The sequence below is a fragment of the Medicago truncatula genome, chromosome 2, assembly GCF_003473485.1.
Source record: "Medicago truncatula cultivar Jemalong A17 chromosome 2, MtrunA17r5.0-ANR, whole genome shotgun sequence".
Lineage (NCBI taxonomy): Eukaryota > Viridiplantae > Streptophyta > Magnoliopsida > Fabales > Fabaceae > Medicago > Medicago truncatula.
The window spans coordinates 31,342,135-31,455,849 of NC_053043.1; the positions used below are offsets into that span (position 1 = coordinate 31,342,135).

The 113,715-nt window shown below is 32.8% G+C and overlaps 7 protein-coding genes and 3 long non-coding RNA genes across 15 annotated transcripts; 4 read left to right on the forward strand and 6 right to left on the reverse strand.

Annotated features, from left to right (window-relative positions):
- Positions 1-1,058: 1,058 nt before the first annotated feature.
- LOC11419562 (uncharacterized) lies at positions 1,059-8,585 on the reverse strand. The gene is made up of 3 exons (XM_003595733.4): positions 7,754-8,585; positions 6,897-7,629; positions 1,059-2,417 (listed from the first exon to the last, which is right to left on the reverse strand). The coding sequence occupies exons 1-3, from the start codon at positions 8,125-8,127 to the stop codon at positions 1,365-1,367; spliced, it is 2,160 nt and encodes a 719-aa protein (XP_003595781.1). The 5' UTR covers positions 8,128-8,585; the 3' UTR covers positions 1,059-1,364.
- A 6,164-nt stretch (positions 8,586-14,749) lies between these two features.
- LOC11418572 (protein N-terminal asparagine amidohydrolase) lies at positions 14,750-20,537 on the forward strand. The gene is made up of 9 exons (XM_024775968.2): positions 14,750-15,007; positions 15,085-15,246; positions 16,143-16,207; positions 16,325-16,424; positions 16,571-16,609; positions 16,711-16,902; positions 17,615-17,793; positions 18,446-18,565; positions 20,085-20,537. The coding sequence occupies exons 1-9, from the start codon at positions 14,948-14,950 to the stop codon at positions 20,188-20,190; spliced, it is 1,023 nt and encodes a 340-aa protein (XP_024631736.1). The 5' UTR covers positions 14,750-14,947; the 3' UTR covers positions 20,191-20,537.
- Positions 20,538-21,369: 832 nt separating this feature from the next.
- On the reverse strand, positions 21,370-29,525 carry LOC11440704 (proteasome subunit alpha type-6). 4 transcript variants are annotated; one of them, XM_039830598.1, is made up of 10 exons: positions 29,397-29,525; positions 27,837-27,998; positions 27,187-27,281; positions 27,020-27,101; positions 26,311-26,407; positions 25,636-25,694; positions 25,408-25,490; positions 23,512-23,607; positions 22,763-22,822; positions 21,370-21,711 (listed from the first exon to the last, which is right to left on the reverse strand). In XM_039830598.1, the coding sequence occupies exons 2-10, from the start codon at positions 27,910-27,912 to the stop codon at positions 21,619-21,621; spliced, it is 741 nt and encodes a 246-aa protein (XP_039686532.1). In that variant the 5' UTR covers positions 27,913-27,998; positions 29,397-29,525; the 3' UTR covers positions 21,370-21,618. The 4 variants fall into 4 exon arrangements, with proteins under 4 accessions (XP_039686532.1, XP_003595788.1, XP_039686531.1 ...); XM_003595740.4 differs by having other exon boundaries at positions 27,837-27,996; positions 29,392-29,523; XM_039830597.1 differs by having other exon boundaries at positions 27,837-28,024; positions 29,397-29,521.
- A 9,521-nt stretch (positions 29,526-39,046) lies between these two features.
- LOC120578067 (uncharacterized) lies at positions 39,047-42,927 on the reverse strand. Its single transcript, XR_005644010.1, has 4 exons — positions 42,769-42,927; positions 40,831-40,876; positions 40,697-40,746; positions 39,047-39,136 (listed from the first exon to the last, which is right to left on the reverse strand). It is a non-coding gene; the product is annotated as an uncharacterized lncRNA (long non-coding RNA).
- Positions 42,928-43,896: 969 nt separating this feature from the next.
- LOC11419563 (uncharacterized) lies at positions 43,897-44,661 on the forward strand. Its single transcript, XM_039831053.1, has 3 exons — positions 43,897-44,100; positions 44,193-44,503; positions 44,610-44,661. The coding sequence occupies exons 1-3, from the start codon at positions 43,897-43,899 to the stop codon at positions 44,644-44,646; spliced, it is 552 nt and encodes a 183-aa protein (XP_039686987.1). The 3' UTR covers positions 44,647-44,661.
- Positions 44,662-45,194: 533 nt separating this feature from the next.
- Positions 45,195-46,097, forward strand: LOC120578068 (uncharacterized). The gene is made up of 3 exons (XR_005644011.1): positions 45,195-45,306; positions 45,394-45,487; positions 45,884-46,097. It is a non-coding gene; the product is annotated as an uncharacterized lncRNA (long non-coding RNA).
- An 11,746-nt stretch (positions 46,098-57,843) lies between these two features.
- On the reverse strand, positions 57,844-58,326 carry LOC112419404 (protein FAR-RED IMPAIRED RESPONSE 1-like). Its single transcript, XM_024777050.1, has one exon. The coding sequence runs from the start codon at positions 58,324-58,326 to the stop codon at positions 57,844-57,846; it is 483 nt and encodes a 160-aa protein (XP_024632818.1).
- Positions 58,327-59,322: 996 nt separating this feature from the next.
- Positions 59,323-65,575, forward strand: LOC11446710 (protein FLX-like 1). 2 transcript variants are annotated; one of them, XM_024776187.2, is made up of 4 exons: positions 59,323-60,206; positions 60,743-60,915; positions 61,072-61,154; positions 64,924-65,575. In XM_024776187.2, exons 1-4 carry the CDS (start codon positions 59,605-59,607, stop codon positions 65,029-65,031), a joined length of 966 nt encoding a protein of 321 aa, XP_024631955.1. In that variant the 5' UTR covers positions 59,323-59,604; the 3' UTR covers positions 65,032-65,575. The 2 variants fall into 2 exon arrangements, with proteins under 2 accessions (XP_024631955.1, XP_003595794.1); XM_003595746.4 differs by having other exon boundaries at positions 64,930-65,575.
- A 569-nt stretch (positions 65,576-66,144) lies between these two features.
- On the reverse strand, positions 66,145-75,941 carry LOC11443716 (uncharacterized). Of its 2 annotated transcripts, none has more exons than XM_003595747.4 (7): positions 75,388-75,941; positions 75,033-75,088; positions 74,884-74,929; positions 71,656-71,733; positions 70,485-70,595; positions 69,462-69,541; positions 66,145-66,538 (listed from the first exon to the last, which is right to left on the reverse strand). In XM_003595747.4, exons 1-7 carry the CDS (start codon positions 75,790-75,792, stop codon positions 66,463-66,465), a joined length of 852 nt encoding a protein of 283 aa, XP_003595795.1. In that variant the 5' UTR covers positions 75,793-75,941; the 3' UTR covers positions 66,145-66,462. The 2 variants fall into 2 exon arrangements, with proteins under 2 accessions (XP_003595795.1, XP_013464116.1); XM_013608662.3 differs by lacking the exon at positions 66,145-66,538 and adding an exon at positions 66,615-68,821.
- A 10,699-nt stretch (positions 75,942-86,640) lies between these two features.
- LOC11445506 (uncharacterized) lies at positions 86,641-92,180 on the reverse strand. The gene is made up of 3 exons (XR_003009256.2): positions 91,772-92,180; positions 91,500-91,565; positions 86,641-87,038 (listed from the first exon to the last, which is right to left on the reverse strand). It is a non-coding gene; the product is annotated as an uncharacterized lncRNA (long non-coding RNA).
- Between the last annotated feature and the right edge of the window lie 21,535 nt (positions 92,181-113,715).

Genomic DNA, 113,715 nt, shown 5'->3' on the forward strand with positions numbered 1-113,715 from the left:
CTTTGACCTTCAAAATATATGGGATCTGACAAATGTGCAATTTTAAACTGGTTGTTTGCCAACATCACGGTTTGTGACTCTTCTTTTTTCTTTTTTTTGGAAATGTTAATCGGTGTCTCCGAACACTAGTTAAGAATATGAAAAAGGAAATTATAAAAATAATTAATGCAATGAAATTGTGTAATTAATTTATAATAAAGTCAAAAATAATTTCCCTTTATGATAATAATTCCCTTTTATGGTATACTTAATCAGTATCTGAGAGCACAGGTTAGCGAGACCCTTCTTTTTTTACTAAAGTCAAGTCAGTGACTCTTCTTAAACAATGTAGTGGTACATAATTTGATTTCATACATTTATAGTATAAATTTGTTTACACTGCCAATTATAACCGTACAATCATAGCTACTTCTAAAATCAATTGGTTATGATTTGATTAAGGCGTAAAACTTCTTACACACAAAGTGTATCACAATAAACCCTTATATTAAAAGTGGACCATAAAAATCTAAATAGAGCATTATACTCCAATAATAAAGATGAAGAAGAGTGAAAAAATTATGAGATTTTATGCAGTACACTTAAACGATGCTTATGCTGAATCATGGCGTTAGAGAATGCAAGAGCATCACATCAGGGTTTTGTATGCGTGGCAAGCTAGTGTTGTCCAAGTGACGACATGTAAATGGTTAATCATCAAGATCTACCCCATGTGGTGACGTTACTGTCGGAAAGAAGATTCCACCATCCCAAATTTCACAATTGTTTCTCTTTTACAATTGCCTATTCAATATGTGGTGAATATGTTTATTGGTTTACAATTGCCACATTAACATCTAAAATGTCAAGTAATTAGAACATGTTGAGTGTTTACTAGGAGTTACCACAAAATGTAAAAATTTAAAAATGTTAGGACCAAATGCATCATATCAAAAATACAGGAACTAAATTAAAATGAAGAGTAACTCTTTTTTACCATGTCATATCAAGGTGAGGTGGATTTCTATTGGCCAACACACCACTTAACCGAAAAACACAATACAAAGAAGAAAACAACATAGAACTAACAGAGCAAGTGAATATATATCCAAAAAGAAACAGATCAAGTGATCCATGAGCATAAACACTGGCTATGCTTTCCTGTTAAACAAAAAATCAAGAAAAGCAGTGTGCCATGGGGCAATGTTGTTACAACTTACAAGCCTTAGCCCAAATGAAAAACATTGTTACATTTACCTAGGAACTGACTACAAGCTAAAGCTGACCAATAAATTTGCAGTATAAATTATAAATAGAAGAAACACATGCTTTAACAATAAATAATAATATACAGGGGAAAGAAGAACGAACTATGAATCTGAAAATCACTTCTTAGAACGTTTTTTCGGTCGCTTATCCTTGCCACCACTTGCACTACTTTCCCTTCCACGCTTTGTACTAGCTACGGTCTCTGCTGCTTTTTTTGGAGGTCTTCCAACGTTCCTCTTCGAGTTGCTCTCAATATTCTTGTTCCTCTTATCTCCTGAACCAGACCCTCCTCCATCGTTATACCTTGAAGCTCTTTCTTTCCCTTTCTCCCCTTTTCCATTGTTCACCACTTTCTTCTGCTCTTTTGTATTAGTACCACCTCCACCACCACCCTTACTGCTTCCACTACTTCCTCCACCACCACCACTACCACTCCTCAGCACCTCCACCGATTCATTTTTCTTTATTCTATTCAAGAAACCAGCAGCACCGTTGTTCTTCTTCTTGTCTGACACCCCCTCTGCTTTGTTCTTCAATTTTGGGGTCTCGGCCGGTTTATTTGCCGAGGACCCTGTTCTAGGAGTGGAGTTAGAGGGTGGTTTCTTATTGCTGGCGTTGCTGCTGAGGTTCTTGTTACTTCTTCTGCTTCTAGCTCCAGTGACAGGCTTTTCCTTGGCCTTAGGAGGCTCCTCTTCATCTGTCTCCGAATAACTTGGTTTTAAGGTTGGTTTCACATCAGAGGAAGGCCTTTCCTTCTTGTCATTGATGATGGGTTTGTGATCACCCTTGTGGCTAAAGGTGGTGGTAGAAGGTTTGACTGGGATTGAACTACGTTTGCGGCAAACTAATATAGGAGGTTTGTGCTTGGAGAGAGAGTCTGGTCTGGATAGTGGTGTGTTTGGAGGGAGTGAATCGCTCTTCTGGGTGATAGTGTTGGATTGTGCTTGGCCGAAGGTTTTCATCTCATCAAGGATGAGGCGGCGCAGCTGCTGCGCAGCCCGCAATTCAGGCGAACCACGAGAGAAAAACACGGTGGCATTGCTGAAGAGGGTGACGAGGTCGAGGAAGAATGTGTTTGTCCCTGAGGAATAGTGACCCTCTTGGACCCTCAGCTGTATGGTTTCCAAGTCCACATGCCGTTTCACAGTGTTTTTGTATCTGTCCAAATCCTGTTGTCACAACAGACAAAAGCAAATCTGTTTGCTAAATATTCATAATTCCATGAATGTAACTATTACGAAAAATATAGTCGCTATCACACATTAATCATTAACTAAAATGTCCACCTCATAATAAAGAGTGGATATTATCTGACAAATAAAATAAAAAGGCAAATGTTATAAAACTTTTACAACATTAAAATTTCAGCGTGAGAGAATCTTTTTTATATCCTGAATATACATCGCACGTTACGAAATTAAATAAATTGCATTGAGTGGGAATAGGTCACACTGGTTTAGCCAGGTCACACCTAGTTGGGACCAAACTTTATTTTTATATAAAGAATACTAAGACTTAAAAGACTTAAAAGTCTTTTATCTAATATTATTGCATCCCCTGAAATTGTAAGTTTCATCAATTACCCCCCTGAAATTAACAAAACCTCAATTACCCCCCTGAAATTTCACAACGTTAGTCAATTTACCCCCTCCGTCAAATTTTTCTGTTAGTGAACATGACGTTTTGCAAATACCCCCTGAAGTTTTGCACTTATGTGCAAAATGCCCCCCAAACTTAAAAATTTATATTATTTTTTTCTTAAAAACAAACAATTAATAGTTAAATATTAAAGCTAACTATTAATTTTGGAGTTTGGAAAAACTACATACATATATACATCAAAATAGGGAAAAATGTGTATTTTTAAAGTGACAATAATAGTTATTTCTAATAGACAAATTATTATTTTTAAAGGTTTATAAACAAATTAATAATCATATTTAAATTTATATTTTCTCCTTCACCATCTTAGTCTTTTAACTCCTCAAACTCCTTCAACAATTTACTCAAACCATTTAAACTACACAACCCCCAATATTAATCCACAAATCATCCCATTATTGTCACTTTAAAAAATACATATTTTTGGAGCCTATTTTGATGTATATATGCATGTAGTTTTCCAAAATTCCAAAATTAATAGTTAGTTTTAATATTTAACTGTTAATTGTTTGTTTTTAAAAAAAAAATAATATAAATTTTTAAGTTTGGGGGGCATTTTGCACATAAGTGCAAAACTTCAGGGGGGTATTTGCAAAACGTCATGTTCACTAACAGAAAAATTTGACGGAGGGGGTAAATTGACTAACGTTGTGAAATTTCAGGGGGGTAATTGAAGTTTTGTTAATTTCAGAAGGGTAATTGATGAAACTTACAATTTCAGGGGGGAAATTGATTATTTACTCCACCTAGTTGGGACCAAACTTTATTTTTATATAAAGAATGCTAAGACTTAAAAGTCTTTTATCTAATATTATTGCATTCTCATATCTAAATACAAATTCTTTGATTAAATTAGAAGAGAGTAAAAAAACATATTCTCCGATAATGAAAATATACTACTACCATTATTTGGTTACCTTTTGTGATTGATTTCAGGGATCAATTATACTTTGGATATATCCTATCCTATTTACCATGCCAAAAAAGGAACACATCTAAAACGTCGCTTTTTGTAGTTTAAACGAGAAAGGACGTGCAAAGGAATGAGCTCAAAAAAGATAGTGCCCATTTTCAATTCCACTATCGTTCTTTTTTTTTTTTAAATGAAATTTGAGCATTAACCTAACATTTCAATTTTTTAAATGGAAAATGTTAAGTAAAATTAAAAATATGGTGGTAATTTAGTAGTTTTTTGGAAGTGAAAAATAGTCTAAAAACATTGAATGACAAGCCGTACATTTCCCAATTATTTTAATTCAAAGAAATAACTTTTACATAATTACCGGTTACTGATCCTTCACATAGCACAAGTCTCGCCTTACTAAAAAGAGAAAGTTTATAAAGAGGGTCCCATCCCCACATCCAAAGTTGTAGAAGATAATTTATATATTTTTTTTTTAAGACTCGTAATTTTTTCGACAATAAAAACAGTCTCTATACACGACCAAACAAAAGGTGATATTTCACATTTTTTTGGTTTCCAATCTTTACTCTTTTTTTTTTCTTTTTTTTTATCCTTTCCCATTTCTCTAAATATCGAAAAAAGTGTTAAGTATGTTCTCCCCTTTCCAAATCTATCTATCTAAACAAAGGGTTATACAAAAATTTGGTGATATCCACCCCAAAAATAATATATGCTCCCTGTCCCTTGATAATTGTCAAATTTGAAGGAAAAATGTTTCAAAAAGCGTGTGAATTTTGAATTTTAATGTAATTTTAGTTTCTATTAATTTAGCAAAATTGTGTTATATACATTTTTATTTATGAAATTTCTCTTTATTATGTGTGAAATAATAATTTAATATGACAAATTTTACGGGACAAAAGGAGTAACAAATTTCCCTCGGAAAAAAAAAAGGGAGCAACAAATATATTTTTTGGACAATAAGTAACAAATAAATCTACTTTCAAAAGTAGTAGGCGTTCAACTTTAAAGACACAATTGGATGATTACGACTTATGACCAAAAAATAAGTCACCACCTTATTAAAGGGTAGTACTGATTTTTTGGCTGGTTCAACAAGCATGTAACCATAAAATACTGGTCATTAGGATTATTTTGGGTCTTTTTCGTAATTTTTTTTTAATATTTGGGTCTAATTTTAAAAAAAAAAAAATTATATTGGTTCTATTGTCAAAAATATATTATTTTGAATTTATTGTAAAAAATATACTATTTTGGGCGTAGCCCAATAATAAACTAGCTATTGGACTAAATATCAGCCTGAAATCATCTTTAGGCACGTTGCATGGAGATGCACCCAATCTGGGTTCAGAAGATGCACGTGTTCAGCTAAAGTATAATTTTTCTCATTTTATTTCCCAAAATTAGGAAGAAAAAAATTTTAAACATTTTTCTTCCAAGAACAATAATGTAAATATGCATAACATTTGCAATCAACACATTCTTTATTCTCTTTTATTAATTGAAATTCATGAATCCGATCAAATATTGAATCTCATTTAATTTTGATAGAACTCATGAATTCATGAATTAAACCAATAAAGTATAGTGTTTTTTTTTTGTCCCGTGAGCATATTTCACATAGTAAGACAATGCATTATTATATGCAAGGGTCGGGGTCGAAACCCGGACACCCACCCCACTTATTCACCTTATGAAGTGAATTCTAGCCACTAAACTACCCGAGGGCACAACTTTGAAAAACATGATAATTTAACTTTTAAAAAATTGACTGCACAACTTTTGTCCTTCAGGGCACAAGTTATCACTTGCCTAAAAAATATAATGTTGTTGTTATACAGGAGAAAATATTAAAATCCCTTTATTAAAGAGTTTTTCTTTTTTTTTGAAAGAAACCACTTCATTAAAGAGTATTATTAACACTCCTCTTATAATATACTCCCTCTGATCATATAAAAAGTATGCTTAAATTTTGTGAATTGCGACTAACAAGTTAAGGTAAAATATAAATTATTTGTCGATGTAAATTTTTTTATTATATGTTATCAATAAGTTAATTTCTAAAAATATCTTCCAAATATCAATGTGATAAGATCTGAATTAATGTCTTGTGTAAAACACTTTTACGTGACAGTACATTATACATCAATTCAATTATACTCTTATTAATAATGCATTAAAAAATATATTCTAATGTATAATATGAAGTAATAATAAATATTAGAAAAAGATATTTCTTTTTAATAGTTTAGAAGAGGATATTTATGAAGAAAAAAAATTGGGAGGATATTAATGAACTTATTGACACATACTATTGTAACAAAAAAAAAAATATACTATATATTATATGGTAAAAATAAAACTTGTTGAGATAGCTAAGGATTGCTAGTGATATCAACCGTGAATACATAGGACTACAAAAACAACAGGGAGCAATCAACAGAAACAAACACAGAACACGATATAAGGCTATCAAATATACAACTCTCGTTGGACCCATATAATCTTTTTTTGGACCCATATGAAGTTGAGACAGATGCGGTATATTTTTAGAGAATAAACTTGCTCATTTTTGTAAAATAAAAAATAATAATTAAATGCCTATAGATATTTAAAATTTTATTTTTAATCCTTAAAAAATAAAGTTATATTAAATAATTTTGTTTTATAACAATTAAAAACAAAATTTTGAATATTTATAAGAACTAAAAATATATTTTGTCCACAAAAATTGATAAGTTTTTACAATTCAAATTCAATAGTCCTCAAACTTCGTACGCATAAAAAATCTATCTATCTCAACAGAAAAGATAGTGGTCCCTTTTTGTTAAGATCGTATGCAATTCTCACTTGTAAATATTTTATGATTTTTTATAATTTTAAATTCTAAGTAACACAATTAGTAGTAATTAAAAGAATAGAATGGTTAGCACTTAGCACACACAGTTAATAGAAATATTACGACGTGAATAGTAAAACTAAATTTTCTTTCAAATATTTGAAAGACCCTGAAATACCGATTTTATCCACACAAAAAGTATGCAATGAAAATTTAGAGTACCTGGTTTTTTTCAAGACGGCGCTCAAACAATGAAAATTTTTGATGTCTTTTGATCATCTCCAACACGCCAAACAACGGTTCTGATTTCACCACCGCCACGTCCTCATTCTCCATCTTTGCGTCTTCACCGGAAACCTCCTTCCTCCGCCGCTGTGTCCTCCTCGTCTTCGACAAACTCGACGAACTCTGCACCTCACTGCTCTCCCTCGTCCCTCCCCCCTCCGAACGAGTCACCGAGTCATCCTCCACCTTCCTTTCCTCACTCGGAGGCACCGACTCACACGTAACAGCTTTAGCCTCGTTGTTATCATAGCTTCCGTTATTCGATTCTTCCTCAACCGATTTTCTTTTCCTCCCGGTTTGATCCGGTTCGTTTAAACCGGATTTAACTTGAACCGAACCGGAACCATGACCTGGACCAGAACCTAATTTTACATCAACCTCACCGGTTTTCAATGCATCAAACCTCGAACCGGTTGAGTTTGACTCATTAACAGATTGATTATCCCGGTCCGATTCTTCACCCGCTGCTGGTAACAACTTATCAGTATTAGTTGTGCTTTCATCGAGCCGCCGAATAGCCGGTACCGGTTCATCTATATCTCCACCGGTTTTTTCATTCTCCGGCAACCGTCCCTCGCCGGAAACCGCCAGATCTGGTTCTGTTTCTACTTTTTCCTCATTTTCTTTGGCTTTCTCGTCTTCTAATTTTTTCACCTGCAACTGCAACGACCTTGACAAAGAAATAAAAACTTTAAATTAGATCTAAAAAATAATAATAATAAACTAAATTAAAACATTCGAAATTTCTAGAGAGAGAAAACAATATATATTTAGAGAGAGAGACAGAGATATACAGAATGGAGACGTCGCTGAGTTGGACATCACGACGGAGCTCAGCAACACGTTGTTTACGGAGTTTATCAAGCCATGGAACGTGATCGGAATCTTCAGCCGTGACGGCGGAGACATCGCCGTTCTGTTGTGGCGGCGGGACGTCGTCTTTGAATCGGCGGTTTAGATCGTGAAATTTTTGTTCGCAGTGGTGTGCGGTGGCGAGGAGGGAAGTGCGGTTGGTACGTGACTGAACCTCCATGGCGATGGTGTCCCAGTCTTTGAAGCCATGGCGGTCGACGGCGGAGGCTAGTAAAAGCTCTTCCCACGTGCCCCAACCCTGTAGGTCTTGGTTTGGGTTTTTGTTTTGGTTTTGGTGGTTTTCCATATCATTCATATGAGAAAAATAAAAATAAATAGTTTTTATTTAACCATAAACTGCTTCTCCTATATGTACCCTTTCTTGCTTGCCTCCTTTTCTCACACCTCTTCAAATCTAAATCCAATCTTTTTGTTTTATTTTATATATTTTTCAAAAAAATAAAAACGTAACATTAGGGTTTTTAAATTTATTGGGTTGGTTATTTATTATATATTAAAATAAATCTAACATGTTGTAATTATTTGGTCGTGTTTGAGTTTGGTTTGGGGAAAATCTGAAGAGTTCATGGGTGGAAGGGTTTTGAACTTTAGGTTGGGTTGGGTTGGGTGGGAAGAGTGGTGTTTGTGTTTGTGTTTGTGTTGTGAAGTTGGTGTGATTTATGTGTTGTGAAGTTGTTAATATAGTAACAGTGTGCACTTAACGTCTTTGCTGCTTTGTTACACGGACCTGGTACTCGAGGCACATTACGTTGAAGTCTTGAATTACTCACGCGCAACTGAGTTAAGGGTTTTGATTTATCTTGTGAGATACGGACCGCAAAATTTGATTTGTAATTTCCCATATTCGTCCCTTAAGGTTTTATATATGTAGATATTGGACTGTGTTCTTTAATTGGGTTTGAATTCTGCTCTTTACTCAATCAAAAATATTCATTTTCCAACTGAAATGACTATAATATCCCTGCATGAATTAACTCACGTGTTGCGTAAGTTAATTCATGCAGCTTAAGTTAAGTCACAGAGATTTAACTCTAGCATGAGTTAATTTACGCAGCAGTATTTTTGAAATTTCAGTTGGAAATGAGCAAAATGTGTTGGGTAAATAGCACAATTCATCGGATTTATTTTGGTTTTTTGAGTGACAGTGCTGCTCTGTGGCCCAATTGAGATATGTGGCAGAGGATGTAAAGTCATATGACAAAGTCCCATTTGTAGCAGTATTGGTGCAAACTAAACAACATGTTATGAAAGATTTTTGAATATTGATAAAAAGAAACATATTAACATAATAATAAGTATAATAACATTTGTAATTTTCAAAAATAAAGTAAACAATATATTGAACGTCAAAAATAAAATAAAAAGTAACCAATATTTAATCAAGTCTTTAATTAAACTTTCTCGTACTATTTTACTTCAACATTTTGATTCAGAAAATCTCATTGAATTTTAGTGTTGAAATTCATATTTCACTTTGTTTTGAGTTAGCAGCAAATAATCCCCAAAAACTTAGTTATTTTTAGATAGTAGTTCCTTTCGATTGTATCTTATATAAATTTCAAATCATTTGTGTAAGTTACTTCTAACTCTAATCTATCATATAAATGTTCCTAAACATTGCTTCTAAACTTTTTTAAACTTATCAACGTAACTTAGTTAAGTTATACCCAAAAGAATAACAGTCGGATAAATAAAAATATTGTATCACAACTTACTAATATATTTTACAGAGGCGAACCCACACATTTCAATATTAGTCTTGAATATTGTTATCCTTTGGAAATCAATTAACTTAATATTCCATTTAAATTAAGTTTGATTTTACCGACATGTGTATCTCATACACACGTCTATTAAAAAACATGACATTTATATTCGTATAAATATTTAATTAATAATTCAATGTTTTTTATTGTCATACTATCAAAGAATACAATAATTAATAATCAATAACAATGAAAATATTATTTTATAATGTGCCATAAAGATAAACAAAAAATATGGGAAAATTATTTTTACAAAAGAAGCACTTTTGAAAATATGTAATTTTCTTAAAAGTAGTTGCATGCCTCGTAATAAATATTAATTTCATGTATAATTTATAAGTCACAAACATTTTGTAACTTTTTCAAAGTTATGTTATTCATGATTCAATCAAATATAATTGAATAAATTTAGAAGTAAAAATATGTATCATTTAAAAATAGTCGTGTGTTTATTTATTATTTTCTCAGTGAAAATATATTTCTCGTGGTTTGTTAAGTAACACTGATAAATTGTTCTCCCATAATTTTTTACATTATTGATAAGTAAGTTTCATTTGTTTATTTGTTAATTTTTCCTTAAAAAAATGTATTTGTTAATGTTTTTTTATTATAATTTATTTGTATTAATAATTTTATATACTAAATATTGAACTAATTGTTATTCATTGGATTGGCTACAAAGAAAAACTCATAGGAAAGTAGTTTCATTGTATCAAAGAGGCTCAAGGTGAGATAAAAGCGTATGCACATCATAAAACTTATTTTTAGTAAACGTAATTTGTTGAGGATTGGAAGAAAAAAATGTGATTTTTATTCTAAAGAGTTTAGAGATTCTTTTTAGAGATTTGACATTCAAATAATTTAGAGATTATATTTCTTAGAGATTTTTTTAAAAATGCTGAATCAATTTTGTGTTTGTTTATCATAATAAAAATCACTTCTCTAAACATTATAAATTAATTTGTTTGAATACAACTATATAAAAGAGTTTTTTTTTTTTACAAAATTTCCCCCATCATTCGATTATTCTTGAAACACCACTCTTAACAACTTTCATTTGAAGATATTATTAGATTTTATTTCTGTAGATTCTGGTTTTTTGTTTAAACCGTAATAAAACATACAATACCTTTTTTTTTTAACAAGAAAACATACAATACCTATAGTGATTTTTTTCCTTAAAAAGTTCATAACAAATGGCTTCATACAAAAAACAAAAAAGGGTTCGGCTAACCGATGTCCCCGGGACACTGGTTAAGCATACCATAAAAGGGAATTATTATCATAAAAGAAAATTGTTTTTGACTTTATTATAAAATAATTACACAATTTCAATGCATTAACTATATAATTTCCTTTTTCATATTCTTAACTAGTGTCTTGGGGCACCGGTTAGCATTTTCCTTTCAAAAATTATAAAAAATAAGAATATAATCTATGTTTTTTTTGTTACAATCTAATTTAGGTTTTTACATTGCAATAAAAATCACTTTTTTAGAAAATTAATTTAGTTTGGTTGAATACAACTATTTACAGTGATTTTTTCTTTCCCCTTAAAAAAAGAGATATTTTTTTTTTTTTAAGTAGCCTAATGGCTAGAGAACTTCACCTTGAAGATGAATAAGTGGGGTGTCCAGGGTTCGAACCCTAACCCCTGCATATATATGCATTATCCCTCACCAAGTGAGCTAAGCTCACTTGGACAAAAAAGAGATTCTTTATTACACAAGCATCTTATTATCTTTTGACACTTATTTTCTCTCACCTCTAAAGACCATTTTATGTTGCAAAAGACACTAAAGAATGGAGCATATAATTGTATTTTCCTTGATAATTAACTTTCATATTTTCTCTCTCGGATTTTTTCTTCTTCTCATATTTAGAGGATAAAATGATTCCTATAACGAGAAAAAAATACAATTTTGCTTCTAATTTTTTTTTTTTTTTTTATAAAATCTCTAATATTTAATATCAAAATCACTTTTATTTTAATTCATAATAAACGGCCCTTATAAAACTGTTATAAATTTATTTATTTTAAACCACTTCCTTAAAAAAATCACTTTAAAGAAAATTTGATGCGTTTGTTATAGTTTTAAAAAAACAGAATCTACAAAATTCTAAAAACACGGAACTCATTAGCATTATCTTTATCACTAAAGATATATTTGTTATTTGTAATATTTTGACATATTTTTATTTTAATAATAATATTTAATAACAATTATTTAAAAATTTTAAGGTTTTATTATAATTGACTGTTTTTATTTCTCAATTCAAATAAATTTACAAATATAACTTGCGTTTTGACTCACACTTAGCACGGGGAACAACACTCTCTTTTTAATACTCTCTTCTCTTTAACATTCACTCTCTGATTAGATGAAATGAATATAGGTCTCACACTTTGAAAATGGATCTCACTTAAAGTGGAGGAGTTTACATTAATTTCACTAAATGATAGAGTAAGTATTGAAGAGAATATTAAAAAGAGTGTTGATAACATTCTTGAATGAGCTTTTTTGAACTTTTTTGAAGTTGTGGATGTAAAACCCAAATGGTGAATTTAATGCTCGTTTCATTTGTGGTTCCATTCCATGCTATATTATACTTTATCTATTCCAAAACAAATTATTTATCTACATAATCCAACTCTAATAAAACCGTTCTTAACACTGAATTGGTTGGGCCTACCGGATGGTCCAGTTTCAATTCAAGAAAAGTTTGAATACATCATGTATGTATGGATGAAGGTTACATGACATCACAGCCAATGGACTTTCACCTTGTCCACCTGAAGTGTATGTAAACGTCTCTCATGTTATATTGTTGTATCTGTATCAATTCATTTTATTTTCATCAGAAATATCATCTAGGTATGATAGAAAATGCTTTGGTTGATCCATATAATCGACCTTATAAACCAAATAAAGTGTTTTTCAAAGATATGGAAATTTTTGGTTAAGATCATTGGTTAACATCTTGACCTTATCTAACAATCGGGGAATGAGAGTTATTACATTATTAAAATTAGAGGGACTTCTTCCTATGTTATTTAAATCTCTGATTTTTCTAAATATAATTTTTTATGCCTATTTACTAAATACGAATATTTTCGCTTGCTAGATTTATTGTACACAATTTGTTTCTTGAAGTGGTGAAAAGCTTGCCTAAAAAAAAAAAAGTGGTGAAAAGCTAGTTTTTTTTTATGATTAATAAGTTTATTATAATTTTTAATCCATTTAACATGATTATTAAGCTTAGATTTGAATGAATTTGTATGTCAATCTGTGTACATTTTGTGATACAAATGTGAAGAAAACATGGCATATTTTTAGTATAGAATGCTACAAAGACTTGTGTAGGGAGATGCTGCGAAATAATTTGTCATCATTGGAGACTATATTAACATTGGCAACTTTTTTTTTGTTGTTAAAGCTTGTAAAAAATAAAAAATATCATCGAAAATAATCCAAATTGAATATCAATTTAATACAAACTAAGTAAATTGGATAGGATTAAAATCAAAACAATTAGACGATTTTCTCGGTAAAGTCTATCCGATCAAATCCACACCACCAAATCTAGCTCAAGTCATTTGATGCACGCGAGATATTGAGGTCTCGCAAATCATATTGTGTCACCAAAATTGGACAGAGTATCATATAGTTAACACAATTCATTTGACCGTTTTCGCTCAGTGTATGAATAATGCATAATATATGTAAAATATGTGGTTCAAACCTCGGTCACAAAAAAAAATTCACTTGACCTAAAAAAAATAAAATAGTTAACACAATTCAATTCAAATATGTGGTTATGTATTTTCCTATAAAAAAAATAATGTGGTTAAAGCATTTAAATATTTTAGTTAATAATTACTACTACTCCCTCCCACGACGACTGATCGTTATACCTTGAAAGAAAATTTGAATGGTATATACTCTACGAGGGATGAATATTTTTGGTTTAACATATTTGACTTTGTTGGTAATTTATTAGACAACATATCGTGGACTTGGTTGTGGTACATCCCTGCCCCTAATAAGTTGATTTTTTTTTTCTTTGGACAATTTTACATAACTCCCTCCCAACTAGGTCGATGTTGTACCACCGTGGTATGATCCAGGTGAACCTATGTCCTCGGTGTAATCACGAAGCTGAGATAATGTTCCACTGCCTCTGACTTTGAGTCTCGTCTTTGGCAAGATATTGGCTTCTCCAATTTGACTTTCTTCCAAGGGATGATCTTTATGTTTGGCTGCGTCGTGGTATTGATGGTAAATCTAGCTTTTTGTTTATGTCAACTTGTTGGTGGTTAGGATGAGGATATGCTTGGGTCCATGATTTTGCCGGTAATATAGGCTTTTCTAACATCCTCCATGTAGGATTATTGGTAGTTTATCATGGGTTGCTTATGGCTTGAGAGTTTGGTATTTTAGAGTTGTTGTGTTATTCGGACTCTAAGACAACAATCAAGTTGATTTCAGACCCCATGAATGATTGACATCATTATGCAGTAATTCTTTACGATATGAAGGAGCTCCTTTCTAAGGACCGACACGTTCACATGTTACATATTCTTCATGAGGGAAATGCCTGCGCAAACTATTTTTGTTGTTTTTCTTTTTGGGTTCATTTCTCCTATTGTACCGAAAAAAGGTTAATTAAGTAAATAATTCTTATAAATATTTAAAATTTAGTTTTTGGTTCCTAAATAATAAAATCACACTTTTTAGTCCTTAGTGACGTTTCCTTTAACATTTTAAGGATAAAAAATGTTGACAAAAACTTTTTACAGAGACTAAAAATATTGATGGAAAATTTTACAAGGATTAAAAATATTGACAAAAAGTGCAATTTTATTTTGTAAGGACTAAAAATGAAATTCTGAATATTTAGAAGAACTACTTAATTAAAGAAAAATCATTTAATAAATATACAAAATAATACTCCATTCGTCTCATATTAAATGACACAGTTGACTCTGTCCCACATACCAATGCATATTTTTTTATCCTTAATATCTTCAATTCTCTATTATAAAAAATTATAAAAATGAAAAAAATATAAAAATTATATTAAGTCAATAGTCTACGTTGTCAAACATGTAAAATATTTCAATATGTCCCCTTTCCATTTAGTATTTACTGCATCTCACAACAAAGTCGAGAATTGTTGATTGGTTCAGTTGGAACCGTGAAAGTCGAGAAAAGGAGAAAAGTTTCAACAGCTTAACTTCTGCTGCAGTACTACTTTCCTTTTCACACGACACCCACCATGAGCACATGCAATTGAAGCTTATTTTCAACGCTAACTGATCTTATTCGATCGTTTACCTTCAACATCATGATATTCGTTGATGGAGTTCCATTCTCTACGCATTCATCTTCAACATCTCATTCTCAGGTACGTAATTACGTATTCTCTCTCTCTCTTTTGAGTTGACTTTCTAAATCTTTCAAATTTCAATTGCTTATCAACAGGGAGTGGAGATTCTATTTTCTTTGTTGGAAAATCCCATTCTTGTATCCGCCTCAACCTCTTTCAAGGCAAACCCAGAGAAGAAGTTCTCAGTTTCAGAAAGATCAAAATGGGTTTATTTATTCCAAAGAGAATATGTCACTGTTGATCCGGCATTTGTCGATGTACGCAACTTTCTTTTTCACCCTTTGTAATGTTGTTAGGATTATATTTATTACTCCCTCCTTTCCGTTCCTTTATAATTGTCACTTTTGCATAAATATTTTGTTTTTAATTAACTGTCGTTTTCAAAGTTCAATGTATCATTAAATGTGACTTTACCTATATTACCCTTATATATTTATTGCATAGAGAGAAATATATGAAATGAAGTATTAAATGATTAAGGATATTATAGGAAAAGGATAAATTGTTGTATCAAAAGTATTTGTTGTCTTGGTTTGTGTAAAAAGTCAAAATGTGACAATTAAAAAGGAACAGAGGGAGTATTTATTTCAAAAGTAACTATTATGTTTTTTCTTCAATGTTTTATAAGAGATGATGCATTTCCTCAAAAAAAAAAAAAAAATAAGAGATGATGCATGTTAGGTTGTATACTTAGTTTTAAGTTGGTTTCTACTTCATTGTAGCATGTAACTAATAATCTTTTGTATGCAGTCACCTCATAGTTAACTGGACTGTGAGTGACATAATCTGTGCAATTCTTTTTTCTGTCCTCGATGTTCCACGGGTTCTTCCTCACGTCATATCCAGTCCAAATTTTTCCTTACGCATTTCTGTAATAATTTTATATTGGTTAGGCTCCGGTTGACCTTCGTTCTTGTTAGAGAAACATGTACTAAAGTATGAGCAAAAGCCGAGGAGGCTCTTTAAAATACGATATTTTACATCATTTTCTAAACTCCATGACATTATTGTTTTAGTTATCTAAGCATGTTAAAAAATATAACTGTATGATGATACTTTTACATTTCAAATTCTACCAGTAGTTCTAAGTCTTACATTTCTTTAGTAACATTGTACTTATCTCCTTTTTTTCTTTCTCCTCATGTATCGCTAGTTTGTTGGCACCGATGAAGCGACAACGTGTGTAGGAGTTGTTATTCGGAACTCAAGAAATGGAATGTAAGGATTGAGAATTAGTTAATACATAGATAAGAACTCCATTGTATATAAAGTTTTACAGATTCTTCCATTTGTTGTTCAATTACTTATTTTATCATTTTTAATTTGATACTGCAGGACGTCGGTTTCCCATATGGATTCACCAAAGATTGTAGAAATGGGCCTCTCTCAAATGTTATCGCTACTTGTTGACAACAGTTTGGAGACTGAATTCGATGTGCTTTTCTTATTCTTTGTTTCTCTACTTTCTATAGGGATTTTTTTATTTTTTTTTATTTCCATTTAGTTATTTGGTTGCTCTTTTTTATCTATAACATATTTTCTGATGTAATATATCTGTCTGCTTTATTAAAAAAAATGTAGGTGCATCTAATTGGGGGTTTTGAAGAAGTTTCACCACAAGTCTGGCCAGGGTCTCCTGCTTTGATAGTGATTTTTCAATTTTGTAGTTTTCGCTTAGAGACTGAATGATTGAAGTTGAATTTATTGTGACCTTCGTGCAGCTTAATGATGGTAGCATTGAGTCAGAAAATGATGAAGATTTGGGTGGTTATTCCATTCCTTTGTGCTCAAAGATAGTTGACACTTTATGCTCAAGAGAAGAGAAGTTTCATATCCGAACTACATGTGTTCTTGGACATAATACCAAAAGGGATTCTGATGGAAACACTTATCCTATTTTCAATGGATTTGTGGTTAGTTTTTGCTTTCAAATATTCTTATTTCAGCTTGTTCATTTACAGCGTGTGATAAACCTCTCGCTTTTCATCACTACAAAACTTATATACTTATTAAGGAATTATAGGTTCGGCCGCTCAGAGTTGGAGAAGAAATAAAATCGAGAAAGATGGATGGCTACTGATAATAAACTGAAAATATAATTGATAGAATTGTTACATTACTTTAAGATAATACTAAGATTGATACTATGAATTGTTACATTACTTTAAGATAATACTAAGATTGATACTATGAATTACTTATAAGCCTGATCCCACTAACAATTAGACTAATTGCTTCCTTGATCAAACAGCGAATGACTCTACAATATCTTAAAGTTTCTAACATAATCTAATTATCTGCTAAATATTCTGTGGCATAACCTATATACACGTTTAGCATTATGATCATTCATCAATGAAAATATTCATTTTGTTCCTTCATTGTTATAATTCATGTAATATCAGTAGATGCATAATAATCCAAACTATTAATTGACAACTTTATCTGTATTGTAAAATTCTATTCACATGTAGCATGGTAAAAGCTCTTAAGAGCTATATAATACATTTTTCGGTTTCAACAGTTTGGGAAAAACGGTTGCAGTCTTTTTTGGTGCAATAGTTTCTTGCATTTTCAAACTATTAAATGAGATTATAATTTATTACATCCTATGCACAATTTCAGGTGGAGACTGCAACAGGAACTGTCATCCCAGCAAGTTTTGATAGAAGTTCTAGATGCCCGGATGAAATTGTCAGAAGAATTCGAGTTTCTGTTTCTTATGAAGATTCTAGTTGGAATGGGAAGTTGCTAGAGACATATGAGACTGCCACTGACAGCTTCAGGATTTCTCCATGTTGCTGGTAATAGTGTTTCATGAATTGTTCTTCAAACCCTACATGAAAAAAAATGCTTAAGGGCACAATGCTGATATAAGATTGAGTAATGGAAAATAGCTCCTTTAAAGTGAGATTTCCCTAAAGTGAGCATACTATTGTTTATCAATCTAAAGTAAGCATGCAAGTATGTTCCCTTAAATGAAAGGTGGATACACCTTGTTCAAGACTAAGGCATGTTTGGATAAGCAGCTTTTATAGTATAAGCGCTTATCATATAAGTTTATGTATAATATATTTCTATAAAAAAAGATAAAGTGAAGTCAAACTGTTTTCATATAAGCTACAAATTGTTTGGATAATCTATCCTGGAGAGCTTATGAAAATAAGTTCAAAACAGCTTAGGAACATGTAATAAGCTGTTTCCATATGCTCTACAGAACAGACTCACGTGCTTATGTCTGTTGATAAGCTCAAATAAGCCAATTCAAACAGGCCCAAAGTCACTTTAGACTAGAGGAGCTTTATCCAGTAATAAATTGTGCTATGTCATGCATATTAGTGAAAATTATTTTTTTCCGATGTATGACACCTTCCTTGCTGATGAACTTTATCTATTGATGCATAAATCCTTTTCTATATTCTGGTATACTGATGCTTTTTGCCTCGTCTTATTTAGGACTCGGCGCCAATATCATATTGCTTTGTCATTGCAGCATTATTCGGATTCAGAAATTCTTTCAATTTGTTCCACCTCACCTACTGCTGAGGGCCCAGATTTTGTGGATGATTTAAGAAGGTAAAATTTTGATTGGTTCTGATTTAATATTATCTTGTTTAGAAGTTTAGTTTTTGAAGTGACCGATAACAAAGTTTTTATCATTATTATTTTATGTTCTTGTAAATAATGCGTTGTATATAACTATAAATGTTTCAATTGCTTTGCTACCAAAGAGGCAAAGACAAGCTAGCATATCTAATTAACAGTCAAATTTATACTTGTAATTTCTATGGAAGAAAACACACACACAACAACAACAACAACAACACACACACACAAACATATAAGTAGGGATATGTTTGCTCTGGGGGTCCATCATTAAACTTACTCCAAATCTTGACCCTTGGGTTCTTTTTAATCTAACGGCTAAAAACATATCACTAATCACGTGGCAGTTTGGCTTATGATTTATTCAAAATGCCGTGCTTCAGGTTTAAACCCTTGTAATTCTTCTAACTGATAAATCTAGATCCTACACTCATTGAATTTAATAAATTTCCACTTTTATTTTTTATTGGCAACTGCAACTTGTTCCAGCCTATGAGAGATGGTTTTGTAATTGAGATAGGATCATGCTAACCAGTGCCTTGGGGCACTGGTTATGGAAGCAAAAAAAAAAAAAAAGTTTTACGTTGAAAATGGTACTTTTTGAACTTGAGGCATTGACTGAACAATTTCCAATATAAAACTACTATAAGTAAAGAGTAGGGATATCAATTATAAGGGGGAGATGAGAATTGATGTGGAAAAGTTTGTTAGGAGGGGAAAAACATGGAGTGGTTGAGGGAGAGGGAGAGAATAATGAGTACAAAGAAAAGGGGGCATGTAAGAGCATGTGCATGAGAATTGTTATGTTGGTAATTGGGTACGGGCACAGAATAGGAGTTAGTCCTTTCTCAGAACTAGGAGTTGGTCCTTTTCCAGAACTAGGATTCAGTACTATTTTCTGTTTTGAGCTTGTAACAGAGGTTTCTTCCTTCTGTTTTGAGCTTGTAACAGAGGTTTATTCCTCTTGTCCTCCCATATCAAGAGTATTTTCATGTTCATATTTTTCAGTTTATCAATCTGCTTTTTGGTACCTATCATTTCTGTTTTCAAATATAGAGAGAAAACAGTGAAACGAAGCTGTCCTTTTGTGTCCTGCATAGGTAGCTCGGTTGCTGAGCTAAGGGACACCGGAAGAGTTTTAATCACTATCTTACTTAACATTTGCATATCCAAAAAAAGACGTAGTTTTGTATTTAAAGGTAAAAACATTGAACCAAAATAGAAATCATTTTCTCAAACCATACAGGCATTGAACTTTTGAGTAGCTATTTACAGATTACATATTTGTGTATCTAATTTTCTTTTGATATATTATTTGGCAGAAGCCAGGGTATTTTTGCAAGATTATAATCATTTGCTGTTTTCTATGCATATCTGAGAGTACTAGTAGACTAATAATCCGACATCTAAATCTGTGTATAATCCATTGTTTTCTAGAACTTCATATTTGAACATCACATGAAATAATGACCACCTTGCCCATCTTCAGGAAGTGGAACTACATTATTGAGCATCCACACTGGACAGAAACCTTTCCCAAGAGGCAACCTCGCATTTTTACAAGGAGTGCTGATGGAAAGTGGAAAAGGTGTTGATGACATGTTACTCAGCTAACATTATTCAAGGCATCATATTTTGCAGCTACATCATTCAAGACATGAAGTTCAGTCTCAGAAGGAACATTTGCTCACATACTATATCTGGTAGCATGCAGAGAGGGAACTTTAGGTCAACAGGAAACTGCAGAGAGGGAACTCATACAAAGTTTGTCTAAACATTTGAAATTATAATTTGATGATCCTAGTAATTAGGAGTGTGAAAGAAACTATGTCAATAGTAAACTATAAGACTGCATCGACAGGCCTAATCCTCTGTAATTCTTTACAATATTTAAAGATCGTATCGAGCGAGTAATGAAAAACTGGTTCCACCTTTCAGTCAACAACCCTGCCAAATGAGAGTGAGATTATGAATGCTGTTGGAAGCAAAAGGAACTGAATTATTAAAATAGAGGTTTCTCACAAGCCACCACACACTTCCTCTTGGACTTTCTTCAACGCTCCTTTCTTATTACATTTTAAGGATACACGAGAATGGTTCTTAAATTTTTGCAGTGTTGAATGAACTTGGAATAATAATCATAGTGAAGATTGATTGTTCAATATGAACATGTCCTTGGCAAGTATGGGTTGACTATAAGACCTATTTAAGATAAATCAACTATTTTCGATGAATCTCATGATGTTCCTCCTAGCAATAATCAAATTGAGTCATCTAAATCACCTTAGTAATGAGCGGCGAGTACAAGATGTTGATTCTGTGTTACCTAAATATTCAGAAGAATACTGCAGATCTCGTTACGCAAATTCTGATTTTTCCATTTCTCTTGGAAAATGTATTCAACCAATCAAAAATCCTCATCTTATCTACAATCTTTCAAGTTAATATAGTCCGTCATCCCCTATTCCTGTGTAATAATCATCAGGATCGAATACCGAGTTTTCAAAACAAAAAAAAAAAACTACTCCATTAGATAATTTTATTCCTTCAATTGTAATTGTTAACCCAGTAAGCATAAGAAACTAACGTGGAAAAACAACAATGGCAATATATACACCATTATTTAGCCTTTTTTTTCATTCTATTTTAATTAACGAATTTTCTTCTTTCTAGTGCTATTATAAAAATAAGAAACAGTATCGAGACTTTGACAGCTTAAAATGTGCTACAAAGTAAACTTTATCCTCATAATTTCCTGATGCTGCTCAATTCGATTAAACTGGAAAAAATGATGCGCTTTCGACACAAGACTGCCCTCACTCTTTGTTCAACTCAAACGATCTAGTTTCTTCCCACACAAGATGTACAATGTTTTAAGGATAAAAGACAGAAGCATGATTGATTCGCAGGCTCCAACTTGTAATAGAAGCAAATACAATCTTCAACATCAGTGAATCTAGACAATAAGTAAATGATTTAATTGAACATCACAAAGTTTGAACAGTCATATCCTTATTAATAACTCAATCGCGCTCACTGATGGCAGTCAAGTGCTCGTCAATTTCCTCGGTGGACAAAACTCTAAATTCTGGCTTGTCCTTTTGCACCACTCCAACCTAGAAAATGCAAAATACAACCATTTACATTAAAACATGATGATGAAAAGCACTTGTTGGATGGCAATAATTAAATATTTTAACCATTCCCAACTTTCGAACGAAAAATTCAACACATTTACAATATGTTTAGAACAAAAATTTCAATGCGGTAATATATGCCACAACAAGCATGTAACATTAAGATCATTAAAGAATCTTGTTACAAAACAGCTAACTAACATTACGATACATTGCTCGAAAAACACATCAATACTAGGGGTGCGCAAAAAATTTGGTTACCCCTCACCAATCAAAAACCAAACAATCCCATTTTTTAATGCCTAGTCCATTTAATAAAATAACCAAACCAACCCTAAGTGAAATTTGGTTTAGCGCCAGTTTCACAAAATCATGCAAAAGCATTGCACAAACAAATCACTAACTGCATCGCATACCACTCATTATCTCAACCTAATCCTCTTCAAATCTATTGAACCCTAAGTGAAATTACAATTTTGGAGATGTTCGATTGGTTCTGAAATTTGAATTTGTTCTAGAAACTTGGTTATTGTTGCATGAGATATGGATTTGGTAATTCGTTCTGGAATTTCGATTGTTAGTGACTATAATGGAAAACGGAATTTTGATCGTTGATGATAAAGATCTTCATCGTTCCATGCTTGTTTTTCGGGTCTAATTTTTTTGATACACAAGACTTAACGAACTGGATATGAACTGGTTATACACCGGTTTCAATCTGTTTCATCAAAATAAACCGGTTTGACTCAAATGGTTTTTGAAAACCAAACCTATTATTTGGTTTATTCGTTTAGGTTTGAGTCAAACCGGTTTAGAAAATATACAGGAAGAAAAACTACATGGCTATCATTAAGTGAGGAAGAAAAAGCAGCTTCCAAGTAATCTACAATTGAAGACAACAAATGATATGGCACTTAATGGACTGGACAAGAATGAAATCCTAAAATAATTAAAATAAAGAGTTAATCTACCAAATTTCAATTAACATGGTGTCACAAAGGTGTTTGAGCATTTAAAAATGAAATTATACCTCAATCTCAGTGGCCTTAAAATCCTCTTGAAGAACTGATTGCAAGGCAGCAATTGCAGTCTGAATAAAAAATAAAAAAAAATCAAGGTCATAGAATTAGAACCTTTAAGCATGATCACGTAACCTTTGACAAAATTGATAAGCAATAATTATTTATTAGTTGTTATTTTATTAGTGGGGTCAATTGAACTCATGACCTCCTCATCACTCCAACCTCTATTTCCTTACCCCCAAACTACCACCTTATCACAGAGGCAATCTTCAGTACCCAAATGGCACATACATTCAATACAGCCTTATATAACAACAACAACAACAACAACAACAACAACAATAGCATCATAAATACTTATCAAGAAACATTTTAAATTAGTTACCAGAAAAAGAGGGAAAATAAGGGCCAAAAACATTCATTGTTTATACACAATAGATGGAAAAAAATATTCAAGATATTGAAATACTACCTCCGGTCCTTATTATAAGAAACAATTGACTTTTTAGGTTAATCGTGTAAGTAATGTATCTAGTCTATATTTATAACGAAATACATTAATTATTCAATGAATCTAAAAAGTCAATTGTTTCTTGTAATAAGGACCGGAGGGAGTATATACTCCTTAAACAAAAAAGTTGCCAACGACAACTGAAAACATGGTAGTCTCCTTTCCTACCAAAAAAACCAGCTAAGACTAAAAGACTGTCGATGAAATAATGCAAAAGATCAAGGAAAAAATAAGCAAGAATGTTACCTGAACTGTCTCATCATAGGTAAATGAAGGATCATTCTTCATCTTCTTTTCCAAGAAATTAATTGCCTCTTGATCCTTCGATCCAGCACTTGTGGCCTGAGTACATCATAATAAAATTTTAGAAAACAGACATGTGATTTCTGTCTACAAGTGCATATAATTGCGAAAAACACAGTGTGAAATTTCTTTATTAAATACTCATGCAAATTAGTTGTTTATCCAAACATGCCCGAACTATTTTTATAACAATGCCCTGACTATTTTTTATAACAATGTAAATACTCATGCAAATTAGTTGTTTATCCAAACATGCCCTGACTATTTTTATAACAATGCCCTGACTATATAGGTGCATCCAGGTAGAAAGTTGATTAAACCCTACTTATTACCCACATGTGAAATTTAATATAAGCTGTAAGCTATTTTAATATTCTATTGCGGAGCTTACTGAAATAAGTTGAAAGCGGCTTAAGAACATGTAATATATAAGTTCTTATGCAAGTTCAAATACTCATGCAAGTTCTTATGTCATAGATAAGCACAAATAAGTTTTAAATAAGCTGTTCCAAACACACCATATATGTATGGCTTAGAGTAAGCGATAGAAAGGTGTTTGGAATAACTTACTGCACAGAGACATTAGTTTTTATCCACATTTGTATAAATAACTTATTACATATCCATAAGTTGTTTTCAGCTTATTTCAATAAGCTCTCTAGTAAAGTTTACGAACAAAACATTAAATTAAAATCCCTAGACCAACTTGTTGAATTAGTATTTAATAAAGTTATTTGCCCGAATGTGCCTTAAAAATGAAAAGTAATTTTTAAGCAGAGGACGCGGCAGAGAATGACTGTTAGTGTCAGTATCTAACTTCTGCTGATGTGGCAGGAGGTGTGTGGTAGAAGAGAGAATGTAAATATCTTGTATATAACAGAAAGAGGGAGAATCTTAGAGGCTAGATGGAATTTGTTAGACAATTCTTGGGAGATGCCTAGGCACATCTCGAAGGCCTAGTTTCTCATTTTCTTGCATTCATTCCTTGCTCTGATACTGTAAATTCACAACTGAATCACATTGATTCTGTTGATAATCAAAACAATTCAATATACAGAGTTACACATCACTTTCATCTTACATTTTCTTCTGCAATTGCGCGTCATACTTAACTGATTCCTATCATAGTTCTACAAAGGTAAATTGCAAATAAAAGACAATGAAATAAGAAATTTAGGATGGGTGAAGGTTCATATATTTTAACAGGGGATTATGCATTATGTACTTTACTACACATATATTATTATGAAATGATAATGGTAATCATGACATCAACTTCATAAACCGCTTGTGACAAGTTCAAGGCTGTTATATAATCATTTCAAAAAAGATAAGATATTATATTCTCTAATTACCTCCATCATATCCCTAAACTGTACAATCACTGAGCAATTTTCCTTTTATTATTGTGAGATAAAAAATTATCTGCTCTCTTCAGTCACACAATCCGTTTTCAACACTACTGATTAGGTACTGGGTATTTATCATGTCAACTTTCTTTTTTTTTGGACAGCAACTTCTTGTTTAGTTTGTTACTTCTTTCATCAATAATTATCTCAATACACACAGAAAATTAATAAATCTTATTCTTATAAAATACATAATGCAATACAGAACTTTCACAAAGTAAAACTTGCTCCAGTCATTCGCATCAATGGTTGAGATTGAGATCTCATATTTCAATCTCTAAAGTAAAAAATTAACTTTTAAAAGAGTCAAAAGTAAATAAAAGAAATCATAAATATTTATAATAATATAAATTATTGAGAGCAAGAAACGATCGTATGCACAGAAGAAAAATTCAACATTAATCAAAGTAAGAAATGATCTCCTATGTACCTTGTGACCAAAGTAATGCCCGGCAGGGTCACATTTGTAAAGTTGAGGCCCATTTTCGTCATCAATTCCCAAGACCATAGCAACTTTGCAGCACAATCGTTTCAAAATCATAGAAAAAGAAAATGGTATCAATAATGACAGTAAATATTTGAATTATATAACATCATAGAAGATTAATTGTATAATCATTTGTCAGAGATTGTAGTGAAAAGGCTACGGAAAATTTACCTACTCCTAGAGGTCTCATATAAGCATGTTGAGTATAGACCTGCGATTTGTCTGCAATCCTGTTTGTGTAAAAGAATACACATACACAAGTCGGATACAAAAAATGTTATCAACAGATTGTAAAAATTTACAGAGTCAAACAATGTGGCTGCTGACAAAGGTCAAAATTACAGTCAGAGCCAACAGATGCATTATAATAATGTTATTGCAATCTAAGAGCATATGGGGTTTGAAAAAAATAAAAGAATTACATGCAGTGGCAGTAGCCAAGAAGCTCATTCATGGTGCCCGATTGTAGGAAATATGTCCTAATTACACACATATTATTTAGGGGGATGCTGGTTTCAAGGGAACATTTTTTTAATCATTCATACAAATAGGCATCTTAGATTGCTTAAGATTCTTCGGAAATTTAGAATTGGTCCCCTACTCGTTACCACATAAAATTAAATTGCCATGTTTACTATTAAATAAATTTTTCATAACTGATCAGGATCCTTGACAGAAGTCAGAACATCTTTTGAGTAAGAAACGGTAGGAAGCTGCAATGACTTGCTAATAGCATAGGCACGACGTCTCCTAAATCACAATAGGCTAACAACGGCTGTTTGGAAGGAAAAGTAACGATAATCTATGCATGTGTTGTTATAATACATTGAATGCTGAAAGAATTACCATTTAGCCAACACATCCACCGGCATCTCATATCCAAATTTATGGCGAAACTCAGCTGCTTCATTTCTTGCTTGTTGAACTAGTGTCCTAGCATCAGCTGGAAAGAAGGATTCCAACAGGATAATGTGAAGGTAAACTTGGGATGTTAATATTTTTGTTCAAATATATTTTTAAACAAAATATACATATTTCTAGTTGAATCTAAATATTGTATCATATATCATAGTCCAACTTATGGAAAATAATATTATCATCATCTATACTATATACTTGGTCTGTAGTCATATATCTAGTTGGCCATAGGCAGCATGCACAAATATGATAGTAACGTTCAGGTCTACTGGAACTATTTTCTCGTTATTAATATATTAATCATACTTTGGGTTGAATTGCATGGATTTTGTGGCTAACATCCCAAATAAAAAATAGATGGGTGCAACATTAAGCATTCTAACTAACAAGCATTCTAATATCATAATTGCATTCTTATTTCCCCCTAATTAACAAGCCGTTTCAGATAATATCAGGTTTTTCAAATCCTAATTTATATTTTACTAGATGCAATAGAGTGGAGACACTGTCGGCGGATACATGCTATGCTGCCTTCATTAACTTTAACAGGAAACAGATCTATATTTTTTACTGAAAATGTATGAAATAAATTTACAGATCTACAACAAAAATGATGGAGATGCAATGAAAGACACACCTGTCATGCCAGTTGCCAGTAAACCAAGGTACTTTGTGATGGGAAAGAGATGTGTTACACTTGTCTGATCCAAGAGCTTGTCCTGCAATGAATATTTCAACATAAGCAGTCAGCACAAATATTCCTACAAGCAAAATAAAGTCTAACAGTCAACTTCCTGTACTCACCGGAACCTTTTTCTGAGTAACGACGCAAACAGAATCGTTTCCTCGGACACCAATTGAGGTTATCCCTGCGGCCTTAACAGCCTTGAAAGCATACTCTGTTAACACATTGAAAAATTCACAACTCAACCTACCAAACTAGTCAACTCAATTCAAAACAAGTGAAACAACACACAACAGGAAATTTTCACGAGTCTAAATGATCAAGCCTCATTACAATGCTGTGTAAATCTTTGGTTTGTGATAACAAATTCAAGTGGCATACTCAATTTTAGATTGATGTTAACAAATCCGACTTCCATGCAATGCAAACCAAAAAGTCTGAATAAATCAATAAATGATTTTTTAAAAAACAATTGCCAACATAGGTCAACGATCATTTTTTTTGGGTCGAAACATGAGGGTGAGCGAATTTGATATCTACTACACCATAAAATCAATTTAAATAGTCACAATTACAAAATAAATATATGAAAAAGAAAAGATTAAACGCAAGAATAAAAACTAAATATACTTTCTTTCCACATTCAAAATTAAAACAAAATGGGTCATTCCAGTACATAAAAGATCTGAACCACATTGGACCAATTAAAACATCACATTGTAAAACATTTCACTAAAACAAAAATTAGTTATTGATACAATTTACGTACCCACTTGAAAGAGACGCCCCTCGGGGGAGAAAATAGTAATGTGACGATCATATCCACCACCACTTCCTCGACTCATGTTTTTATATTACTTTCCCCTTGGGATAAGAAAAGAGACTGAAGCAATTGATTTTTATCTTCTTAAAGTGTTGGAATCAGATTCCTGTCAAAGAAAAGGAGAATAGGGTGCTGCAGTTAAAGAATAGAAAATACAAAATTATTGAGAGTCAAAAAAACAGAAAAATAAGCTAAGAATATAATAACTATAGATTAGACTATCCTAAATGATAACTTTTCCACCACTAAGAATTTAAAGCTTCTGGATTCTAAGGAAAGTCACTTTGATGTTTCCAATATAACTATGCATTGAGACAACCAACAAACAGTTCCCATGATACGAATTTTATTAGCCTGTTTACTGTCTATGATTGCTAGTTGCTATTGCTGATAAGGTACGTATTTGTTTCTTGTCCCATATTCCAAATTTCTCAGAGCAATACACAACAATATGATAAAAAATTGTTTTTCAATATCATGCAATTATATTCAAATTGGTTTCTGCAAAGGTGGCAATCCTCCTAAGTGATGTTTTGTTCAATAGGAAGCCCGGAAATCCGAAAATGATACCAACAAAACCTCTTGACACAGTTTGACTGCACAACTAATATTGAATTATAAAAAATGATATAAGTGAAACAATCTGAAGTGTTAAGAAGAAGAAGAATGGTCTTTAGGGCTTGTTAAGATTGACTTATTTGAACTTATCTACTAACGTGAGCACTCGTGAGACTGTTTGGGAGAGCTTGATGAACTAGCTTATGAAATGAAAACAACTAATAACTTATACAAAAACAGTTAGAATTTATTTTAACTCTTGTTATAAAAATAGTCAGGGGAGCATGTTTGGATAAACAAGTAATTTGCAGCTTACACCATAAGTTCTCCTAAACATAAATTGTGAAATTGTTTTCATATAAGCTATAAGCTGTTTTCATAAGCTATCTTGAAGAATTAGGAATTTATGAAAATAAGTTGAAAATAGCTTATGAACAATGTCAGAATTGTTTTAATAAGTTCTCCCAAACAGTCCAGATAAGCTCATATAATTAAGCACTTATACTACGAGTCTTTATGTTATAAGTGATTAATTAAGCTGTTTTATCCAAACATGACCTAATTAAAAGCACGAGACCATAACATTTCCTAATTGAACAAACGAAACATGTTAAGCACCAAACAAGTATAGGAATATTGCAACAATAAAAAGATTGATCATTTCTATTTCCCGTGCAGCGGTTAAAATAGCTAGGGCACGTTTGAATCGTAAAAGCTTATGAAACATTTAGCATAAATTATATTCGAGAAAGGACACGAAACAGATCTACGACACCGTGATCTTCTTATTACTCAGATTCAAAAAAGACATTCATGAATAGATCTATGATGTCGATCGCGCAGCTTTGTAGGGGCGGATACGGCAGCCAGCGATGGAATTGCATCCTCGCGCGCCGCCGTATCGGGAAATTCCGATCAGAAGAAGGGAGAAGGGGAAACAAACCTGGATGATGATGATGATGACTTTCTCACAACTCCAACTTGTTCAAAGACCCAGCTACTGAGCTTTGTTGTTTATAGGGTTTATTGGTTAAAACACGCGATTTTTGTTTTTGGAATGAATTCGATTTTTTTTTTGTCAATAGTTCAATTTCAATAGCATAATATTTAAAAAAAAAAATATTAATAAATGTACCAAAAATATATATACAAATATTTTATATTCCTTCAAAAAAAAAATTATATAAAAATATATAAGTCGTTGATATCTCCATATACAAAGAGATATCTTAATAGATGAGTGATATTTGAACAACAATTTGAGACAACTTTTGTGATCACTTCTTTTTTCTCTCTTTTCATTGGTCAAAAACAATGGAGAGAGAAAAATGAAGAGAGAGAGAATAAGAGTATAATGTGAGTATGAGAGATAAAGTTGTCACAAATTGGTTGTACAAATATCATTTCTCATCTTAATATTCATTCGTCTACGCATAAAAATAATCATCATATTAGAGCCCGTTTGTCATAGTTTTTTTTAGAAAAAAAAGGTCACTTTTTACATAATAACTTTTAATAGTGTTGCATCCGTTTGTTACAACTTTTTTAAAAAAATCAGAATCTAAAAACAGCTTCAAATGATGTGAAAATCCGTTTGTTACAAGTTTTTAAAAAAATCAGAATCTAAAAACAGCTTCAAATGATGTGAAGAGTAACTTCGAATTTGGATCCTCTCCAATGTGTTCACTCCAGCAGTCCATCCTGAGCCAATATAGGCCTTTGGATTAATCTGAAGACAAAAGGGAGAAATAATAAATTATAATAAAAAATCTGCATTAAATCAATGAAACTCTGTCCACCGTATTTTTCATTGTCTTCACCAAACCTTCTCACCGCACCACCACTTCTCCGCCACCTGAGTCCTACTCAAACCCGTTTATGAGACTACACCCATGTTATGGAATTCTGTTTGACGACAACATTGAAAGCAAGAAGCAAAAGGATCGTGATGAGATTGATCGTGGAACAACGTCATAAGAGTTCAACAAAACGTGGACGACGATGTCTGCCCGCATCTCCTCGAGTCACCGTCCTTGGTTCAATCAATTGGAAAATATATTGTGAAGATGAATTTCTCTTTTTTTTTTGTATTTAGATTGTTTTAATTTTGTTTTACACAAAGTGATTGAAATTACAAACTTTGTAGATTGTGAAGTCCATGGCCCTATGATGGTAAGATTAGTTTGTTCGATGTGAAAGGGTATGAAAGAGGTCAATTGATAATCCATGCTCAATTTTCTCCTTTCAGTTGTAGTGCCTTGAACTAATTGTTCATAAGTGAAGAAGAAATTGTGTTGCGAAAAAAATAACGGGATACATATTTCTCTATCTTTTAATTGCCATCCCCCCCCCCTTTTGTGTGAACCGTTGGATTAAATCCAATGACTAATAGCTACACAGGAGAGAGGGGCAGTAGACAAACAGCAAGAGGGATCCAATTCCAGTAACTTCTCAAGAAAGAAAAAAAAGAAAGCATTTTAATGTATATTTATATTGTGATATGGTTATATAAGTGATAGTAAAAAGTTAAAACTGTAGGAAGCATGTTGTAAAAACCATTAGTTGTCTAGAACTGTTTAGGTTGTAAAATTCTTTTAACTCACTCCATCCTTCTGTTATTGATGGGATAAAACCGCAAGTGCACGGTCTTACCGAAGTAGTAATAAAAGAGTATCGTTCCAACAAGGAGTTGTTCAATTCAATTAACTTTAGTTGATGATTAGAAGAGAATCAAGTTGCAAAGTTGGGGTTTTCAAACGGTTGAAAGAGAATATAATAATAAAAAGAGCTTGGGATTATTGGTTCATCATAATGACAAATCCTTCACTTTCCAAAACCTTAAACCTAGAACCTTATGTTAGACCTAATTTCTAAAGACCGATTTCCCTTTAGCCCCTCACTTTTCCTTTCAGTCCAGTGAGAGTTTTCTTCTAGCAATCAAACCTATTTCGCTGATTTGATTACTAGAAGAAGCTTTTAAGGATTGAAACTACTAATGTCTCAAGGATTGCAAAGACTATTTCACTGCCTTTGCAATCCTTGTCTAAATTCACTTGTTCGAATATCAAGACTCCACTCTCGTTTTATGAATTGATATTTGAGATGATGGATTAACAATTATCAAACCCTCCACTTTCGCTTCTACAGTTTGATAATAGTTAATTCATGTTAAAACGGTGAATTTAGATTAGAAACTAGGATTACATAAGATTGGGGTTAAAAGCTTGGTTTGATTAGGATTATATCATTAGACTTATCCAACAATCCCAAGACAAGAGAAGTCTACTCACTCATGTTTATCGTAGACATAGAGAAGAAGAAGAACATAAATAAAATAACAAGAAAGTAAAGGAAAAGAAAAAAACTTTTATTAAGAAAGACAATTGTCACTTATTAAATTCCAAGAATGAAAGATGAATATTTGTGATGACTAGCTACTCTACTTATAGTTTACATTCGATTTAGAATCTAAACAATTACATCACTAGAATGTTCCACAAGCAACTGCGGGCTTTTTGGTAAAACTAGAATAAAGTAACTTAAAATCTAAGCAAAAGCAGCAAAAGGCTGTCCTGGGAGGTGGCATATTTTTGTCCCATATTTCGTATTTTCGTCTCAAATCAGCTCCTAATCCTCTTTCTTTTGCTCCAAGACTCAATCTATCAAACATTCATTCCTGAAATATAATAATATGCAATTGAAGTAAAATAGTTTTAAAAGGAAATAATATTAAAGTAAAATAAACTTAAATCTAATTAAATTGAAACTAAATATTATACTAAAAATAGATAATTAATGACTCATCAAACTCCCCCACACTTGAATCTTTGCTTGTCCTCAAGCAAAAGGCATAAACATAGCAGCACAAACAAGATTAACATATGACAATTCAATTAAAACTTATGTATCCTCAAAGGCTTTTAATTCAAGCGTACACTAATCACAAATTCAAGCATTTCTTGTAATCTTTATTCAACCCAACAATCAAATTTCAAGTGAGTGTGCGTGTGTAGTCCAACCCTTTTCTTGCTCTTGTATAAGATAGATATTATGAGGAAACAAGTTCTAATCCTAGCACTAAACCAACTGAGAAAAGTCCTTTCTTCATTTCATATAAGAGAGATGGGAATTAACTAGATTTATTTTGACAATTTAAACGTCTTGGGGGCCGCAGATTGCTTAGGGGATACCATTTTCTCATAGGAAGTCCGCGAGGGGGTATCCTTTCCTTCTATATTTCATGTTCACCCTAAGTAGTGCTGCAAATTGAAGAAATGTTGTTAGTAAGAAAATATATAGACTAATTTTATCTTTAACAAAACATATACAATCAATTTTAAAAGGATATGATAATGAATTCAATATATTCCTTTTTTTTTCACACTAACATATTGTCTAAAATTGGCCGTTATATATATTACTATCTTTCCTAGCGCGTGAATAACTTCAAAAACATGGACATTATTAATTGAAGAAATAATTATATGTATTATTACCTTTCCCGATACATGAACAGCTTCGAAAATGCCTAGTATTGGTCTTTAATGACAATTATATGCAGCCATGTTAGAGAAATTGTTTTGATTTTTGGTATAGAATGAAAGAATGGGATGAGCATTCTCTATAGGACGTCGTTTTTTATAATGAGATATAAACATGTTGAATAGTAAGATACTTGATTGATGTTACTGTGCAATTGTTTTTCAAATTACATGCATTGGCCTGTTTGTGGAGTATGGTGGCAGCCATGTTACTTCAAATTTACCTACACAGATCACATGAATTATGCAGGATACATCATGTCTTACAATGCTTATTCATTACCATGAAACTTTGCTCCAAACAGGCTTACACACATACACAAGGATTTCCTCATCCTTAATTGTTTGTTGAGAAGTTTATCCAATCCAGTTTGGATTAATTTTTATCCAGAGAATCTATAATAGATAACATTCAGCCAATATAGTATATTTTATCAAAATATCAGCAAGAGACTATCTTAATACAGCAAAGGAAAATATTACAGATTTTTTTAAGCTCTAATATAGAAGTCAAATGCGGCTGCGATATTGCGGATTTTGAATTTTCTGGTTGAATTTGATAGAAATTCCACTGCATCTCATCCCGACCAACAAAGCCTTGCCTAGATGTTTCTGGAATTTTTTTGTAAAAGTGAGTTTGATGTGAACTCAATTCACAATTAACATTAGATAAAGAATTCAATGTACATTTTATACGTTAAACTAAAGTACACATGTAAACAGATGCATAACAATAAGGTGTATGTAATTCAGTAATAATGACATACGTTCAAGTTAAACAAAATATTTACACATTATTTAAATATGCAATTTAAGTGTAGTTGCAACATCTAAAATTTCAGTCCTAGCTATCTTGTTACTTGGTGTGTGTGCTAAATCAGAAAAATATATTCAACTCTTAGATGCAAGAGTGGTCTGTTTCTATTGTAGATGCTCATTAGTTTCTATTGTAGGGATGCCATTTCTTTTGTTTACTTTTGACTGATGTAAATTTTGGCAAAATTCCCTTTTTGGTTAGTCTCTTTTTGGTAAATCTTCACTTATTATGTAATGGTAATCTGCATATTGTTGATTCCTTCATTGGTTCCAATTAGAAACATGTTAATTATAATGTTGTTTTCCTAATTAGGACATGCTCTTCTAATGCATCAAAGCATTGTAATTAAAGGGTAGAAAATTCGTAGAAATATGTAGTTATTTTCTATAATTTGCTCATTTTTCCTTTCGAGCAATATTTAGAAATGATGATATTGTTGATTTGTAAATAAAGAGAAGAAGATATATATATATATATATATATAGCAAATAAAGGACTAAGAAGTGAAGTGAGATGAAAAGACAAAATATTCAAACAAAATATTTACACATTACTTAAACGTGCAGTTTAAATGTATTTGCAACATCTAAAATTTCAGTCCTAGCTATCTTGTTACTTGCTATGTGTGCTAAATCAGAAAAGTATATTCAACTCTTAGAGATCAACCTGAAATATAGCATGTGATATTGACACTTCAATTTTTCAATGATTCTTTGATTAATGCTTAATGTTGAAGCATCCAGAGGTAAAGTTGCAATTACCAATTTCAAGCATTAGATCAAACAAAGCAGAGACAACAAGTGTACCAGTTAGCCAAAATATGAGAGGATCATCCTTTGAATTCTTTCATCTTTAAAAGAAAAAAAGCTGGCAACTGCTCACTGTGTGTCCTGCATAATTAAGTTATGGAAAGAAAATTGTATTAGAAAATTATATTTATCATGTAATAACCTCAATACTTTTTGAAATACTTTCTTGTACACAACATTTGTTGTATTAGATAGACTCTTTTTTTATTTATCATGTATTAGAATTTTTAGACCTTCATTGCTTTTGACTCTAGATAAAGCAACATATAATTGTTCATGGCTGAATACATCTTTAGGTAAGTATAAGCCAACATGATCCAAGGACTGGCCTTGCGATTTGTTAATTGTTATTGCAAAAGATACAACAATTGAAAATTGCCTTCGCACAAGTTTGAATGGCCAGGGCAATTTTGAAGGTGACATTGATATTCCCGGAATGTATACTTGATTTCCAATATTTTTTTCAGTTATAATTTTCACTTCAATGACATGATTTGCAAGCCTTGTGATTGTTAATCGAGTTCCATTGCACAAACCTTCGGCTTGATCTAAATTCCTTAACAACATTATCGGTGTCCCAACTTTGAGTATTATAGAATGATTAGGTAGTCCATATGTCTTAAGACAATTAAGAAATTCTGGTGTTACCTGCTCAAAGGCATCATTTCCATCTTCTTTACTGCGATCTATTGAATCTGAGCTGAAATATTCCTTTTCCTCTCCTGTGTAACGAATGAGACATAAGTGTTGATTTATCATATTATTTTTTTGAAAATAAAATATGAATAAGTGAATTACCTGGAATAAGATTCAAAACGTAATTGTTGATATCATCAACAACCTGAATGGTTGAAGCTAATATGGCCCTATTTCTCAAGAAATCTCCGTCTTGAAAATTTTCCAACAAATTCGAATACGTGCTTTGTACAATTGCTTCAATAGGATCTGTAAAATTTGATATTAAAAGTTCATTTGAAATCTCAATATCATTGTAACCATCATTTTCTTCCCCCAATTTTCCATCTCCAACCTTCAAAATTCATTCAGAAAATCTTTCTGTATTCTCTGAACTTTGTGCCTGATCATTCAAAAGACGCATGTTTTTTGTTAATTTCAATACCTGGCAGTGGTTCCAAATATATAGGCATTATTGTAGAATGGATGATATCAGATCTATTTCCTCCTGGCACTACTGGTAGTATTTGTCTAAAATCACCTCCAAATACTACAATTTTTCCGCCAAAGATAAGTTTTGAAGGTTTTCCTCTCACACTCATAATATCCTTCAATGATTTTTATATAAAGCCTCAAAACAAAATTTATGCGCCATTGGTGCCTCATCCCATATAATTAACTTTGTTTGCTTCAAAAGTTCAGCCAATTCAGTTCCTTTTTCTATGTCACAGATTGATGATTGAAGTGTAGGAACAGGAATTTTGAATCTTGAATGCACAGTCCTCCCACCTGGTAACAATAAGGCAACAATACCACTTGTTGCAACGTTAAAAACAATATCTTTTCTGGATCTTAAAGATGCAGCCAAAATGTTCCACATATATGTTTTACCAATTCCTCCATAACCATAGAGGAAAAAGACTCCACCTTTTTCATTTGTCACTACTTCCATGATTCTATTATAAATATTTTTTTGCTCATCTAACATAAAAACAGAAAACACAAATTTAATCTGCATCAGTTTGATTTTTTTTTTTTTTAAAAAAAATAAATTCAAATAAGATAGATATCATTCTAACCTGTAAGAGATCCAAACAATTGCTCAAAAATATGTTTTTGGATAATAGGATCATAATTTTTTTCATCATATATCAATCTATTTTCCAAAAAATCAGAAACACAACCACTTGGATATGGCATACATTTGAACTCTCTTAAGCCTCTTCTCTTAGATTGCAAATGTCTTTCAATCTCAGTGAGGGTTAAATCACTACGCCAATTTTGACATTTAGTAGCGCCCATTTAATAACACTTTTAGAAAAAGTGCTAACAAAAAACTGACTTTGTTAAGTAAAATAGTGTTTTGTTGCAAGTGCTAATATAATAGTACATCTAAAATAGCACTTTCTCCAAAAGTGCTAATATTGGCAATTTAAAAAAAATAAAAAAAAGAGTATGATAGCAGTTTTGAGGTAGTGCTAATATAGGTGGATAGTATTGTTAGCACTTTGTGCTGAACGCTATCCTATACTCCTAACAAAACGGGGGTTTTTGAAAAATTAAAAAAAAAAGCGGATTAACTTTTAGCAATTGGCGTTGAACAGATTTTCAATTCCCTCTCTTCTTTCACACACGACCTTCATCTGTATCAACCCACATCTCACCTTCTTCTCTCATCTCAATACCATCGAATTGCATAACCACCACCTCCATTGAATCCCATAACTGTCACCATCATCAAACCCCACTTCTAACCCCATCTCTCTCATACCCAGACCCCCATCTCATTGAACTCCACTTCTCACAACCCATTGAACCCATCTCTCATCTCATTACAAGCATGCACCCACACAGGTATAATTGAATTTTTCAATTTCTTTGATTTATTTATTTCATGATTTTATTAATCCCAAAATCTGAGCTGTTTGTCAATTTCTTGTGATACTATTTTGTTCCCTATTTAGTTAATTTTTTTGTAGTTGTTGTGTTGTTCTACATCTTGAATGTCAATTATAAATGGAAATTTATTCATACACATAAATAATGTGGTATTTAAAAGACTATTTTTCTTTTCAAAGCTTTTTTCTTTGGGGTGAACCGCAAACTGGTTTTTGTTGAAGCATTGAATGATGTTTGATATTTAAATTAAATCAAAAGGTTCTTCAATTAATTAAGAATTAGAATTAACAAATGTTTATCTATTCTACTTATTTATTGCCTATAACATTCTCTGCCAATATAGTTTATGTATGCTAAAATCGAAATTGTTTATTGTAGTTGAAGATCTCGAGAATCTATTGTGATTTGTGAATCATAGTCTTTTTCTTTGCTGAGATACCTACCCTCATCGCCGGGTTCACCCTCACCGCAGAGACACCGAACAACATTCACAACAACATTTTGGTCTTACAGGAACGCCAAAAAACTGTAGTGAAATGCAAAAAAAACGTTGCGTTTGGGTACCAGAACGGTTTAACCACTGTGGCAGACTGAGGCGTTGTGCTTGCCTTTTGCTACGGTTTCCGTTAATAACGTCCACGGATAACATATAACCGTAGTCTTATTTAAGCTTTGTAAAACGGTTTTCAAAGTTCTATAAAGCTACGGTTTTCATTCGTTTCCATTTAAAATCCGTAGTGAAATAAAACTTGTAGAGATCGCTTTTTTTACTGGCAATTGCAACGGTTCTGGTACGTGGTGGATTAGAAATCCGTTCTTATATAAATATTTTCATAAGCTACCACAACGGTTTCTCACCGTTTCAATAAAGAAAGGATTTTTTTTTTTAAAAAATTATGGACCAATTATTTTGGTCACGGTGATTCTCACTTTTTTGAAACCTTGTAATAACTATAAACCAACATTTTTTTTTTTGAAGAAAATTATAAACCAACTTAAACAATAATATTCATGCAATTTTTTACATGGAATATCTCGAATTAATCAACTACATAACAAAATGAAATACTTGTTAAATATATATCAAAATATATTGTTTTGTTAATCTTTAATTAATAGAATAAGTTTATCTTTGATCACAATGAACATCTTTAAAATATATATATATATAAACACACATCTATATCTCTTCATCTTGTGCTTCCAAATATTCAAATTCTTCATTGAGATCATCATTATTCATCTGCAAAATAAAAGTAAAGTGTTCAATATATTAGTTGGTGTCTTTTAACAAATGATAATATAATAACTTGCTAAAAAACACCTTCATAAAAGGTATCTTCTAGCAAAACCACATATATATATACACACACACACACAAACTTCTTATAAATAAAAACTTCCAAAATGATAAATGCATCAAATTACACAACCAACAAATACAACAATCAACATTTGCCATCACAACACCGCACTAACTCTATTTCTTTGTCCATCATTATTTTTTCTTCAAATTGTGTTTCATTATGTATCATTACAATTTATTTGTAATATGTTAAACACTAACACAAAATTACACAACCAATACATCAAGTCTTAAAAAACATAACACAATTTTCATATAATACATTTAAAATATTGTATGAAAGAAACAAGAATGTAGATCATAAATTATAGTTTAATCTTACCTCATTATCATCTTGAGCAAATATTGACGTAGAAGAACGCAGTAAATTAATTACAATCATAGTTACAATCATATACTTTAATAAATTAATTATTTTGCAGTGTAATATTTACAATTTCAACTACATCAATGCATTTCTATGACTATTGAAAAGTAAAACACACCTTGCCTTTTAAGAGTCCTTTCTCTGAACCAACAACAAATACCCCAATTAGAAGAGAAGGTGGAGTTGATGTATGGAATAAAAACTGCAAATTTTACTGCAGCAAACATGAATATGGTATAAGAATCAAGATAATGTAGAGAAAGACTATTGTAAATAAGAAAGGAGTACATTGACATTAGGAATGATGCCTAAGACTGCAACAGATTCATGCCTATTAATCATTGAAAAGAATGATGAACTATGACCTATACACCCCTCTCATTCTTGATTTGTAACAAAGATATTGATGCATGAGTAACATAAATTCTACTTAGAATATAAAACTAAAACAAATTTAAAAAAAAAAGGATAAGATAAATATAAGATTAATGTTGAGTTTCAGAAAATCACGGTGATACTGTGATTTTTTGTTGAAGCCATGTCAAAATCATAGCGACACTCTGATTCCGTCGATATGTGGCAAATCATAAACCTGAAAAATCCAATGCAGCATGCTAGCGAAATAATATGCAGCAAAAAGATTGTTCTCTGCACAAACAATTATTTTTCCGGGTGCTAAGAAAATATAAATATCCCAATATACAGGGAAAAGGTAGGAGACATGTTCAAAACCAGTCAACTATCAAATATTTAATAAATAATATCCACAAAATAAGTTGACGGGACTGAAACGCACGAAAATGGCACAACAAAAAAGGTTTAAGCGACTAACTAGTTAGTTGTCAGCATGGAGTTATAGCAGTGAGATGAAGTAACTCACTTCCCTATGGTATTCAAAATATAAATATCATTTTAAAATTCAAAATAACATTTTACATGACTATAATAAGAATTTCAATATTTAATTTTACAGGGTTAGTAGCAAATGGAGATTTCAAGGTAAGTCCGTCAAATGGGTTCCCTAATGAAGCAATAATATAAGGACCAAGTGAAGTCCCAAATACATAATGATCTCTAAATGATACAATACAACCCAAATACATAATGATCCCAAAATATGCTCAACAGACCGTACGTAATACCCACAAAGAAAATATATATAATAGAAAAGTCAATTCAAACACTTGAAATTACATATGACTCGATATTTATTCATTAGATGTGATCAAATACATAATCCTTTTTTTGAACAGCATATAATATTAATGAACAGAGCCAGCCACAGAGAAAGTGGAATGGACTCAAAATTACAAAGGAGTAATACATACCCCGCACCTTCTGAAGCTAGCTTCTGAGAATAGCTTCTGCGTTTGGTTGTGACTTGTGGTTATCAGTTTTTCTTAATTAATTGAGTTTGTTTTTTGTTTTTCTTCTATTTTTCTTTTAAGAGTAAATTGTTTGTTTCTTTTTATTTTTCACCAAAAATTACGCTAGTTATTTGTTTTTTTTTGTTGGTACAAACGCTAGTTATTTGTTTTTATAGAATGGTATTGTTGTTTTTTTTGGTTATATTAAAATTTTTTGTTATAGTTTTTAAGAACGGTATTTAACAAAGGTGTTGTTGCTCGTACTTTTATTTAAAATAATTAAAAATTATACTAGAACGGTTAGTATATGTTGACGAAAATAACAAATAAAAAGATTAAAGAACAAAATAAAAAACATCAAACTTTAACAAAAGTAGAAGAAAGTAAGAATATTGCATTGAACTTACCTAAAGGCTTATGAAATCACTCCTTATAGATTGAACTGTTTCAAAGACACCTGAAAATATAGGTAGTTGCCAAATCAACAAAAAAGTAATGGGGTAATGAAGAAATAAAGGAGAGAAAACAGCTAAAAAATTACCTTAATCTTGTTGAGTGCTATTACCAATTCACTACTGTTGTTTTCACTAAAAAAACATAGAAATTAGAGACTCGAGAAACATATAGCTACAAAATAAACTAAGGTTCACAAAAGAAAAACATTGAAAAAAAAACAGAAAAGAGTAATTATGGTCTATATATGGAATACAGAGGAATTCAGATCTATATATGTCACGACAGAAATAGGACATGACCAGGGCTCACACTATAATTATAGTTTGGCAAGTCTTAAATAGGCCTAAATTGACATCACTAATAACAATACTAGAATTAATGGAACATATATTTTACAAGACTTTCTACTGAAAATTCGACAGAGTTACTCCTAAAATATGGACTATTCAAAATGATAAAACCCTGAACATAATCAACAGAAAATAGATTCAGACAAAACAAGGCCTAATTTAGGCTATAGTACTAGTTTTTCCTTAAAAGAAACAATCTAGCTTTGCAACAGAGCTACTAGCTAGAGATTTTAAAAGATTACAACCCCAAAAGACATAGTGACAAGTAAATACGACAACAAAACATGCTCTCCAAAACACAAATGTGCCTCACCAAAGAGGAAACAACTAATAACTAGTAAAGGTTAAACTACAATAGTATATAAGAAACATAATATTACGCTACTAACCGTAAATATTTGAATAAATCATATGAATTTAATTTTTTTTTTTAGAGAAAAAGATTGTGTGGCTGATGGAATTATACACTCTTATTATTAACACTCATAATAAAAATTATATTTCAAAAACTCATCACATTTTTTTAAAAAAGAAATGAATCGACGGCCTAATCCATTTGATTTTTTGCTGCTCCATCCCTATTTCACCAATTCATACAATACAAAGACACCATCTTGGTAACAAAAAGTGAGACTGAGGAAACTAACCATGGCATAATGTGACTTCAAGGAATCAATTCAACACTAGAAACTGTTAACAACAACAACAACCAAGCCTTACAATCTGTTAACAATGATCATTATTTATTTCCTTGTTTTCAAAACTTCTACTATCTGTTTGAACATGTCTTTAGAGAATTTGGAATACATTTCAGAAAAATGCCTTTCCAGAACTTATTCTACATGAATTTTGAATACATTTCAGTCCTTTGAGAATATAAACTTTCTAGTAATCCTACTCTAAAATATGTGCTTGAAATTTCCATGAATTTTTCTCTATGCCGAGATTTACCTTTCCGAGTGTTTATTTGGAAAAATTCATGTCAATTAATATTAGCTTGATTCTGATAATATTTCTGAAAAGTATACCGAGTTGTTTGTTTAGATATTCTTAACAAAAAAACACTTTCTAGGAAGGGAGTATGCGTGATTTAGTTATGTCTCCACTCGACAGTATGGGGTATCTTAGCCAAATTATCCTTGGTAAATGATATAATATGTTTGTTCAGAATAGAAGCATATATCAGTCATATATATCACTATTGAGAATCCAGATATTGGATCAGAGACCATGAAAACACTACTTAAACTAAAAATGAAGTAGAAATTGAAAATAAACTAAACATCTTTGTCCACTACTAGTAGAGTTAATTTTCAAAATTTCATTAGTCTTCAACAAAACTCACTAAAAACTACAGTTGTCAACACAGATTAAATCTAAATACTCACTAAATAAAAACAATTAATTAAAAATAAGGAAACGATCAAGTAAACACTAACCAGAGCTTAATATTTTACACAAAAAAGAGGATTGAATTAATAATGGAGTACCTAATACTAAATTATCAGGAAAAATCAAAATTCTACAAAATCAAAATCGGTAAAATTGATAATCAAATACATAATCCTGTTCAGCACTAACAAAATCGAAATTAAAGCAATAAAAACACCACAACAACAAACCAAATTGAATTAAGAGATTATTGTTATGGATTGAGAGTAAAGAAGACTTACGGTGGTGAGATTGGGAAGAGAAGAACACAATAAAAGGGTTAAGGGTTTTCGAATGGGTTCTGAGGTTCGAATGGGTTGAGGGTTTGAGAATGTTGAGGTTCGAATGGCTCATGAAGTTAGCTTCTGAGGTTCGAATGGTTTCTGCGTTTACGCTTTGGATATTGGTTTTTCTAATTTTTCTTTTTATTCTTTTGTTATTAGTTTTTAAGGAATAATGGAGTTTTTTTTTACAAGAGTTTTTTATTTAAGAGCAAATTGTTTGTTTTTTTTTCCAGAGGGCTTTTGGGTATTTGTTTTTTAGAACGGTAATTTTTTTGTTATATGAAGATTATTTTTGTTACAATTTTTAAGAACGGTATTTAACAAAGTTGTTACTCGTACTTTTATTAAAAATAATTAAAAATTATATCAGAACAGTTAATACATGTTGACAAAAATAACAAATAAAAATCCGTTCTCGTTTCTTATACCACAACACTTTTGAGTTGTTACAAATAAATTGAAAAAATAGCATATCCTACCACAACAAAATCAGAAAATCGTTGTCCATGGGACTCTATGAAAACAATTTTTTTACCTTCCAAAATTTAGGCGTTGTCGTAGGGCCAAAATGTTGTAGTGTATGCTGACAGTTGTCTGACACTAATACTTGTGCATTTGAGCTGAAGTGTGTTGGTGCTATATAGCTTTTGTTCAGAGAATTGAATTTTTGTGATGGATTGTTTTCAATTGAATTTTTGAATCTGCTTGGGGTTTGCCTTTCGCTTCCTTCAGCTGTTTTCTAACAGGTTTTTTTGTTCATGCAGTTCGGTGTGTAGGGGGGTCTGTGTATAGTAGTTTTTAGGCTTTCTTGTTGTTTTTCCCTCTTGTATGTTGGGCTATTATTTTCCTGTTGTCACCATTTTTTGTTGCTGTGTTTTCATCAGTACGCAGGGGTGATCTTTTTGGGTTGTAATAGCTTACCATTTTCATTTATTTACATCAAATTTCACCTTATTTAGCTTACATCATTTCCTTTTAATATAGTTTATTTAATTGTGTTAGTTGTTGCTACATAATTTTTAGTAGTTACTAGTTTTTATTAGATTAATTTTTTTGGGTTCATTTTACCAAAAAAAAATAATAGTTATGTTTATATTATTTACTTATGTAGTGCACGACATTACATTCCCATCTGGCTATGTCAAGGTTAAGATCAAAGTTTCTATTGTGCCAAATGCTCCATTGCCTATATCTGTTGAATATGGAGATGTATCCATGGTTGGTCAGGCAATAGGAACAATTGTGCCATGGCCACTTAAACTTTTTCAATTTGTTGGTGAATGTGAAAAGGTAAATTACTTATTATCTACTTGCTTGATCGTAGGGTAATATATACCTGTTTTATTATTTTATCACTAACCTTCATTAATGTAACTATGTAGATTCCTAATCAATTCCAAAACAAAGATAAGAGTATCCAGCGAAGTGCTGAATCAGTTTCATCACCTAACAAAAACAACAAAAAATTCAAAATTCAAGAGTCCCCTAAAGTTGGTGGTTCATCTGGTCTTGCAAATTTACCATTCCTTGAAATGTATACGACAAAGATGATGAAGGTTGGATCCTCAATTCATATAAATATGGAGGAAAGTATATTTGGTGAAGAGTTTTTAGAGCGTCTACGAGTAGATAATATAAAAGAGATTATTGATCATAACTGGTTAAGTGCCTCTATTATCACTGTATTTTCCAGGTACCTCTATTATTATCAATGTTCTCTAATCTGACCAATCAATTAATATTAATGTTATTTATATTGTGAGGTAATATTAATATCTTTAATTGTTTTTAATTTGAAGGTACTTGTTTGACAAGTTCATTAGTCCAAATGGATGAATAACCAAGTTCTCCTTCGTATCCCCACATGTATCACGAGACGATAATCAAGGAAATGCTATAGCAAAAATACTCTTGAAAGATAAGAAGTTCAAGGATAGGCTAATTCTTGCACCTTGCAATATAGGGTGATAATTCTATTCAAATTTTTATTTACGAAAACAAAATATATTGAATGCAAATATTTTATTGTAATATCTAAATGTTTGGTGCAGTAAACATTGGGTGTTGCTTGTAATCAATCCTGATGCTGAGATGATATATTACATGGACCAGTTGAATGGTGAGCCAACAAAATATCAAAATTTAAAAACAAAGTTTGATAAGTGAGTATCGACTCTTTTAATTTCAAATTTATATAAGTATGATTATTTATAATAATTACTCATTTGAAGTTAATTTAATCTTGACAGTGCTTTGCAAATTTATCGTGCCCATATTAATTCTAAAGTGTCAAAGTCAAAGAAAATCACATGGTCAAAAATAAAGGTATGTTGAAATTAAAGTAGTTTTTATATAATTATGTAGAGTAAAAGTAATCGATGTAATTTATTTTTTTTGCAGTGCCCTCGTCAAATTAATGTTATTGACTGTGGATATTTTGTAATGCGATATATGAAAGAGGTCATCATGAAAAATGAAAATATGATCCTCATAAATGTACGTGATTTTAATTATTATTAATTTGTAATCATATTAATGTAATTTAGTTCTAACTCAATTTTATTTATTTATTTATATTTGAAGTACTTTCCTGACCACAAATGCCGCACCTACTCTAAAGATAAATTAACTAATGTCAAGGAGGATTGGGCTACCTATGTGGTGGATGATGTTTTTGGTGAGTTTTTGTTGTCTTTTTCTTTTTTTATTTTTCCTCAGTATGGTGTACCTTTATTTATGATAAATAAAAACAAATTTGGTAAGCATAAAAAAGTAATCTATCAGTTATAATGATACACAACTCAAGAAAATAAAGACATGTATAATAATTTCATATAAACATATGACTTAAATGTTTGGCTTTCGAAAGCTGATGATTTTATTGTTTATGTTATAAGTAGTTTGTTACCTTGAGATTTTGAACTGGTTTTAGTTAATATTTTGCTTCGAAACTATCGATAAGAGAAAAGAGTACATGGTTGTTCAAAATAACTATTTAGTTGACCTTTTTGGTTTTTACCAAACTGTTTTGACAATTCAGTTTGACATAATTAATATTTCTTCCATGAAACAGGAAACCAAGAAGCTGTTATTCTTCCTAACTAGGTCATTGTATATATGATTCATATTGAATTAGAAAGTTGAAAGTGTTGGGGTTAATTTGCGGCTTTGAAAGATGGACAATTTGGATTTTTTTGGTTCAGCTGTTGTTGCGTGCAGGTTGGAAAGTGCAATTGGTTGAATGAAGCTGTTATTAGTTGTTGTTGTTGTTTTGTCCTTGTTTTTTAATTTAGGTGGTAATTCTTTAGTTAACAAAATATGAGTAGAATATTTGTTTGAAATATTGTTTTTAGCATTGTGGTTTTATCCACAATTTTGACTATGTAATGCCCTCTTTGTTATGATATTTGTAGACAAGATTTTTCGATTAATGCAGATTGATTGATCATATTGCATATGCAATGAGTTATTGAAATGTTATTTGGAATTAGAAACTGAATATAGGTTTTTAACCATTATTTTGAAATTCTCAATTTGAAAAGAATATGGCTGCATTTGGGTTACAAACCAATCATTATAATAATTTTGCACCTAGCTTTTTTTTTAAAAAAAGTGGCCTTTTAATAGCACTTTGTAAAGGAAAAGCTATTAAAAATACACATATTATGATAGCACTTTTAAAGAAAAAGCTATTAAACACAACATGAATCCTATTCTATAAACCTCTTTGATAGCACTATAATGATACTACAATAGCACTTTCAAGAAAAGCTATTAAAAACCAGGCTTTTAATAGCACTTTAAAAGTGTTATTAAAGAGGATACATTTACAATAGCGGCGTGTTTAATAGCACTTTTAAGTGCTATTAAAGGTAAAAAAAAGTGCTATTAAACATCTTTTTTGGCGTAGTGAATTTTGCGATTCTTCATCCGTCAACAATAAATATGCAATAAAATACCTCCACATGAATAAATGATTGCAATGATAAACTAACATGGATGAACTGCAATTTATTTGAAGATTGTACCTCGGTTTCGCAACAATTTCCTTTGATTATAAAGAATGCCATCACAAAGCAATCTCCATGACTTTTCCCATAGATGATTAGGCCTATCCATTGTTTCAGACAATAGCATACACACAAAAAGTTTTCTTAAAAAATAACCTGAACCCGATAGAGATGTTTTTTTTATTGCTTCGATGAATTCTCTATCATCTTCTAAAAATCCCAAGTAAAAACATGCTTCTCAGAAAGTAAGATTTTGGACTCCTTTAAAAAATTTCAGATCCTTATAGTATGTTGGTCCCTTAGCAACAGTCAATATCATTCTTAGATAATATAACTCTCCAGCACTTTGAGGCACCCACAATCTTGTGTAGCCTTTTTTCCGAGGTTTCCACAATCTTTTTTTTTTTACATAAACAAACTTAGAAACAAATTCTACATAGGTTAATAATCTTGCTTCAGGGTACAACTTATTGGCCTCCATCCAAGAAGTGAACATTGATTCAGTCACACTCGCCTTAAGCAAAACATAACCAATTTGCTCATGATCTTTATAGTAAACACAATTTTCACCCTCATCGTGAAAGAATAACCTCTCCACAGTAGGCTTTCTACCATGTATTGAATAAGAAAATATTCTCCAACATGCCTCACTTGCTGAAACATATCTGCAATTAAGATATTGTTTTATTTCATATAATCTGTTATGTTGAGAAGATGAGGTTTAGTCTTCAGCTGGTTCAATTATAGCGTTAATCCTATCTGAACCCTTATTAATATACTTAAACAAATATTTAATTGAGTAACTTTGATTGCACCTTTTCATATTGATGTGAGCCTTATACTTGAGAAGTAGAGTTGGATTATGTGGAACAACATGTGAATTGTTAAGAAGAATACCTGCTTTCTCTATGGTACGATCATTTTTTCTTCTTATGTAAATAGGGAATCCTTCCTGATCAACAATTGTCACTGGCTGGAATTTCTTAGGATAGTATTTAGAGCATTTTCCATCTCTCATTCAAGGTGAGTTTCCATTTGCCAAACCACATGGACCATGAACCATGTGTGCCCTAACCAAGTTGTACAATTCTAGCTCTTTTACAGGATCAGGTATTTCTGCAGAAATGATTTGGTTGATATCATCCGGAGTAGGATACTTGTTCGACGAATGAAAGAAAAGTAGAATATGCGCATGAGGTAACCATCTCTTTTGAAACTCAATTGTATACATATCTGTTAAAAAAATTGGAACTATTGAGATAAAAATATAATTAAGAAAAGAATAAAACAATGAAAGTAATGAAGTTAGAGAAACCTTACATGCCAAGACTTTTCCTAATATTGCATTCTTTGTCAAATCTGACATCAGTTGATCAAATTTCATCTTAAAGATCCTTGCTACAATGTCGGGCCGATCGTGTGCTCTTTGATGTAGAGGAGTCAACAATCTTACGATTTCTGGCCATTTGGGATTACATATAAAGGTAATAAAAAGATCGGGAAACCCAACTTTGTTGCATATAATCATTCCATCAAAGTAAAGTTGATTCGTAAATCGGTGGCCTCCAACATAAGTGGACGACAAAACATATCTTTTTCCTTTGGTTGATCCTGGAACATTATTATGTTGACCTTCGTCATTAAGATTCTTGCATTTTGAAACTCTAAGCTTTCTTTGATTCTTCCTAAGCCAATTCAGTTTTTCTGCCTCCAACATTGTGAAACCATTCACCAAAAATTCTAAAAACAATCTCCTTGAGGATAACAATTGATAGATATTTTAGCAAGTGTACTAAAAATGCATCGAAGTAATAAAATAAGTTCGTATCCACGAGGACTGTGTTAATTTCAATTTAGCAATAAAGTAAATATTTAGGATGTATAAAATATTTTTATGCCCGAGGCAGTTGATTTGATTTGATTGCAATAAAAGTAAATAACAGAAAATAAAGATATGTTTGGAAAATATATGGAGAGATGAGACTAGGTCTTTCGAATCATCGATGTTCCCCTAATTGATATACTGCACCTATTCTTATGAATGATTTTCTAGTTCCACGATAGTTAACAAAATAGTCCTAATCAATCCCTTGAGTTAGGACCCTCTTCTCAAACTACAACCCCTAATTCCTTAGGTGGTCTAATAATCTTTGAAGGTTTAAGCACGTTAACCTAGTATCACTAACAAACGATTATCCATTCCTAGACTAACCATGTTTATTAGAACAATTCAATTAGGTATAAGTTGAAAGCTAGGGTCAGTAGTCATTCGTTCTCACTAAATCATGTTTATATTTGATCAGGATATAAAAAGCATTAAGAACAATTGAATTGAATAAAAACTAGATTATCATTCACAATAAATAGAGTTTCACAACAACATGTTTCAATTAGGGTTACAAAGAATCATCTCAAACCTAACCAAAGAAAACTTAGTAGCTCATGACAAAAAAGATTAAGCAATATTAATAAAAGAAATTACAGATTTGGATCCTGAGAGTTTCTTGAATTTGATATGCCTAGTCCCTTTGTACATGCGTTAGTCTTCTACCTCTTTTTCTCGTCTCGGGATCCGTTCCTCACTTGTCTTCCAAAACGTGATTTGATGCACCTTGTTGGTGCGTGCCGAAACAGTGATCCAAAGATCTCCTTCCCAAGTCTATGAAGCGCTATATATATGTATCTTTTATGCCAAACCCTTCTTTCACGTTTCCTAATCTTTCTTTCTTTTCTTCTTGGACCAAACAAAACATAACTTGGCTAATAAGCCCGATTTATATATCAATTCTAGCACCCCCATGTTGCTACCGTGGCCACATATTTCTTGCTGCATTTTCTTTCCTTGTGCCACATGTTCCTAAAATCGTGTCACGAAATAGCCATCGTGACACATTTTAACCAATGTCGAATGAACCTCATCCTGTGTTCCAAATCGTGACACCTTTTCAACAATCTTGACACGATTTTGCTTTCTTCAAAAATCTTCTATTTTTCTTGTTTTCTTTGTTGTTTAAGCTTGCTTGTGAACTCAAAATATATATCATGAAAATGACACTAAAAACAGTGAATGACTGACTGTCATCAACAATGTTTTGGCTTCAAATAACCTCATCTGAATTATATATGCAAGCCACTCTCTAATTGTTAACCTATTATGTTTGTTTACATCCATAACATCATCAATTTGTTCAGTTTCTCTGTGTGCAATATTAGGTCTATATCTATCTTCTCCGTAAGGGAAAAGTAACGGATACTGATAAGCAAGATAGCTAGCATGAAATTCATCAATCCTTTGCAATTGACCACCTTGACCTTGAATAATAATATCCCTTTCTTCAGCATCACCAACATCTCCTGCGATTAATGCAGCAACTTCGGATACAGTTGGAAGATTGTAAACTCGACCATCCGTTTTCCTATCCGATATTAACCTAAGTTTAAGGTCAGGAACATGTATATCAGAATTTAATCTTTCCCTTGCCATTTTGAAACACTTTGCATGAGTGTTCTTTTCATACAACATCTTTGATAAATTTTCAACAATTGTAGGATCAATATTTTTGTTGTTCCTGCAAAGAATGCATAAATATTTGCAAATATCAGAACATACATTAATAATGTATTTGGCTGCAACTAAATTTCAAATTTAAAACTTCTTAATACAGATAAAAATAAATTCTAATATTACCTTACACCTTGAATTCGATTTTGTATTTCATTTTTTGTGTCATAGATATAAAGCTGACCAAACCTAGGAGGCTCTCCATCCTTTGGCAACAAACTGCCAATCCTATGACAAAATTGACCTTGAATTCTAACTGTAGGGGGTCCTTTTCCATTATTAAAACTGGAATCAAATTTAGCTCCATGTGATGTGAATGCAAACATCATGTTATACTTCTAATCTGACTAAGAAAATTTTTACTCTTCGGAGTTTCATAATCAAACAACAAATGCCTCAAAAACTCAGGAGGTTTTGGCAATGTTGGCAGCTGAACGTTTCCCTTACGACAACGCAAAGGAAACTTTGGATTTTGAGATTGTTTACTTTTCACAAGTCATTCGCTATACCACAAACATGCTCCACAATAACCACACTCGTGTAAAGGATCTCAAGGATCTACATAGTTGGCTACATATTAGAAAAACAATCATTCATTAATCTTTTAAATACTTTATCGTAATCTTTTAAAATTTGATGAAGTGGATATTTAAATAATATCTTACATCGATTAGACGATTCAGAATCGTGTCTTTCCTCAAATTGTATGTGTCCATCATCATCTTCACTGGTAGAATCATAGTTGCTGCTAGACTCTAAAAAATCAAAATCTTAATTTTAATTAAATCATCTCAAACATCAAAATAGATTTCAATAAATAAGGCAAAACATTTGATTACCTGAAATTTCCCATAGATTATAATCGGAATCAGTTTCATCTTCACTTTCAAGATCGTTATCACTCTGTGGCAAAAAGATTTGAGAAACATGTTCACTAACCGAATCTTGCATAACCATTTTTAAGACATCACCATGATATCCGAAATTTCCCACCATATTTTTTTGAGGCTGACTAATGGTTTGAGATTCATCAAATGCATAAGGTTGAGATTGTATTGGAACTGACAAAGCCTCTTCAACATAACAACTTCCATTAACATTTTTCAGACGATGGTCGGAGTTTCTCTTTTCATGATGTTCCATAACTTCAATCTCATGCGAATGTTTCCGTTTCAGGCTACCTGCATTATTACCATAAATTGTTTGATTCAGAAACTTGAAATTAACCTATCAACATAAATTATACAACGAGTTACCTTGATTGGATTCTGAGAACTGGGAGACCATTTGCTCAAAATCCATTGCACTTGACGCTGAATGAATATTATCTTTAGGACTACCAGGACCCTTTCTTGTCTCCGAGACATCACTTTGATTGCAAATAATGTAAGATAGATCTATCTCAAGCTGACTATTACTTTGAGACTCGTTTAATGCATAAGATTGAGATTGCACTTGAGTTTCTAAAGCCTTTGGAACAGAACAACTTCCATCAACATTCATCGGAAGATGTTATGCGCTTCTGATTTCATCATGTTTTACAGTTTGAATCTCACACAAACTTTTCCGTTTCAGGCCACCTGCATTATCAACATAAATTTTTTAACTCAAAGAGTTGAACCTGCATTGTCAGCATAAATTATATAAAGAGATGCCTTGATTGGATTCTAAAAACTGAGAGGCAATTTGAACATAATTCATTGCTCTTGACGCTAAATCAATATTACTCTTCGGCCTACCACGCCCTTTTTTTTGTCTCCGAAACATTATCTTCGTTGATAATAGCTTTATGCCTTCTCATGTGTCCACCCAATGCTTGTCCTAATGAAAATCTTTGCCCACAAATGGAACATTCATGCATTTTGAGCTTATTTCCTATCGAAAAAAAGAGTAAAGAAGATAGTAATCAGAATTTTAGCAAACACAAAAAATTGAATACATAGAAATCACTATAAATGATTGAGAAACCAAATAGAAAAAACTTATTTTCTTTGTTGTGATTCAAGCAGGATTTAATGACCTTGACCTTTAAGTTTGTATTTATGTATAAATTGGCATCACAGATTCAAGAATATATAAAGATTTTCCACATTCCAATTAATTTAAAAAAGTGATGATGTCAATATCACAAAGGTGCATTAGTACATTCATCATGATACATACATAGGGTTTCTGTTCCAATCTATTTGAGTTATGATCCTTTTTTATAGACCAATTTTTTTTTCACCAATCTCCAACATTAATCAAATATCCAAATTTTGAACTTTGTATTGATAAAATACCAGCAATTTTAATCTGATATCCAAAGAGTTTAGTATTAGATGTAGTTAGCTAATTATAAGGATATCGACACGCAAGAAGAAACCAACTTAAGTACATGCAACTTATTTAATTATACAAAGTCAACTGTAGCAAGTTGGGACTTAATATATTACAAACCACCAAAAAAAGGCCACATATGTTGCATAATCATCAGCCATTCCATGAAACTTAAAACAATTACAGACTATAGACCAAATTACTTTGCAAAATACAGTGGCAATCCTCAAAAAGAAAGCCAAAGATAAAATGAATCACTCATTCTTCTTGCGTTTGGCCGGATGCCCTTCACATTTCCCAGCAGACAAACATTTCGCAACAGTACAACTCCCAACCTAATGCAAACCAAATAGCTATCATAAATCACAAAACACTAAAAAACCAACCCTTGTCATGTTCACAAAATTTAAGTACGATACCAAAATAATCAATTTAGGTTATCACAAGATGAACATCTGAGAGAAAAAGTGGATGAATTGATTGAGATTTTATTTTGATGGATGAATACAATAATTAATCTCTTATTTATGGTACCTCACATGTTACCATAACTGATGAATTTGGTAAGTAGCAGAAAAAGAAAAGATACTAACTGAGTTAATTGCACATCAAGGAAGTAATACCAAACTAATTTTAGTATCTATGTTTTCATAGAAGTCATGATGTAATATTTGTACCTTCTTGGTTCTAATATCTAGTGTCACTATTTTGTGATTAAATATACATTGAAATCTATCAACACAGTCATATTTTGACATGAGAACATGGTGGATCCAAACTCTACTCGGATAATTTTGAAAGAGATAAATATTGATCCCCTCACCCTCAACACCACCTCACTAAGAAACCTCATCCTATCCTTGTTTAAATAACTTACACATCTATTTGTCTGTTATTCTTTGCATGGATTAAAATCATTTCAAAGAATAAATTAGACATACCATGGGAGTCGGACCTGAGTTCAAACATTCAGCAGAAGAAGCAACATTCTCAACTTTCCCTGATTAAGGAATATGAATACCTCTCAAACATTCACCAGAACCACTCATCTTTTTAGGATCAGATGAAAGGGTTGTATTATTGCGAACAATACTCTAACAATACAGTCAATAACGAAACATAAGCCCAAAATAAATAGATAGACCAAACAATGGTAGATGGAATTACACAAAAGACAACCGCAACGAACCTCATTAATCTTCTGCACCTCCGACTGTATCTCATCAGGATGAAGATGAGCCTTAATTTTCTTAATAACAGTTTCATCACGTGAAAACGCATTCACAGATGCCTGATGATAATACGGTTGATACTTTACACGCAACGCAAATTCAATCTCAAGCAACTTGTCTAGAACTTCAGGATATATATGAGGATAATCCTCACCAACCTTCATAAACAAACACAACATCAAAATTTATAATACCTATAAACAATATTAAAAGAAGAACTAAAACTAAATAACACAAATAGATTAACATGTTGCATTGACTTTCTAAGAGCATCAGCAGCCACACCAAGAATTTGAAAGCATTCCTTGTCCCAAAATACAAATTCAGCCTTATGATCATCATGCACCATTATCACAACCACCTTATACCTAATAGAACAAATACATTTATAAATATCACTCAAATACATTGAACAAAAAATCATCGATTAATAACAAAGAAGTTTAGATGGACAACCTAGTCAGCGGAACCTGAACTTCCTCCCCACATGAGCATTTGTAGCTCGCACCACTCGACTTTGAAGCTTTGGTACATTTAGTGCAGGTTTCGTAATACCATCCGTATCGATTAGGATTGAACTTAAGTGTCTTCCCAACAGTAACACAAAAGGTATCCTAACATAAATAAAAAAATTAAATTAAAAAAAAAATTATTAATCAAACATGTAAAAATATACTCATCTTTAAATAAAACTTACCTTAACGAAATCTTTAAACTCTCAACAATAGGTTTAACACCAGAGAGATTCGAAAACTCATCATAGTTAGAACGTTGAGAAGAGGTTGACGCCTGACATAAACTCTGATCAAAGCTATGATCTTGAGCTTGAAGACTACAAAGTACATAAAAAATATTAAAAAACAACATAAAGAAATAAACAAAATCAACGACAATAATTTCAACGAAATAAAAGTTACTTATCAAAGGCATCATTTCTATGCAAGAGAACAATAATTTAAGAATCATAAAAAAACATCATCTTGAAAACAAAATGAATGCAATACAACCACCAAATTAAATACTATTGACTACATGATGCTATAAACATCATTCACATAAGAAAAGAAACTTACCTAACTCTAAACGCCTCAACAACTGGATGCTTCAAATTAATAAGCAACTTTGAACCCGACCAATTGTTGCAAAGATTTGGCTTTCCATTATCTACAAAATAATAACCAAAGAATTAACAAAAACAAAATGACACACATGAAAAAACAACAAAAATTACAAATGTGCAAAATATTAACCTGCAAGCTTGCATTGAGCGTGAGTTAGTATTAAAACAACTACCCCCCTATCTTTTCGCTCAGTAAGAAATGTCATCAGTTCCACAAAATATCTATCCCATAAGGTTACTTCCACCAGATTTCCACTACATCATCAAGGACACTCTCAGATTAATACCAAATGCAAAAAAAAGGTTTATAATCTAACATCAAAAAATCAGAAAGTCATACCTCTCATCCTTCAGCACAATATTAGTGCAAGGTTTTTCCCCCACCAATCATTGTCGTCTTACCAATCTCATGAATGACACCAATGATTTCTTAAATTTTTTTAGGGAATAATCAGTAATCTCATAATCCAAAAGAAAAAAAAGAAGAAATTTAAACAATAACGAAACAAAAATATACCATATAAAATAGCAGTTTTAAATACTCCTTCTCCAATCTCCTTAAATGACTTAAATCTAAAGTCATGAGAAGGAATGTCAGTGAGCTTATCATTCCTTGTGACCTTTGTACCAGCACCAAAAACCAACTTAAAGTGATAATCCACAGGCTTGAACGAAACATCATTATCGAACATAAGACAATTGTGCAAAACATAAGTCTGGTTTTCTTCAATCAATGACTTCAAACGCTGAAAGTCTGCCTGTCGAGTTATGACATGAACTCTGTCACCCTAAATTCACAGAGAAAAAGAAAAGATACAGTTAAATTCAAATCAACAAAATCAATCAACAAAAAGAAACAATAAAAAAAATGTCCACTCGACAAATCCGAAGTAATTTCCCTAACCTTTGCATCACCGATTATAAGTTCAAGATGTTGACGACCATTGCTAGCAATGACGATCCATAAGTCAAGAACTCTAAAGTTCTTCATCTAAGGCTCTAGATACCATAGTTCTTCTAGCATGTCTCATAGTTCTTCATCTAAGCCCATGACATGACTATAGAAGTTGGTCTTCCACCAGGAAAATTCTTCTGGATCTCCATTAAACTTTGGAACTTTTCCAGAGTCAGATTTCTCGTTATTACCATAGTCATATGGAACATTATTGTTGTTGTTATGACCAGAACCAGATGCATCACCAGACATGTTTTTTTCAGATCTTTTTCTGTTACACTGTTAAGTGTTTTGACAGCAGACCAAGGCTCTATATACCAATTGGAGGTGAGAAAAACACAAGAAGGGGGGTTGAATTATGTTAGCTTTTTCTTCGTTTTCTCCTAAGGTAAAAACACTGATCAGAAGCAAATAGATTTATGCTTCTAAAGTGATTTCCAGAACTAAATAGCAGCGGATAAAACAGAGAGAGAGAGAGAGAAAGAAGAAAGACACAAACCAATTATACAGGTTCCTTCCACAAACCGGAAGTAGTCCTGCCCCCTTGCACTTCCAAGGAGAGTTCACTAAAATGTAATATCTGATTACAACTGCTCACTGCTAAAACTAGCAATAGACTTCAAATGCTCAAGCACAACTACAAGAGACTTCTTATGCTCCTGAACACAATCAAGAGACTTCCAAATTCAAACAGAATTACACAGAAAGATGTTGGAGGTTGAACATTTGCTATACAATCAGTGGTGTTCACAATACAAATCAGATACAGACTCTTAAAACCATGGAATTTCTAAGATATGAACTTTGATAAGAAATTCTAAGTGAACTTTTGATGCAGAACAATTTTGACAGAGTTTAGGCGCTTTTAAATTGTTGTTGAGTCTTGTCATTCTCTAAGTCTTCACTCCTTTATATAGAGGTGTAGAAAAGAGACGTTGTCACATTGCCAACACATCAAAATAGATTCGTTTGAAGCTTTGATCAATCACCAATGATCTTTTGCCTGATATGATTATTGTCCTCTGAAGGATCAATTTTAAATCCATTCCATGTATGTAGGAACATTGTTGCATGCAGAGTTGTTATCCTTGTCTTGCAGCAGAGACACAAAATGAGTAGTGGAGATAGTGGTTGTACACTTCGTACAATTGTACTTTGTCAACGCTCTTCAAAGAACAAGCATCCAATGCCTTCAAATCCTTTCAAAATAGTCGTTGCTTCACTCTTCCAGTCTTCTGCAATGCTTAGACGAGATTAAATCCATTGAACATCCTTTGAAGCTCTAAGTCTTGCATCTCCTGATGAACTTTAGCTTCTGGTGATCTTGCTTCTGATGACGTCATCACTTCAGGAGCACTTTTGTCTTCAGGAGCACTTCTCTTCAGACGCTTTAAGCTTCCTTTTTGTTGATTCCTTTGCTCTCTTTTGTTCTTCCAGAACCTAATAGTGATTCCAAATTTTTGTCTATGGTCCTGTACACTTGAACAAATATTAGCATATCCAATTGACAATTTTTAATACCTTGTTATCATCAAAACCTTCAAAGGGTAATGTTAAACACATTTTGTTCCAACAAATGTATCCTTTATATAAACAGGAACCCAATGCTCACGCTCTTCATATGAGGACTTAATCCACTCATGCCCCTGTAGCTGAAATTTCTCCACCATTTCGTGCCATTTATCTATAAATTGTTGCCTTGACCAAGACTTGTAAATGCTCGAGTTGAAATATCTCATAAAGTCACCATCTTCACTTATTACATGACCAAGCTTCTCATGAACCTTTCTTAGTATATGCCAAAGACAAAATCGGTGTCGAGTGTTTGGAAACACCTAACTAATCGCCACTTTCATTGCTCTATCTTGATAAGTTATTATTGCAGTTGGAGGTTTCCCGCCCATTGCTCTGAGCCTTGTTTTCATCAACCAAGTGAAATTATTTGACGTCTCATCTATAAGTAAAGCGCAACCAAGTAACCTTGACTGAAAGTGATTATTCACACCAATAAAAGGAGCAAATGACGTTTTGTACTTATTTGTGATATATGTTGTACCGAATGAAATCACATCTCCAAATTCTTTATAATCATCTCTACCTTTTGCATCCATCCAAAACACATTTCTTACACGATCTTCATCATCCAAATCAATTGCATAAAAAAATCTAGGATTTTCTTCTTGCATAAGCATAAAACACTCCAACATTGTTGTTGCTTCTCCCGACTCTAATGCCAAACGACGACTTTTATCTAAATGATTTCTAATGTCTTTCTCCAAGCAGCTAATGTTTTCATACCCTCCATGTTGTTTGGCCATTGTGGCGAAAATTTCGGTTGTTTTCACCCCAACATGTTGTAAAGTTTCAATACAGTTCTTTTGAGACTTATTGATTCTTCTATGACAAGAAAAATAATGTGCATATGTTGGAAAAACCTTATGATTGTGATCTTTAATTAAGCTATGAACAATCCATTTTCCATTGCAATTTATTTTGATGCGTAAGCTGGCCTCACAATCCACCTTCAAACAAGGACGTGGTTATGTGCGGTGGATTTTTTTCTTCTTCTATATCTTGTGCAAGCATAAGTCACATCAATAAATTCCGTAGAAACCTTTGAACACTTACTAGTTTTGATGGAAATTCCAAATCTAACAAATTTAGCATAAAGAGAGTAGAATGAGTATGCATTTTCTTGTGACTCAAATTCCATTCCGATATAAGGTTCTTGACTATCATTAGCTCCTAAATCACAACACATGAATCATTATTGGTAGTCTCATTAACAACTTGCTCTCCATTCCCATCAACAACTTGATCTCCATTACCATCGGTGGCTTCCATTAATGTTTGATCCTGGATCCATATGTGTTCGATTCTCTGAATCCTGGTTCTGGGAGTGTAGTTCCTTTCAAAATTTTCTTCATGGAACTCTAAGAGTATATGACTGTGATCAGATGTATATCTTAGGAGATGTTTGTTGATATATTGGGGAAGGGGACCACATTCTAAACTACACTTAGCTCTTTTATCTGTTTTTTTAGCCTAGTTTCCATAAGGAAGACAACATCTGGATTCTAGACACTTACTTTTTAGGAGCTTCTTAAGTGTCCTAATTGCGGATGAGTTCTCAAGTCCTCTGCAGTATCATGATAGAGTCTTCATGATTGCTAATTTCCACTGAGTGAAAATATTTACAAATTTATTTTAAAATATATGTTATTTTTTTAATTCGAAAGTAAAATAAAAAAATATTTGAATAATTATTGATATATTATGTAACAAAATAATATTGAATATCAAAAACATGTATTTTTTAATCCGACGTTTGTTAATCCAATACAACCCCAAAATTCAACTCTTGAAGAGTGGTAGCGGCAACTCCTCCGTTCGGGCCGATAGAATACTTTGAGATAATTGCGGCAGTTTCCTCCATCAACAACCACAGTTCCACCATCCCTTTTTCTTATTCTCCAAAACCTAATTTCTCATTCTTCAAACCTACCTTCTTAATTTCATTCACTCGTTTTTTCTAAAACCTAAAACCACAATTCTCAATTCACTTTTCCCTTTATCTTCCACACATCCTTCCTACCATGTCAAACAGAAACCGCGGCCACCCTCATCAACCACCACGCGCCGCCATATCACCACCACTCCACGATCCCATCTTCGCCATGCGAGGCGGTGGAGGCCATCCACCCCATCCATCTCTTCTAGACGATTTCCGCGAATCTCAATTAGGGTTAGGCCACCGTCTTCCCCTCATCCACCCTGCCGCCGTCATTGAAGAACGTCTCGCCGTACAACACGGTGAGATTCAAGGCCTATTAGGTGACAACCAGAGATTTGCAGCCACACACGTGGCGTTAAAGCAAGAACTCGAAGCAGCTCAACACGAATTACAGCGAATGGCGCATTATAAGGATTCACTTAGGGCGGATACGGAGGTGAGGATGAGGGAGTTGTATGAGAAGGCGGGTGCATTGGAAGCCGAGCTTCGTGGCACTGAGGTAGCTAAGGCGGAGCTGCAACAGATTCGTGGTGATGTTAAGGAGCTTAGTGCTGTTAGGCAGGATTTGTCTGGTCAAGTTCAGGCAATGTCGCAGGATTTGAGTAGGATGACTGCTGATTTGAAACGAATGCCGGCTTTAATGGTTGATGTTGAGGCTATAAAACAAGAATTGCAACGTGCAAGGTGATACCAGTATTAGACTTTAGAAACCAATGTTTTAACATGCTGTTTTGCGTTATTAGTTATGCTGCGATACTTGATATTGCGAAGACTTGCGCATGAATATGACATTGTGATTTAGAAAAAATTTGTGATTGCAATTCAAAAAGTTTTGACATTGTGACTGCAATTTATATGTTGCATACAATTATGATTGTTTTTTTGAATTATGTCACTAGACATTAACAATATATTTACAAGAGTTGCAATTTTATAATCAATAATGGGGAAAACCCTTTCACAACCGTAAGGTGATAGTTACATGGATCAAATGATACTTTCATATGATGTTCTAGTCCTATTATAAATTATGTGAGATGACAGATCATTTAAGTCTAAATCAATTTAATGATTTGTCGCATAGCATGTAAAGGCCTGTAATATGTATATATTTGTGATTTTAAATTATGTTTTGAATGTTAGGTGTGTAGGTCAGGTGAGACCCAATATATTATATATCTTAACACTACTCTTATTTTCTGTTGCCTGTTTTCCTTTAGAGCTGCCATTGAATATGAGAAGAAAGGATTCACGGAAAACTATGAACATGGTCAAGTGATGGAGAAGAAGTTAGTTGCTATGGCTCGGGAGATGGAGAAACTTCGTGCAGAGATTGCAAATGCAGAGAAAAGAGCGCATGCTACTGCTGCCGCCACCGCTGCTGGGAATCCAGGTATACAATTGTGCATGTGTGTGTATGTTTATATTTGCCTTGTGGAATTTCTGCGGGTTAATTGACTTAATCTTGCTTCCTTTCCCTGAAATTAAGAATTTAGTGTAATAATGTTCTAACTCTATTTTCTGGTCTTTGCTTTGATTTCATCTGTAGGTCAAGGGTATAATCCAAATTATGGCAATGCTGAGACTGGATATGGTGGAAATCCTTACCCTGCCTATTATGGCATGAACCAGGTAACAATATTTTTTATATTTCAAATGTATCTTCTCGAGCATCGTTGACCTTATAATATGCATTTGATATGAGTTGAGAAACTAAATGGACCTGCCATAATCATACTATACTTTTCATTTCTCAATTAAATCACCTCCATTTCGGTTTCTTGGAAAATCTTTGGATTGCTCGGTTCTTTGGCTGAATTGGGAAGAACGGTCAAGCTAATGTATTAGCAAAACCTTTAATTTGTCTATACATACTCATGATAGATATAATGATATAATTAAGTTAAAATATTGATGAATTGGAAGATGTGGGGTCATAATGAAGGTGCTCAGTTGAAGAGATGAGATGTATTAGTAAAACCTTTAATTTGTCTATACATACTCATGATAAAATTAGAGATATAATGATAAAATTAAGTTAAAATATTGATGAATTGGAAGATGTGGGGTCATAATGAAGGTGCTCGGTTGAAGAGATGAGTTGCTTAAGTTGCAGGGGTTGGGTTGAAGATACTTGAAGGCCCCATTAGGTTGAAATTGAACCTCACAAGCAGAATGAGTTTCTTATTCCTAGCCAAATTTTTTGGCAACACGCTCTATTATCCTATGGTGAAGCAAGGTACTCTCAAGCAAGAATTGATCTAGTGGCAGAACAGAACAGACCTCAAGAGGTAGCAACATAGTTTGTTTAATACCATCAAAGGTCAATTCCCAGGTTTCAACATTGAGGACAAGGCTGATAACTAAAAAAAGGAGATTGTTAGGCACGGGCCTGAGCCCAATAGAAGGGAACGATCTGGATGTGTACTCCAGGAGGAATAAATTGTAATTCAGTAATTAAACTTGGTTACAAACTGCAACAGCTAGTTTTATCGTGTGAAATTAAGGGGTGCTGGACTAATTACAAACTCTAACAACTGGTTTTATTATGATATTAATTAAGAGGTTCTGATTTTAAATTAGACATACAGCAGATACATTCAGTTACAAGTTGTGACCGCTGATACTAATGGATACCAAGGGTAACAGGTGATAGTTAAGGGGATTTTGGATTAGGAAAGGAGGCATTGATAATTTTCTAAGAAACTGAGTTGTTCAGTTGTGAACAGAGTGGTCTTATGTAAATAGGATTTTCCCTCTTGTTATTTTCATCGATTAGAATCTTTCTTTCATTGGGTTCCTCTAAGAAACCTGCTATTTTTATCTGGTTTTCCTCTTAACATCAATATTGTAGTATTTATGTTTGATCTGGAGCTTTTTTCTGTATATGAAAGCTTTGTGTAAGATTCAGATGGTCAAATTTGGTAGGTTGTTATTAGGTCCCTTGCCTGACTTCCACCTGTTCTAGTGTTGTCCTTTTGTCGCCATGGCGTTATGGCATGGTGGATTTTGTTCCAGCCCATAGATCACAATGTGTATTTTATCCGCCATAGGTTGCAACCCTGTGTTCATACAGTGAATTTTTGGCTGGCATCCATAGTCTACTATTTTAGGAATGACACCATTAGAGAGAGAGAGTGGGGGTAGCACCTATAGTAGAAAAGTTGGTAGAAAATAGGCTTAGATGGTTTGGACATGTAGAGAGAAGACCTGTGGATGCCGTTGTAAGAAGAGTAGATCAAATGGAGGAGTTAGGTTAAAAGAGGTAGAGGAAGACCTAGGAAAACTTTAAAGAAACCATTAGAAAGGATTTAGAGGTCAATGAGTTGGATCCAAATATGGTTTATGATAGAACACTGTGGCGTCATTTGATCCATGTAGCCGACCCCACTTAGTGGGATAAGGCTTGGTTGTTGTTGTTGTATCCATAGTCCACTATTGATATCTAACATCCAGAATGTCATGTTTTATCTTTGAAACTATTAGGACCCCATAATTAGATTTAATAGAAAGAACACTTTTATCAATAAAATAGGAAAGAATAGGAGAGAAAATAATCCTCCAAGGGTTCCACTCCTGCAATAGAGTCATTCATTATTCACTAAAAGTTAAAATCCTCAATGAATGATCTCTATCCTTTTTCTATCTGTACAAATATTCCTCTAACTAACTAACTAACTTACTTCTCTAACAACTCTTAACTACTCGAATTCTCCTTTATTCTATCCTAGCGGTACACCCCCCTCAAAAATAACCCCCTAAAAAACAACCTTGTTCTCTAGGTTGCAATGTACTAATTTTCTTTATGTTTAATAGCTGTAGGAAAAAAAAAAAAAAAACTCTTTCCCCCAGGATCCCACTATTGCAAGCTTGATAAGCCAGCTTCAAGTGAGGGGTAAAAACTTCTTTCTAGGTCAAATTGATCAACACTTTCCTGAATAACAATGTGGTCAGAAAATAAAGGAAAAAAAGTATTTTTTGCTGCATCTTCACCTTTGACTTTCTCCTCAATCACCTCTACTCCCTCTTTATCCTTCATTATTGTCCCTTGACAGCGTTCTTGTTTTGTATCTTGATTTTCCAGCACCAATCACCAATCTGCTGCTTGCTTCATTTCTTGTTTTTGCAGCACCCAATCCCATGGGCGACTCCATCTCTACTTGGCATTTCTACTGCCTTGGCCCTATAACAAGTTTCTTGTTGATTGCATTCCCCCTTTTGACCCAGAACGTGACCATCACAATCTCCATCCTTTTTTAAGTCTTGCCTCTACTCACTCTTCGCCATCAAATGATGATTCTTGATCTCTAAATTTTGATTTTATCCTATGTCTTCTTGCTCTCAAGAATCCAATATTTTATCATCATCTGTTGAAATTTCTTCATCGAGTGCTCCAGAACTTCTCATCATAGATATGGAAAATGACTCTTGAACTAGATCTTGATTCTCTTGATGCTAAGAACAAAACCAAAACATTGTCGCATCATCCATGCTCATGAACACCCATTGAACTTATGGAATCCATGAATTTCTTGCACCTCAATTTTTTTTATTCTGCCTTTGCAATCCTCCCAATGTGGTCTATCCCTGTAAGTGTTGGCAGCTTCACCATATGCGCTTCATCTCAAGCAATGCTGACACTCCTCGAAGTCCGACAGGTCGGACCATTTTTCTTAGGACCCCATAAATTAATATTAATTGAAAGAACACTTTTATTAAAAAAATATTAAAGAATACGAGAGAAAACTCTCCTCCAAGGGTTTCCCCTTATACAATAGAGTCACTACTCTCCACTAAAAGTTTACAATACGTGATGAATGGTCTCTATCCTTATATTATCTTATTTATACAAGTATTCTTCTAACCAACTAACTAACTATTCTAACAACTCTTAACTACTCTAATTCTCCTTTATTCTCTATCCTAGCAGAAACTGGTCAGTTTAAATTGGTCAATTGTTTATCTGTGGATGGCAAAGTTGTATTGCATAGCTTTCAAAGAGCATAATTCATTTACTACCCTCAATGTATTTGATTAGTTCATTGACAACCCTAAATGAAGTTGACTATAGATTATGGGCCTGTTTGGATCGACTTATTTTTGAGCTTATGAAGAATACCTTATGCAAATAAATAAGCTTTTATGTTATTCATAAGTTCTCACTAACGATAATTGTGTCTTCATAAGCCGTTTTTTCATAAACTACCTTGACAAGCTTATGAATAATACATAAAAGCATATTTATTTGCATAAGCTGTTTTGCGCAGGCTCAAAAATAAGGCAATTCAAATGGGCCCTATATACTGGTAGAAACTCTTGTATGATATGGACATGTATTGCCATTTTCCACCTTTAAGTCGATTTGGATATATTGTTATTTACTAATACTGGTAAATTTCATGTACAGCGGCCTGGTGGCGAGAATTTTCAGCAGTATGCACCTGCACCTGTACCTGGACCTGCCGCTTGGGGTGCATATGATATGCAGCGAGTTCAGGGACATCGATAGACTTCTATCCTGCTAAGAAATCTTATTTCTGGTATCCTGGGCTGCAACTTTCTAGATTGATTAGGGGTCCTACTCATGGGCCTCATGGGAATTTGTTTCTTAGATGCTCCTCAAAATCGTATTTTTATCGGAGGGTTCATATCAGCTAGAGCATGCAGTAGATGATGTTTGTCTGTGGTGTCAATTAATGGATATTTTGCTTTATAATAGCTTATTTTTAAGCTTGCTCCTCTGTCCTTAGCTTTAGTTTTTCTTCTACTTACATCTAATATTTGATAATTTATGGTTGGTTACCATCAATATTGTTCACCTACAGTTTGATTTTATGTAAATATTAGCGATGTCCACTACCAAGGAGAACAAGGGAAATAAAAGTTGTTCTTGTTCTCTCTTCATTACTTGTAATAGGCTTTCTGGAAAAGGTTAATTGGCTTGAAGTGTAAGATCTCTTTGGAGTTGGTTTTAAATTAAAAGCTGCGAATAGTTGGATTTAATGTAATTTTCAGCTGCTCGAGAAAGCATGGAAATAAAGCTGTTTTTTGTATTCTGCTTTGGTTCATAATATAATAGGCTTTCTAGGATGCAGAATGAAATTACTCAGCACATGAAATCCCAGGTTAAGCTCTTGATAGCAAGGAAACTACTGTTAATTAGTCTAGCCTCTTGTTGTCTCTCAAGTAGTAAATGTGGTAACCTGATTTATCTCTAGTAAATGTGCTAACTGAAGCCTAGATACTTTAAAATTGATGAAGTACAGGTATCCAATACGTACCAGGAGAGCATCTATTATTAAATTTCATACGGTATTTTTTTATTTCAAAGAATGTTATTTACACATGTTTTCTTCACTTTTTATTCACATGCTTAAGAGTAGAAATCTAGCATAGCTATGGGAATAAACAATATTTTAGGTTTGTGAAAATTGGAATAAACAAATATTAACTATAACTTCCTACTATCACTCACATTCCTAGAAAAACATTCCTAATAAATATATATTTCTTTTGCCAAACACGTGAGTAGTAATTTTATTCTTGAGAATCATACTAGATTTTTACATGAACCCTCATTGCTTCACCAAAAGCATCAGTAAACTTCGAGCATTTTTGCAAGTAAAGAACCATTGGCTTTAATTGAGAAGCTCCAATAAGAGTTTTATGGTTCCTTGCTACTCATTCAAACGCTAACTTCTACAATTTTATTGGTGAAAAACCTGTCATAGCAGAAATTATAGAACAAAGATAAAAAATCTACATCCATTTCCAACTAGATTTTTACATTGATTGCTACTGCGAAAAATAAATCTTGCTTTTCAGGGAAACCATAAACAATTTAAAATCAACTACATTACAATGAAGAGACATCTAGTAGCCCGGATGTCTTTAGAGTCAGCAAGGTCAGTACCCAGCAGCTATGTCATTTCTAAACTGTTCAGGCTGGTGGAGGAACCAAAAGCCTAAGCCTACTTCTGTATCTTGCAATGCGCTGTGATCGTTCTTCCCTTAAACTACAAGCAACATAAAGAAGTAACAACGTTAGTATATAAATTTTATTTCATCCTGAAACTTGATTTGTCCTAAAAACAAATTCTGGACGTTTTCAGAATCATCAAGTTATAAGACTTCCAGGATGTAACATCACATATAGCATTTTAGTTCTTTTCAGATCTAAACTAGCTAAACAATGAGAGCATTATTAAAGAAAAATAAAATGGCACTCATTGTAACCATGCAGGAACAAAAACTTACGTCAAAAGCATGGAAACTACGCACATGCTAAGAAAAGCAAACTATTTTTATAGTGCAAAGATTGTAACAAAATAAATTCAACACGCTGCATAGAAGTCAAAATTTGAGAATTGGAAGGAATGTAGCAATTCAAATATTCTAAAGACAGACTATCATTCATCGTACAAAAGGCAATACAAGTCCAAATATATTTTGATTCAGAGAAACCAGAGAAGGGGGCAAACTCAGCAAATGCTTGTAAATAAACAGTCTATTACCCTATTTCATTAAGGTTCAAATTTGAACCAATATCAGCATGAGAGAATATTACAATATGATCATGTGTAAGTAAAATTAAAAGAGTTAAACTTTGGTAGTTGTGTAACAGTCAAACTTGATGGCAGTGTAAAAAATTAAACAGAGTCGATCCAAACCATTTCAATATTACATCTAGGATTGTGAAAATAAGCTACTAGCATATAAGTAGCAAATTTTAAGTGATTTAAATGCCAAGAGAAAAAAATTCCTTTCTATCAATATTAAATGACTAGTAGCCATCATTATCGGGTATCTCATTAAAAGGTAAAAGAAGAATATCCTCACAATTCACTTGCAGAAGATTTACAGAACTGGTAACACTATAAAGAAGGGAGCTGCTTCCACTAAACATGTGTTTACAGTCATCAAATCACACCATAAAACAAACAGGGCAGGACGGACCTATGGGAGATATAATGTCAAATAAAATCTTGTTTGCATTATTTAATGCTATAGTAAAAAACATTAAACCAACAAACTAATGTAGTTATGCTCAGTCACTGACAATCGCTCAATCATCAGACCGTCACCACTAAGTATCCACTCACACGCTGCAACACGAGCAAATTCGTCAAGCTCGCATGCCACACAAGTGAGTGTTGTTACGTGCTACCATTAGCCACCCAGTAATCACTCTTCTGGTCCACGCTGGCAAACCCTCTATTTGTTAAGAAGGTTAGTTGTCCAAGTCAGTTTCCTCTAAGTGTGTTTTCTCCCTTGTCTTGTTTCAGTCTCAAATGGCAGACTCTTACGTAATGGGTCCTGGCAACTAACATCCTTTGTGTTCTCTAGCAATCAGTCTATAATGTCCTAAGGACATTGACGGGAACAAACCCAAAGTAGAAGGTTAATTCTCAGTTGGTTTTCTCTTAGCAGTTTATTGATACAAAATTATTGGTTTATCAGCTGACATTTTGAAGGAGGACAAAAGTGTTTAATCAAGTCGAGTTCAATGTCATTGCGACGTGGATCATAGTTTAGCTACATTTTCAACGACTGATCAAGACATTAATATTATGACATTTGGAAGAAGGCCAAAAGCGTTTAATCAAATGATGTTCAACGCCTCTATGGCGTGGTTCATAGTTTAGCTACGTTTCCAATGACTAATTATTTGAATAAAATCCTTGTCCACAATTGACGATGTCAAATTCCTTTTGACTAACGATGATTTCACCGAAATGATGAAAACACATAATGTGCGCACGGTGTTTATCTTTTATGGACATCAACTCAAGACAGCTCATCAGCATTCGGCTGTTATTGCACAATCTTGGAACTTCACGGCTAATCTCTCAATATTTGTTCAATCCAAGATTTAGATACTGGTGCTTTCAATTACATAGTTAGAAATCCTTTATTGTCTCAAAATTGTAACATATGACCCCCTAAGGCCAAATTAAAAGGAATTGGTTAAGTCACACCTCTTCCTTTGTTGCCTTTAAACTCTATCTTTTGTGTGCCTTGTTTTCCTTTAAGTCAGTCAACTCACTTGTACTTGTGGTGCCTGTCTATAACCGTTACATCTAATAATCTGTATATATACATATAGGACCAGAGTATCGGCAGATCACTGGCGCAAGATGCAATCTCACGGTTTTTATTACTACTTTCTATCTCCATCTTCCATGGCTTGAAGGAAATGGTTGACAGTCATTGCATATCTTTCTTATTTGCAGTCATTGCATATCCTTTGAAAAACTCTCCTTTTGACATTATTGATTCTCATATATGGGGTTTGAGTCCTGGAAGAAGAGTTAGGTCACTTAAAATAAAACACAATCATCTACATACCCTTAAAAAAGAAGCTGAAGGGTTAAATTAAGGGGGTGATTTAGATTTTTCCAACGCCTAAACCAATTGAGACCTAATTGTAGCAGCTACAGCACGAGAAGACCGCAATTCGTGGCTGTGAGCGTGGCTTGCTAGCAGAATGCGTCACAGTGGACACCAAGTCCACTCTGCGAAGCCGCTATCGCACCTCAATTGACAGCATATATATATATATGCACAAGCTTGAGGGAGACTGTTGAGATAATCAAGTTATTGAAAATAAATAGCATTGAAATATCACTGTACAGGTAGCCTAGGTTTGTTATAGAGTTAGAATTTATTCAAGTATCATAAGTAGTACAAATAGCTTAATTACTCTTTTATTAACCATGTAAATCAGATCCATATATAAAGCTGTAGGTAGCTGTACTCCTTCAAATACTGTAATGTAGATTTACGATTTCACATATCTGAATGGTTAATCTAGAACATTCAGTAGGTAGCAGTTTATAATGCATTACAAATCCAGTTATGCTATGATGTGACCACAAGTAAAAAAAATAATATGGTGAATAAATAAACAAGATGAAAGGGAGTGTCAAACAAACTTACCGTGCTCGAACTCTTTTTGCACGTTTAATATGTCTCTTCAATAGATCTTGTGTTGATAAGTGCTCAACAGACTTCTCGTCCTGAAAGCAATATGCGTATCAACCCAAAGGATATGGATTATTGGGATATAAAGACATGACAGCATTGAAGCAAATGAACTCTAGTTTCAATCTCAACAGAAGCATCATTTTAAAACATTAGCATGAGTAGCGTACTATCCAATAAACTTAGTTCGATAACACATTGTATCAAAGAAATGGCTATTTTCCATGTTAATATTACCTTAGTCCTAATTACCATGTCTTTATATATTTTAATAGATTGTTTGTGCATATTTAGATTAGGAAATTCTAAATACTTGAAGAAGATTTTCAACTGGTCCTTTGAAACATAGAAAGTTTATTCACATTATTATCTATAATCTATTCTATAACAATATATAGAGGGCTGGATTTTTCCTTTCCAATTTTACCCCTTCATTTAAACTATTTTATCATTTATCATTTTTATAATACTATCTAAATTATCAATTAAAAAATTAGTTAAATCCCATTGAAATAGGAACAATCCATAATAATAGGAACAATACTGGACACTAAAAAAAATATAACATAACACTATAAAGGGAATACACCCTTTTGGGCTGAATTTTTCCTTTCCAATTTTACCCCTTCATTTGAACTATTTTATCATTTATCATTTTTATAATATTACTAAAATTATCAATTAGAAAATTAGTTAAATCCAATTGAAATAGGAATAATCCACAACAATAGGAACAATATTGGACACAATTAAAAAACCTTATTTTTTTTATTTGTCAAAAATATTTTATTATCTTTTTTTTGACAGACAATTATCTATCTATATACAATTAAGTGCAACAGAAAAATAATATAATAATGTGAATATAAATGAAAAGGTTGGGAGCTAACTTCTCAGGTAATTCACAAATAAATTCTTCAGTTCATGCATTTAATTTTCATAAATGGCTTTAATAGGCATTTAACCAGAAAACCCAACCTCTTCTTGCTCATCATCATTTTCATCATCTTTCTTGTTCGAGGTACAGGTATCCACCATAGATGCAGGCGATGGTTTGGGAAGTGACATTGTTACATCTCTCTGTGGTGGCTGACAAGCATAATGAAACAAGATTACAAATAAATAAATAGCAATGTAACAGATGAAAATAAGAAAGATGCTTATGAACTTCAGCCCCAAGAAGCAAATCATTGGGGCTGAAAATTACAAGGAACCATAACATCCCAATCCTTAGTATTGTACGATGAGAAAATTAGAAAGAAAGCATAATTTCCATATTTATTCGCAACCAATTTTGAGAGGATAAATTAGAAAGGAAAAAAATAGAGGTTTCCTTTAATTTTGTTAGGAAACCGCAGCAAACAGATCATCCCAATTCCCAACAAATCTTTTTCTAAGCTTCAGAATAAAACCTAGTAGATTCCCTTTAAAGAAAAAATAATAGGCATCAAACAAACTGTAATAAAACATGAGATCTATTTTATAGAATTATTAGGATCACCAATTCACATCCATGAAAAAGATCTATTATGGTGACAAGAAGCTTCTCATTTAATAATTTGACAGCTTCTTCAGATTATATGGATCCAAATAACTAAACTCAAGCATAATTTCATCACTTCTAACTGACACAGGTCTGGGATAGTTATATCCTAGGCCATGGTTTTAAAACCGAAACTGTGTAGTCGAGTCAAAATTGCAGCCTGGTGAAGTGACCCTGTCCATACTCCATAACTCATCTAAGCCCCATTGCAATGCATTACTACTTGCCAAAAGAAACTAAATGATAGAAAATACCATGCATCTACAAAGAATTAGGATCAAGTAATCAATTTGTACAGTTTTTAAAAAAAATTATATAAATTATGCAATTGATTTAAAATTGCAAACCCCAACTTCCTGTATAAAGGACAAGGTGCAACCAAACATTTAACGAGTTGCCTCAACTCAAACTTATTTATTAGAAGTACTTTCATTGCACAGCATCTAAAATGTGAGTTCAATTATAGCAAAAGTTTGGCAATAGTTGATGCTGCCATTATATATCACCAAGCATACATGCAATCAGTATCATTTCGTTAAGATCATACTAGACTACCAGAAGATTATAGAGTCACTATTACTTGCTTGAACTCATAAGTGGATATACCTGGCTTTCATCATTTACACCATTTCTCAACCATGATCTACAGAGTGCATACAGAGAAGCATCCTCTGTTATTCTGACCTAAAAATTTGAAATGCAACATTGTTACCACAACAAAAAAGAAAAATACCACAAGAGAAAGCATAAATATTAAAATCCATTGGGCTTGTTGAGATATGGCTTAAATAATAGAATTTGATTGAGATCTCCCTCATTTGCTTCAATGTAAATATTTCCTATTTCCATGAGATATGGCTGGCAATCCACCTCTTTTATAAAAAAATATCCCAACCTACCCCACAACATATTACTGTAGCAAACGGGTCAAAAGTTAAAGCTAGTGAACTAGTCAAGCAACTCATCTCCCATCCGTATTTCTTGATTCTATAGTTTTTGTTTCCAATTGTTCATTTAATTTAATTTTGTTAATCGTCTGACACAGTCTAAATTGTTCAAAAATTGTTATAAAGAAACAAATGAAGTTGATGATCGATGCAGGCTGAGTCACATGGACTTTACTGCCTTAAGTCTTCATCTACAACTGCTTCCACTAATACAAGTCTTTGAGCCTTCTTCATGGTTGATTGGGTTATCAAGATATCAAAAGGTTTAGAGCTATGGTTCCTTATTTGTCTCACTTGCAGTCTTTAGCTTGTGAATTTCATCAGCTTGGAAACACTTCCAAACCGAGCAGTACCGAGTCACAACTCTGCTGTCTTTTTTGTCGTTCATCCAGATGTACAGGGATCAAGTCAAGTGACTTCAATTGTAGGACATAGGCACTTTTTTATCTTTATTGATGTGTTTTCTAGATGTATGTGGATCTACGCAACTATTAGGTTTATTTAAAAATTTCTTTAAGGAGTATTTTTCAAGCTGGTCTATTTACATTTTGAACAGTGATAATGCATTAGATTATTTTTCAGCATCCTTTAATTCGAAAAAGAGAAATACATCAGTCATCTAGCCAACTAAGTTGCATCAATCATCTTCCCACATCTTCTCTAAACCAGAACACGCCCTATACCATCTTATTCAACTAACAACTTGGTTGCAAGTTTTCCAAATTGACAGTTTTTGGTTGATCCTACTTTCCTTTAATCCAGCCCTATAACCCTCATAAGCTTGATTTTGTTATAACGAATGGTTTTTCCTAGGTTACTCAACCTCACATAAAGGCTACAAATGTCTCTCCCTTATTGGGAAATTTTTATCTCCAAAAGATGTTATTGCAATGAGCCTAGATTTCCTTATCAAGATCTATTTCCCACCAAATCACCTCCTCCTCAATCTGTCCCAGTCTCTCTTCCCCCCATTCCCATTGTTCCTCCATCCAATAACCCACCCTTTTATCTCTTTACCCACATTCTACTAATTCCAGTACAACACCCTCCTCTCTCTCTAATGCTACAGCAGCCCCTATTTCATGTGAGTAGACAACAAAGATGTGAGCAAGTGAGAGCACAGATATGTATATTTATGTTGGGGTTTGACCGGTCATTTAAGCTTTTTCAGGTCATTAGAGTTTAAAACAAATCACCTATACCATTTCTCTTATCTTTTTTAGGTGAATAGAAGCTATTTTCACCATGACTGACTTCCTGAACTGCCGAACACAGAAATAGAAGCCGCTGTAGGCTTCCATGTGAGTGCCCCCATCAAATGGCCATCAAAAGCTGTTTTGTCGAAAACATGCCAAACCATATTGCCATAGCACATCCATTTCCACATTTTGACAACACTTATTCACATTCAAAAACTTACTAGCAATTACCACAAATTCTATTTTTCCTTTTGCTTTTCTATAAAGCTATTCCTACACCAAACTTCTGAAAGATAATTGCATCATATTTTCCATCATAAAATTAATGAAAACCGCTTCTTTTTTGTTCTTAAATGAAACCATTTATTATAGTAGAAGCACGAGCGTCCTTTTCTCTGACAAGCATGAGCTTCCATTCAATTTTATTCTGTTCTTGATCAGTATTCTATTGCATTTCCTGTGTTAATTCTGTAAACTGTATTACCTCCTCATTCTAATTTTCTTCTTATTTTCCACTATCTCCTGTCCTCTTTTTAGAAAAATTTATTTGCCTCATCACTTGTGTTACTATCTTCATCTTACTCTTGGTTCTCATTTATTTTTTGACACGAGACTATGATATCATATTGTTAAGAGAAGAGATCTATAAACAAGAAAGTAAAAACAAAAATACAAATATGACAATGATATGCAGTTCCCATAGTGTTCTATGAAGAAATCAAACAAGTATTAGCAATCTATTGATACTTATATGACATACACACACAAAAGAGAAAAGCATCTTAAATTCTCAAACTAAGGGTCTATTTGGAAGGGGGTTTTGGAGGGCTAAGTCTATATTTTAAAATATATTTCATATTTCAAGATTGGATCCCGCAAGAAGAAATCTTGCCTTGAGAAATATTCTTCCACCAGAGGTTCCAACGTTATGTGTGTTATGTGAAAGAGGAGAGGAATCGTCAAATAATCTCTTCTTACATTGTGAGGTGACAAACTCTATTTGGTCCAAGGTGTTTCATTGGGTTGCCATTTATAACTCTACCGTATTTGTTTGTTCATTGGGAGTATTGGAGTGGGGAGGGGAGAAATAAGAAAGTCCGTAAGAGTTTATGGCTTATTTGGCAGCAACAATTTGGGTGATTTAGAAATCGAGAAATAACATCATCTTTAATAATGAGGTGAGAGTGGTGGAGGAAATTAAGGTGTTATTTTGGCATTGGAGTTTGAATAGAGTTAAAATTCCAACATGTCTGTATTATGAACGGTGTTGGAATCCAAAAGGTTGTCTTATTAGATGAGCCAGAGGTTATAACAGTGGTAGGATTGGAGGAACGAGGGCTGCAGGTTTTGTTTAGCCTCACTCTGTTATGTGATTGCAGCTCTATTGGTGATGTTTTGTTGGCTGTCCCAAGTATGGGGATTCTATATTTGCGGTTGCGCCACTGTTTTTGGGGGCCTGTTTTGCCAATTTTTGTTTCTGTTTTGCTGTACCTCTAGCTAATAGTGTCAATTCGGTTCGACATAGACACCACCACTAATAATTTGAGAAAATCACATGATTCAGTGTAATTATAGGACGTGTCCAACACCAGGACACGCCTAATCAGATTAAACAGCTGAATTGTAATTACATAAGAGATATACAATATACAATGCAAAGGGTGTAAAGTAAGAGAATTAGGGCTCACTTTTCGATCTCTGACAACAGTTAGTGCATCGTCTCTGCTTCTTTCCCTATAAAACACATCAGAAACATCAATCAAACTCCATAATCAAAACAGAACATGAAAAAACACCAAATTGAATACACCAAAAATCATCCAATTTTTTTTTTTACCTCACAGTTGAATCTCTATGGCCATTGACATCAGAAACCGTAGATCTAGCAGTACCCTAATTGAAAAACCAAAATAAAATTTAATCAAAAATTAAAATTCCAGCTTGAAATAAAAAATCGTAATCACAATAACAATTTCAAATCACAATATTTTCAATTGAATTCACCCATTCACAAACATTAAATCCAATTTATACAATTAAAATTAAATTAAATTCTACATCATAACAAAAAGGGAAAATCATAATCAACATTTAATTAAAAAAAAAATCTCCATTTTACACTTGATCAAAACCAATTTTCACACAATTAAAAAAATTTAAATAAAAAAAACTTCAAAATCGAATTTCAAAACCTTGAGGTGCCCTTTAACAGGAGGCGAAGCAGTAGCAGCAAGATGAGGGAACTGCACGTGCGATAGCGGTCTAGTCACGTGCAAAGCGTGACTTAGATAATCCAAATTCATACCACGAACACCGCCGCCGTGAGAATACAAAAGTGGCGGCTGCGGCTGCGACGGAGGAGGTGGTGGAGGATAACCGCCAACAGCATGATTCGCAGAAGCGCGTGAAGGTGACGCGAATGGGTAAAGAAAAGGGTTTGGGGAACGAACATGAAGCGCTTGTTGTTGTGGTTGCTGTTGTTGTTGTGGATAATGAATCGGTTTCGAATTTGGATTTGGATTCGGATTTGTAAACGGTGCAGTAGGTCTTGATGTGGTGGTGGTTGTGGCGGTTGTTGGAGGTGGATCTAACGACATCGTTTTCGGGTTTTTGAACTGAAAGAAAAGAGTGAGTTTTATTGTGTAGAGAAAAAAAGGAGGGAAAGGAAAAGTGATTAATAACAGAGAGAAGAAAACAAAAAAGTGTTGTGGTTGGGTTTTGAATTATTCGGTGTGGGACCTGAAGAAGTGTAACGTAAGTAACTAGCAGTAAGTGGTTAAGATTTGGGCCTAAAATGGGTACATAATAAAACATCAACTTATCTTACCGTTACTAAAACAGATTTTGAGTAGTCATAATTGTTTTCAGTCTTACGTTTTTAGTATGATTTTAATTTTAATTTATAGATTCAATTATGTGTTGCACGTTAATTAATGAATGAGAAAATGCATTAGTTTATATATTCTTGACATGTCAGAGGTGTGTACCTTCATAGTGCAGACACTCCAACACTTAAGTCTGTAAAAGTAGAAAAATGAGGAGTTTAGGGTTGAATAATAGTGTACCTTTAAGGACTATGAAAAGTCCCCTTACATAGTTAGGAGGTGCATGAGTTGTTGTAGTGACACACTGTGGCGCTCAACAGTTACGGGCCTGTGGGAATCATAACCGTCAAGTGAAATTTAAGGTATGTGGGGGGAGACATTACCATTCGGTTTGATTTGATACCCAAATGTAGTATTTGACCTGTTTGATTGGGCTTATTGGAAATGGGCATTTAGAACATGAAAATTGTTTTTCTCACATCAATTCTTTCATAAACACACATGAAAATGACAGTTTTATCCCTAGTTGTAGTTAACTACCTCTGGCAGAATCGGCAACAGTTAACTACCACTGGGCTCAGTGGTAGTTAACTACACTGCGACCTGTAATTTAACACGGCAGAAGCTTCAGTTTCTGCATTTCCCTTTCAACATTGTAATTATCATCCTTAAAAAAACATTGTAATTATCAAATTTTCCGCCAAAGTCAAATTGCACGAATTCATCCAATTTTTTTGAAGAAAATCACAAGTAAGTAAGCCTAATCCTATTATCATACAACTTAGTTTGATTAGGGTGTTAATTTTGATAAATTTAGCAAAATGTTAGTGTTTATGCTAGTTTGAAAATTTCATTATTTTGTTATGATGGAATGTTGATTATTTTGTTATGATGAAATTTTGTTATATGATAGAATGTTGTTATAATGGAATTTTGCAGTTTAGTTTCACTAGGGTATTATTTTGTTATGAAAATCTCATTATTTTGTTAGATTAGGATGTTATAATCAAGTTATAAAAGCAATATATAGCCAATTTAGTTTAGTTATGTATTTGCATAAGTACAATAATTGATATTAGGGTTTGGTATTGCATTGGTCATGGCTTAAGAAGGCTCTCAAGGTGGTATTTATATCCCTCTATGGACTTGATTTCTCGTGACTTAAGCCCCAAGCAATGAGGGCATTTATGTCTTTCTGCCGAGCTCTAGAGGCTTTCAGAAGTTTCTTGAGGTGGCGCCCTCGGAGGGGCGCGCTCTAGGCTTTAGAGCCCTTTAGGAAGGCGATGAGGCCTCTAGGAGGGTCCTAAGACCATTTGGGAGGACTCCTAGGTCCTTTAGGAAAGTATTGACGGTTCAAGTTACTTTCAATATTTTGAATGATGGTTTCTATGTTAATGTTGGTCCATTTTGAATGTTTTTTTTTTTGTATTGTTTTATTTGTATATATATGTCTGAGAAGAATGGTGGTGCTGAATTGAAAAAGGAGCTTGAGGCCCAGTAGGGTGATACTTAAATGACAAAGAAAGCAAAAACGTCCATGATGTGGTACGACATCAAATGCGAACGATCTGAAGAAAAAAACAATGCGAAGGTGCTGGTATACAATTTCAAGAAGCTGAGAAGGAGTGAAAAGACATGTTATTTTGGTCCACAACCAAAATTAGGTGTCCTAGGAACTGCAGAGGACAATCCTATTGACTTAAGTGATGAGGGAGAAGATTAAAAGTGATTATTGTAATGACTTGTAATAATGTCTTATTTTTTTGGATGTTTTTTTTTATAATAAATTTGAATAATGTTGTGTATTATACCGAATAAATTTTGAATAAGTTTGTGTTTTAATAAATTTTGCGTATTTTGAACGATTGATTAGAACTGCGATGAAAATGAATGCATGAAGGAAACAATTGTTATGGTGTAAATTGACTTTGGGTGATTTTGGAAGTAAGTTTGAGAGTTTGAATGCATGAATGAAACAATTCTTCTGCTTGTGTTAAATTACAGGTCGTAGTGGTAGTTAACTACCGTTGTTGTCAGTAAATGCAGACAATGCAGTCTGCATTCATAAACCAAGCTATTTTCAGCATGTTTTTACCTGTAATTACAAACGGTAATTCCAGATGAAACTCAACCAATACAACAACAACCATCAAGTAATAAACAACAACATTACATAATTTATCAATAATTCATTAACATTACACAAATACGACAATACGTTAATATTACACAAATGTTCGAAATTCCACAAAAGTGAAGCATTATGCAACACATTGCACTAAATGACATCAAATCTCTCTTGAACATTCTAGGCAGCTGCAGTTGGAACGAACACAGAGGTGTAACACATTATTTCAATCATCCTCCTAAACATAAATCCTACGTCGTTATCGTCACGAATAACCTGAAGATAATAAACCATTTTTCACATGTCTTCGTCTTTGTCCGCCCTAAGATCTACACACGATACCTGTACAAATACATGAGATGTACTATGATCTTCACCATAAAACACAAAATATTTGTTAAGTTGTGTCTTCAAGTAATCCAAAGTGTCGGTCGGAGTTAAGAAAACTTTAATCGTCTTCTTGAAAGCAGAATATCAGACATAACCTTCAATTTGTGCATTTTGAGACATGTTGAGCTTCACATAACTTAACAAATAGCAAATATCATAATAAAACAAAATGAAAGGTAAAATACATGATTGTCGAAACATAAACATATATTTATAATAAATGCGGAATATTAATAATCGAGTAAAACGTCGGTGTATTGTACACAACATAAAAGTCAAAGACACACACACACTAGTGTATTTACCTGGCGTTGCCCGGGTTAGACATATAATTAAGGATGATCAAAATTTGGTATGCATAGTATCCGCAAATAAAATTGACCACGAACTAGTACGAGACGAATATCTTAATAGGTACACACAAATATAATAAAAATCATATTTTAAGTACCTGTAAATCGATAGATGCATAACTGAATTTAGTAAAATTATTAACACATATAAAATGAAATAAACATTTTTTAAATACCCAAACACGTAGGAATCCATACCCGTTATTAAATTAGCAAAATTATACAATTGTCGTATTACTTAAATAAAAATCTTCCCGTCGTGAAATTAAATACAACTGAATTTCCTAATTAATAATTTTTTGTTAATTAGTAATTTGTTGTCAAAGTGAAAACGTGTGGTATAATATTTTTGTCTTATCAAAATAGAAGGAATAAGTCTAAGACGTGTCTGCTGATCAGTGGTAAAAACTTGACTCTGTAACTTCAAGAGACATTGTTCAAATCTCACATGGAACAATTGTAAAATGATTATTAGTGTCGCAATTATTAATAATAAAATATAAGGAATAAATTCTACATAATTTCAATTAAGTTATAATAATGCATTTTTTTGTATAAAATATAATTTTACACATTGATATTTGTAAATATTTGCAAATACTTTAATATCCACTAATACTCGTCCAACGAATATTCATACAAATGTGAGAATGACATAAATGTAATTTTTATCAAATAGAGAGAATTAACTACTATGTATACCTGAGGACATCCATTATCATCTGTGATCATAGTAAAGTAACACTTCATTAAAAGTATAGAGAGAGGGTATCGATAAAGTCCAACCTTTCAATATGTAAATTAAATATATGAATAAATATTAGAAAAATGATTTTATCAAAATAACAATCACTTCTTTAAAAATAAATATAATTTAATTTGATACAAATATATAAAATGGATTTTTTGTTACAAAATTATTTTTATCTTTTGATACTTATTTTCTCCTCCCTCCCATGAAAAACAAAATCTTAATATCTTTTAATTTGAAATTGTTTTAGATTTTGTTTTGTAGATCCTGTTAAAAAAAAAAACAATAACAAAGAGAAATAATATTCTTTAAAGTGATCTTTTTTAAAAGTTATAACGAGCAACAACATATACCCTGTTTGTAACAAATTTGAATAAAAATGATTTTGACATTCAATAATTTAAAGAGTTTTTTACTATAAATTAAATTAAAAAATAAACAGAGCATGTTTCACATTAAAAAATCATAGTGGTCATTAACTTTCATAAATAGTTTTTAGCAGTATGAGTTTTTTAGTGGATATGATGAAATTTTAAAGAAATATTTGAAAATTCGAAGGAAAAAAATCAGTTTAAAATAAAAACAAATTTTCCTTCAATTTTTTCAACATATTTGTAAATTCCGTGAGGGTAATGGGTGTGCAGACAAGTTGACGAATCATGGACATTTCATCATTAATGTCGTTTGGTGAGACACTTTACCGCTCTTTGTTAGGGAGGATTTCTTTAGGATTTGGGGCGCCGAGTTTTCGTTACCCATAGCCATTAGTTTCTTTGTCACTTTCTTTATTTTCTTTTGTTTTGCCATTTTGTTTTGAGGGTTTTAATCCCCACCCCCAATTATTTTTCCCCTTTTTTAATCAATATGGGCAGGTGGTAGAGGATGGTGGAAGGTGCCAACCTAGTTGGGATGTCGGACCTTCCACTTGATGCCTTCCCTGTTCTTGATTCATCGAAAAAATAGAAAACTACATTTATTGAAACAAATAAGAGTTTTTCTATTTACACCCCATGTTTTTCTGGTTACACCCAAATTTTCTTAAATTTTTTTTATAATACCAAAATTGCCCTTTTATATAAATTTTCTTAAAACCCTAATTTTATTCATTGTCAGTGAGTTTCACTCTCTTTCACCCCACAAAGCGATCGATCAAACAATTTGATGTTCAATATCAATCTCCATGAAAATTAAAGAGTGAATCAAAATATTTTTCATCCATACTCAATTGGATGTAAGTAAGTGAATTTCTTCTTCTATTTGCTAGTTTCAATTTTTTTCCTTCAACTGCAATGATGCACTGTACGATTACGGTTTTAATTTACATTGGTAAGGTTAACTTAAATTCAGTTTAAGTAGGTTCATGTAAACTCAGTTTAAGTAGGTTCATGTAAACTTACATGAACCTACTTAAACTGAGTTTACATGAACTTACTTAAATTGAGTTAACATGAACATACTTAAACTAAGTTTACATGAACCTACTTAAACTGAGTTTACATGAACCTACTTAAACTGATTTTCCAAAATCGCAGAACTGTGAATCGCAGAACAAGGAAAACACAAAATCAGAACTGAGAACCCATAACAAGAAAAACACAATCGATTGAAGAACAACACTTGCTAACCTGATTTGCTTCGAATTTTCTTTGAAATCATGAATGGACGTGAAAAAGTATGGTTTTGAAAATCTTCGCAGAACACAATCGATCGATTGGAGAATTATGGTTTTGGAAGAAGGGTTTTGGGGTGTAACCAAAAAAGAAGGAATAGGCTTTTTGAAAATCAAATTTTATGAAAGGGTAATCTTGTCATTTTGGGGTGCAACCATGATTAACTAGGGTGCAAGTAGAAAAACTCAACAAATAATGCTAAAATTGAAGTAGCCATTAATTCATTAAACCAAAAATTATTTAACAAATTAAGTGAAATATTTAATGGATATGATTGAAAGTATTATATATAGTTTGTTGAGATATTTACGCTACATAAAATATTAGGAATTCAATAAATAATTAAATAAAATATTTAGTGGATAAGATCAAAAGTTTATTGAGATATTTATGTGAAATAAAATATTAATTTAAAAAAATAAAAAATAATAAAAGTATTGAGAATAAACGTAGAAGTGACATGTGGCATAACCATACTTTATATATATATATATATTACTATTGGCCCCAAAAAAGGTGTTACATTATATATCCAAAAAAAATATGTCGGTGTAATATCAACAAAAAAAAGAATGAACAATGACAAAAAAGTGTCATATTTCATCTAATGAAATTGAATCATCTTCATATTCCGCAATAACTTCAAATTCTTCATTTGCTTTTTCAAGAGTGTCACACAAAATTGGATCGACTCAGTTTGATTCATTTTTTTGTGTGATCACAATTTGTCTCCTCTTTCAAATTTCATGAGTTTTCAGAGCAATCTTGTTGATCAAAAAATTCAAATTCCCATGAAGTTGCCTCTCTGCTCTTGTGTAGCTTCCACTCTGTAGATGATGGACATAGTGGGCAATCATCTTTCCAAAAAGAAGAACAAAATGACTTGGGATTAACCCAAGACACATGATGTGGCTTTTCGGGTTAATCGAAGATCTACCTCTAATTGGGTAAAAAGTCTCTGAAATTCCAATTTCAAGACTAGTTATCTCCACTACAGGCCTATTCTAGTAAGTTTCAACGATGTGACTCATATCCGACAATGTCAACCATTTATCTGGAGGTGCAATACCACTGTCATTTTCGGGAGGATACAATCAATTTAAGATATAGTTATAACGGTCCTCGCCCACATATATCCGCATGTAGTGGTTCATATGCTCTTTCACCTCTTGAATATGCGCTCTCCGCACCATAACACAACTTTCTTCCATGAAACCCATGGGCTCAACTATATCCTTAAACCCACAATTCTCATTGCCTTTAACATCCACAATTTTCTCAATAAATGGTCTCATGAATTTTGGCATGTAATGAATAGGACTCGATGGATCATAAGTAGTTGGAACCAAGATAAGCTTTGGAACACGAGTAGGAGTTGGGACTGAGAAACATGGAGAAATGTCAATATGAGCACCTTTTCTTTTAGGTAATGAATACTTTTTTGGTGAAGATTGATTATCCAAAAACTGAGAATCAATACGCTCCCGTAAAGATGGAATCCGCCTAGCCGATGCCTCATTTGGTTTAGATTTGACCTTTTTCTTGACTCCTTTGGTTGGTACCTTTCTTGGAGGTGTAAACATCATTGTGGCCTCAGGAAACGCTAACTAACGCAAACCCTCTTTGATTTTTAGTTTCATTTGGTAAGAGACTCTTTGGAGACGTTCCTGAATACCACTCCACTCCGCTCCTCCGCGACAGAAAAAATTTCATTACTTTCTTCTTCATCCATAAATAACATTTGTCAATGACCGTCTATCCCATCCAAACGAATAGGCTTGTAGTGACAGATTTTCATAGCAATGATGCATGCACAAGGTAGCCTATACGATGTGCTTAACACACAACCGCAATTTTTCTTGTCCATGCACAAGGTTTCCCTAACACGCTCTTCTTCCATAAAAATATAGGTCATGGCTTGTCTAGACATATTCCACCCAACCTAGAGTATAAATTGATGTCTTTGTATCTATGTTCCAAGGCAGTACAACTCCAACCAAATGATGTTTGTATCTCCCATAACTGGATTACCAACATCTCATGTACTTATTTCCCAACAAGTACCCAAATCACCCACTCTAGCGCTCAAATATTTCTTCACTCTGTCATGATCCCCTTCAACTCTGTTGGTGGTTCTGCACCCAAGATGAAACACACGGTCTGTCTATGCCTTCACTATTTTTTTCCTTAACAGTGTCCAAAATGGTACTTTGAACATAGTCAAGAAACTTTGGAATTTTTTTAGAAACATCTGAGAATTGCATTATATTACTTGCATATGACTGTTGAGTAGGAGATTCAACATATTTTACCATGCTCTAAATATGGTATCAACTATCTCACTTGGCTTCACCTAATTGACAACTTTCTCTTTCCTATCCACTTTGATAACCTTTGGTTTCACTCTACAATCTGTGATGTATTTTGCTCTTTCTTCCAACATGAAAATAACAAAGTATTACACTAGTTTTAGGGAGAAAATTGTTATGGCATTCATCAAAGTTGTATCCCTGTCAGTCACAATCACGTTAGGCATATCACTATTTGACTTAAGAAGTTTAAGCATGCCACTCCTATAACCATTGTTCATGTGCCACTCCTTTGATGGAGTTGAAGTGGTTTGATCCTTGGAACTTTTGCTAGGTGTGGATTCTGAGGCTTTCAATATCTTGAAATCTTGATTCTCAACAAATTTCATTTTGAGGTTGATGGAGTATGACGAGTTTGAGAGATGAGAGAGGATTTTAAACCAATTATTTTTTGGAGATTAAAGAGGATTTTTAAACCAATTATTTTAAACCAATATGGGTGTTAATGTAATGTTTATATTTTGGAGTTTTAGACCAATTATTTTTTGGTTTTAATTCTACTATGTAATGTTGTTTAAATTCAAAAAACGCCTTATACATGTTTTGTAATACACTTTGATAACATTTATTATTGTGTTTTTTGAAACAAACTGTATTCTAGGTTTATGAAATGCAAGTGCTAAAGAGATTAATTGCCCATTTCAAATAACAGGGAAAGGTTTTACATAAATGCTCGATATTGCAATTCCATGATGTCTCACTTATCTATTTTATTATGAGCACTTGGATAGAATAAAGTGTATTTCAATCTTCTCTTATTTTCTTACTATCTCGAAAGTAACATTTTCTTTTTCAAACATATAGCTTTTGTTTAGATACATGTGTTGGCGCAGTAAAAAAAGTGGATAGACGGACATGAGTATATGTAAAGTAATAGATAATATATCCTTAACTAAAAGAATGTAATAGATAATAGATTATACAATATATCAAGGTGATAATTCATGAATCGTAATATTTGAATCTTAGCATTGATACAATGACCTTTTGTTCGAATATGCAGAGATATTTCCACAAAAATAAAAGTGACCCACAAATACCTGAAGTTTCTTTGTTTCTGAATTTGGGATGATTTTCTTATTTTCCATCAATAAATTAAATTTGAAATACTAAATTTTGGGTTGCAGCGAAATTAGTTCAATAAATTATAATTAGGTTTTGTGACAGTAAAACTGTCAGAAGAGAAAGAATATGGATTTACCTCTGTAAAATTAATTCATGAAGACCGAGTTTATTATATGAAATTAGAACACACTTACTTGAAAACCATGATTATCGGATTCGTCAAGATTTAAGACAAGAGTCTTCCTTTGCCTTTCACATGCTCCGGAACTTAGGATTTTCGATGGGCAAACCACTAATGAGCAGAATTGCCAGAGTGATGGCAAAGGGGACTTATCCTATCTATTTATAACCGTGCAACCCAGGGTACCACCCATCATGGGCCCTAGTGTTCGGGCCAAGACTTTGCTTCTACACAAATTATATTAAATGTTCAAAAGTCCATTATCTTTTGATCACTTTTTTTTTTTTTTTTTTTGGTAAAGTAGCCTAGTGGCTAGAGCTCACACAAGTTAATTGTGGAGAAGTGGAGTGTCCGGTGTTCGAACCCCAGCTCCTGCATATAATATGCAATATCCCTACCAACTGAGCTAAGCTCACGGGGATATCTTTTGATCACTTTTATTAGGGCCTAAGCATCATCAAATTTGAAAAAAATTCTAACATTCTCCCACTTGGGCAAAATCAATTGTGTATTTTTTTTGAAGATTTTTTTTTTGAAAACGGCTCTCGAACTGATAACAAACTTCCTAACATGGCCGCTAAATGATCCCAAGATGCAACACTTAATTAAGACTCCTTCCAACAAAAACTGAATGATATTGAATCATGGCGGTAATTATATCCTTATTGATACAACACCTTCCATGGTTCCAAATATCACCAATTCCGTCGACTTGTCATTTGTGTAGTGTGTAGCAAGAAACGATATGTCAACGTGATCATCAACCATACTATCATTTTAATTGTCGGTCCTCAATTTCTCTCAAATGCCTTAAAGCCAGATAAAATATGTGATTTCTCTCAAATGCCTTAAAGTCAGAGAAATTATGTGGTTCAAAGAAAACCACACTGCCTCAACTCAAAAATAATGTTGATCATCGGCATAGTGATCTGATGAGTAAAACCGCAAGTTCACGGTTCTACCGAAGTAGTAAAAAGGGTATCGTCCGACAAGGAGTTATGAATTCAATTAACTTTTAACAATGAATAGATTGAAAGTTTAAAAGGTAGAAAGTTGTATTTTTGTTTAATTAAAAGAAAATAACAATAATAAAATAAAAGCGCCTTGGGATTATTGGTTCATCTTGATGACAAGCCCTTCACAAAGAAACCCCAAACCTAAACTTTATATTGGACCTACTGTCTAAAAACAATTTTCTCTTAAGCGTATCAAAGCTTCTCTCGAAGTCATTGAGTGTGTTCCTCTAGCAACCACACCTATTCTCATGGTTGATTGCTATTAGAATCCTTGAAGAACGAAACTTTATGTGTCTCAAGATTTGCTAGACTATTCTCATGTTTTGCAATCCTTGTCTAATTTCACTTGTTCCAATATCAAAGGTCCGCTTTCGCTTTATGAATTGATATTTGTGATGATGAATTAACAAATACTAACCCTCCACGTTCGCTTTATGAGTTTGGTATTTGTTAATTTATTATAAAAACGGTGAAATTAGATTAGAAAGTAGATTTATATAATATTAGGGTTTATGGTTTGATTTGATTAGGATTACGTCATTAGACTTATCGAACAATCCCAAGACAAGAAGAGCCTTCTCACTCACGTTCATTGTAGATATAGAAGACAATCACATGACAAGAAGAGTCTTCTCAGTCACGTTCATTGTAGACATAGAAGAGAAGAAGAAGAAGAAGAAGAAGAAGAACATAAAAGTAAATAACAATAAAATAAAGGTGAACTTTTATTTTAAGAACAAAAGATGGTTTTACAAACTAGAGACTGCTCTATTTATAGTCTAACATTGACTTGATCCCCAAGAATTAAATCGCTATAGTGTAGTGTTGCACAAGAAACCATGGGCTCTAGGTCAGAAATACTAAAATAGGCAGCTTTGTCGTAGAATCAAAATCAGCAAAAGGACAATAGGGGCGCGCCACTTGTTATATTTTTGTACAAGATCTCATACAAGATATTTTTGTATGAGATCTTCATATTTTTGAAATGAATCCTTGTAGAAGATAGTTTTGTATGAGATCTTCATATTTTTGACATGAATCAGCTTCAATTCTCCTTTCTTTTGCTCCAAGACTCCATCTTTCAAATATTTGTTTCTAAAATAAAATAACTTGCAATTGAAGTAAAATAGTTCTAGAAGGAAATAAAAACATATTAAATTTAATTAAAATAAACTTAAATATTAAATAAAAGATACAAATTAATGACTCATTATTGACTCATCATGATCCCATTAACACTAAGCTCTAAATTTCATGTTGATATAATGTCTCAGCTTCAAAATAGTGTTGATCACCGACATAGTGATACTATTAACAATGAGCTCTAATTTTTACACATAATACATCATCTCCAAAATAGTGTTGATAGCTAGTATAATGATTCTGTCAACATAGAGCTTAATTTTTTTATATGTAATGCCTCAACTCCAAAATAGTGTTGATCACCGGCACAATGATCCCTGAGCTTTAATATTTCACATTTGATATATACAAGATTTCATCTCATCATCAACAATTAAATTGAATGAAAAATCACATCAATATATCAAACAAAATAAGTGAAATAGAAATTCAACTTCATAAAAGTGATGGAATGATTCAAACTCCTACTAACTAAACACATCAAAATAATTCACAATAATCATGTATTCAATGGCACTTAAACAAAAATTAGTCTAAGTCATTTGGTTAAAAGAACAATTAAGGTCAAAGTTAGCCGTTTTGAACCCTTAGAAATTGTCAACATTGACATTAGTGGCTCCTAACTCCTATAATTTATTACCATAAATGATATATTACATTCATTGGCTCCTTAGTTGTACCCATTATGTTGGTTTTAATAAATTTGTTTCTAATGCAATCCACACAAGTGTCTGGATCATCAAACTTTAAGAAAGGTAGAATATGTACTTTGATTAATTTCTCAGCACTTTCCCAATGAATATGATCCAAGTGCTTATGCCATAAAGTAAAGGATATCTTCCTCAAGATTAGACCTTATACAAACAAAAGTTTTGACAACGAAAGACGAAGCAAGGCTATGTGAAGTCAAGGATAACTTACATAAACCATCAACAAAAGATCCATGGAGTCATGAACCATCAACTAGAGATAATTTATATAGATCAACTAAAGAGGAAGTAAAGTTATATGAGTTCAATCTCAAACTTAGTTTCCTACCTCTAACAGTAAATTCAAACCAAGTTCACCCAACAAAGAAACTGAAATAAGATTCATCCTAGAGGAAAGTACATAAAAGATCTTTTTCAAAACAAGTTTAAAACTAGAATCTCAAATTATGTTGACATCTCCCACTGACTTCACAATCACTCCTAGATCATTTTACAAAATTGTCATATTTTCATGTCCATTTCATTAGACACATAGGACTAATATAGTCAAATAATTTAACTTGTGAGTTATCTCCACTTACAAAAAAGTTATTTCAGATCAGACATGTTCTCATAGAGATAACTTCTTCCATTTCTTACAATTTGACTAGTTTAAGATCTCAATGGAAGTAGAACAATCATTCATTATTGATTAAAAAAATGAATGAATTAAAATGTGTCATAAGACAAGATGTAGCTCAAAATAAACAAGCTATTACAAGGAGGCCAATATAATTGTACAATCACCTTTGGGCAGAATGTACAAACTAAGGCAAAACCTAAGTCAAAACCTCAGATGAATTAATCAATAAGGATACATTGAATTTGAGAAATTGTCACCTTTAGGCAGAAACATTTTTCAATTCAACATATTCTCCAATAACTTCATCTCAAATGAGTTAATCAATGAGTATGCAGTAAACAAACGAGGAAAATTGGAACCTTTAAGAAGAAAACTTCCTCAGTTCAATACATTCTCCAATAACTTAATTTCATATCAATTTTTAATTGTAGTACATAAAAACCACCTTTGGGCAGGAAATTACATGTCACAATTAAAAACATTCCTCAAACTACAAAGAAAATTTCATCAATTGAATACAAGTGGTCCCACTTTGATGGTAACAACTTATACTAATGTATAAAATCTCTTGCATATTAATCATTTATTGTCAAGATACAACAAAGTCAGTAAAAGAAATGCATTATTTAAATACATCCATACTGGTCACTTGACATTTTAATTCTCATTCACAACATGTTTTGTTTCATACAATGTGGCAGAATAGTACATTAAAAGCACATAAAAGTAGTATCAACGTATAATCATGTGCTATCTTTTGGAAGTGTAACTATTACCGCTAAACTCATAATCTCATCAACAACTAATAATTTATTTATGCAGCGGAAATATACAAGACTTCAATTTCAATACTATTGAGGATAAAAGACAAAATAGTCACAAAATTATTTAAGAAAAGACTATAATATCTTCAATATAAGTCTCCATAATAAATAAAAGAGTATTCATCAACAAACACTATTAGTCTCTTATTTGTAGATAATTGACATGTAAGATTCTCCCACTTGATAGAGAATGATAGTTGGATTATCAATTAAAGACTTTCGAAATATGTAACCAAATATTCAACTATATTGTCTATCACATAATGGTCATGTCAATTAATATTACACTAATAGGACATGCTCATCCCTTATATAATAAAGGAACACGTGTAGTCAAATTCAATAAAAAAAAATTCAATTAATTAAATCATTGCCAACCTCAAAAAGTGTAATCAATTCTCCTCGAATGTAGAGTCATTAAGCTTCGATGACTTAAAGAAAGTTCCGCAAAATTTGGTTTATTGTCATCTCAATTGGTTCATAGTTCAACAACAAACCAACATGGCAAAAGAAAAACTCTAATCATAGATCAATATAATACAAGATAATAGTTTTGAATTGCTTTTAGAATAGCTCAAAATATTATCTTTAATGACATTTCATAAGTGAGCATATAAACAACAACAAGACAACATGGAATTTTTGCAATAATTATAAATTTATATACATCAATATTTGGTGCTATGATTGACAAAAATAAGTCTAAAGTAATTTCATAATTACGACTTTAAAAGGATAATTCACTTCTATAACAGAGATTTTCACATATAACATTTTAGACTCGTATCTTTGAGAATATATGTTTCCCATTTCTAATCAACACCAAATATATACAAATCCATAAAATATTAGTCATTGTGTTTCCTTCTAGATTTGACATAAAATAAAATTACGCTTGATGGAATATTCATATAGTAATCATGCTAATGTTTATACACATTAGATGCACATACACAATGAATCACAACATGTGAAATTTGTTTCAAAGACCACAAATGTAAAATCAATTTGCAGGGACAAACACAACATCAAAAGAAGTAGCACAAAAATACATAATTTTAATTTGAACATGACTACTCAAAATTATATCTGGATCCATACATACAATTGTAATTCAATCATGATTAACATATTCTTAAAGCAAACTCTATATGAATAAACCAAATCTCAAATCCACTCAAATAATAGAGTAGAACCGATGACCATGTATAAAGGAAACTATCCATAAATTTAATAGAAAGAGCCACACAAAAATTGGATCAAGTTACCAATTTCGTACATATTAATATGTATGACACATGTAAAAAATTTGAGAAAAAAAGTATTAATCCAAAATCACCGTTCATGTATATTAAAGAAATTTACCAAAAATATTTCACAAGCAAAAAGATCAAAATTTGAAAAAACAATTAAGGTGGCATCAATTAGATAAAACAAAAGTAGATTATTAAGATTAATTGCCAAACATAACCCAAATTCATAAACCGAAATAACTAAAACCATTCCATGCTCATTGCACGAACAACAGAATTAAGCACCGGAACTTAGTTTGCTTTTACAAATCCTTTTTCGTTTATGACAGAATCAATAAAGTTTCCGAATAATAATGCAACAACAATATTTGAAATCAAAGTCAAATATAACGATTTGTTTCTAATTTTAAACTAAATGGAACAAACTAGATTCAAAATTAGTTTATTATTTTAATTAAAAGTAAATAAACAAACAAACCTTTTCCAATGTAGGAAAAGGAAATCACAGTAAAGGCCAACTGAACATCAAGGTTAAAGCAATAAAACTCATCATAAATATTTATGTATACATCAAAATTGTTGATGCCACAATGATTACCGCAGCGGTAACTTGACAGAAGAATGAATCTCATGAATTAATAAAAACATTGCATATAATTATATTTTATATATGTGTTTTGCCTCTTAATTAAATAAAATAGCACAAACGATTATAACCCAATGAGTAAACTAAAATCTAGATTCATGTAGAATTAAGACCAAGAGGCATCTTATATATCAATAGCCATAAAATATAACAGATATCACAAAATTCATGTGAATAAAATAAACAATACCGATGCAAGGCTTCAATAGGATCCAAAATCTAAGTAATTTTTTGGAAAGTGTTGAAGCCACAATCAAACAAAACAAGTTTTTTCAATATAAATAATAATAATAATAGATTCAAAATTAATAATAAATAAATCATGTGCACTGCTCAAAAGTAGTGAAAACAAACCTACCTTAATTCACATAGAATTTGACTTGGATGAACATCGCACATGATCTCAAAGGTAAAGCAATTAAAACTGCGAGGGAATTTTTAGAAATCAAATACGAGCTGAAAACAATGAATAAAAGAAACATAAACGATTCAGTATAATGATACTACAAGGCAAAATCTCAATCCCAATAATATTAGGTTTCTAAATCATATAATATTAGGCTGTGATACCACATGTAAAAATTAATTCATCAAGATCGAGTTTATTATATGAAATTTGAACACACTTACTTGGAAATCATGATTACCGAATTCGCCGAGATGAGACAAAGTCTTCCTTTGCCTTTCACATGCTTCAGAACTTAGGGTTTTCGATGGGGCAAACCACTAATAAGCATAATTGTTAGAGTGATGGCAAAGGGACCTAGCCTCTCTATTTATAACCGTGCAACTCTAGGTACCACCCATCATGAACCCTAATGTTCGGGCCTACACCTTGTTTCTACACAAATGTGTACAAATACCCATTATCTATTGATCACTCTTATTAGGGTTTAAGCATCATCAAATGGATCACAACATCAATTTATTCTTATTAAAACCAAAACCTAAAATTGATTGCAGTCCACAAAATATTAGAAAAAATTCTAACAATACCACGCATCTGTTGTGGGTTTTTAATGAGAAATTATAAGCTGCTTGATTAATTATAATTAACAGTTGAGATCTGGTGTAAGTCTTATGACTTACAAATAGATCCTTATATATATATATATATATATATATATATATATATATATATATAAAAGTTTAATAAAAAAAAATGACATTTGATGATATTAAGATTCTTATGTGATATTTCCTCAACAAAAAAAAAAGATTTTAAGTGAGATGTTTACAAAAGTTGACCTATCTTTTGGATGAAAGAAACATGTAAGCATGGCACTCTGACATGTGTAAAAGACATTTAACAATAATTTTAATTTTATAAATGGTTTATTGAAACTTGGTAAGTGCTAAGAGATATTACGTAAAACAAACTAAAAATATTTAATTGAATTTAATAAAGTGTTGTTTTTTTTTTCTTATAAATTTATCTAACAAATTGTTCTTATAAAAAACTTCGAAACTACTAAGAAATATTGCCAGAAACATGGCTTACATCTCTAGAATTTTTTATGTTTTGATCATCTTCCTTAGTCTTTTTTTTGTTGTAATTAATGGTGTTAAGTCATTGCTCTTAATTAAAGTTAGAAGTTTTATCCCTTGCCAGAGAAGTGATGATTGCCCAAGAAATCTATGTGTGGATCAAATAATTCCAACATGTGTTTGGGCTAAATGTAAGTGCAAAAATTACAATGATTGAGGTGAAAACCAAGAGAGTCTGACTTCTCTCTAGAGAGTCTCCCAGTGCTCCATTCCTAACCTAGCTTTGCTTGGGTTAGCCACCACCTACCCCACATCCGGCGTCGATCGACCTCCTCCGGTGCCCCTTCCTTTGTAGACCTGGCATCTAATTCATCCTTCCTTTTTATCTGCAATTGGTGGTCTTTTTTAGTTGTTTCTCTTCTTTTATGTTTTAGTTTTTTTTTGGTACAATGTTTTAGTTATTTTTTAGTTGGTCTTTTAATGTTTTTTGTGACCTGTTGCTTTTCTGGTTACATATTTGTGTTGTCAATCTCTCAAACTTCAGATCTGAACCAAAAAGTTTGAACCTTTAAACCCTTATGAAATCACATGCTTCTTCAGACCCTCTTTCCATAATCATGATCCTTGTGGGTTGCTTAAACCTAATCCTCTACTTACATGTGGTTAATAGCTTATGTGCATTGTTGGAATGCTTTTATGGTTGCTTTCTAATACTTTTATGGTTGGAATGCTAATTCTGGTGGGAGATTTTATTTTTCTAGAGATTAATTTTAGCTATCGTGCATTGTTTTTTGCTTGTCGCGTTTTGTTATAGTTGTTTCTCTTCATTCCTTGCTGGCCAAGTTAGCTGAGATTTAGTAGATGTACAAGTCAGAAGCAAGTCTTGTGCTTTAAAGTTCTATTTGTTTGATTTTGCAAAAATCCTGTACTTTCCCCAATGGTGGGTAGTGATCTACACATGGTGTAATATGTGGCTATTATAACTTCTTGAATGAATGAAATACTTCCTTTGACCAAAAAATAAAATAAAATTGAAAAGCAAATCTATATTATTCAATGGTTAAGCTAAGCTGAAACCCAATACTCCGTTGAGGGTCACTTTTATCGAAATGATTAGGTATATAACCCGTGCGTTGCACATGTTTAATTAGAGTATGTACTTGAAATATTTTTACAAATGAAAATAATAATAATTGTGATAAGCATAATCAGATAGAGTTAAATGATTGATAATGTTTTTCTACAACAAAAAAAAAAGATTGATAATGTTCTAAAATACAATGGTATTGTTGTGTTTAATATTATTTTATATTAAATATAAGAGGTTTGTTTAGAAACTATATAAGAGTTCATATTTGTTTTCCTTAAAAAAAAATTCATATTTGTTTAAATATTTTAAGGATAATTAGTATAGTTTTTGGCGGGTCATGTTAATATTTCATAAGTTTGAAGATGTATCATAATATTCATATTTTATTCTAATAGTATAATCTTAAAAGAATTTTTTTTTATGGATTGCAATTGTGCAATCGCAAGTTGTTTTTATTTTTTTTATTTTTTTTTTTTTATCTTGGTATCATATTTTTTTTTTCAATAAGAGAGACATTCATGTTTTCTGTCAATATTTCTCATTAAAACGGTTAAAATAAGCGGATAGAATGGGATTTATATTTGGTGGTTTTCTCTCTCATATTTATTGAAAATACAATTCATATGCTAATATAACAATTCTTTTGGATTTTCCTCTCAAAATTTTGCTTAGTGGAATTTTCTTCAAACTTTTATTGGTCCCCTTTTTTTAGTCGATTGTTCGATTTACCATTTTTTTATTTACTTCATTCTCCTTGTTTGTTTTGTTAAAGTGAATAGGATAATAAGCAATTAACAAAACTTGTAACTTATTAATTTATAAATTTGAATTTTGCGTTAATATAGTATTGAGTGAAAAAGTGGTAAATAGAATTAGGAAATATGAAAGAAAGTGGTAAATAGTTAGGAAATATGAAAAAAGGAAAAAATAGTTGAAAGATTAGTGAAGCAAACAAATCATTCTCGTAGAAATAAATCAAAGATAAGAGAGAGTGAGAATAACCCAAACTTAGATTCACATGGAAATTGCTATTTTCCATTTCCCTTCAAAAATTCCAATGTAAGGAATAAAATAAATTAGGGATAAAGGTAGAAAAATAAACCAATAAATATTAATAAATTCTGTTGTCAGTGATAACAAAAAGTAAGGGAAAATATTAGAGTTAAAGACCTAAACTTTTACTAGATTTCATTTTCACATGCAAGCAAAACTATAAGCCTTATTTATCTTCTCTTCATTGATGAAAAAATAGCTATTTTCCACTTGCACTTTAAGTAAATTGAAATTATGGCACGCAGTAAAAGATGTTGAGTACGATGTTAAAACACGAGGAATGTCGAGAATAATGTCAAAACATCATGACAACACAAATAACAAATAAAAAACTAAAGATAAATGCTAAAAGTAAAAGACACAAGTTATTTCTTAACTTAGTTTGGTGCAACGTCACCTACATCTGGAGGCTACCAGGCCAGGAAGGAAATCCAGTATGATAGTATTAATTTGAAGCCTGCATAAACAACCTCTGGTCTACTATCTTCGTACCTAATCACTACTCGAGTAATTTCTATCTAAGACACTCCTAGATATGAGACCCCTATCACTTCCCCTAAATCACTCACCATTGATAATCAAATACAATGAAAATGGAGACATAGTCCGAGAAACAGAATTCACTCTTGCTTAAAATCTTACAAGTGATTCACAACTTACAACTCAACTATAAGTCCACCTCAAACATTAAGGTGATACGTGAGTGGCTCACAAAAAACAATGGATAGACTAAAATCCTAAATGACTCTTTTAGAATACTCTAGGTCATGAGTCTTTCAATATATAGCTTGAATACAAAATGGGCTTGATGAGCAAATCGAGCTAAACACACGGCTGATCCAATACGGTCTTTAGTACAATATTCCATAAGCATATATATTATTTCCTTAAATGTTTCAACATCACACTTAAGTAACACGGCAAAGCTAAACCACCTATCACTGCTGCTCGAAAACACACGCTTCTTGGTCAACACTCCACGTGAATCAAATCTTCATAGAATCTTCTGAGATCTCACGTTAAAAACAAATCTCCAAGAAAGCTAAACAAGGTACGCGGTCATCTCGTACCAACATGTAAAGACATCTTGTCCAACATCTTGCCAGAACACTTGTTTTAACAAAATGCGCCAATTACAATCTAAAAACCTAACAATCTCCCCCTTTGACAAATTTTGACTAAAACAACCGTTGCATAACACATCTTCAATAAACCAAAAATCTTGCACATATAAAAAGAACAGGAGGGATACAATCATACTTCTTTCGTTTTTAACACAAGAACTCAACTTGAAAGAAAGTAATAAAAAAAACTACGACATTACTTCAAAAGAACATCTCCAAAAATAACGCATAACCAAAATATGGAACTTGTCCAAACAAATCAGAGGCATACGCTGCAGAAATGATAGAACTAAACCTCACAGGAACAAATAACTTTAGAGAGAAATAAACTCTCACAATGGCAACCTAGGGAGAAATAAAACTCCCACAAAATAACACTTCAGAGAAAAATAAATTCTCACATCAGGATGTCAAGACATCTAGTATGACAGCAGTACACCAGAACACAACACACCCACATGTAGAGTTGTCAAAACGGGCGGCCCGACCCGTTTAGGGCCGCCCTAACGGGCTTTATCGGGCCGGGTCAAAAAGCCCGGTTGAAAAACAGGCTTGAAATATACTACCCGAGCCCGGCCCTACACGGGCCGCGGGCTTAACGGGCCGGCCCGTATTAAAAATTATATATATATATTTTTTTTAAAAAAGTACTATAAAATACTCCTATAAATTTTTCTTATAAATAATATTTTTAATATGTTTAAATAATGTCTAGAAGAAAAATAAATTGTAAACATTTTCGTACAAACGTCGTAAACTAAAACGGCGAGGAAAACAATTTTAAATAAATTAGATACGTTATCGTTATAGATATTTATATATTCGATCTTTAAAATTATAAATAACGAAACGATTAAATATAATTTTATATTACATGTATATTTGTGTTAATTCATTGAATTTTCACTTTTATTTATTACTTTGATAATCAACTAATTAAAAGAATTATTTGAAAAATATATATAATTTATATGATTTTTTTTGTTATGTGGGCTAGCGGGCTACCCTCGGCCCGTTCGGGCTAGCCCTAATGGATAGCGGGCTTTTTAGGACCGGGCTAAAAAGCCCTATTAAAATTCGGGCTCAATATTTAAGGCCCAAGCCTTATAATTAATCGGGCTAAACGGTCCGGCCCGGATACCCACATGCATCCATACACCAAGCACATAAACTAGTATTTTACTATCATGGCATCATCAGGCTAGTAAAAAATAAAAAATACGCCCCCCCCGCCCCCCGTCAACAGCAGATCAAACATGCATAATCTTCCTTTCAGTGCTGAACTTGATGGTTTCCTCCAAAGTCTTGGAGATTTCCTTAATCTCAACAATTATCCCTTCCTTAGAGGTAGAGCTACCAGCTTCCTGTCTAGATCTCACGACAATGTATGGGACATGTGTCCCTGCAAACAACCTATAGTGAAGAGACATAGGAGATTCCCTCTTACTCACAACATATGAACCAACAAAAATCCCAGGGTTCTGACTCAGAATGACACCACAAATCAAAGATGGAAGGGCAATATGCATCTTTACATCAGAAGAGTTAGCATGTTTCATGGTTTGCTCAAAGATATAGGAGTCAAAATCAAACTTAGCCTATGTTCCAACAATATAGATAAATTTACCGAAACCAGTGCAATGGTAGAGGTATGGTTTGTGGGTACCCAATTTGCAGCTCCAATTATGTGAAGCACGTCATATTTGACACTCAACTTGCTTGAAGGCAGCTTACCCTTTATAGGCCATTCCTTGACTTACTTGGCTTTAATTTTCTTACATACAATCTTGTCTGTCACCTCCACCTCTGCACAAGCCTCCTCACTTCTGCCCAAGTACCTGTTAATCACCTCAGGAGAGAACTCCACACACTTACCACGAACAAACACTTTCATATACTCTTTGCTTGAGGGACTGTTGATGACAGTCAGTCATTCACTATTTTTAGAGTCTTTTTCATGATATTTTGAGTTCACAAGAAAGTTTAAACAACAAAGAAAACAAGAGAAATAGAAGATTTTGAAGAAAGAAAAATCGTGTCACGATTGTCGAAAACGTGTCACGATTTGGAGCACAGGATGAAGTTCATTCGACATTGATTAAAACGTGTCACGATGGCTATTTCGTGATACGATTTTAGGAACATGTGGCACAAGGAAATAGATGAAAGCAAGAGAAAATATGATTGATACAAAAGAGCCACAAAAAATAAGGAGGAGTTGTAAATTATTAGGTGGTGTGAATAAAAAGTAATGAGAAAAATATATCGGGCTTAAGCAAATCAAAAGAAAGAAAAACGTGATTGGCTTGGAGGAAAAGAAAGAACTTAGGTTTGAAACATTATAAAAGAGGCCAAACTATTCAGGTTGCAATTTTCACGCTGGTGACATCACGGTTACGACAAGAATCACCTTTGGCACTTGTTGGAGAAGAAAAACCGGAACAAGCATATCACTACAGGAAGCAACAACGGGAATTGAAAGAAAATTGAGGAGCACCGTCGGCAACGACCGAACTTTATCGGTTTAATTTCTTCTTTATGTTGTTTGTTTATTTGATTATGTCTAGCTAATTTTCTTTGTAACCCTAATTGAACCATGTTGCTGTGAAACTCTATTTATTGTGAATTACAATCTAGTTTTTATTTAATTCAATTGTTCTTAATGCTTTTTATATTCTGATCAAATATAAACATGATTTAGTGAGAATGAATGACTACTGACCATAGCTTTCTACTTAGACAGACTTGAATTGTTCTAATAAACAGGGTTAGTCTAGGAATGGATAATTGTTTGTTAGTGATATTAGGTTAACGTGCTTAAACCTTCAAAGATTATTAGACCACCTAAGGAATTAGGGGATGTAGTTTGAGAAGACGGTCCTAACTCAAGGGATTGATTAAAACTATTTTGTTAACTATCGTGGAACTAGAGAATCATTCACAAGAATAGGTGTAGCATACCAATTAGGGAAACATAGATGACTCGAAAGACCTGATCTCATCTCTCTCTTTATCTTTTCCAAAATTATCTTTATTTTCGTTTATTTAATTTTATGCAAACCAAAACTACTGCCTCAGGCATTAAAATAATTTACACATCCTAAATATTAACCTTATTGCTAAATTGAGATTAACACAGTCCTCGTAGGAACGATATTTTTACTACTTCGATAGTATTTAGTACACTTGCTAAATTATCTATCAAGTTTTTGGCGCCGCTTCCGGGGACTGTTGAGTCATTTCAATTTGGTAATTTTGTTTTTATTTAGGATTTCTTTCATTTATATTTTTGTTTATATATAAAAATAAAAATAAATGATTTATGCTTTTCTTTTTCTTCCCAATGTACTGTGCTACTAAAAAGTTTATCCAAGCTTTGCAGCTATGATAGACAGGTTATACCTCCATGACACAAAAAAGATTGGTATGTTGAAGTATGAAAAATATATGCTATCTTTGAAGATAGGATATTTGGACAGAAAAATCTCAAGATTAAATGTGAGATGTGGTCGTTATGAGGGTGATCAACCAGGTAGTAATTGTGAAGAGAAGAAAGAGATGATCAACATCGATTACAATACTCAACTTCAAAATATTTTAGATGATTTCTTGGTGTCAAATCAAGTTTTATTTGAGAAGTTTGATGTTCAGTGTGGTAATCTTGTTGAGAAAGCACATGAGTCTCAGAGGAAGTTGGTTCAGATGGAGACTGAGTGTCACAAGGTTGTGGTCGAAGAAAATCGCAAGGCGAGGAGTGCTGATATTTTCTCGAAGTCTGGATCAACGGGGGTTAAGGAAATCACTCTTGTGCAAATAGATGCATGTCCTTCTTTATGGTGGGAGAGCTCAAATGACAAAGATTTAGTGGCTGGAGCATGGGAGCATCTACTGCTTTGTGCCAAATTCATGGAATTCCTACCAAACAAGAGGAAGAAGAAGGATGATATATTCTTTCTATCATATTTGCCACCCTAACAGTGGTTGGAGCGTCAAGCTCAATGACGTAAAATAAAGCGCTTGGTGGGAGGCAACCCATCATTTTTATTATGTTTTTATTTTCAGTATTTTATTCCTATTGTTGAGTCAGACAATTGTTAGTGTGTTTGAATAACTCAGTTGTATCCCCCTGTTATGTAATTGTTCTTGCACTTGTTTATTATTGATGAATTTGCTTGTTTGTTGACTTTTTCTAGTTTAGTAACAAATGTTTGTTCAAGTGGTAGTCCAAAAGTTCAAAAGGAGGAGTGACTTGTGTTTCAAAGGCGAAGTGTACGGCAGTGAAAGATAGGTAGTCACAACTCCCAGAAATCTAAACTGTAAGGTTCATGGCCAAATTTTATTTTCCAATTTACTTCTAAAGAGTGTTCCATGCAATTACATTTCTAGAACTTGCAATTTTTCTCTATTGTCTATTGATCTTTGTCTTTAGCACACTAAGGCAAAAGTGCTTGGTCCTGTGAGCCTTCTTGAAGCCTACCCTGTTATTATTTGAAATATTATCCTTTTTTAGCCAATTTGAGCCGGTAGGTTTAGATCTTTTTGTTCGGTGACAAACTACATTACAAGCTTAGAGACTTTTAGGATTTATCCCTTATTGTTTTTCTGAGTTAGGCATTGTAGAATGTTGCTAAATATTAAGTTTGGGGTTGCTATTGGAATTTGCAACCAACTAAGTTTGGGGTGAGGGTACTAGAGAACAAAGAAAAAGAAAAAAAAAACATTTTCATTAAAACAATATGCCAAAATGGTGTATTCAAAAAATAAAAAGAATAGAATGAAAAAGGGACAAGACATTGAAAAACCGAGTAACATTAAACTCGATTGTCCCAATTGTTATAAATAATCTCTAGTACCCTTGCAAGAATTGTTGTTCCAAAAGGTGAATGAATGATGGATTGAATTTTGTGCTTAACTTCCGTATGAATGCCTAACTCAAATTTTGTGTAGCCTACTTATCCAAATATTATCCCACCTTCACCTAAGCCCCGTTATAACCCTTTAAGACCTCAAAATGTGCATTGACATTGATTTTGATTGACGTTTAGAAACTTTTCAAGCTTATGGTAATATGTGGATTGCATGTCGATTGTGTGTGAACCTTTTCATATGTTTGCGTGGAGTTGTGATTTGGTGGTTGCTAACAAGTCAAACTAGCTCATCTTTAGCTAGTAAGGTGTTGAACTTTTGGGTACTATCACTTGATCAGGTAACTGTTATTTTACTGTCGATTGTCAATATTGCAAGTAGATTCCTTGAGGACAAGGAATGGTTCAAGTTTGGGGTTGTGATGACAGTCAGTCATTCACTATTTTTAGAGTCTTTTTCATGATATTTTGAGTTCACAAGCAAGTTTAAACAACAAAGAAAACAAGAGAAATAGAAGATTTTGAAGAAAGAAAAATCGTGTCACGATTGTCGAAAACGTGTCATGATTTGGAGCACAGGATGAGGTTCATTCGACATTGGTTAAACCGTGTCACGATGGCTATTTCGTGACACGATTTTAGGAACATGTGGTACAATGAAATAAATGAAAGCAAGAGAAAATATGATTGATGCAAAAGAGCCACATAAAATAAGGAGGAGTTGTAAATCATTAGGTGGTGTGAATAAAAAGCAATGAGAAAAATATATTGGGCTTAGCAAATCAAAAGAAAGAAAAACGTGATTGGCTTGGAGGAAAAGAAAGAACTTAGGTTTGAAACATTATAAAAGAGGCCAAACTATTTAGGTTGCAATTTTCACGCCGGTGACATCACGGTTACGACAAGAATCACCTTTGGCACTTGTTGGAGAAGAAAAACCGGAACAAGCATATCACTGCAGGAAGCAACAACGGGAATTGAAAGAAAATTGAGGAGCACCGTCGGCAACGACTGAACTTTATCGGTTTAATTTCTTCTTTATGTTGTTTGTTTATTTGATTATGTCTAGCTAATTTCCTAGATGTTAGGTCTGAGGTGATTCTTTGTAACCCTAATTGAACCATGTTGGTGTGAAACTCTATTTATTGTGAATTACAATCTAGTTTTTATTCAATTCAATTGTTCTTAATGTTTTTTATATTCTGATCAAATATAAATATGATTTAGTGAGAATGAATGACTACTGACCATAACTTTCTACTTAGACAGACTTGAATTGTTCTAATAAACAGGGTTAGTCTAGGAATGGATAATTGTTTGTTAGTGATATTAGGTTAACGTGCTTAAACCTTCAAAGATTATTAGACCACCTAAGGAATTAGGGTTAGGGGATGTAGTTTGAGAAGACGGTCCTAACTCAAGGGATTGATTAAAACTATTTTGTTAACTATCGTGGAACTAGAGAATCATTCATAAGAATAGGTGTAGTATACCAATTAGGGAAACATAGATGACTCGAAAGACCTGATCTCATCTCTCTCTTTATCTTTACCAAAATTATCTTTATTTTCGTTTATTTAATTTTATGCAAACCAAAACTACTGCCTCAGACATTAAAATAATTTACACATCCTAAATATTAACCTTATTGCTAAATTGAGATTAACACAGTCCTCGTGGGAACAATATTTTTACTACTTCGATAGTATTTAGTACACTTGCTAAATTATCTATTAATTGTCACAATATTCAGGGATGTTGACAATAAACTCCTTCACTATCTCATAAATGTTCCCAAAACCACAAACACTCCTCCTTAGTCCAACTTCATCAATCAGGTCCATCACCTCCTTGCATTGTAAAGCATCCTTTCCAAGTTCCCTTTCTAAAGCCAGTCTCCTTTGAAAGGCATAATTCCACTTTTCAACACTTGACACATGATGAAAGGAGATGTTGTCAATGGGAGCTTCATGTACATTAGCTGGAACCTTCTTCCCAGCAGCTCTCCTCTATGCTAAAGGTATGATGTCTTGAACATCCTGTTCGACATCATACTCAGAGTCAGTTGAGGGTACTTCCTTCCTTTTTAGGGACTTTTTCTTGGTAGCAGGAGTAGTAACCTTACTCCATCGTTTAGCAGGTCCCACAATAACCTTCTTCTTGGTAGCCTTATAGGGTTGATTTTCAGTCATAACAAACTCCCCTTTCATGCTTTTCAACCTTTTTGCAATACCAGCCAGGGGTTCTTCATCAGAATTCAGATCATCTACGTTGACAATATCAGTAGCAAGATCCTTATTCACACCAGAGGATTCTTCATCCTTTCCTTGCTCACTATCACCAGACATACTCTCGTCAATTTTCTCTTCACCAGATCCCTCAACAGACACAACCTTTTCAACTGACTCATCCTTCTCTAAAACATCTTCATCACCATAAGTTTCCTTCTTTGCATCCGAACATTCCTACTCATTGTAACAGCCCGATTTTTAGCTAGATTTATTTTAACTACTTTTATTATGTCTTTATGTGTGATTATTCATCGTTGGGTGCATTTTCATGAGTTTCCGTGTTAGAAGGGTATTTTAGTCATTTTGGACTTAGGGGTATTTTGGTCATTTGGTGAGAACGGGTAAATTATAGGTTTTGGTGAGAATTACTTTTAGTAATTAGTGGGAACCGTTGTTTTACTAAGTTACTAGAGTAAAATTAAGATTTTACCGTTTAGTGACCGTTAGTGACATTTTACCGTTATTAGTGAAATACTGTTGTATGTGTAGAAACATTTGTGAGTTGAATAGAAATGGGTTAAGTCCATTAGGTTGAGGGTTAGGCCCAATTGTGAGGCACACTATATAAACCTACTCTTATGAGAATTTCCTCACACTTTCCTTCATAAGATATTTTTGAGAGAACAGAGAGAGAAAGTGGGAGCAAGAGGAGAAAAGGGTTAGAGAGAAGAGGACTTGAAGAATCAAGAGTGATATAGAGCTACGAGCAAAATTGAAGCCTAAGCTAGGGAGATTAACCTACTAAGGTAAGGGGGTTAGAATTCATCATAATCACTTTTGTAATTTTCAATTATTTGTATGATAAGTGTTTAATTGGATGAATTGATTAATTGTTCATAAGTGATGAAATTCGTGCTCTAATTATGATGACATGTTTAGATGTATGAAGTTATGAATAATTGAATTATGTTAGTTGAATTACATGTTCAAAGTGTATGAAAATGGGTATGTGTGAAAATATGCTCAATTGGTGAATTATGCATTGTTGTTGATGAATTGTGATATGCTTCATGATCAAATGTTGTTGTTATTGTTTAGTCATGTTGTTGATGATAATTCATGGCTTGGGTTTGCATAATTCTTGGCTTGTTATTGTGAAATAAGTTGTTGTTGTTGGTTTGGTGAAAATGGGTACTTATGAGTTTTGCTCAAATTGTTGGATTGGGATATTGTGTTGTTGAATTATGGTTGAATTCATGTCTAAATGAAGTGTTGTTGAATTAGATATGTTGTTGCTGTTGAATTATACCATGGGTATTCCATTTTATGAAGTTGTTGTTTGTATTGGTGAAGTTGTGCTAGATGTTCATGTGAAGGACCCAAAATGAACTTTTGATATACAAAGTTTTTGACTGAGTTGTCAATGTTGTTGGATGAGTTAAACTTGGTAGAATTTATGTTTTTATGTTGTGGTTGTGGTAGTCGAGTCGTTTGGGAGAAAACGGGAGTTTCGGATGAAAATTCAATTGTTAACCGTTTTGGAAAATAAGTGATTTTGAAATGGAAAATGATGTTTCAAGTGTTTTAAGTGGTGGTTATAAGGGGTTCAATAATGGGTTAAGTTTTGGAAATGATTGGGAAGTATTGGAGTTGGATTAAGTGACTTAAAAGAAAATATTTGAGAAAATTCGTATTTGAAAGTTGAATTCTGCATAGTCTGCTACTGTCAAAATCATGAAGCGATCTTACAAATCGTGAGACAATTTTGACAGAAACAGCAAAATTTCTACATAGCCTGATGCTGTCGAATCATGAAGCGATTTCGTGAATCATGAGGCGATTTTGACAGCAACATCAAATTTTTCTGCTCAGTCTGACGCTGTCAAAATCATGAAGCGATCTTACGAGTCATGAAGCGATTTTGGCAGCCTAGAAACCTTAAAATTGCAATTTTCTTCGATCCAATTGTTTCAAAACTTATTCCTAAGTATAGGGACTTTATCCTAACCATCTAGGGGTCTTTTTATGAGAGAATTAACATTGTGTAAAGGGTCTAGTGAGTCCTTGTGTTGCCTTGTTGTGAGAATTATCAATGTTGGCCGTTTGCCACTTGATACGGCCCTTCGGAAATGAGTCTTTTAAGTGAAATACCTTATGACTTTTGTGACCAGTTTTACATAACTACTTGAAGACGTGTGAATGGTGAAACTATATGTGATAGTTGATGTTGAATGACATTCGTTGATTATTGATAATCATGTTGATGTGTGATAATGAATACTATGAATTAATTGTGTATGGCCATGTTTTCTTGATAATGCAATGTTGTGGAGATAATCAATATAATTGGGTGTCGTCCTATATATTGAGGTGAAAATTGTGGATTTTTGCCGAATTGTGGATTTTTTCCGCATTGTCGAGTCTTGTTACATGTCCATGCATCATAGTCGTGTGGAGATTTTATATGATGTTTTATTCATTATTGGGCCCCGACCTAGCAGAGATATTTTGAGATCTAGTTTTGGGCTCCGGTCTTGCAGAGATCTTTTGAGATCTAGTTTGTGGACTTCGGTCTTGCAGAGACCCTTGGTGGTCTGGATTAAGGTGACGACCTTGAGGAGATTTGGTACCACATGCATATATGTGTCAATAGGTGCATATCATGATATGAGTCTTATTGATATATGTGATTGGTGATTGTGTATGAATAATTGTGAATTGATATTTGTTCATGACACATGTGATTGATGATTATTGATGCGAGATATTGGGGATTGATGTAAGTATTGTTATGTGAATATTATTGATCAAGTGCATGATGTTTATATTGAATTATTCATGTTAACTGTTATTTGGATTATGATGATGTAATATTTACCCCCAATGGTTTTAACCGCCTACCTGTCTGTATGGATGGGTAGACGTTGTGCAGGAGTAGTGCTTGGTGAGTTTTGTGCTTGGTGGATATCGGGAGCTTTCTCCGATACCGGTGTTTAGTGTTTAGTCGGCTCTGATCTAGGCTTCGTTGTGTCAGTCTAGATTATCTTTTGCTTGGACTTTGTTATGTTTGGAGATTACCCGTATGTTGGGATTTTGAGATGCATCTATGTTGATGTAATTATTGATTCATACATGTATATTTGAATTACTCTGGTTTATATTCCGTTACGACTGATGAGATTATTTATACATGCATGCTTGAATCTTTGGTTTTGAAATTTTGAATGATGCCGTAGCCTCTATTTCTTGAATAAATGTATTATTCGCATGTTTAATTGCTTTAATAGAAATAGGGTGTAACAAGTTGGTATCAGAGCCGTGGTCGGTCTTGTCCGGACTAGTATTCGTTGAATTTCCTGTTTGTATGCGAATGGTATTGAGTTACCTTTGGTACTTGTTGTGTTGTTTCGTTCTTTTAGGTGGGTTTGAGCGAAGCGGGGGAGTAGCAGGTTGCTTCTAGTGTGTTAGTCGGCAAGGGAAGGTATCTTTGGCTGCGGAGGCTCAGTGGGTTGTGGTTTGTGTTAAGTGTCCTGTTAATTTTGGTAATGTTGATTTTGAGTTGGATCTTGTGGGTCTTCCGTTGAAGCATATGGATGTGATTTTTGGTATGAATTGGTTGTTAACTTTTGGGGTTAGCATTAATTGTTTGACTAAGTTTGCCTTAATGTGTTTTGTTTTTGGCTTGACTTTGTTGTAATTTTGTGGACTTATTTAGCACACCTTGTGCTAAAGAGGTTCCTCCTTTAGTGTTAATATAATCTTGCTTGTTAAAAAAAATTACAATGACCGTTAATTATATATGATTTTGAATTCCAAAATAGTTTTTTATTTCATAGAGTTTACGTATATTACAACGACCGTTACTTAGAAAATGAACATTTCATTTGGATTTAAAATACTTTCTAAATTATAAATTTATTTTGAGATATCTCAGCAATCGTTATCTTCTTTCACTTATAGTACACTTTTAAAAGTAGGTATACTATCTGTTTATTTAATTAGAAAAGTAGGTACTATCTTGATGTCTACAATTGATATTGATGTTCTCGTCACAAGGTAAAGAAATAGAGAATAAAATAAATTTATGACTGTTAATCGTTCTTTTATGTTAAAAAAAAGCGTAGTGAAATCATGCATGAAATAAGACACAAATCGTAGCACAAATCATTGGGTGACATATAATATTGGCAGTTGAACTTTTCTATTAAGGTGATTAGGTCATGTCTATCTTTCTTTCTGTTTCTTTTAATCATAAATATAAATGAAATAATTTCTAGTAAGGTTGGGAATAGGCTAGGCCGGTCTACAGGGGTCTACGGTCTGGCCTGTTTTGGCCTGGACTGTTTAGGAGATAGGTTTAGGCTTAGGCTTTTTAGAAAGCTTGTTTAGTTAAATAGGTCAAGCTTAGGCTTCAATAAAAGACTGTTAAGCCTAATAGGCCGGTCTATTAATATTTATTTATTAAAAAATATTTTTTTTTATATTAAAATAATTGCATATATTAAAAATATAAACATCTTTTTCTCTATCTATTAGTCCCTTAATAGGCTTTGTTGTTATAGGCTTTTATGTAGGCTTTAATCTAGTTGAAATTTACTTGTAGTGAAATAGACTTTTAAGTAGGCTTTAAGACATGTTTAACCTATTTAGTAGGCCAAATGAACTATTTGATGGCCTTAATGTGAAGTAGGCCTGTAAGTAGGCTTTCAGGCCAATCCAGACTTTTAAATAGGCCAGGCCAGGCCTAGAAAAACGGCCTATGATAGGTCATAGGCCAGGCTTAGGCTTGTGATTTATTTCGTAGGCCAAGCTCAGGTCTATCAAAGCCTGACCTGGCCTATTTCCACCCCTAATTCCCACTGAAGATAAGAAATTAATGGGTCCATCCTTTAAAAAAAAAATAAAAAAAAATCAATAGGTCCATGGTCGGTTGAATACTCTAATCATAAATTTTGCTTTTGCATGCTATGCGGGGTGTGGTGCTCTACATTTGTGCGAGACCACCCGTAGATAACAAGTTTTTTTTTTAAGGGAACAAGGAAAAATGTTTTGAGGTGTATACAACTTAAAATAAATAAGAAAAAAAAGATAGAACGATATCATGGATGTGATAATTTGAGGATGTGATATGTTGAGTGAGATAGAGATAAAAACAATAAGATATTAAACAGGTATATGAAAATAAAAGATATGTCTATTTATCAAATGTTAACAAATATTAGTTTCAATATTTAGGAGGCAACGCATGCTTTGCATGAGTAATCAACTTTCATGTCTTGGCTACTAGCTTAATAATAGAAAATGATGTCTTTGTCTTTTATACGATTAATTATGCTCATTTGCAGTTTTTTCTGTTTCAATAAATAATCATTTGTGATGCGTGAATTGAAGTGGCTACTATTACGGAATCATCTTTGTTAATTTTTATTTTAATTGTATTTTTATTTTTCATGAGTGCCAAAAATATGGTATTTTATCATTGGAAGCAAGTTAAGATCATCAGTATTCATATGTCGTAATCTAGTACTGAAGCTTTATTTATTTTTCGATAAAACATATAAGGTTTTGCTAGAAGACACTTTTTATGAAGGTGTTTTTTAGCAAGTTATCATATAAACATTTATTTGCTAAAAGCTATCAACTAATTTTTATGAAGGTGTTTTTTAACAAGTTATAACTAAAAAGTTGATAATCACACTTTGAGGTGTGGATTGCTGAAAGACATCTTTATGAGTTTTTTTTTTTAATAAGAAAGACATAGTGTTTCCTAGCAAAACCTGTTCTGGACCAGTCAAAGACCTATGCTTAACCACTTAGGTCCAATGACAAACCAAGCTCAATTGCTGCATTTGGCAATTTACTCGCAGCACACCCCTTCTCTGCAAGGGGGGGGGGGGGGGGGGTGTCTGGAGCAACAGAGATATGTTCAAACGAACAGTAACGTCTCTTTCCCACGTTCCCGCGAATATCTCACTGGCGGTTACACTTCTACTGATTTTGTGACCGCCGGACACACGTGTGCCTTACAACAACTATGCATTCACCCACCTCTATAAATAGGAGGCTCCTCACAACTTCCAAGGTAGAATCTCTACACTTACTTGAGCCTCAGAGTGTCTGCAGGTACACACCCCCCATTCGGTCCAACACTCATCGGAATACTATCACCACCATGAACCGCCGCATTTAACCAAGCACCGACATCCACCTTCTGGTCAGGTACGATCAAAATCCGAACATATATATATATATATATATATATATATATATATATATATATATATGGCCAAAAAAATGTTAGTTGAGAGGTGTGACCCAATCCCCGTGGGAAATGAGCTTTGGCCAAATTTAAAATAGTTGCCCTCGAGTCGTTAGCTAATGGAGTCATGTGATGGATTGTATTGGGTCTATGCTTTGTGAGAACATGATCCATTAGAGGTAACTTTGACAACCAGATGTATGTCGTGAATGTTTTGTCGTTGGCCCTTTTGTAATTGACTCGTTGAATGAAGTATGTGAATCTTAGCCTATGTATAAGGAGAAATGATATTTGAACATCTATTTTGCGACAATTTTTGTGACAACTTTCTCTCTCATACTCACATTATTTTTTACTTTATCTCTCTGTTGCTTTGGTTTTCGTATAAATACCTATTTTTTCTTTGTAAATTATGGCTGTTTCAAAAGTTGTCAACCAAATGGTTGTTCAAATAAGACTCCTTATATACAAGTGGTCCTAGCATTCTCGTTGTTGTTGATTGGTTGGGTGTAGCTAGCTAGAGTGCGCATATTCTGCTATTTTATAGTGCAGACTCCACATGTCTTGTTGGGATCCCATGATCTTGGTATGTTTCCCTCTGAGGTTTGTACGTGTGACAAGCATCATTGGATATGCATGACGATTGGTGATGTTTCTATTGAAGTTCTTTAACCAGAAGTGATGTTTCTCTACACAATCTGACACGTGTCAAGAATGGTTTTATTTCGGCTTAATTGCTCTTTTGGTCTCTTAACTATTTAATTGGTATCGCTTTGGTCCCTTAAATAAAAAGATTGTTTGAGGATTTTAAGTTTTTTTTTAGTCTCGTTTTGGTCCCTTCTGTTAGGTTTACGTTAGAGTTTAAAAAAAAAAATTTAATTCCCGGACACGTGTCACCTTGTCATTGGCTCTGAGTTTTTATTTTTTACAAATTTTTTTTATTTTTTTTTAAAAATATATATATTTTTTAAAAAAAAAATCCCAGAACCAATGACAAAGTAACACGTGTCACCTTGTCATTGGTTCTGTGAATTTTTTACAAAAAAATAAAATATATATTAAAAAAAATTAAATTTTTTTTTTATAAAAAAAATATATTTTTTTTTTTGTAAAAAACAAATAAAATCTCAGAGCCAATGACAAAGTGACACGTGTCCATACTTAACGTTTTTTATTAAAACTAACGGAAACCTAACAGAAGGAACTAAAACGAGACTAAAACAAAACTTAAAATCCTCAAACAATCTTTTTTTTAGTTAAGGGATCAAAGCGATACCATGAAAGGTTATGGTTGCTGGAAGTAAGTGAAGACAGACCATCTTACGTTATTTTTAGCATGTTTTTCAGTCAATTTTAGTAGGTTTTGCCAGCAAAACAAATAAGTATTAGACCAACAAGACCATCAACCCGTGCTAACGCACATGTCATATCGAAGGTAATATTTGACGGTAATAGGTAACAAAATAGTTAGGTTAAGTATAATTAACCTAGTCTCCTACTTAGGTTAAGTATAGCGAGACATGCGGGTTAACATTTATAAGTAAGAGATATAGCGAATCCTTTCTAAAAAAAATAGCATCTAATTAGGAATATAATTTTATTTTACTTTAGATAAACATTAAATGCAAAAGTGTGGAGGGAAAAATTAGGTTAAAATTATGTTAAGTATAGCGAGCGAGACGTGAGTGTTAACATTTATAAGTAAGAGATATAGCGAGACGGGTTAACGGATATTCCTTTCCAAAAAAATAGCATCTAATTAGGAACACAATTTTATTTTACTTTAGATAAACATTAAATGCAAACATGTGGAGGGAAAAATTAGGTTAAGTATAGCGAGACGGGTTAACATTTATAAGTAAGAGATATGGTGAGACGGGTTAACGATTATTCCTTTCCAAAAAAATAGCATCTAATTAGGAACATAATTTTATTTTACTTTAAATAAACATTAAATGCAAATGTGTGGAGGAAAAAATTAGGTTAAGTATACCGAGACGGGTTAACATTTATAAATAAGAGATATAGCAAGATGGGTTAACGGTTATTCCTTTCCGAAAAAATAGCATCTAATTAGGAACATAATTTTATTCTACTTTAGATCAACATTAAATGCAAAAGTGTGGAGGGAAAAATTAGGTTATGTATAACGAGACGGATTAACATTTATAAATAAGAGATTACCTATGATTCGAGACATTTATATTGTTTTTATATTTGAGTATGTAGTCCTATTCTTCCTGAAACGTAGCAATTTTAGGGTGTTCTTGATGTAATTCATGAAGAAATCAAACAAATATGGCAAAGATTTATGTGGTCCTTGGGAAGATGAAGAATGACGATTCAAAAGACCTAAAAAGACTTTGCAGAGGGAGGAATTATGTTCCCAAGTTCCAAGACATCTTACATTGAAGTAAACACCTCAAAGGGCGAAGAAAACATGCATTTCAGCACCGAAAACGAACTGAAGCGCCCAGGCGCACATATGGGGGCGCTAGGCGCCTCGAAGGATGCAGAAAGTGCCCAGGCGCATGGGAGTAGGCGCCTTGATTTCAAAGGCACATGCGCCTAGCGCATGGGTCTAGGCGCTAGGCGCCCTGATGCTTGCAAAAAAAGTCATATTTTGTGACTTTTTCGTCTCTAGAAGCCCATGTTTTTAGCCCAAGTCAGATGAAAACTTACCATATAAATAATGCATTTCCTCATTCATAATTTCTCGTTCAGAACTGGAACAGTTCAAGAGGAAGGCGATTCTAGGATCTTCAGGAGGAGTTCTATCTTCTCCTTATCTTTTCTAGGGTATGTGTTTATCTCTTTTTTATTTTGTCTTAGTTTTCACGTGTAACTAGATATTTATAAGCTAGGGTTCTAAGATGAACATAAATTTATTTTGTTGGATAATTATTTAATTTAGGCTAAACTGCACATTTCGCCCCCTAAGTTTTAAAATGTTGCGATTTTGGCCCCCTATTAAAAAAATGGTAATTTTGGCCCTTTTCGTCCCAAAATTGCTGAGAAAACACTACACGTCCCAAAACAGGGGCAATAATCGCAACTTTTTGAGAAGATAAGGGGTTAAAATATCATATTTCCCTTATGTTAGGGGATTAAAATAACATATTTCTCTAAACATGGGGGTCACTTTTGCCTTTTTTTTTTTAACAGCGGACCAAAATTGCAACATTTTAAAACTTAGGGGACGAAAAATGACGTTTAGCTTTTAATTTAATGTCGTTTATTTTAGTATATTTTTGTTCACTATTATGTTTTATTAGGATTGGTTTATTTTGGCGAAGTGCATCCCTAGATTAGGTACTTAGGTTGTGACATGACCTAATATTGATGCTTATATCTTGATATTTATATCTACCTATCTAGGAAGTAAATAGTTATAACTAGACAAAAGATACTGAAAGCGAGTTGATCCTATTAGTAAGTACTCAGGAGGTAACGTTACTAATATTGAGTAAAATCTTCCGAACCTAGGATGTAACTAGTTATTAATTAGGGAAATAAGTACTAAGGGGAGTGAATCGATCCTAGTAAGACTATTCTCCTCGACCTCTTGGTAAGGTAGACATTGATAGGGCTTACTGTTTGCAGAACTACCATGTATTAATTAGGGGAATAAGTACTAAGGGGAGTGAACCGGTCCTAGTAAGACCATTCTCCTCGACCACTTGGTAAGGTAGACGCTAATAGGGAAAAGGAGAGTGTGCTATGAGTGCCCTAAGATTCATAGATGGGAAAACCTTCAGGAACATTGACCTTCACTGCCTTTGGAAATCTAGGAACGTCAATTTAAGTCTATGTTTCAATTACCTTTAAATTAGCAAGACCCTACATGTAAAGATCACCGTGCGATCAACAGGTGCAGTTAGCCATTAGAGGGATAAACATAGATTATCTGAGATAGTATAGACCATGCACGTAAGGATCACCGTGCGATCAGCAGTTGCAGCTTTACAACCAACCGGGTTAGAACATCCCAACGGCCTCATCACTTGTATAGTTAACTAAAGATAACTAAATGCGGCATAAATGTTATTTAATTTCAACAAAATAGATAGGGGGAATTCAAAGAGTCCTAACCACTGCTTACTTTTCTACAACCAACCAGGTAACCTTCTCTATTCCGAACAGATAAAAATTGAAATATCTAACCCTTAACTCTTTTATTTTATATCGTCGGAATAAAATAAGTAACACAAATTGTTTGGACGAAACGACAATTCTTGTGGATACGATACTATTCTTATCACTTATTACTTTGTAAACGATTTGGTACAATCGCCTAATTCGACCATAAGTAGACGTCGCTTCACCCATCCCCGTCTTGTTTGCATTTTAAACTATTTGATAAGTGTCTTTTGTTTCCCATGCATATGGATCGTTGGATCCAAAATGTTTGTTCCCTTTTCTCATCTTGTTTGAATCAAGGAAGAATGGTTGGCCGTTCATAAA

Bases quoted from the DNA above. Each gene is read 5' to 3' on its own strand.
- LOC11443716 (XM_003595747.4), bottom strand. From the start codon at position 75,792: ATGTCGTTAGATCCACCTCCAACAACCGCCACAACCACCACCACATCA. The intron at 69,542-70,484 runs GTTGGGTTTTCT...TATTGCTTTCAG, and splicing joins ATGATGATGAGCAAGAAGAG to GACGAGAAGTCTGTTGAGCA. The intron at 66,539-69,461 runs GTAAGTTTGTTT...TGTTGCTTGTAG, and splicing joins GCAAAAAGAGTTCGAGCACG to TTTAAGGGAAGAACGATCAC.
- LOC11419563 (XM_039831053.1), top strand. From the start codon at position 43,897: ATGTTTATATTATTTACTTATGTAGTGCACGACATTACATTCCCATCT. The intron at 44,101-44,192 runs GTAAATTACTTA...GTAACTATGTAG, and splicing joins TTGTTGGTGAATGTGAAAAG to ATTCCTAATCAATTCCAAAA. The intron at 44,504-44,609 runs GTACCTCTATTA...TTTAATTTGAAG, and splicing joins ATTATCACTGTATTTTCCAG to GTACTTGTTTGACAAGTTCA.
- LOC11440704 (XM_039830598.1), bottom strand. From the start codon at position 27,912: ATGAGTCGAGGAAGTGGTGGTGGATATGATCGTCACATTACTATTTTC. The intron at 25,695-26,310 runs GTAATTCTTTCA...TTACACAAACAG, and splicing joins GTGGATGTGTTGGCTAAATG to GATTGCAGACAAATCGCAGG. The intron at 25,491-25,635 runs GTAAATTTTCCG...TGTGCTGCAAAG, and splicing joins TATGAGACCTCTAGGAGTAG to TTGCTATGGTCTTGGGAATT.
- LOC11446710 (XM_024776187.2), top strand. From the start codon at position 59,605: ATGTCAAACAGAAACCGCGGCCACCCTCATCAACCACCACGCGCCGCC. The intron at 60,207-60,742 runs GTGATACCAGTA...GTTTTCCTTTAG, and splicing joins CAAGAATTGCAACGTGCAAG to AGCTGCCATTGAATATGAGA. The intron at 61,155-64,923 runs GTAACAATATTT...GGTAAATTTCAT, and splicing joins CCTATTATGGCATGAACCAG to GTACAGCGGCCTGGTGGCGA.
- LOC11418572 (XM_024775968.2), top strand. From the start codon at position 14,948: ATGATATTCGTTGATGGAGTTCCATTCTCTACGCATTCATCTTCAACA. The intron at 16,208-16,324 runs GTAAGGATTGAG...TTGATACTGCAG, and splicing joins CGGAACTCAAGAAATGGAAT to GACGTCGGTTTCCCATATGG. The intron at 16,903-17,614 runs GTTAGTTTTTGC...GCACAATTTCAG, and splicing joins CTATTTTCAATGGATTTGTG to GTGGAGACTGCAACAGGAAC.
- LOC11419562 (XM_003595733.4), bottom strand. From the start codon at position 8,127: ATGAATGATATGGAAAACCACCAAAACCAAAACAAAAACCCAAACCAA. The intron at 7,630-7,753 runs GTATATCTCTGT...TTCTTTGTCAAG, and splicing joins CTCAGCGACGTCTCCATTCT to GTCGTTGCAGTTGCAGGTGA. The intron at 2,418-6,896 runs GTACTCTAAATT...TTGTGACAACAG, and splicing joins GCCGTCTTGAAAAAAACCAG to GATTTGGACAGATACAAAAA.
- LOC112419404 (XM_024777050.1), bottom strand. From the start codon at position 58,326: ATGGCCAAACAACATGGAGGGTATGAAAACATTAGCTGCTTGGAGAAA.